Here is a 124,531-nt window from a genome sequence, read left to right on the forward strand (position 1 = left end):
GGCTGGTGGGCTGGGAGGCGGGAGCAGGCAGCCCCTGTCACCCTGTTTACTGACCCCCCAGGAATCCAGAGGGGGGCGGCTACAGCAGGGCTCTCCCGGTGAATCATAGCTTTGTCCATGTGGAATTTCTGCCCTTGCTCTCTTGCTCCCTCTCTGTCTGTCTGTCTCTCTCAATCTCTCTGTCTCTGTCTCCGTCTCTTTGTCTCTGTTCCTGTCTGTCTCTGTCTCTCCCAATCTCTCTGTCTCTGTTCCTGTCTCTCTGTCTCTGTGTCTCTCTGTCTCTCTCAATCTTTGTCTCTGTTCCTGTCTCTCTTTCTCTGTGTCTGTCTCTGTCTCTTCATCTCTGTCTGTCCCTGTCTCTCTCTCTCTCTCTCAATCTCTGTCTCTGTCCCTGTCTCTCTTTCTCTGTGTCTCTCTGTCTCTGTATCAATCTCTCTGTCTCTGTCCCTGTCTCTCTGTCACTCTTTCTCTATGTCTCTCTGTCTCTGTCTCCGTCTCTTTGTCTCTGTTCCTGTCTCTCTCTCTGTGTCTCTCTGTCTCTGTCTCTTCATCTCTGTCTGTCCCTGTCTCTCTCTCTGTCTCTCTCTCTCTCTGTCTCTCTCAATCTCTGTCTCTGTATCAATCTCTCTTTCTCTGTCCCTGTCTCTCTGTCTCTCTGTCTCTGTCTCTCTCCTGGCTCAGCCATCTTGGGCAGTCTGCTCATTCTGGTCGGGGGTGGGGGAGAAGTGGGACACCAAGGTTTACCGTGACTGAGGAGGGGCCCTGCATGGCCAGGGCTGCGTGTTCCCTCTTCACAGGCCAGAGTGAAGAACAGAAGGTGCCCCCAATACTGAATGGGGAGAGCTGTTGGCACCCAGGGGCAGAGCAGAAAGAAGGGGAAGGGCAGGGCACCTACTGTAGGTAGGTACAGTTGGGGAAATTGTGGCAAACGGAGGTGCAGCGACGTCTTCCTGCCTGCAGGCCCAGGCCCCCTCGATCTCTGTCCACTGCATACTACCTCTAAACCTGGGAAACAACTCCTCGGTCCTGAAGCCATCATACCAATAACAGCTGCCATGGAAATGATGCTTTACACCCTGACCTCCCAACAGACCTGGGAGGCGGGTACTATACTGTCCCGTTTCCAGGGAAACTGAGGCTGAGTGACTGCATCCTTTGCCCAGGGTCCCCCAGGCACAGGTGGGATGTGAACTGAGGCCTCGCTGACTCCAAGTCATGGGGACAATGACGGGTGGGGATGGCAGGGTTGGACTGAGTCAGAGCTGTGGGGGATGCCATGTTGTCAACCTGCCTCTTGCCTCCCCCACAGAGCCTAAGGGATACCACCTTGGGGTCAAGTGGGCTCCCAAGTGATGAGGTGTGTGTGTGTGTTCTGGAGGGGATTGGAAAGGAAGAAGACCCCAGCCTGGACAGCTGGGAGGTGGCTTCTGGGGATATACACAGCCAATAGCCCCAGCCAGCCTGGCTCCACGGATCTGGGGACAAGGAGGCCTCTGCTGAGGCTCTGCCTGGCCTGGCCTTCTAGTGCCACCTTCCCTCCTCCTCCCAGCAGACCTGCCTGGGGAAAGGTTAACATTCCAAGCCTGGAGGCTCCCCCTCTCTGCCACCTCCCAATGGAAAACACTTTGTTTTTGCCAAAAGGCTTAGTTTCCATTCCCGTCCTCAGCTGCTCCCACAGAACCCTCTGCACATTGTTCCCATGCTCGGGCCCACCTACAGGAATAGCTGGCCCACTGCCTGGCCCTCCTATGGTGGACACCACCCCCCAGCCCCGCTCCTGCCCCTACTTTGCCCTGGAGCAGGGCTGGGCCTCCTCTGGCCTGCCTCTCCTGCTCACCTACAAGTTCCCTGCCCTGGGGGACTCCTGCCCTTCTTTCTGCCTTCTCTCTGGTGGCCCAAGCCCCTCCCCCCATGACCCTAGAGCTGGGCCTCTGCTCCCTGCTCCCACCCCACAGCCCTTCCTTCAGGGCTCACTGTTCACCCGAGAGCTTGTCTGTTAAAGCCAGGCGCGACTGGACTGTTCACCTGGAGACTGGCTTCCGCCACTACCTTGCCATGTGACCTTGACCAAGTCCTCACCATCCCACCCCGAGTCTGGGTTTCCTCAGTTTTCTGCTCTGCCAAGTGAAGGAGCCAATTCCTTCTTTCAAGGTCCTTTTCAGTTCTGGCACGCTATCAGGCCAGGTCTGCCTTGGGCACAAGGGGCCGGGCACAATGGAGGGAAGCAACAAGGCAGAAAGTGCCCAGGGTAGGGCACGGGACTGAGCAATGTCACCACCACTCACCAAATTAAGCTCATACTGCCAACCTTTGGGAAATGGCCAGGTCCCCTGAGCCCAGGCCCTCAGATTGAGGTGGGGTGTGTCTAAGGAGGTAGCTGGGCTGGAAAAGGCAAACCTTCAGCTGGCCTCAAGTATGGCCCACTGGGGAACTCTGCAGGCCTGGTCTTGTGATTCCAAATGCCCATGCCTTGGGCCAATCCCATCGCCTGCCCAGGGTATCACTATATATGCTGAAATTCTTGGAGGCTCCAAGTTCTCCATCTCGATCCTTGGAAGACAAGCCAGAAGAAATCTCTCTCATAGGCCTCCTGACCACCCCACCTTCTCCCTGTATCCCTCCTAAGATGTCCCTATTCCTCAGTTCCCATGTGTGATGCTGACTCCCTCCCTGTCTACCATATATTTAGCCACCACCCGCGCGGCCCTCCTTGGTGAGTCAGCACTGCCAGCCCAGCTGTGAGCCCCTGGCTTCTAGACTGAGGGGATACCACTTTCTCCTCCTACCCCCAGCCTAAAGAGAGTGGACCAATTCTCTCCATGTGGCTGGCAGCATTACTAGTGAGCTCTCTCAGTGTTGGTGGCCAGGGGTGGGGGTGGCAGGGATGTGGGGCCAGTTTTCCCAAAGCTGCCTCAGGATGCCATTTTATCCTCCACTCTTAGGAAGAGGCCAATCATCCAAATTCTCCCAGGCTCCTGTATTTTATTGTCCTGGGCCAAGAAGTGAGCTCTAGGGCTGGACTGAGAACAGGCAGGATTGTCTAGGCTTGTTGGCCCTAAGGAGCAGAGAGAAGGTAGGTCCAGCCTTCCCTAGACAAGCCTCTGGTGAGTATCCTTTCACTAGAGACAGAGACCTTGAGCAAGATGAAGCTCTCCATAGTTAGACTGTGATGAAAAGGGGTAAAAAGGAGATGAAAGAGTCACAGAAAGAAGGCCTTGTGCTCATGAACCCGGAGTGGCACTCACTTCTTAACCTGGGATGGCATATAGTCTTCCCTTAAGAGTTGGGCCTGGCCAGAGGACCACCCAGCTAGCCCTTCCCAGCACAAGTGGGCCCCCAGTTCTTCTCACCTAGCCCTCCAAACTCCTCCCCCAAGGCAAAGAAAGGAGGAAACCTGCCTGAGTACGATCAGAGGAAGGCCCTATTTGGACATATCCTCCAGGGTGGGAGCAGAGGGAGCCTGTGTACACATGCACAAAGGTGTCCTTTCCTAGAGTAGTGGCATGCCCTGCTGCCCCCAGCTGGGGTCTACCTGCCGTCAGGCCAAGTGGTATCATTTGAAAGACAAAATCAATCAGTGCATTTGGAGGCTGAGGGCCTGGCATGAAATGTTACCTCTGTTACTGTGCAGCCTTCTGGGCCTCCTCGATTGACCTGACTGGCCTCAGCTGTCCCTTCCACTTCTAAATCTCTGCTATACTCCTGAGGGCTGGAGACAGCCTGACACTGGGAAGGATGTCAGATTTCATTCCCAGATAGCCTGGGTTCAAATCCTGCCTCTTTCTTACTTCCTGGGTGGCCTTAGGCAAGCCACTCCCTCTCTTTGAGACTCAGTTTCCTCCTCAGTAAATCAAAGGGCTGGCCTGGATGGCCTCTGAGTTTCCTTCATCTCCTTTGGCTCTTACCTGAGGCTGGGGGCGGGTGGTGTTGAGGCCACCGTTGTGCTGGGATTGGTCAGCTGCCCGCCAGTCATGACATCGTGGGAACGTGTAGGGACATCCCTGCATGACCATGGGCTGCATCAGAACAGCAGCTCATGGAGGGGCAGGGCAGGGGAACAAAAGCACCTGGAAGAGCAACAGAGAGAGCCTGTTTTAGGCCCTGGAAAAGCCCCACCATCCAACAGTGACTTTCTTCCCAGCCTGGCCTCGCTCCTGGGCCTCGCTCATGGAAATAGGACAAGGAGTAAACAGAATGACGTGAAGGATCCAAAAGGTGGGGGCCAAACTTCTGTACATGAAATACAGTGATGATCAAATCATGGCTCTAGCCAAGGCCAAGCTTGAGGAGTCCATGAGGCAAAGGACACTACAGACCACCCACTGCTGCCTCCCACCACCTTGTTCCACTCCAGTGGATCTGGATCTCCCTTCGATGATGAAGATGACAAGCTATCCATGAACCCCCACTAGGCTGAGATAGCAGCTCCATCCAACATGTTGGAGATTCTATTTCTCTTAATATCTCAGCCAGAATTGATTAGGCACCTACTAAGTGACGCGCACTGTGGTGGGGACATAAACACTGGACAACAATCATAGTGAGCGTTTCCACAACAACTCTTGGAGGCAGGTGCCATTTTTATCCCTACTTTACAGATGAGGAAGCTGAGGCTGAGGGAGGTTAAGCACCTTGCCTGCCAAAGCGACATAGCTAGTAAGTGTTTGAGGTGGTACTTGAACTCAGGTCTTGCTGACTCCAAGTCTAGGGCTCTATCCATTGTGCCACCTAGCAACCCAAAGCAGACAAAACCAAGAAGAGTTTCTGCCCTCAAAGAATTTACACTGGAATGAAGGAAACAACACGCACATACATAGGTAAATGCAACGTGGTAACTTGGAGAGGAAAGCACTAGCATCGAGGGAGACCAGGAAAGGTCTCATGCAGAAGGTGGTGCTTGAACTAAGCCCTGAAGAGAACTAGGGATCCCCAGAGATGGGGGTGGGGGTGGGGGAAGGAGAACATTCCATGCATTGGGGACAGCCAGAGCAACTGTACAGAGGAACAGCAAGGTCACTGACTAGACTCTAGAGTACATGGAGGGGAGTGAGATGGAAAAAGGCTCGGAAGAAAGGCTGGGACCAGGTCATAAATGGCACAGAGGTCTGTATGTGATATTAGAGCTCTGTGGAGAGAAGGGAAGTATGAGAGATGTGAGGAAGGTCAAAGTGACAATATTTGGCAACAGATTGGATACGGGTGGTGAGAGGAAGGAGTTGTGGATGACCCTGAGGTCACATGTCTAAGTAACTGGAAGTGTGATGGTGTCCTTGACCAAGATCGTAAAGTTTGGATGAGGTGCTGGTTTGGGAAGGAGGTGCACTGGGGGTGAGTCATTTGGACAGGTTGAGTTTGGGATTGCGTGCAGACCATCGTGGGTGAAATGTCAGATAGGCTAGGGAACTGGTGATGTGGGCCTGGAACCCAGGACACTGACGCTAGATAGAGAGATCCTGGAGTTATCTACATAAAGGTGATAATTAAACCCACGGGAGCTGAGGAGTTGACTGAAAGAATGTAGACAGAAAAGAGAAACTGTCCCAGGACAGAAACTCAGGGAATATCCACAGTCAAAAGGCATGATCCGGACAATAGGTCAGCAAAGGAGACCAGGGAGCGGCCAGACAGGAAGGAGGACAGCCAAGAGGGCAGTGTCACAAAGACCAAGGAAAGACAGAGTATTTGGTGCTGCAGAGAAGTCAAGAAGGATGAGAACTGAAAAGAGACAATCGCATTTGGTGAATAAGACTCTGGAGAGGGCAGTCGCAGTCGCGTGATGAGGTCTGAAAACAGACCGAAGAAGCTTCAGAAGACAGTGAGAGGAAAGCAAACGGAAGCAACAAGGGTAGACAGGGAATAGCAGGGTGGAGGAAGGGATCACCAATGGAGGGAATGGGTTACCCCATCAGTTGTTCCTCACTCTCATCATGGAACCAGCCTACATTCTTGATCATTTCTTCCATGACGCCATCCTTTGTTCAGAATATTCTGAGGGGAGCGGTGTTTGTTTTCATTCTTCAGAGATTACAGTATTTCACGTCTCACATGAAGCATACATGAATTTTCAAGATTGCCCCATTCTTCTCAGCTCTACAAAAAGCTCCCTAGAATGAATAGTAAAGAAGAGCATCCTTGGACAAGAGACGTTCGCAAGAGTGATCACTGGAAACCGAAGCACAGGCATGGCCACGCATTCCAAGCATGGGGAGACGGAAGAGCCCTAGAGGATTACTTCTTCCTGTCCCTCTGTTAATCCTGATCCCAAGTTAACCACCCATAAACCAACCAACCCCAGGTTGTCTTCCTGGAACCTAACCTAGACAAAAGAAAGCAATGAACTCTTGCCACTATAAGAACTGGACAGTTCGAGGATGTTCAGGTGCCTTCTGAATGGGTCACTGTAAGGGCTGGATGACTTTTCTGTAGCAGTTGTCGCTTTGTTCCCATGGAATGGGAACTCACGGTAGAGGAGAGGGGAAGGGTGCCAGGGAACTTTTAGGACTGGTCTTTAAAGATGCCATGGGAATGTTCCTTTCATTCTTACGAAGCCCAAGGCAGTACTGGTTGTTCTCTTATGATGTTTAATACCCCAAAGAGGAGTGGACAGAAGTAGTCCTGTCTAGGTAGAGAGGCAGAGTGCTGGATACCGAGTCAGAGGTCCTGGGTTCAAGGCCTGGCTCGGCCTACTTGTCTGTGACCTCAGGCAAATCATTTCTATCTCTGGACCTCAGTTTTCTCATCTATTAAATGAGGGCCTTGGACCTAATGATCTCAAAAGTTTCTTCCATCTCTAAGTCACAGATCCTATGAGCCAATGAGTGTGCTGGTTGAACTGCTTCACAAACTGCATGTTTGGGTGTTCAAGTGATGCTCTCCCAAAGCTAATGACCTTGTGTTCTGAGTAGAGTTGTTCCAAACAGAGAACAGAGGAAAGCATGAGAAGTGGCTAGATGGGACCTTTGACGCCACTGAGTCTGAACTCACACCCCCAAAAGAAGTCCTGCCTCAACGCACCCTACCAGTGGCCATCCAGGGATAAGGCAAGGGGCGGTGATTACTAGATTCCCATCTGCAATTTCAGCTTCACTCCTGACCTATAGCTGGCCAGGCTGAGCTCATCAAATACAGGGCATATGAGACTAACATGGTTACAAAAATGGTAAATCAAGGGAATGTTGGTTTCAGTGGAACATTTGATGGAGAGACATGAGCTAGACAACTGTACAATCAGAGAGCTTTGAAACTGGTTGGATGATCCAAAGGATAGTTATTAAAGGTTCAATGGTCAACTTGGAAAGAGTTCAAGTGGTGTCCCAGGAATCCATGAGTAGTCCTGTTCTATTTAACATTTTTATCAATGACTTGGATGAAGTTATAAATGGCATGCTTGTCAAATTCACAAATGACAGAAAGCTGGGAAGGGTGAATAAGAGTCAAGATCATGATGGGCCAGAACATTGGGCTGAATCTCATTAGATTCAATTTAACAGGGATAAATGTAAAGTGAATTTTGGTTCAAAAATTCAACTTCACAAGTACAAGATGGGGAAGGAGTGTCTAGATGGCATTTTGGAGAAGATTTGAGAGGTGCAGTGGATTCTAAGGCTCCTATATCAAAATCACAGTATTTGAGAGGTGAAGGGTGGTACCTCAGTGGTCCATGCATGAAGGAATCTCCATTAGAAGATATTCAACAAATGGGCATCAGACCTGTGCTTTAAGACCTGGGGAAATCCTTTTTTGGACAGCTGTCAAAGTTAGGAAGCCTAAATCCGCCTCTTCACAATTGGTCCTGCCCTCAGCGGTCAAACAGATCAAGCCTCTTCCACATGACAATCCTTCAAATACTTGAACAGTAATCCTGTCCCCAGTCTTCTTTTCTCCAATTAATCCTTCAGCGGATTTTCATATGTCATGGATTCAAGATTCTTCCTCATGTTGGCCACCTTCCCCTGGAAATTCTCCAGCTTATCAACATCCTTAATATGAGTCAACAATGTTGACTTAGAAGCAGCTGGTGGCACTGAGACTAGAGTCAAGAAGATCCGAGTTCAAATCGGGCCTCAGACACTTCCTAGCTGTGTGACCTTAGGCAAGTCACTCTGTTTTCCTCAGTTTCCTTAATTGTAAAATGGAGTTAATAATAGCATTTACCTTGCAGGGTTGTTATGAGGATCAAATGAGATATTTGGAAAAAGCATTTAGTACAGCGTCTGGCACATAGTAGGTGTTTTCTTCTCTTTCCCTCCCTCCTCTCCACCATAATATGGCAGTCCAACAAGCTTAGGGGGCATGTGAAACACAGTATCCAGGACTGGGAGATGATAATCCCATTGAACCCTACATTGAGCAAATCGCATCCAGAATTCTCTATGTTCATTCTAGAGAACGTCTTTTATAAAGGACACTGCAAAGCTGGAGAACATCCAGAGCAGGGAGAGCAGGGCTGCGAAGGGCCTTGAGTCATTGTCATATGACTATGGACTGTTTAGTTCTGAAAAGAGAGGCCTTTGGGGGGGCTTGATAGCTGGCTTTAAGTACTTGAAGGGATGTCTCATGGAAAAATGAGGGGACTGGTTCTGCTTCAGTGGAGTAAGCAAAACCCCCAAATGACGTCCATGATAGCTACGGTAACATTAATAAAAATGATCTCTAAAAGCAGGCTGAACGCTGAGTAATAAGAATCAGCAGTCTTGATCCTGGAGAATTTAACTCAATTCAACAAGCATTTATTAAAAGCAAACTCAATGCCAGGTACTATTCCAGGGGATAGGGAGACAAAGGAAAAAAAAAACCTGAAACAGTCCCTGACCTCAAAGAGTTTATAGTAGGGGTTTGCTGGTAAATGTTCAACAACTGGCTCTCAAAAGAAATGTATTCACGATACTTTTAAGTTTAATCTGCATTATTAATCTTTTCTACATCACTTTATTAAGTCTATAAAACCAACAAAACAATAAATCAAGCCCTAATTTGTAGCCTTTGCCATTTTCTAAGGTGTAAAAGTTTATACTGAGAATTTAACAATCAGCTCTAATGAGCAAGTTCAAACTGGCTCCAGCATACATTCTATAATACATAGAAATGTGCAACACTCACCTCCTAATGGGTCTCTCTGCCTCCTATCTCTCCCCATTCCTGACCATTCTTCACACAGCTTTGAAAATGCTTTTCCTAAAGCATAGATAGGTCTGACTACATCACTAACCTACTCAATAAACTCCAGTGACTCCCTATTACCTCTAGGTACAAATACGAGCTCCTCTGCTTAGCAATAAATGTCCTTTCTGACCTGGCCCCAAATCACCTTACCAGACTAATTCCACTTCCTCCTCTCTTCATGCCTCCTTTGGGGCATTCGCACTGGCCTGCTTACTGTTGCTCCTGCCTCTGTCCCTCAAGTCTACGTTGGGTACACTCCCCTTCTCCCCTCCATGCTCCAGCTTCCAGCCTTAGCTCATGCACCACATCCTACACAAAGCCTTTCCTGCTCCCTTCAGCTGCTAGTGCCTTTCCCCGACAATTATTCCGCCTCTAATTTTTCAGTTTTATTTTTTATTCTGAACTTAAGCACCAAAAAGAGCATTTTCACACACACAGCAAAACCCAAAATGAGGATTCGATATGAAACCATGAATTTCCATGTCACGCTATTTGGGTTTTTTTAAAAGCAAGTCAGTTCTACATATTACTTTCAAAACTGGCCTGCTCATCTGCACTCCCTTCTGAACTTCTTTCTGTTTTCTTCTATGCATTTTTTAAAAAAAGTTTCAATGGCCTTTTTGGGAGGGAGGCATCACTATTGCTAAGGTCCTTCCCTCCAACTGCCCCTGTCAAATTAACCAAGGGGGGGAAAATACCCTTGTAACAAATAACATAGTCAAGCAAAATGAATCCACATAGTAGCCATGGCCAAAGAATGTATGTCTTTTTGCCCCCGAGTCTGTCACCTCTATGTCAGGAGATGGGGAATACGCTTCATCATAAGTCCTTTGGAGACATGGTTGCTTGTTGCATTGATTAGAGTTCTTAAGTCTTTCAAATTTGTTTTTCTTTGCCATGTTGCTGTCCTTGTATAAACTGCATACATTGTTCTCCTGATTCTGCTTACTTCCCTGTGTCAATTCACATCACCCAGGATTCTCCACATCATCTCTTTAATCATTTCTATTGTGCAATAATATTCCCTTCCATTCATATACCACTATTTGTTTAACTACTCTCCTGTTGTCTAAGAGTCAATCTAAGGCATCCCCCTTAGATTCTAATACTTTTCTTTTTCTTTACTCTTTTTAATCCCTTCTTTGGGATTAGGAAGTTTGTTTTGCTTCTGACTATTCCCTCCTAGCTGTAAATCTACTTCTTAACCACCATGCCTTCCCCATCACCATTCATTTCCTGTTAAATCTGATTTATTTCTGTTCCAAACTGTGTGTGTGTGCATGAGTGCATGTGTGCATGCGTGTGTGTGTGTATGTGTGCGTGTGTTCAGCCCTTCTTGGTCCATTTCAGACAAGAGTGAGGTTCATCTGATGCTTGCTCCCTCCATCTCTTCTTCCATGTTTGTATACCCTTCTCATGAACCTCAGTTATGAGAAATAGCAACTTCCACTCATTCCTCCTGCTTTCCACATTAATGTGTTTTTTTAACTATTTCTTTCCTTTCCTCTATTAAAACCCTCAGAACAGGAGAGGACAGGGGATACTACCTGACTACTTAACTAAGAGGCAGAAAATAAGAGAGGAAGAATTAAATAACAACAAAAGGAAGAAAGAAAAAAGAACTAATAAGTCAAACAATTCTAAGAGTAAGGATAGAGGAAATAAATATTAGAGACAATTGGAAGAAAATATGAACCTAACTCTCATAACTTTAAACGTGAATAGATTAAACAATCCAATAAAATGGAAAAGAGTGACAGAATGGATATGCAAACAAAACTCTGTTGCCTATAAGAAACATTAAAAAAAGACATACACAGAATAAAAATGAGAAGTTGGAAAAATTTTCTTATACATTACATGAACCCAAAAAAGCAGGAGTTGCTATCATGCTATCAGACAAAGCAAAAACAAACTTTCACAACATAAAGAGGGATAAACAAGGAAACTTTGTTATGTCTAAAGGAACTGCAGACAGTGAACTAATTATCAATATTGAACTTATATGTTTCAAACGCCATGGCATTTAAATTCATAAAGGAAAAAGTAAATGAATTACAAGATGATATAAGTAATACAACAGTGGTGGGAGATTTCAACGTCTCCCTCAGTTTTAGATAAATCTAACAGAAAGAAAAAAGAATTAAACAAAGTGATGGAGATACTAGAGCTTAAAGACTTAAGGCATGTTCTAAATGGTACTGTTAATGAATATATGTATTGAGGCAGCTAGGTGGCACAAAGGGACAGTGCATGAGTCAGGAATATCTGAGTTCAAATCTTATTGTGCAACCCCAGGCAAGTTGCTTAACTTATCAGCCTCAGTTTCATCATCTGTAAAATAGGCACCTATCTCACAGGGTTGTGAGGATCAAGTGAAATAGTACATATGGTGCTTCGCAAACCTTAAAGTGCTATGCTAAAATGAAAAATTTCAGTACCACGTGACACTTTGTTTTATGAAACAAGAAACAAAATCAACCGCGTATTAGGGCACAGAGAAATTACAAACAAATGTAAAAAGACAGAAATAGTAAACATATCCCTTAGAGATTATAACACGAGATGCTAATCAGTTCAGTGAGCACAAACAAAACACACAGACCAAACGGAGACTGCTAATGAAATCCAAAATAATGAATGGGTCAAAGAAATCATAGAAACGTGAATAATTATGTGAAAGAAAATGATAACGATTAAACAACATACCAAAACGTCTGGGATGCAGCTAAAGCAGTCCTCGGGGGAAAATCACATCCCTACAAACACACGTTCACAAAACAGAAAAAGAGAGGATTAACAAATGAATACACATTAAAAATTAGAAAGCCAACAAATATATAAATCCAAAATAAGTGCCAAAGAAGAGGAATAAAAATGATGGAAATGACAAAGAAAATTAAAAGCTGGTTCCTTGAAAAGATTAATGAAGTTGACGAACCTGTAGCCAGTCTCATTAAAAAGAAAAGGACAGAAAATCAAATCAACAAAACCACAAACAAACAGGATGAAATAACACCAAAACCAGAAAAACGAAAAGAATTATTAGAACCCACTATGCCCAGTTACATGCTAACAAGACTGAGAACACTAAAGAAATGGGGGAATATCTTCACAAATGGAAAATATTCAAACTAATTGAAGACCAGAGATTTTAAGTAATCTAGTCTCAGACAAGGAAATAAAACTAGCTGTAAAGGAACTACCGAAGGCGGGGTGGGTGTGGGAACAACTCCTAGTCCTGATGAATTTGTAGGAGAATTCTATCAAACTGTTAGAGAACAATTAGTGCCAATGCTACACAAATTATTGCTTGATATTCAAACTGCTCCTTTCTGGATGCCTGCAGTATTTTTTCTTTGACACAGAGGTCTGGATTTTGGCTATGATATTCCTGGAACTTTCCCTTTTGGGGTTCCTTTCAGGAGGTGATATAGGGATTCTTAGTGGCAGCTAAGTGGCACAGTGGATAGAGCGCTGAGCCTGGAATCAGGATAATGTGAATTCAAATCCCGCCTCAGACACTTACTAGCTGTGTGACCCTGGGCAAGTCACTTAATCTCTGTTTGCCTCAGTAAATTGCACCTACCTCCCAAGATTGTTATGAGGATCAAATGAGATAATATTTGTACAGAGCTTAGCACATAGTAAGCACTTAATAGATGTTTGTTTCCTTTCCTCCTTCTTCAACTTTCCCTCTGGTTCTATTGATCTATTGATCGGGGTAGTTCTCATTTAAGGTTTTTTTGAAATACAGTGTCCAGGTTTTTAAAAAATATATGGTTTTCAGGGAGTGAAATGGTTTTTAAATTTTTCCTGTTTTCCAGGTTAGTTTTTTTATATATCATATCGTCCATTTTTTCAAACTTTGGATTTTATTCTAATATTTTTTACTCGCTCATGGAGTCATTAATTTATGCTTGGTCTTTTCTAGTTTGGGGGGATGCCATTTCTTGCTTTATCACTTTCTCTGAGATACTCTCATTTTTTTCATTTTTTTATCTCTTCATTTTTACAGAATTAATAATTAATTTTTAGTTTTAGTTTACAACATTCAATTCCTCAAGTTTTTGAGTTTCAAATTTTCTCCCCCTCCATCTCCTCCCCCCTTCCCCCTCCCCAAGACGGCATGCAATATGGCACAGGTTCTACATATACCTTCACACTAAACATTTTCACAATAGTCAAGTTGCAAAGAAGAGCTATAACCAATGGAATGAACCGCACATCTCTTCATTTCTTTTAGGCATTCATATAGTCCTTGTGGAAAGGCTATTTTTGCCTTTGAGTCTTTGCTTGCAGTTGTTAGCATTCACTCTCTTTAGATTTGCAATCATTTTTATATTGGTTGGTGTTTTCTTTGATTTCCTCATCTCTCTAGCTTCAGTTTCTGAATTGGAGCTTTGTGCCAGGGTTGGCCTTTGACCCTCACTGTACTTTGGGATGGGGTGGTTGAACTTGCTTGGTCTTGCTCTGGGTCCTCTGGGTTCTTGAGCTGACCCCCATTTACTGAGGTTAGGTCCTCCTGGATCTCAGAGGTTGAGAGCACCAGGTCTTCAGGACCGTCTCTGGCATCTCAGGACAAATTCAGGGATCTCAGAGCCCTTGGGCCTGGACTATCCAGGTCTGAGCACTGCGCCACAGCTCTGATCAGCACCAAGGCTATTGCCCAGGGCTTCCAAAGCCTGGAGTCTGGAGCTTCCTCAAGGGAGCCCTCCTTCCACTCTCGCTGCCTCAGGACACTGAAGCTTACAGGCCACGTGTATCCTGCCTCTGGCCGGCTGGCACTGGCTTTCCTGGATTATTTTCTGTGCCATTCTGGGGTGGAAGATGTCATTACTATAGTCTCTCATTGGATTTATTGTTTATTATTTGGTCTGCTGTGAGCTCTGGGCTTGGCTGGAGTAGGTATGGAAGAAGCTGGGCAGCCTGCCTTTTTCTGTTCAGGCAGCCATCTGAGCAGGAAGTCCTGCTCTATTTTGTGCATAACCTGTATAGTTATGTCTTGTCTCTCCCGGGCTGGATTGTAAACTCCTCAAGGTCATTGGCTATTTCCCTTTAGACTTGGTTCCCCTCAGCACCTAGGACAGTGGCTGGCACTCAATAAATGCTTGTGGCTTGAAAATATCTAAAGTAAACACCAAGTAATTTGGCAGGAAATACTTACAACTGTCAGTGTGGGGAATCAGGAAAAACCATGTGTACAATCTGGTACTTAAGGGAGCTGGAGGAGAGGAAGAAGAGCATTGGAGACATGGGAGTCATGCAAAGGCCCAGATGTGGGCAATGGAAAGCCTTGTATAGGGAACATCAAATAGGCCAGTTTAGCTGGAATATCGTATGTAAAGGAGAAGAATGTGTAATAAGCCCAGAAGGGTGGGCTGGGGGAGGGGACCCTTCGGTCAAACGGAGCAGTTCGTATTTTAGTCTAGAGGTAACAGGAAGTCATTCGAGCTTCCTGAGCAGGAGAATGATGTGCCCTGTGCTTTAGGTATATCAATGTGGCAGCTATATCCAAGATGGATTGGAGAGGCAGAGAGACCAAAGAGGAGCCTATTACTATAGCCCAGCTGAGGCAATGAAGGTCTGAACCAGGATGGTGGCCATGTGTATAGAGAGAAGGCCATAGATGAGAGATGATATGGGGCAGAACTGACTAAAGTTGGCTACTGATCAGACAGAATGAGGGAAGGGAAACCTGAGTGACTAGGAAGGTGACTGTGCCTTTGGTAGAGGCAGGAACTTATGAAGACAAAACAGTTGGAGATACGGGACTAGAGATCAGGAGAGAAATTGGGGCTAGATGTGTTAATCTGGGAGTCATCATCTCAGAAATGAAAATGAAAGGCATGGGGGCCCATAGGAGATCACCAAGCAAGCGTAGAAAGAGAAAAGGGCCTGAGACAGATACATTCCCTGGATAGGGAAAGAACAGATGCTGAAACAGTGGCAGAAGACAACTGGGATGGAATGTTGCTTACATCGTTCCCATACGGTCCCAGAGGGCAGAACTGGATGCAATGGGTGGAGCATCCAAAGAGCTAGATTAGGCTCGATGTCAGGAAAAATTTGCCAGTAATGATATCTGGCCCATCGGAGCACCCAGCTCTTGAAGCAGAGGCCAGACGCTTGAAGGTATGTTGTTTAGGGGACTGTGTGCGAGGACCCTTGAGGTCCCTTCTGATGTTCTGTGATAAGGTGAGGGACATCCTTAGCTGGCATAGGGAAAGAATAAAGTGGGGGGAGGGGAGGGGAAGGAAGAGTACAGCTATTGGCTCTAAATCCACAGGAATCGACAGTGTTCTGCCCCATCCAGGTAGCACCCAAGCAAAAGCTATGGTTGAGTCGCCGGAAGGTTCCTGGGGTAAAACTTCTTAGGAGGGGCAAAATCTAGTAGGGGTGATGGCCAGAAAGACCGATATAGTAGTAGGGTGGCTTTGTTTCATGGGAGAAGGGAGACCTGGGTTATCTCTTGCCAAAAGCATGTGACATACCAAATTCCTAACCTTCCACCTTAGAATCAGAGAAGTCAAAGCCAGCGAGAGTGACAAGTGGAGGTGGGTGGAGGTGGCATGAAGCACCAGTGAGAGTCTTAAAGAACCAGCCCTTCCTGAAAGAGGTTGCCCTGTCATAGTGCGGCCTCTATGCGTTGGCCCGGCTAGGCAGGGAAAGTGGCAAGGAGGCTTTACGAAAGGCTATGAGCATCAGAAAACCAGTAGAGCTCTGCAACATGAACTACTTTTGAAAACTGCCTGCAAAAACAGGATGGCAAAGAGCTTGGGGCCTACTCTACGCATGCTTCATTTAACCAGAAGAATCAGAACTATAGGATTTTACATCTGGAAAGGACCTTAAGGATCAGCCAACCCAACCCTGAGTTCAGCTGGTTGTCAGGTGATTCCCAGAAGTCAAATCCTATTTTCCACTAATTTCCATTATAAACTTGGAATTTCCATAAGAAGGGAATAAAATTAGTCCCAAGAGAGAATCAAAATTACACCAAAGAGTGCAACATATCTTCTCCTTAAAGGCAAAAGGTTGTTCTCTGCTAACAATATGCTTGAAGTAAGCCAAAGTTGACATCCTACTACATCAAACCTTAAAACCCCCTGTGTCCCTTGGGAGGCAGACGCATGGGAGAAGAAACCATGCTCTCCATCCCTGGCCAATTCAAGCAGTCTTGGTCCTTATTTCTAAGCAAGACAAAGATCTGCTTTTAGAAACTCTTAGCTGTTTCTCCTAAAGGGCTCTAACTCAGCTACCATCTCAGTCAGTGACGTGTCTGGTTAGTATCCTTTGTTAGGAGGGGGACCAGCAAAGTACAGTTCTGACATCCATGAATCATAACCTCATGACAAGCACCCTGACACCAGGAGGAATGTTTTCAAACTGGCACACCTGTATAGGTTTAGGTGGCTCTCTTCTTGGGGTTTCTCCTCTAGGGATCCCCTGATCACCTTCAGTGATCTCCTTGGGGGAGGGGGACACTTCATGCAGGATACACTACCCAGCTTAGCTGAAATGACCAGCTCCAGCCATGGCTCTCCCCCCTTGAGCTAAGTGCAGGCCTGTACTCCAAGTACCAGCTAGCATGGGCCCTAAGGGTCCTCTGTGAGGGAAGGCTTTGGTCAGGGCAGGGCAGAGCAGGGCAAGACAAAGTGCCTTGAGTAACACTAAGTCTTGGAGCATCATGGGGACGGTACAGACCTGCATACCTAGGCAGGGTACTCACCAGCAGAGCTCTCCCCTTAATACCTCACATATGTTTGACATTTACACTTCCAGCACCCCAGTCTCTGGGGGGTGACTGCTCTGGATGCAGTAAGCAAACCTCTTCCATCTTGCCCCATTCCAGATTCCACTGGGCTGGGGCTTTCCCTTGGGGGTTCCAAGATGGCATACCGAGGGTCTCTATGCCTGCGAGAGAGGATGGCTTAAGAAAAGTCAGGAGCTAAGGTGAATTGGACACATGGCTTTTGGAAAAGGCATTTGCCATTTTGATCAACTAAGGTGGGAGAAAAAGAAAAAGAAATACCCGTTTCTCTATGAGCAGCAAACACCAAGCTCCTGATGGAGACAGGCAAGGTAGGACAGGTCAGTGGCTAGGGACCTCCCACCCTCCCTGTGGTGCCTGCCTGTTCACAGGGAAGGGAGACAATCGAGGCCCCTGGCCTCTCTTGGAATCCCACTTGCCAGGCTGAGGAGTGGGGGGAGGGCAGAGGTAAAGGGGTTCTTAACTCCTGGCTGGCAAGCTCTAGCTCACGTTCCAGGGTAGTTCTAAGGAGGAGCCCGCCACTTTCCAGGTGGTCGGGGAGAAAACCGGAGGTGAAATGCCACAGGCAAGAAAATATACTGAAGGCTGGGAGTATGGAACTTGGGGTGGGCGGCTGGGCCCCCTGGATTCCCAGGTTACTCTTGGGACCAGCTCCTGCGTCCCGTGTGCCGGACTGGCCACTTATTGGTGAGGGGGAAAGCTCCCAGGCCCCACCCCTCTCCTCCCCTCCGAGCCACACATTTTCCCATCAGCAAATTAGGTTTTAGAACAAAGCCTGGAATTGACAAGAGAAAAGCACCCCCCTCCCGAAAACCAAAGGTGCCAAACTGGCCCCTTCCTCTTTGTTTACCCATGCCAGCTTCTGGGGTTTCTTCCTCATGCATCGGCAAGTTTCCCTGAAGCACATACATGAACAGGAAATCCGGATGCAAACAAACAGCGGCCGCCCGCACACACGGACCCCCCCTTCCCCTCAGTTTCCCCCAGCCACCTGAGCCTGGGCACAGGCTGGAGGGCAGGTTCTCCACGGCCTACCTTGCAATCCCGTCAGGTCACAGAAGCAGGCGGCCGCTGAAGCCAAGGAAGGAGGCAAGGCGCTGGACTGCCTGCCTCTGTGAATCAGCAAAGAAGTCGCTGTGTGCACACTCTCCTCTGTCTCTTCCACCCTCCTTCCCTTCTCCTCCCTCTCCCTCCTCCTCCCCTCCTCCCTCCTCCTCCCCCCTCCTCCTCCGGTTCTCTGTGTCGCTATGCAATCATAGCGCCAGGCATCACTCCGACCTCAGGCAAAGATACCCTTGACTGGGCGAACGCAGGAGGAGAAAGGACAATCCTGAAAAGCTGGCGGGCCGGGGTGGGGGGAGGCCTCCGGGGAGGAAACAGGAGGAGGAGCCCTCGGAGGCCGGGGTGCTTGGGAGGGGGTGGGAGGACATGAAAGAGCATGCCAGGCTCACAACATTGCTGACGAGGGACCCGAGCCCCACTTACCAGACACAAGCCACTTCAGCAGCCAGGTGGGGCTTTGGCTTCTCTCGGGGGGAGAAAAATGGTGGGAGGGGGAGGATCCTCCCCAGGGAACGAGAGAAGGCTCGATCCCTTCTCAATTCTCAGCTCTGCCCTCACCTTCCCTTCCATCGGCATATTCAAAGGGTCTTAACCTGGATAGGAAGCAAAATGGATCCCAAAGGGCTTGGGCAACTCCCCTTCCCTGCCCCAGACCACCTTCCTTCTCCCCAACTCATCAATCCTAGCCTTTACCATCCTCACCAGCACTGGGGCCCAGAGGGATACAAATACCGACTCCAAATGTTTGGGAGGCATTCAAAAGTGGCATGGAGAACTTGGGCACCCAGGAAAGAGCAGAAGAGAGTGGACTCTCCTATCCCAACTCCACTAAAGACATCAGGACCCTTGGCCTTAGCCTTTTGTAGAATGTAAGCTCAATGAGGGGCAGGCATTATCTCAGTTTTGTCCTTGTATCTTCAGCACCTAGGATAGTGCCTGGCACGCAAAAAGCACTTAAGAAATCCAAGGTCCCCCAGACAGAGGGTAATTCCCTGCCCCAAGAGATGACTCAAACTGACTTGACTCTGTAAACTGGGACCATCTTGGGTTTCACATCTGCCATTGTTTCCTGACCCAAATGAGCTAGGATTTGATTGAGAGAGTATTCCATAAGGACCTCCTAAGTGCCAGGCACTTTGCTAAGTTCTGGGCATACAAATACAAGCAAGTCATACAGGAATATGATCTTTTCCCATTTTTTGTTTGTCTCTGATGGGCTTGCAGTGGTTCAACCTGGAGCCCCATAGGCCTATGTGTCTTTAATTTCTAGAAGACTCTTCTAGTATGAGCACTTGGTCTTTTCTTTTCAGGATTCCTTTGGGCTTGACCCATCCCATTGCACCAATGAGTGGGGCTCAGACCAGTCCATAAGGACAGTTAAATTGTGGTCAGCAAAGTTTGCTCGAGACAGTTAAGTTGTGGTCAGCAATTAGATGGACAGCTGAGTCCCATTTCAGAGAAGTCAAGAGAAACTGAAAAGTGAAATTGCCCTCTATGGTTTTCTGACTGTGAGTTAGCTGTGCCCATGTAGCCTACTGTCCTGATTGCCTGTAACAGAAACAGACCAGTGCCCTCAAAGTCACCCTTCCATGCCCAGCAGTATGCTTGGTTTTTCTCATATGGATAGGAAGAGGAAAATAACACAAAAGTCTGATGACTTTTTAAAAAAAACTGTAAAATCATTTCATTGGTCCTCTATACCTCAGTTTCCCCCACTTACCAAGTGGGAGTAGTAGTGCCAGATGATTTGGTTAGCTTGTGGTTTCTGCAGCAGTAATTGAAGCTGAGTGATTGTGGGTCTCTGGAGTGCTCTCTGGAAAGCTCAGTTAATGACAGGCAGATTATGCTTGAGATTGTGGTAGACTAATGCAAAGAGGTTTCAATGGCCAGTAGAATGGTAGGGGGTGGGAGGAAGCAGAGAGAGAATATGGGGAAAGGGAGTAGGACTGTGCCTACAGGTGCTGCTACCAAGAAGGGAGGAAGAAGAGATGATTCTTTTGATTTATGGTAGCACTGCCAAGCCCCAAAGGGATGAGACCGCCAGCCCCAAAGGGAGAGGCCACCAGCCCCAAGGGGACAGGCTGCCAGCCTCAAAGGGATGAGGCCAGGCCCTAGCAAGATCTGGGGGAGTGGGAGCTCTAAGAAGCAACTGGAATGAGATCCCTGGAGCTTCCTGCTCCACTTCAACCCTCAGTCTGCTATTGGAGCCTCTTCCTAGGAGGGACTCAGGCTTGGCTGGGGTTTGGGCCAAGTGGCTGGGGGGGGGGCTGCTATGTGCACTTGGCTTGGGTTGGTGGAAGCAACCTTTTAGTCCCATGGAAAAAAAAAGAAATATTACTTCTAAAGTCCTTTCTAGACTTGGATTTTCTACCTAAAGAAAGGAAACTTTATTAGTGCTTAACTGAACTTCTTAGGAAGGAAGGCTTCTGCTACAATCTTCTTCTCCCTTTTTCCCTTAGGCCTAATGCCTTTCTTTTAAGAAAGAGTACAAAAAGTCAACAAGAAAGAAAGCTAAGGCCCTGGAAAATGGACTAAGAGTGGCAATCAGACTTAGAACAAGGTCCTTTGCCTTCCCCCATCCCTGAAGGGATCAGAACAGAGGAAAGCAGGGGGCATCCTAGAAGGACTGAGGGTTTTTAGGAAAACTTCAAGATTAAATGACTTGTTCTGGAATGATGAAGCAAATTATTAACTTGTACTTCACCCAGGATGTACAACTATTTTTATCATACTATATTTTATCATATTGTGGAATTTTCCTTGTTCAAAAATCCTGTAAATGTGACTTCCAAACGGCTTGAGGTGAAGAGACACATCAGAAGGCTTCTCTCCCCAAGTCTAACAATACTTGGGTCCAAATAATGACAAATTAACCACCTAAATGGTTTCTGGAAGAGTTGTGCCTAAAACACAGAGGACACAGAGTATTCATAGTTTTTCTCATGGGGGGTGGTACAGTATGTGACAAGGTGGGATCTGCTTCCTCAGGGCCTAAACTGCACAAAACTGACTGTGGGTTTAGACGTATCAGCCCCATGTGCAGACTGGCCACTTTTCAGAAGGGGGCTAGTGTCCTTGCATCACCATGTGTTCCCCAGGATTGGTTGGGTTCAGAATGGGCAAGCTTTGGGCTTTGTCCCACCATTAACCTTGGGACCCTGTCCTGCCTGGGGAGTAAAGTATTTGATCACTCCACACGTGAGGAATCGTGTTTATTAAACACAATGATTCAGGTATCAGACTTTCCCAAGCAGACAGAGGGGTCACAGGAGTCCAGGGGAAGTAGCAAAAAGTAGAACAAAGAGGCAATATAGGTGTTGTGTTGGCCTTTGCCCTTCAAGGCAGTTCAGTAGCTCTAAGAGTGAAGAAAGGTACCCAGGCCAGAAAAGAAAAGGTGCCACGGATGAATGGGAAAGAGGATCTTCAAGGTTTTGATTAGCACACCCAGCAGATGTTCCTGAGGCTGGCATAAGAGCTAGGGGATTTCTTCTTGGCATCTACATCTCTTTTAATATCTCCAAGCTTTTAGGCCAAGTTCTGAGTCAGAGACATTCCAACCAAAAATAGATTCAGGGCAGTGGTGGTGACAGAAGACCTGGGGGTTTTTGCCCTAGGAAGGATAGCCACTTGTGGCCACTTTTTCTGGAGCCAAAGATCATCCCAAGTTCTCATGGAGGGCCATCTTTGGGAGTTGCCAGCTCATCTGCCAAGGCGATGCTCATACATCAGAGAGTGAGATCCAGAAGTGACTTCGGAAAATATTTAGTCCAACACCCTCATTTGACAGAAGAGGAAACTGAGTCACCAACATGGTGGGGGGGGCTATTTCCTTTCTGTCTCGTCATCATGGGGCACAACCAGGCCAGAGCTGCCACCTGAGCATCCCATCATTGCTGTGCCCCACCCTTTCCCCAGTCTCTGCAAAGGCAAGGGCTGAGCCTTCTGACAGATATTTTGCCCCATTCTCCTGGCAGGACCTAGTCCTCTGGGCTACAGGCACCTTCCTAGGCTATGGAGCTCCTAGCTATGTCTCATAGGGAAGTGACTTTAACAGGGTCACAGAGATCATAAGCAGCAGAGCTGGGATTTGAACTCAAGTCTTCTGACTCCAAATCTGGCATTCTTTCTACTAGACCATCCCAGAGTAGTGACACAAAGCACAGACTGGGGGGAACAAAGGTGGCATATCTTGGTAGCAGGAGGGTCTGTACTCAGGAGCAGGGTGCTGACTCCATTCCTTGGACTAACTTGTCTTCTTGCTGTTGTCATGTGACCATGGGTCTTTATCATACTTTGGATTAAATAGATCTGGGTTCAAATCCTGCCCCTGCTATTTGCTTACCTGTTTGACCTTGGGCTCCTTGGGCCTCAGTTTCCTTATCTGTAAAAGGAGTTAGGAGTAAAAGGGTTAGACCTAATGACCTTAGAGGTCCCTTTTAGCTCTAGGCCTACGGCCTTATTTGAGTTCATCCTCACAATAGCCCTATGAGGGAGGATGGGACACAGATAAATGCAATTCATCACCTCCTCTTTCCAAATGACACTCCAAAAGGTTAAGTGATATGCCCAAGGTCACAGAGCCAGGACCAGAATCCTCAACTTCTGCTGCCTACTCTAGTATTCTTTCAACTCTCCCACTTTGACTGCAGCCTAGCTTTGGTCTAAATAGAGCACCTCATTTGGTTACATAACACCCCTGCTGCCGGGCCCAATTTCCCAGAAGCTTGGGAATCACAGAAGTGGGTGGGAGGTAACCAACTGTGGAAGACAAGCTCTACAATGGAGATGCTACTCAAGAGAAGAAAGAGTCAGGTGGGTCAAGGCTGCTGCAACATGGACCTCCTCACCTGACAGAGTCTTGAACCATCCCACAAACTACCTCAGAAAATCTTCTTTGGCCTTTGCATTAAGGCCTTCTGAGCCACACCCCAATGCTCCTGAATCACAGTGTCTGGAAAAGCCAGGTAGTCCAATGGTACCTCCTGCCTCTTCCACTCTCCCTTTGCTCTGGCCTACTGTGCTCTCTTCCTAATCCTGCTCTGCTCTCAAGTTCCCCACACCCTGCTCCACCCTAGTCTGTGCCCCACCCTCCCCCACCTCCCTGCTGCCCCAGTAATAATCCTTTTCACTGTGCCCTGGGAGATTCCTGTTCTGTTGGAAGCAAACTTTCCTCTACCTGGCACTTTCCTTCCACTTGGAGAACTCAGTCGAGGCCTCGGATTTACCCCCTCAAGACACTCTGGACCAGTCTGTTCCTTCTCTCACTCCCTCAGCCTCCAAGAGGCTAGAAAGAAAATGGGGTACTCTGTGTACCCCACTGCCAATTCTGAAGCTATCACTCGATAACCTTGCCTAGACAGGACAGCCAACTTCAAAGTTATCTAGTCCATTCCCCTCATTTTATAGATAAAACATGCAAAGCTCTACATTAAAGCACTTGACCAAGGAATTCCTTTCTGGATCTTTGGTAGCTGTGGCAGTAGCACCCACAGGAGCAGTGGCCAGGCTGCATCTCCACAGGAGCTGCTTCCTAGGAAAAATGGCTGGAAGCAGTGCTATTCCCAAGGCTCCTGAGCTCAAGGTCCTAGGCTTTACCCCCACAGACTGGCTTGGGCAGAGTAGCTGAGGGTCACGTAGGCTAGGAGCTCTTCCTCCATTCGGTAGAGAGTGGAACCCTGTGAGATTGCCAGGCCACTGGGAAACAAGAGTCAGAGGAGCCCAAGGAAGTAAAATCCCCTTTAGGGTCAATGGTGGACAGCTTGACCCCACTTCGTGGCACAGTGTAAAACTCTTCCAGACTAGCCAAGCCTTCCCCAAAGCCCTAGCTATATCTCTAGCTCCTGCTTTATTTCCGATCTTAGGAATGCAAACAGGGAGAAGTAGGTCACAGGAGAAGGCAATCAGGAAAGACACACCAGTTGGAAAAAGATCGCAAGTGGTTTCATTTTCTTTGATTCAATTCAACAAAGACTTAGTTACCACTACTAGGTGCCACGTGCCATTTTAGGTACTGGGGAGACAAAGACAGAATCTCTCCAGGAGTTTACTTTCTATTGGAAGTTCTTCAACAAGGAATTTTAGGATTGTGGCAGATGATGCAAGTGACTGAGGGATAAATTAGTACAGACATATGCCTCCATGGAACTCAGCGGTCTTTATGACAGGGAATGCATTTATGATTTCATTGGAAGAGAGAACTCCCAGATCTAGAAACTCCTCCCAATGTAGATAGCACTTTCTCCGCAACTTAAGCCTCAGAGTTGCTTAGAGCACTGAGGGGTTGTAGCAATAATCTTCTAGCAGCTACTGTAAGGGTATAAGACCTGCCAACAACCAGCACACAGAAAGCTGCCAACACAGGTTCTTTTGATCTGCTTTACTAAGGAAAGCAACATTAAGGGGTTAACAATCTTATTTCAATCCAACATACAAATATCATTCACTTAGTTCAGGGGAAAAAGCCAGCACCCTGAACTTCAGAGCAAATACAAACAAATTACAAACATCAACAGACAGACCTTGTCTGATTTCAAATCTCAGTGCATAGTTACCAGGATTTAACAAAGTCCCAACATCCGAGTTTACAAGCTGGAGGGCTCTTGACTACAGCTGCCCAGAGTCTCCACATCAACACACCTCCAAGAATGAGGGCTCCAGCAAATAGCTCTGTTCTCTCTTTTTATACACTTTTTAGCCATCATCAAATGTCATCTGAGCAACCAGAACTTAGGCTCCTACTGTTGGCTCTGGTCTTAGCAACTCCCCTTAGGGCCCCGAGGGCTTCACACCCACATAGGCTTAGCACCTAGTAGATAGGGGTTTGGGCCTGGGGCTTTGCACCTAGTAAGGCTCAGTCAAAGACAATTCTAAAACAGTAAGAAAGTTCCAACTTAATTGCCAATACAGGGGTCAAGTGATTTGCCCAGGATCACACAGTTAGTATGTATCAGGGCTGAGACCTGAAGCCAAGCCTTCCTGGCTCCAAGACCTCAACTCTCCCTCTCCCATACCGTGAAGCCTCTCTCTATGGAATAAAGACATTTGAGACATTCATCTGGGGAGACTTAGCCAGTGGCACTCCATGGGGCTGTCCTTAACTGATCTGCACAAAATGTGAATGTGCAGATTTGATACACACCTCCACCTTAGAATCCCTGGCTCCTTTCAAAGCTCCTACACAAAGACTTTTCGAATCCCCTGCCCCTCAAATTACCTTGTATCACTTTGTATACATTCTGTATAAACTTGCATATGTACATGTTGCCTCTCCCAACAGAATGCAGACTTCTTGGAGAGATAAATTGTTTCATTCCTTGTACATGCATTCAGTGTCTGGCACAGAGCAGGCCCTTAGTAAATAGGCACTGAAGGATGCATTGATTGATAAATGAAGTTGGGTTGGATGCAAATGGTCTCCAATTGGTGAAAGAGGAAGTTTGGCACCCCAGCCATCTGTGTCCTCATTATCACTTGGCTCCTCTGCCTTTATCTAGAGGTTTATTTTTGCCTTTATCCAGTGTCCACTCATCAGCCCCTTGCCCATTCCCTGGTACCTCTTTTGCTAGCAGAATTTCCTTTGGCTTTTTGTGCTGCCTTGTTCCTCCCCTACAGGCCTGTGGATTCTGAAGAAGTCAGGGGAGCCCCAGTGGCTAGCTCTCATGGATGGATTGAATGGGACTGATTAATATCACCCTCTTCCAGCCTGCTGTCAGTTCTTTCTCCCAGGTGCACATTCATAAATGTTGCCGATTCAGACCCCTGGGAGCCCATTTCCTAGAGAGAAAACTCAAGCACTCTTAACTGTCCCCAGTTAGGAAGCAGGCCTTTGCTCTGAGTCTTTCTTTGGAGTTTTAAGTTGCATTGTTAGCATGTTGATTTTAGGAATACTCCTGCTGGGCTGGGGAGAAGGTGAATGTCAAAATATTTTAGGGAGGCTGGGTAGTTATCACTTCCCTAGAGTCTCTGCCCTAAAGCAATTATTCCAGGCCCTACAAAGCTGTAAACTCTCCATTTGGCCTACAGGAACAATTCTCTCCCCTCTCCTTGCATTTTGAAATAAGAAGCTCCTTCCCAGAACCACAGCTCTGGATTTCCATTAACCAGGTCTAGTTTGGGGGACATAGTACTGAAATCTCTTTTTGGCTTGTGTCCCTACCTAACGTTTCCCTCAAGAATAAGAGCTTTTTAGAATTATGTCTATGTCCCTACAGAAAAGGTAGAGAGCCCTCAGTTTCCAAGGAAGCAATCAGGCTAACAAGACAAATGTAGGACAGAATTTATTTTACCTAGCAGAAAATGCAAAGGATTTGCATCTGAGCCCACAAAAAAATCAAAGTATTTTTCTTTCCTCTTTGGTAAGCCTTTCCTCTTTGGTAACCCCCCCCGCCCAGGGACTTACACAGTCCTCCCCTCCCAATTTATAGTATTAACCTAGGCTTGAGGCCACAGCAAGGGGAAAGTATTTAGGATTACTAATGAGTCCAATAAATCCTAAAAAATTGGCAGGTCAAAGAACAAATCATAGAAACAAAAGAAAATTTCATCCAAGAAAATTGTAACAATGAGACAACATATCAAAATTTATGGAAGGCAGTTAAGAAGTTCTTAGGGGAACATTTATATCCCTAAATGCTTTCATCAACAAAAGAGCAAATCAATAAATGGGTATGCAACTAAGGCAACAAATCAAAAACTTCCAACTGAACACCAAAGTGGAAGTTCTAAAAATGAAAGAAGAGATTAACAAAATTGAAAGCAAAAAAATTGAACTGATAAATACAATTAGAAGCTGAGTTTTATTTTGTTTTGGGGGAGAAGAAAGAAATTAAATAAATAGTCACCAGAGAGGAAAACCAAATTTTTTCATATTAAAAGTGAAAAAGGAAAATTCACAAGAGCTGAAAAAAGAAATGAAGGGAACTATAAGAAACTGTTTTGCACAATCATCTAACAATAAAACTGATAAATTGGATGAAATAATGACTAGTTTAAAATACAAAATACCCAGATCGACAAAAAGACAGAGATTATTTAAATAAAAAGAAATTTCAACTAATCATAAATGAACTCCCAAAGGATCTAGGATGTTAGTGATTTACAAGAGAAGTTTATCAACCAAAAACCAATTAACTCCAACATTACATAAATGACTTGCAAAAATAGGAAAAGAAGGGACCCCTCAATACTCTATCCATGATGTAGATATGGTCTTGATAGCTAAACCAGAGAAAGACAAGGCAGAGAAAGAAAATTTTGGACCACTCTACCTAATGAACTTTGAAACAAAAATAATAAATAAAATATTAGCAAACAAACCACGAGGACATATTTAAAAGATCACATAGCATGAAAAGATTGGATTTAAACAAGGAATGCAGGGTTCATTCAATATAAGGAAATAGGTTACATTAATAATAAATATAATAGGCTCTATTAATGACAAATAATAAAACCACATGATTATATCAATCGATGCTAAAAAGGATTCTGACAAAAATATAACACTGGTTTCTGTTTAAAAAAAACACTAGAAAGCAAAGGAATAAATGGACTTTTCCTTAACAGAAAGTAGAATCTATCTAAAATCAGAAACAAACGTTATATGTAGGGATATATATGGGAAAAGGTTAGAGGGCTCTCCGTGAGATTAGTGGGAAAGCACACATACCCATTATCACCAATACATAATTCTAGAAATGATAGATATAACAATAAGACAAGAAAAAGAAATCAGGGGAACAAGCATATGCAAAAAGGGAACAAAACAATCACTTTCTCAAGATAATATAACTGGCCTAGCTAAAGAATCCTAGAGACAACTAAAAACAATTGAAACAATAGAGTGTTGCAGGATATAAAATAAAACCACATAAATCATCGGCATTCCTGTAGATTACCGACAAAACCCGGCAGGAAGAGATAGAAAGAGAAATTCCATTTAAAGCAACTACAGAATGTATAAGCTCCATGCAACAGTTAAGTAGGAGGAGAGAAGGCCTTCCTCCCATGCTTCATCTGGACAAAAAGGAAAAGGCTACACCAGCAGAATCCAAGCTCCAGCAGGGCCTATATCAGACTTCCCAGTCCAAGGCCAGGGACAAACTATGTGGTGCTCATCTAAGGACCAACCTAGTTAAGTGTGGAGAGACTCAATGCCAGTCTGGGCAAGTCAATGGATTTTGCGGCCACAGATGCTCTCACAGACCTTCTACTGAGTCACAGAAGAGCTTACAGGCTCGTGGAATCACAGAACTAAAGCTGGGAGGGACCTTCAATGTCCAGCTCTACGTATACAGGGGAAGCAGCTTGCCCAAGGTCATACAGCCACTAAATGGAAGAGCCAAGATTAGAGACAAAGTCCTTTGACACCAAAACCAATACTACTGCAATTTGGGTCAGTGGGGGAAGACCCACAACACTGAAATCATAGATGTCTCAGAGTAAGTCTAGAGAGTCTCCAGTGGCCTGGCAAGGCCCATTTTGAAGGCTGGATAGAAAATCAGGGAAACATCAGACTGATAGATTGGTGGAAGATGAACTGGAAGGCCTCAAATAACAAAAGCTCTTTACAAGCAAGAAATAATGATTGTGCCCACAGGACAATCAGAGAAACTGGCAGTTAAGTGCTATAGCCAGAGTGAAAAACAGTGACTCAGAGAGAACAGTGGCAATAAAAACACAAAGCAGAGAAAAGGAGATGGAGTGCTGCATCCCACACCATCCTTCCTCAGAGGGAATGGAAAGGCAAGACGGGACAGGGCGAGCCACCTGGGAAGTAGGATGGCACTTGCCCCTTTCCATTAGAATGACTGTTTCCTGGCTCATCACAGAACATAGATGAGTTAAAGTATAGGTCTGAGGGAAAAACTGAAGTCCAAGTTGCTCTCTCATGTGCCAATGAGAAAAGCAGAGGCAGCTGGTGGCTTGGTGGAGAGAGTACTGAGCCTGAAGTCAGGAAGACTTGAGTTCAAATCGAGCCTCACACACTTCCTAGCTGTAAGACCCTGGGCAAGTCATTTAACCTCCGATTCTGACATGAGAATGAGAATGAGAAAAGCTCTGTCCATGCTAAATTGGCTCCATTGTGAAAGGAGGTATGATCAAAGTAGTCAGAGATTAGAGGATGTGGGTCTGTTTGGGGAGGCAGCTGAGGCCTATCTCCCTATGGAGTGTAGGCATACTTGGCCAGTGGAACCTTGCTGAGAAGAACCATGAAACTCTCAAACCAAGACAGACACTGCTCAGGAAATCTCCCTTCTTCCCTCTTGGGAGTGGGGAGTTAAGGTTGGCCCTGACTTGAAAGTAAAGAGTAGTTCAAAAGCCTTGTTTCCAGCAAACAAATGCTGGAAGCCAGGCACAGTGTAGCCAAATGAAACTTCTCTAAGTGGCCAGTAATCTCAGCACTTTGAAATCTGTCCCAGTGAAGGTGCAATTCTGTAGCACCTAAAGACGAGGAGTCCTAAGGCACACAAAGAATGCTGGACTAGGACAGGCATTCCCTACTCATGAACAAAGAGTGAGAAGAGTTAGTGAGCTTAGAAAAAACAAAATGGGAGTGAGGGGAGGTCTGCAAACAATGCCAGAAATGCTCCTCTGAATCCAACTCAAACTGGTTCTTCTCGGACTAGAGAACCTCTAAGGTCCCTAGCAGCTCTAATTCCTCTGATTCAGAGCCGAGTGAAAAGAGGAGGGAGGAGAAGAACCTTATGTTGATCACATTTAGGGAGATAACAGACCTCTTCTACTGTCTATCATTTGTATTAGCATGAGTGTAATGGGTTAATTAAGCCCACTTCACCCTCAGTTTTTCTCAGTTTACATATTTGTGGAAAGACTTGGGATGGAGGAAATGCATGGGCATCAGTTAAACAAAATTCTCATCTGTTAATAAAAAAAATCAAGTTGATATGATCTATTCTCTTTAGCCTAGTTAAAATGGAAAGGCAGCATATTCTTTTATCTTTATTCTGTCAGTACAATAGAATTTAATAAGTGAAATAATTACTTTTCTCCCTGAGATTGATCGTTATGGGAGAGATTTTTATTGTCCATTAAATCCTTCCCTAAACAGATCATTAGCCCTTTCTTTTACTCATTCATAAGGCTCCTTTGCTTTGGTTCCCTTAGTCAAAGTGGTATGGGGAGGCTGACAGATTGGAGGCAAGACTTTTACTCCCACTCTCATTATTATGTCATCCATCTATGATATAGCCTCCGGGATCAGATTGCTCCAACAAAATGCTGTATGCTTCCTTTGGGCCAACAAAGTACTCAGTTTACATTCTTTTTTTTTCCAATTTCACGACAACCAAAGCTCAGAGAGAAAAAAGAAGTCAACATCTGAGTGACTTATCTTCTTTCCGTATCTAAAATGGAAGACCTTGCCACTGCTCTTCAAGTCTCCTTTGTGGGTCCTAACGAGCCAATTCCAATTCTGACTTTAAAGAATGAGCTGTGGACAATGGATTTTCCAAAACCCAAAGTGTGGCAGATCGGGCCTCCCACATTTTAGGTCAGCTTCAATTGCCTGTCTGCCGCTAAGGAAAATGGGATAGATAAATTGCTCAAGAGGCAGTCTGTAGGATTTGGACAGCAATCTCTAGATCAGTTGATATGAAAATCACCAATTCCCTTTGAGGCATATAAAAGGTCACATCATAAAAAACATTTAGACTCAACAAAGTAGCAGGACATAAAATAACTCCACATAAATCATCAACATGTCTGTATACAACAAAAAAACCAGCAGGAAAAGATAGAAGAAAATTCCTTTTAAAGCAACTACAGAATCTATACAATATTTGGAAGTCTACCAACAAAGATCCATGCAGGAACTGTATGAATACATCAACAAAACACCCTGTGCAAATTAAGAGAGATCTGATAACTTGCAGAATATTAATTGTTCAGGGGTAGAATAATCCAATATGATACTAAAGACAATACTCCTAAATGAATCTACTGGTTCCATATCAAACTACCAAAGGATTACTTTAGAGAGCCAGAAAAAATAATAATGCAATTCATTTGAGGAATGCAAGATCAAGAATCTCAAAGGAAGCAATGAAAAAAATGACGAGGATGAGGGCATAGAAGTACTACTTCTCACACTGGACTACAAAGCAATAACCACCGTACATATTTGGTACTAGTTAAAAGAAAAGAGAGAAAGAGAGGTCTATTAGTGGAACGGATTAGGTACATAACACACAGAAGTAAAAAGCGCACTAGTGTTTGATAAACCCAAGGATCCCAACTATTGGGGTAAGAGCTCACTATTCAACAAAAGCTACTGGGAAAACTGGAAAGCAGTCTGGCAGAAGTTGGCACAGACCACACAGAATATACCCAGATATATCACAAAGCACATACCCAGAGAAGCTCCAAATGGATACATGATTTAGATATTTTCTAAAAATCACATCATAAGCAAATTAGAGGAGTAAGGGACAAATTATCTTATGGCTCTATGAATAGAGTTCATGACCAAAAAAGGGATAGAGAGGATCATGGAAGAAAAAAATGGATAATTTTGATTCTATAAAATTAAAAGGTTTTGCACAAACAAAACCAATGCAGCTAAGATTAGAAGGGAAAGAATTAAGGGGGGGGGTGGCAAATCTTTGCAATAAATCTCTTTGATAAAAGTCTCATTTCCAAGATATAAAAAGGAACTGTTTTAAATTTCAAAGAACAAGAGCCATTCCCTAACCATATAGGGCTATGAACAAGCAGTTTCTAAAAGAATAAATTTAAACTATAAATAGTCATTCGAAAAAAATGCTCCAAATCACTAAAAATTAGAGAAATGTAAATTAAAGCAACGCTCAGGTTCTACCTCATACCCATTAGATTAGCAAAGTAACAAAAAATTGACAAATATTAGAGGGGCTGAGGAATAACCATAATATTAATGCACTCTTGGTGGATATGTGAACCAGTCTAGTAATTCTAGGAAATAATGGAACCATGTCCAAAAAAGTTATTAAACTGCACGTATACCCTTTGACTCAGCGATACAGCTACTAGGCCTAAAGCTCAAAGAAATCAAAGAACTGGAAACTAAGGGGATGCTCCTAAACTGAAGAATGGCTGAACAAATTATGGTATATGAATGCAATGAGACACTTCTCCTGTAAAAATAAAGAAAGAGGCAGTTTCAGAGACACCTGGGAAAACCTGTGTGAACCGATACAGAGCGAAGTGAGCAGAACCAAGAGAACAATCTATATTGTGGGAACAACACTGTTAAAATGAGCAATTTTGAAAGAGTTAAAAACTCTGATCAATGCAATAATTAACCATGGTTTCACAGGCTAAAACGGACCACCTACCTCCAGACACAGTGGTGGTTGCTGTCCTTCGTGTTAAGAGGACCAAAATGACATCACTATGTTGGGGTCAAGGTACGGTCTGTCCAACTGTGGCTGATAAGACAGATACGAGTGTGGAAGGCTCTATCATAGGTCAGGTAGGAATAGTTCCTATGAACATTCGGAGGGGAGATGTTTCTAAATTTACACATCACATTTATTTTGAGCTACTGCAATTCTGCTTTGCTCATAGAGTATGGCACCTTCCTTCTTTGATGTGGGCATGCCATGCTGGGCAGTCCTGTGCCAGAGTCTCCAATGTCTCACAATAGATTCCAAAGTTCTTCAGAGAGACCTTGGGAGTCCTTGAGCTGCTTCTTCTGACCTCCACGTGAGTGCTTGCCTTATGCAAGGTCTCCATAAAATAGTCTTTTAGGCAAACATATGTTTGGTATTTGAACAACATGGCCAGACCATGGGAGTTGTACTTTCTGCAGCAGAATTTGAATGCTTGGCCTCAGACAAAGAATTTGAGCCTCAGACGCAACAAAATAAAGAACAATTTGGAACTTAACTGTGTATATATACCCTTTTACTCCATGGCACTCCTACTAGGCCTCTACCCCAAAGAGATTAAAGAAAGAGGAAAAGGAGCCGTATGCACAAAACAATTTATAGCAACTTTTTGTAATGACAAAGAACTAGAAATTAAGAGGGTACCCCATTGACTGGAAGATGGCTGAATAAATTATGATATATGGATATAATATTATTGTGCCATAAGGAATAATGAGAGGCAGTTAGGTGGCGCAGTGAGTAGAGCACCAGCCCTGGAGTCAGGAGGACCTGAGTTCAAATGCGGTCTCAGATACTTGACACACTTACTACCTGTGTGACCTTGGGCAAGTCACTTAACCCCAATTGCCCATTCTTCCCCCTTAAAAAAAAAACAACTGAAAGAAAGAGAAAAAAATCCTTATAGCATGTAAGCATAGTCAACTAAAACTAATCCACACAGTGGCCATGTTTTAAAAAAATCTATCTCTTTCTGTGCCTCATGTCTATCACTTGTAGCAGAATGCTGGATGTGGAGGCAGGAAGACAGGTTCAAATCCTGCCTTAGACACTTACTAACCGTGTGACCCTGGGCAAATCATTTAGTCCTTGTTTGCCTCAGTTTCTCCAACTGTAAAATAGGGATAATAATAGCACCTATCTCCCAGGGTTGTTTTAAAGATCAAATGAGATATTTGTAAAAAGCAGTTAACCGCATGCTTGATGCTTAGTAAGCACTTAATAAATGCTTGTTTTCTTCCTTCTTTCTTTCTCTGTCAGGACCCATGCTTCATCGTGGGTCCTCTGAAGATATGGCTTCTTGAGTTTTTCAAAGGTGTTTTTCTCACAGTGTTGCTGCCCTTGCCCAAATTGTTCTGCTTTTGTTCACTTCACTCTGCATGAGTTTAGATTATCCGTGAGTCTTTGAAATCTGTCATTTCTTACTGTGCAACAATATTCTGTCACATTCTCATACCCCAATGTGTTCAGCCATTCCCCAACTGTCTAACAGGAAGTCTAAGGCATCACATCAGATTCTAGTCCTTTGGTTTTCTCTTTTTTCCCCCTTTTTACTCCCTAAGGGGAAAATTTGAGATCACAAAAGATAAAACAGACAATTTCAACTACACGAAATTGAAAAGCTTTTGTGTGGACAAAATCAGTGCAGTCAGAACAAGAAGGGAAGACATCACTGGGGAAAAATCTTTGCATCAAGTTATCTCTAAGGGTCTGATGGCTAAGATACATGGGGAATTAACCCAAATATTAAAGAGGAAGAGCCAAAGGATATTAACAATTCTCAAAAGAAGAACTGCAGACTATTACCCATATCAAGTACTGTTCAATTAATAAGAAATGTGCAAATAGGAGTGCAAATCAAAACAAGTCTAAAGTTTCACTTTACACCTGCCGCCAGCGGCTGTGGCGTTGAACTGGCCGGAGATGGCCAAATGCCGCAGAGTGTGAACAGAAAAACAGAAAACACGGGCCAGGTGAGAAAGTAAAGAACAGCTCCATTTATTAAACCCAGGGACAGGGCTTACATACCCTTTTAGGCAAGTGCAATCAACAATTCCCCGTGCGAGGCATTTGCATAATACATGACTTCCTCGCGCCTTTGTCCCCCTTTTGCAACGTTGTGTTAATAGCCCACAGGTGGTATTTAGCACGTGTGTCCCATGAGGGTTTTGGAGAGAGCATGTGTGTACCGAGGAGGCTTGAAGAGCCTTCATCCTGAGCAGCACGTGTATGCTGAGGTGGGGGATGGAGAGCCCAAGTGCCAAGTTATCAGCCCAAAGGCAAGAACAGGCCTCTGGCCTGTATCTTATCCCAGAATGGACCTTCTCAGAGCTGGCCCTCTACATACACCCAGCAAATTGGCAAAGATGACAAAAGGTGCAAATAGTGAACGTTGGAGGGATTACGGAAATATAGGCACACTTGATGGTGGAGCTGGGAATTCGCCCAGCTATTCTGGAAAACAATTTGGAATTATGCTTTAAAAAATGGGCTAAAATGTCCTTATCTTTTAACGCAAAGAACTCACTGCTAAGTTTATAGAAGCAGTTAGGTGACAGGGAGAATAGAGTGCTGGACCTAAAGTCAGGAAGTTCCAATCTAGCCTTAGAAACTATGTGACCCAAGGCAAGTCTCTTAGCCTCTGTCTCCCTCAGTTTTATCATCTGTGAAATGGGAACAATAATAGCACCTATTTCCCAGGGTTGTTCTGTAGATCAAATGAGATATTTGTTAAGCACTTGGCAAACTTGAAAGCAAAGGTCAAAGTTAAAAAGAAAAGTCCCATAGAAACTAAAATATTCACAGGACCAGTTTAAGCCATGGCACCCTGGAGTTAGGATGGGATTTGGACTTGGAACTGGGACTTCAACTTGTATTCAGTCAGTAGTGTGCTGGAGCCAGTTTGATTGACACATAAGAGGTGATTAGTAAATTTAATATAATTATTAATTAATTATTAAATCAGTGTGAGCATTTCTATCTCAGAAATCAGCAAATGTTACAAATTAGGGCTTGATTTATTTTGTTGTCTAGACTTAAGAAAGCAATGAAGAAAATGTTAATAATGCAGATTAAATTTATTGTGTTGTCTGTGTGTGTGTGTGTTTTTTCCAAAGAGGTGGTTGTTAAACATTTACAAACATACTGCCATACTCAGCACATTATTAGCCAGGTCAATACACATTTCACTACAAACCACCTTTCCGTCTCCTGGACCCCCAAAACTCATGATCAATATAGTGCTCCCTTCAGTGATACAGGTGACCCACCTACCTCTTCTCACCCTAAAGGACCATTGTTCATGTCCAATATGCTGAGGACCTTTCTTTTGTCATAACAATGTAAAAGACCACATTCTGGTTAGTAAGCAAATTGTTCAAAATGTATGAACAACTGTAGCTGGGGGGATTAATTCTCTTTTTGGAGCAATGGATCCCAAAGGGTCAGTGAATATCATGGTTTGGGTTTGTTTGGTTTTTCTTTTAGGTAAAGACATGGGAGCTCCATCAGCAAGGGGAAGCTGAGCAGGCTTTAGAGAGGTCAGGAGCATGGAGAAGGAGGAGGGCTTTAGCGACACATCTGGTGCTCACCTCAGTTTTCAGAATCCTGGCACCTAGCCCTGAGCAGAAGAGTTTGGGACAAGGTTATCCAATTTGGCTGTGCACATAAGCCATTTTAAGTATTAGTTTGAAATCTTTCCATTGGTTCTCCCAGCTCTCACTACTTCTGATCAGTCCATCTATCTCTCTCAAGGTATCTTTATGCCACTTTTCGTACTTTTATGGACAATTCATTATTGGGTAACACGCGTCTCTCCATTGCCCTTTGGGTAAACTATAATTTTGATTCCTCCTACAATCCATAGCCATATAGAATCACTGTGATTTTTTGGGGGGATGCCTCCGTGTTTTCATCTATGTGTGGGAATTCTTGGCATGGGAAGTCCACCCACAGCTGCAAATCAATGACTCATCTGATGCATAGCTTTTGAGAGTTGACAGAGGCACTGAGAGGTTAAATGACTTGTTCATAGTCACAGAGTCAGTACATGTCACACTTGAACTCAGGGCTTCCTGCCAGCAAGGCTGACCCTCTAACCACTGTGTCATACTGCCTCAACATTGGATAATGTTAACATCCTGGATTTATCTGTCAAGGAGAAGTTGGTCACCATTTCCCAAATATAATCCAGTCTATTCTCTTCCTATTCACTTGTATGCTCTGATCATCTTCCATTTCGAGTATGTCTGGTAGAAGCACTGAAGAGCAAGTGTAGGAGCTGTCCATCCAAACATATAGCAATTTGAACAAAAGGCATTCTTTAGCCATATGGCTTTACTTTTTTGCATAGTTCAGTCTCAGTAGGAGGTATGACTGTTCCAGGGATTGATGGGATCAGCACAAAGTCACCTGAAAACCTGAGAACCTGGAGGATAATGCCATCTAAATCCTTTGTGACAGTAGCAAAAGCCTTGCTTGACAATATAAGGTCACGTATTATCTCTGTTGCATCTTTAAGGAATTTTGCATGATCTTAACATATGTATGGGAGAGCCTTTAGGGCTTCATTTTTCTCTATAGAATTGAATGCCTTTTTTTTAAAAAATAAATTTCTATTGATATCTTTTGGTTTTACATAGTCAAAATTTTTCCCAGCATCCCTCCCCTCCCCAGAAAACCATCTTATATAATGAATAATTTTTAAGGAAAAGAGAAAATAAATTAGCAAAACCAATCACCATTTAAAAAGTCTAAAAATATATGCAATGTTTTACACCTGTGAACCTCCTACCTCTGCAAAAGAGTCGGATGGGGGCATCTTCTAGTCCTCTTCTTAGGACCCACACTTATTATTTGTAATTGTGCAATTCACTTTTGATTGTTTCGTGGTTGGTCTTTCCACATACCTATGCAGTTGTAGTTGTGTACATTGTTTTCTTGGCTCCACTTGTCTTACTATGCATCAGTTCACATAAATCTTTCCATGCTGTTCTGTATTCCTCCCATTTGTTGTTTCTTACAACATAGTAATATTTCTTCACATTTACTTAATAGTTTGTTTAGTTATTCCTCAATCAATGGGCACCTAACTTTGTTTCCTGTTCTTTGTTATCACAAAAAACACTGCTATAAATATTTTGGTGTATTTGGAAGCTTTCCTCCTATCAATGACCTCCTTGGGGTATATGACCAGTAGTGAAATATGTTGCCAAAGGCTATGGACATTTAAGTGGCTTTATTTGCATGATTCCAAATTGCTTTTCGAAATGGCTGCACTGATTAACAGATCCACCAAAAATGTACCAGTGGGCATATCTTCCCCTAACCCCTATAACATTTGACTATAGCTGTTTTTGTCATCTTTGCCAATTTACTGAGTGTGATGTGAAACTTTAAGGTTGGTTTAATTTATATTTCTCTTATTATTAGTGATTTGGTGCATTCTTTCATATAGCTATCGATAGTCTATAATTCTTTTGAGAACTGTTTGTTTATATCCTGTGACCACTTAGCTATTGGGGAATGGCTTTTGATCTTATACATATCTGTCAGTTTTCTATATATCAGAGATGTCATTTACAAAATCAGTCAGAAAGGCAACCTGGTGTACTAAATAGAGAACTGCCCTCAGAATTAGGAAGGCAATGGGGGGATGACGAGAGAGCAAGGGAGAGAATTTGGAACTCAAAGTTTTAAAAACAAAGTTAAAAACTGTTTTTACATGTAACCGGGGAAAAATAAAATACTAAATGGGAATTAGGAAGACATAGACTCACGTCCTGCCTCTGACGCATACTGGACATGTGAGGTGCCCCAGAGCTGCAGAGATGAATGGGAGTTTACTCCCTTGGAGTTCCTTATGTCAATGAAATGACAAGTTCGGTCCCAAAGTAGGAGACACAATGAGATCATGTATTCTCTGCACCTTTTAGTCAGTTGTGACACAAATGATGTAGTCTGCTATAGAGTGTCATTTATGAGAGCCTGCCTAGTCTCTTCTCAGACATTCATTAAGGACCCCTTCACTAGCGCTGTATCAAGGACATGACATTACTATCATGGTTAAACACTAAAAACAAGTTCAATAGCTAAAAACCACTAAGAGCAACCTCCAAAGACTGCTTGCAAGTAGTATTTTAACTGTATGACAGTGAGTCCAGCAGACGGATTCCATGTTGACTTTTGGAACTGCATCCCCCAGAAATTAATGTGCCAGCTCAACAGCTTTCAGCATGCCTAGCTTAAAAAGATGGTGGAAATCTATGGGTAGAGGGGAGCAAGAAATGGGAGAGTGGCTGCCTAAAGAAAAAGCAGGCAACATGCTGGGGTGATGGTATACTGATATACCACAAGATCATAGAGGCAGCTAGGTGGCACAGTAGATAGAACACCGGGCCTGGAGTCAGGAAGATTCATCTCAATGAGTTCAAATCTGGCCTCACACTTCCTAACTATATGACCCTGAGTAAGTCACTTCACTTTGTATTCTCAGCTGTAAAATGAGCTGGAGAAAGAAATGGCAAACCGCTCCAGTATCTTTGCCAAGAAAACCCCAAATGGGGTCATGAAATGTCAGGCACAATTGAAACAACTGAACAAAAACACAAGATCATAGCATATCAGATTTAGAGCTAGAAGGAATCTTATAGGTCATCTAGCCCAATTCCCCACCTTTACAAATGAGGAAACTGAACAGAGAGGTGGCATGGCTTGCCAAGGGTCACACTGACATTAAGTGTAGGGTAAGATTTGAAACCACATTCTCTGACTCCAAATTCACTACAATTTCCAATGTATCTACTGACTAAGAACTCTAGATCCCCACTAGAAGAGAATCTTAAAATATTATGAACAAAAATACAAAACAAGGAGGAAACATAAAACCAGTATGACTTAATAGTCCTAAAAAGCAATCTGCATAGCAATAGGATAAAATTCTTCAAGGTACTAAAGGCACATAAATGACAAGAGCCAGTCAAAAGCTTAAAATTCTCAGTTGCTGACATGGCAAGTTTGTGAGGGATACCTTGGAGAACTGGCACTAGTGCTCCTGAGTTTTGTTTTGTGGGTGGGGAGATGTCAGGAATTTAAACTGAGGGCTTCTCCAAGCAGTTCCTGGGAGGGCGTCTCTTCCTGACCTTCTCAGGCATTGAGCTCTTAAGCTTTTACCTTTGATACAAGGGCACTGCTTGTGGTACCTGAGCAGAACAAGACATTGGCATCTCTCTCTCTCTCTCTCTCATCATCTTCACATAAGGAGAAGCTGTCTTTTACTCTCTGAATCCTTCCTTTCTTCCTTGTGGACCAGGAGGATTCAGTCAAGAAATGGTACTGACACCCTAGAAGTGATAACAAGGAATATTGGATATGAACTTGATTTTCTACCAAGAACATTTTTGCTCAAATCGTTCAAGGCCCAGACAGCATTTAGTGAGTGGGATGAGATTTCTTATTGAAATACAAGCTTGGAATTAAGGTTTTGAAATGGACATAATTCTTATAATCTTTACCGCCCTCCCAAAAAAAGAACCCTGACAATTAAAACAAGGTCTGTCACTTTCCCATCAAAGACACAGGGTGGCATTTAATGTTCTTTGAATTGCAAACATGCCAGGTATGTATCATTTCTAGAAAGGATTCTTGAACAGGTTGGACTAGATTGTTGTACATATATGCACACGTATGCTAAAATGGAAAACTAAAGAAAAGGCAGAAACTGGTTTAGTTTTATCTGCATGTTTCAGAAAAAGTGGGTGTGTGGCATGTGTGTGGTCTGGGTTGAGTTTTTTGCTGTATTTTTTGTTTTTCTGGCTGGACTCACTGTATATCAAGCAATGGGTGATCATTATTCTTTTATCACCCATTTTACTACTTAAAGAGCAAATATGTGAACAGAAGTCTAAAATTAATGAAAAAACACTTAAGAACACATGCATTGAGAATAATGGCTTTACCTATATGTATACATCTGGTATTACGATCTCTCTCTGCTAATCCACCCTATAATTTAGAAATCTCTTGCAGTGCACCTACTTTTCTCGGTGGCACTAAAAGCCTTTGGATAGATTTTCAAGCCTGATATTTACCAACTGAGAAAAGCAGGTTAGCATTTCTGACCTTCCATAAATGTTCTCTAGCTCTACAGTTATAGCATAAAATACTGCTTTCACATTTCTAATTTCCCAAGACAGCCTGGAGAGGGTGAGGTGAAGGTGGTGGGAGGCAAATGACATTTCTGCAACTGCACAATCTAATGTTCCCAGCAGCTATCCAGCATGATCATCACTAGGCAACATATTTGCACCAAAATGTCCTAAAGGTGATAACTCCCCTTGCAAACTTCTAAAGCAGGATGGGAAGTACTCTTGTACCAAACAGATTATTCAATAGCCACTGATTTCTGAATTTACACCAGGCCTTTATTTCTATCTGTGCCACTATCTCAGAGTGACTTACTTAAAAACGAAATCAAAACCAACTCATTTTTCATTACTGTAAAGGTTGAATTATTGGCTAAAATGAGTGTTTTTGATAATGTGAATTTCCTTTTACTATGATTTCTCTGGCTTATTAATTAGTTGACTGACAATCAACACCAGGGGCAGCTCGGTGGCACAGTGGATAGAGCATTGGACTTGAAATCAGTAAGACTCATTTGCATGAGTCTTCAAATCTGGCCTCAAACACTTCCTAGCTGTGTGACCTTGGGCAAGTCGTTTAACCCTGTTTGCCTCAGTTTCTTCATCTGTCAAAAGAGCTGGAGAAGGAAACGGCAAACTATTCTAGTATCTTTGCCAAGAAAACCCCAAATGGGTTCCCAAAGAGTCTGAAACGACTCAACAAAAAAACAACAACAAAAAATTAACATCAAATTAGAGAAAAGGATAAGGGGAAGTGAAGGGCTATAAGCATTTAAAGAGCACCTATGTGCTTTACAAATATGATTTCATTTGATCCTCACAGCAACCTCTCATTTTACAGTTGAGGAAGTTGAGGCAAACAGGTGTGACTTGTCCGGGGTCACACAGCTAGGAAGTGTCTGAGGTCAGCCACCGAGGCTCCCAGTATCTAGATATAGTCCTTGCCTCTTCACCTTAGAATCTCTCCCTAGTTTCATTCAAACCATAGCTCAGGTGCTAGCTTCTACACAAGGCCTTTTCCTGATCATCCCTCTTAAAATGACTCTATCCCTTGTATATACTTTGTCTCTACATACATTTTGTATCCTCCAAAGTTTGTGCCAAAGACACAGTATCTACTTCCATCCTATTTACAAACAAAGCATTAAAGGGAAGAAAACACAGTCGTCCTCCTTTCCCACTTAGCACCACAGGGTTAAGCTTTGTTCACTACACACTAATTACGGTTCTGGGCAACAGGGAGCCATTGTTTTTTTTTTTTTAAAGAAGGGAATGATGTGGTCAGACACATGCATTAGATTAGTTATGCAAGTACTTTTATTATCAAAAAAATCAAGAGGTCCACTGCGACTACCGACACATACATATGTAGTTTGGTTTTTTACTATAAAAAAGCACTGGACTCAGGGGAAAACAAGCCCTACAAGGCTCTTTCCCAAGCGGGTGCCTCACATACGTTTCCAGGTTACATGAGATTCCTTGATAAATCCCACCACAAAGATGACTTTGTTCTATACTCCCTGATAATCAGTATCAACTAAGACACAGAGCAGAGAGACATATATTTATCAAAGGTGTTTGCCACTGTCATGGAGGACATCCTGTACAAAATCCAAATGGCAGAAAGATTCCCTATAGATGGCAAGGTCTTCCAGATGTTCCTGCTGGAAGATGACATTGTACTGATTGCATCAAGCTCCAGAACACACAAGGGTCTCCTCAGTAAGATCCATGACCACGCAAAAGAAATTAGCAGAACAACTGGTATTGGAAAAATCAAATGGAAGACTGCCTATTGTCTAGCTGACATAACACGCAGTTGAAGAGACACACCAGTGCATGTATCTTAGATGGATACTGCAGAGAGGAAATGAACTGAACCTAAAAGTGAACAGGAGAAAGAGAGCAGGCTGGATGGCATTTGGCAAACTGCAGAATGCTTTCACCCCATCCCAAGCTGCTCTCTAATAGAGAAACCCATTTTTTTTAATATCAACATTCTCCTGATGATGCTATTGTGGTAGCAAATGATTAAATAACCACAATTTTCAAAGAATCAAAATCGCAGGTGAACTAAAGGGCAATGGATAGATGCATGGTAGAGAGAGAGGCCTATTATCAACGTAAGGTTTGCACAAAAGAAATGGAATAAAGGCTGTCATCCAGGAAATGTATGACTAGAAAATGGAGATGGACAAGTCACGTATGAGAGAAAGGGAAAGGCAGGCTAAGCACTGCACAGAAAATATTAGAAGTCTTACAGGATATGTCCTCTCTGAAGGCTTTCTGAGAGGACACGGATAAGAATAACACAAGATGAAATGTGTATGGGCTGCAGTCTGCACAGTTAGAAGGAGCACCCACACAACAATGAAATCAAGGATCCATCGAAGGATCTGCTCAAACAATTAAAAGTTGCCAACAAATGAAAACCAGTGGAGAATATGAAACATAAGTAACCTAGTTAGCAAAAGAGCACTTTATACATGTCAAACAAGGGATTTCCTCATGTCACTATATTCAGAGTTGTACGATGTACAAATTCCCAGGAAGCTATTCCAACTACAGAAGATGATTCTAGGGGCTCAAACAAGTTCTGTCCACTCCTTTCTCACTAACTTCTACTCAAAAGAAAATTTTAAAATGTCATTGCATAAGCTATTGCCTTCTAGAACAGGTCATAATTCTATTTGTAGATTATTAGATATATACCTTAATATTTCAAGGGGGAAAAACATTTATAAAGGGAAAGAAAAATAGGTTTTTTTTTTCCAGTGACTATTTTCATCTACTGTTTCATTTTAGTCTCCCAACACTTTGAAGGATGGACATATTATTATTTATATATTAACCCCAAAAAAAGGACAAGGAGATTAAATGATCTGCTCTAGCTCATCTGGTTTGCTAGTAACAGAAGCTAGATTTGACTCAGAGTTCAGTACAAAATCTCATATTCATTATCGAAGGTTTACAGATGTGTTCCTTTTGCATTTATATATAAATTTCATAAACTATGCAATGCTGCCTCCCACACTTTACATACAAGAAATATAAAAAAATTAGAAAAAGTAACCTTTTGCATAATTAAGTTAATATACAAAAAAAAAGTCAGCGTTCTCTAAAATACACACAGATGAATACCATAGAGCAAACTGTGTTTGACCTTTCATTAACGCAATGGCTCTTAGGTTGGCCAATATCTGTAATATCATTTAAAAAGTTACTACAAGCTTTCAAGATCTGTATTTATGCTGGCTGACTTCCTTTTCAACTCTAAGAATGGCAGGAAAATGCCAATTTTCATTATATTCAAAAAGCCAATTCTAAGCCAAATGACTGTACATTGCTTTCTCAAAACATCTCCCTTTACTAAGTGTGCTTTGGACTGTGGCAGCCTATGAAAATCATAGACTGACAGAATGTCAAAACTGGAAGAAACCTCAGGGGCCATTCAGTCCAAATCATACCTGAAGGGGATAGCATTTCATGTGGCTTCACCACAGGAATGCTCTGCATGTTTTAAACATGTTAAGTTGTCCCAGTCATATCTGACTCTTTGTGAGCTCCTTTGGGGTTTTCTTGGCAAAGATATTGGAGTGGTTCGCCATTCCCTTCTTGCAGGTAAGGTGGATTTGTTTCCTTTTTAAGATATTAGTTCCCAGGATCCATGGCCATAAACAATTTACCAGTTCTCAGGATTTCACATCATAAGCAATTTCACTGAGCTTGCATATCATTGTATTACCTTAAGATAATGTAAATATTTGAGTTAAGTTGTAAACACCCACTGTGAGTGCTTTACGCTGTCATCATGATATTGTTAAAGTTAATGTAAACTTGTGAGGCTATTGCAAACCGCCTTCTTTGTGCGTTCCTCTATAAATCAGGTGAGCACTGGTCAGTAAGTAGGGAATGTGAATGCTGTGCACCAGATCACATCAAGGGTTAGGAGGATTTGTGGAATGTGGGAGTGTGTGTGCTGGTCTCAACTTGCCCCCATCCAGACTTAGTGGATGTTGTAGGAGTTGGTGCTCCTTCTTTTACTCTCACCTGCCCTTGTGAGAAGAGTAATTAGGGGATGCTGTAAAAGTTAGTGCCCCCATTATCAGCGATACTTTAGAAGAATAAAGCAAATTAACCCCTATCATGTCTCTGTTGCTGTAGCAGGAGCGAACCTGCTAGAGGTTGGAGCCTGAAAGCTCCTGTGTTACACATGGCATAGATGAACAGGATCTTTGTAGACTGAAGGCAAAGAGAATATGGGGTTTTGTGGGACGGGGATAGGTGTTCCTGGATGGTCCCTAGTTAGTATGTTGTTTATTTTAGCTATGGTTCTATGGATCCCTCCCCAGGAGTGAGAGGATGTACCCCCTACCCCCAAAGGCCTTGAGGAAGCTTTACTGAAAATTGGGGGTACCCTTGATAATAAGGGGGCTAGCAATGCTGCAGGAGGTGAAAACCAGGAGTGGGAGAGCCAGCATGCAGTGGCAACAGCATCCAGGACCAGTCCACAGAGACCCCTAAGCAGTGGCAGAGGCAGTGGCAGTGGAGCAGGCAGCAGCAGCTGCAACCACAGTGGTTTTCCTGGTTCCCAGAGCAGGGCCCTGAGGAGATGACCTCTCCTTCCCCCTCCTGACCCCACCGGCACTCATGAGATGAGCTGGAGCAGTGGCTGTGGGAGGAAAAGGTGCCTGAGGTGAGTGAGGGAGCCAAGCTGAGCAGGCGATTCTTGTGCTGTGGAATGGTTAAAGTTAACTACTGTGAGAAAAATTAATGACAAGCTGTTGTCAGTGGAAGCCCAGCTCCAGGAGGTTCAGGCTGATTTATCCCAGGAACGGGAGGAAAGGGGGGCACAGGAGAAAGCCCGAGAATTGTTAGAGACCACCTCAGAGGCAGATTCCTTTGAGAAGGAGGAGGACCCCAGGTTTGTTGTAGTGAAGGGGGAGCAGCAGACGTGGCCAGACCCAGAGTTGGGTCAGCAGCCCTGCCCACCTGCCCCCCAGCATGATAGAGGTTCTGCCAGGGAGAGACCTGGTTTGGAGCAACCCCACCCTTCGAGGTGAAGCCCTGGAGTATACAGGGGGAGTTCTGGAAGTATGCTATGCCCAGAGTCTGGGACAGAGTAGGCCCTTTCCCCCTAAGGCAAGACCTGGGGCAGGAGTAGAGCTGTCTGTGCCCAGACCCCAGCAGGAACAGAAGGGGTGAAGCAGCACCTTCCCCCCACCCCCAAGTGAGATGAGACTTGCTACGGGAGAAGCAGGGAGCCACCAAGCTCAGCTCAAGATGAAAGCTTTTAGCAAGGCAGGAGCACTGAACATGCTTTCCCACCATGTTCCCCAAGGACAGGCTGCAACTCAGGAGTGGAGCTGTCCATGGTAGCAGGGGGAAGTGCCACAGTCCCTGCGAGCCCACCCCATCAGCTCTGTCACCCAGCTGCCCCCAAGAGGTCTCTCAGGAGGGTGACCGGACCCTCTGCTTTGATTGAGGGGATTGTAATGGACTGTGACCTAGGGTTGGAATGTGCTGTACTAAGGGAAGCCCCTGTCTTGCGATGGGGGTAGGTGCAGCCTCAATAACCCCAGCAATCACAGCCTAGGCACAAGGATAACCATGCATTGATGATACAGCCCTGCAGGACCCCCTGATGTATGAGCTGTAATTTAGACAGTACCTGAGGGAGGAGCTGGCTGCTCGCTGCCCAAAACCCTTGGTCCCCAAAGAGTGTACAAGGGGTATGTGCTGTTACATACTGAATGCTATGTTCTGTTTTAGGCCTTGCAGCCATACTTCTTGGGAAAAGGGCAAGTTACTTTCTTGTCTGTTTTAGGCTGTGTGGCTGCTCTAGGACCATGTTGTGCTGCCCAACACAATGTCTACGTTATTATAGTATATTGCTGCAGCCTATATTCTTGTTGCTGTAGGCTATATTGTGGATTGTGGATGCAATGTTCTAGTTTCCTGGCTCGAGGACCTCTGAAAGGTGTCGTTTGCTTAGACTGTAAGGGCCAGAATCCTAGAGGGGAGGGGTGGAGTGTATGTAAGGTGGATCTGTTTTCTTTTTAAGATATTAGTTCCCAGGATCCATGGCCATAAACAATCTACTAGTTCCCAAGATTTCACATCATAAACAATTTCACTGAGCTTGTGTATCATCATATAACCTTAAGATAATGTATACATTTGAGTTAAGTTGTAAACCCCGCTGCGTGTGCTCTGCGCTGTCACCATGATATTGCTAAAGTTAATGTAAGCTTGTGAGGCTATTGCTGGCAAACTGCCTTCTTTGTGTGCTCCTCTATAAACCAGGTGAGCACGGGTCAGTAAGTGGGGATTGTGAATGCTATGTGTGCTTTGACCAGACCCCATCAAGGCTTAGGATCTGTGGAATGTGGGAGTGTGTGTGCTGGTCTGAACTGGCCCCCATCCAAACTTGGGGGATATTGTAGGAGTTGGTGCTCCTTCTTTTACACTCACCTGCCCCTGTGAGAAGAGTAATTAGGGGATGCTGTAGGAGTTGGTGCCCCCATTATCAGAGACCCTTGAGAGGAATAAAGCAAATTAACCCCTATCATGTCTCTGTTGCTGTCCTTCTAACTACCCAGATCAAGAGTGAACCTGCTAGAGGCTGAAGCCCAAAAGCTCCTGTGTTATACTTCTCCAGCTCATTTTGCATATGAAGAACTGAGGCCAACAGGGTTAAGTGACTTATCCAGGGTCACACAGCTATTAAGTATCTGAGGCTGGATTTGAATTCTGAAAGATGAGTCTTTCTGATTCTCAGCCTAGCAAGCCACACACCATAGGAATGCGTTTTACACAAACTAGAGATGTATATGAGGTAGATGACCAGAATAGAGTGCTCCACTGGTACCCACCCACAAGGCCACCAGCACATTTAGGAGAAGATATGGATAAGAATCACCCAGGATGGTCTTCCAGCTGCATCACTCAATGCAGACTGATGCAATCACAGATCCATTTGAGTACCGAGTTTATAAAGAAGAGTATCATGTATAACCCAGAATTTCTAGCCAAGAACCAGAGTTTATACAATTTTACAAATTCTCCAAATGCCTCAAACATGATAAACTTTTTTGTCTGTGCCCAAAACAAAGTCCACAAAGTGAGAACATAAGAATGTCTTTTCACTTTAAAAAAGTGTGGAAATAAAATTAGGCAGTAATCTTTAGAACACCAACACTACGTGTGATCAATGATCCAATTTTATACTCAATAACGAAGGCATCTGGCTATTACCTCAAAGAGGAAGTGCTCCGTCTGCAGTGCGACCCCTACTCTGTCTCTACATCAACACCACAGTAGTTTTACTCGGCAGCATCTCCATCTTCATTCTTTTTCCTCTACCACTTTCTGGGCAGATGTAGTCGCCTCTCTTTGCACCATCATTTCAGCACCTCGCTTTACTGTCTTACTGTCGTACGGTTTCTCTGTGGCGAGTTTCATTTGTCCTAAGCTCAAACTGGCTCCGTGATGCACGTCTTCGGTCTAGCAGGGTGCGTGTGGGCTGATGAGCTGTTGTCAGCAACGTTGAGGCTGCTCTGCATGAAAAGGTGAAGGCCATGCAGCTCCTCCAAAAGGAGATAGTCCAAGTACCAGTTCCATTTCTTTTTCTGCAGGCAAAGACAAAGCACAGTAACAGAGTACTCTATTTTTTAAAAAAGGTGTGTAAACTTTCTTTTTTTCCCTCTATTGTATTTTTGAATACTGTCATTTTAAAATATTCTGAACCTAACACCAAATAAAATGAACATGTTCAGATACTAAGCTGAAGAGAAAATGAGGTTTGCACACGTAGCAGCACGCAGAGGGGCATCGTTCTCCCTCCAGATATAGACTAAACTCCATGTGCTATTTTCCAAGCTGGCCCGCTCTGTCACTGCTGTCTATTCACCTTCCTTCTGTTTTCTTCGGGGAATTTGTAAATGATTCACTGGGCTCTTTTTCTTTCCCTTCCACTGCTCCTCTTTTGGTGACCCCATCACTAGCCTCACCCCTCCACCACCTCAACAAATTAAAAGAAAAACAAAACCTGCAGAGTCAAGCAAAAGAAATGCCCTTAGTGGCCACATCCCAAAGTGTCTGTCTCATTGTACACCTTGAGCCTCTCACCCTCTGTCAGGAGGTGGAGAGCCTGCCACATCACTGCTCCTCTCAAGTCAGGGCTGTTTACTGCACTGATCAGTTCTCAAGCCTTTCTCAGTCGTTTTTCTTTATGATGCTGTTGGTACTGTATAAATGACTCTCCCTTTTTCCCCACTTGGTGCTAAGTATTTTTACCAGTCCTTAAGATATGTACGCATATTAAAATTGAACCACAGATGGGCTGGATTCACAAGAACAGAGTTACTAAGTTAAACTGAACCCAGAAGTACTCGCCAAGCCAACTGGTACTTGCGACTCCAATAGCACTTATTAAGTGCACAGCCAAACACGGCACTGTGAGATGGAAGTTAGACATTTTTCCCAACCTCTAGGAACTTAACGGCTACAACAGCTAGTGCAGATGCAGACATTTGTACATTCACAGGGGATGACCATAAAGCACCAAGACCTGTGCAGTTTCTGTAATCAGGTGTATTACTGTCTAGACACATCTTACACAAACATGTGCAAAGTGAGGGATGGAAGAAGCCAATGGTAAAAGGCAAACTACTGGATAGCTGAAAAAATTTCTATGTGCAAATCTTGTGCCCAAAAATGTGTACACTGGCCACAAAAAGCAAGCTTTTCAAAGACCTCTAAAACTGACTGATTCAGTGGATAATCTTTCCTTTAGTGGACTGATGCTGAAGCATGCCTTTTGATTGCTGGCAGAATGATGGTGGGTTAGAGGTATGAAAAGAACCATACAGTGTCAGAGATGATGTGTGTGCTTTGCTTAACTGTACTTATAACTCATTTTATTATTACAAGATAATCTTCTCTTGGGTGAAGAAGCAGTGTGTGAGAGGTGAGGGGTGGGCATATTAGGAGAATAATTAGGAAGTGATACAAATATTAAAAAAAAATAAAAAAAACATTTTAAAGATATCTCTGAAAAAGGTAATGCAATTGGTTATAATTTGAAATTTCCTTTAGTATTTACCTGAATGGAAACCAAAGAAAGTTCCTTTTCTTTTGGCCAGCCCTTAAAGAGGAGAAAACAGTTTGTTAGCACAATCACGGGAAAATTAATTGATGCTTCTCAAAATTTTGAATGACTTAAAAAGCACTGAAGATCTCAAAGAACAGATATTGAAAAGGGGGGGGGTGGGTTATGAGGTCTGAAAGTATAATCTACTTTCAGATTCTGGTACAACAGCAGGTGCTTATGCTTAAAAAAGTTTCCTTTATTACAAAGAAGAATTCAATGTGGCATCAAAATAACAAGACAAATATAAAAGGAATCAATACAGCATTAAAAAAAGAAAATTGAGGCTTCCCAAGCTATTGTTTGTTTTAGCTGCTGGCAAAGGCTCTACCTTGCACTCTTTCTTGGCTTCCTTTTGGACATTAACTCCAGCTTTCCCAGCTTTGCATCCCCTTTAAGTCCTGAAAACACACTAAACAAGAGAGACGACAAAGAAAAGAATGGAAGCTACCAGCCTTGCTGTGATTCTGGGAAAGCAGAGGTCAGCACGAGCTGGTCCAGAGCTGAGCGGGTACCAGATGGATATTTCGTGACAAAGGTATAAAGGCAATGCTGGGATACAGAAGTCACTCGACCATCCCGACTGGGTCCAGTATAGATCTCTATCATCTAACTGAACCCTCATAGCAGCAAGGGAGTCCTTTTACTCTTTCCTGAGTGATTTTCTACTGAACTCCTTAGAGCAGCCTTTTCAAACTCCTTTCCTCAAGCCATCTCTTCCTGCTCTCCTTCACCCATACTTTCCTGAGAAGGGGCCATTCACTAAAAATGGCCGCTTTCTACATCTTAACCTCATCCCCTATTTTCTCCTCCTTTAGTCTGATGAAAAGGCAACACTTGTTACCAAGGCCAACCCTTTGACCTGTACACTTGATCCTGTTACCTCCACATGTGCTGTCACAATCATCTCCTCTCTTTAATTTTCTATCTTTCCTATCTACTAGTTTATTCCCTGATCCATACAAAAATGCCTAAGTGTCTCTAATCTTTAAAAAACCTTCACTTGACCTTTTATCCCCACAATGTCTTCCTATATTCCTCTCTCTCCTCTCTTTAATAGCCAAAGTCTTAGGAAAACTTATCTACGCTCTGCCCCCACTTCCTTTCCTTATTCCTCAACCCTTTGCAATCTGGCTTCCATTTTCATCACTTGACTTGAAACTGCTCTCTCCAAAGTCCTCAACACGACTAATTGCCAAATCGAACAGCTTCTTGTCACCTTTCATTCTTCTTGATCGAACACATTTTGGGGACTTAGCTCTCTCTCCAGATTCTCCTCCTAGCTCTGTGACGATTCCTCTTCAGTCTCCTTCGCTGTATCATTATTTATATTTCACTCTTTAAATGTGGGTGGACCCCAGGGCTCTGTCCTGGGAATGCTCTCTCGGTGAACTCATCGGTTTATCATCTTTACACAGATGTCTCCCAGCTCTACCTCTAGCCTGTGTCATGATTTCTTGTTCCATTTCTCCAAATGACTCTTGAATATTTCGACCAGATGTCCCCATGCTCAGAAGACAGCTCCTCAGATTTTCACAAAAATTGGCTCTATCTCTGAACTTCTTTGTCTCTCTAAAGGATTCCAAGAGCCTTCTAGTCACCGCCCTGATTCAGGCCCTTCTCATCTCTCACTGGGGCTATTACAAGAGCCCCCTAATTGGCCATCTCTTCAATCCATTCTCTACACAGCTATCAAAGCTGTTTTCCTAAAGCAAAGATCTAACCACGTCAGTCTGCTAAACTCCAATTTCAGTAGTTCCTGGCTACCCCCACAAACAAGTTCTGGTTTGGCATGTAAAGTACTTGCCACCCATCTCTCCAGCCTCATTATCCATTCCTCACCTTTCTGCACTTAGCAGTCTACCAAAGTGGGCTGCTTTGCTCTTCCCTCACATAGAACACTTCATCTCCTACCTCGGTGCCCCTCCATCCTCACAGTTGTCTCTTCAACTTCCTGGTTTCCTTCAGCTCTCAGCTTAAGCGCCACCTCCGTAAGGAGGCCTTTCCCGGGCCTGTTCCAACCCCACCCTACCCCAGTTGCTAATGCTCCCATTTCCACCTGAATTACTTTGTATTTATTTGGTATATAGTTTGTTTTCTCTCACATACACATAGAGCCACACAGAATCTTCCTTGATGGAACTTTCAGCACCTTAGTGTAGAGACTGCTAGCACTTTTGTCACTGTGTCCCTACACCACGCTTGGCACATGGTAAGAGGTTACAAAATGCTTGTAGATCACTGAATTGGGAGGCCTGGAACAGTAAAATATTCAGAATCATAGACCCCTCACAGATTTGAACAACTCCCACTGACTGCTGGGGAGGTGACTAATTTTTGAAGCCTTGAAAAATTAATTAGCCAAGCTTTTAAGTTGTTGCTCCACTAAGTCTTATACAGAGAAGCTAGTTAACTGGGTACATCTCTAGGGATTATTCAAGGCTGATTAAAAAGTACCAAAATTAAATCAACAGGAGCCCCTATTAATAAAGCCACATACCTTTTACATGGCCCCTAGAATGAAGGCATATAGATGCTAAGTTCTTGGTGATTGAAGTTCAAAGGCAACCCTCTTAGAAAACTAATTAGTATTAAGGCCTAATATTTTCTTAGCCCATATGGAACCACCTGTTAACAACTGCAAAAAAGGTTTCCCATTTGTTAAAGAACAGTGCCCTCTAGTGCTGGAAAAAGAACCAGTCCCCCATTAACCATTTTAACCACCCAACACTAGTAGTTCCTTGAGCATAATAAAATTCAACTTTTCATTTTCCTAAAAAGGAGAACTTTTGATCTTACAGCCAAAAGTCTGTTTGCTTGCACTCAAAATGGTACTTTTTTATTGATATATTTTATTCTGACCAACAGTTCCTAAACATTCAAACAATGCTTTCCCTTCTCCCCAAGTATATTCCAAATTACAGCTCCCTAAAACCCAGGGGTATGATTGTGATGGGTACATATATCAGAGGTTGGAAACCTTTGGACTCGAGGCCACATGTGGCCCTCTAGGTTAAGTTTGGCCCTTTGACAGAGTCCAAGTTTTACAGAACAAATCCTTTTATGAAGGGGATTTGTTCTGTGAAGTTTGGATTCAGTAAAAAGACTGCACCCAAGGACCTAGAGGGCCACATGTGGCCTCAAGGCTGATCTTGACATCTATGTTCCTCCCCACCTTTGTTAACAGGAAAGAAAGGCTGGCTTCTTTCAGCTTGGCTACAACGGCACCAGGGCTGACTTGTAGGTGCCCTCAAACCTGTTGCTTTTTAGTGTGGTCTTTGCCTTACAGTGACTACCTTCGTCACTGCACAGGTCATTCTTTGCTTGGCATTTCTTCACTCTGTATCATGCAATCCAAGTTTTTCCATATTTCTCTGAATTCTTCACAACTGTCAGGGCTCATGATGTAAAAGCATTTCATTCCATTCATAAGTTACTTGGTATATACCATTTATTGTCAGCCCTGCTATTTTAGACAGTGCCTTATAGGTAATATCAGAAACTAATCTAGAAAGAACCAAAAGGAAAAGCACACAAAATTGGCTGTACTGCCACTGCTCTGGGGAAATCAGGGAACCATGTAAGTACTCATTCTCCTACCCTGACCTCCTTCTGATGGCCCTGTGAAAAAGGCAGAGGAAGTTTAAGGGCCCAGTGTGAGGTACCGTGGTATAGGAAAAAGAGCACTGGTCTGTATTTTGGAGATCTGGGTTCTAGACTCAATCTGGCCACTAACTAACTGGTTGAGTATGCCCAGGCAAGGCACTTAGGATCATAGGATTTACAACCAGATCGTCTGACTTAAACTTCCCATTTTATTGAGGAGGAAAATGAAGCCCAAAGAGGTCAAATGACTTGCTTAAATCACAAAGGAAGTCACAGAGCCAGGACCCAGAGCAGGTCCTCTGACATCCAAACCAGAAAGCCTTCCATCATAGCCTGGACAGAGGCTCCCTACACTCTGGGGTGGTGGGCTCATTTGTTAAGTGAGAATGCTGGGCTAAATAATCTTTCAGTCCCTTTCAGCTCTTAAGAATCCCTTATTTCAGGGTCAGGCTGGTTACCATCACAAAGCCACCAGCTGTGGGGCCCAGGCCCTCTGGTCCCTAGTCTAGGGCTCTTTCCACTCTGCTGTGCTGGCTCCTGAAAGGCCCTGCCTTTTCTATGTTTAATTCATTGCACATTTCGATGACTAGGAACTGTGGAGAATACCAAAAGAAATTTAAGCCGTAAAGAATTGCACAGTGAAACTAGACCAAGCCACGATGTCCAAAGGGCAGCTAGGTGGCACAGTGGATAGTATGCCAGGCCGGGAGGCAGGAAGACTCCTCTTCCTGAGTTCAAATCCAGCCTCAGACACCTCCTAGCCGCGTGACCCTGAACAAATATGTCTATTTGCTTCAGTTTCTTCATGTGTAAAATGAGCTTTAGAAGGAAATGGCAAAGCACTCCAGCATCTCTGCTAAGAAAACCCCCAATTGGGTCACAAACAATCCGACAACAATAAAAATGTCCTAAAGGAACACCAGTAAACTTCAGTCATTGGAATCCTCATGCACCAAGAGGTTGATCAAGCAAGGCTGAAACCGACTAATGCAGAGAAATCAGGCAGTGAAAGGAACAAACCCTCAGAGCATTAGATAATCTGAACCAAGCAAGACCTTTGAGAAACCATTTGGCCCACAGTTTTGATAGCCATGGTTCTCAACCTTTGAAAATTACCCCTTTTAATAAAGGGTACCATTGATGAAGCAATAAATTATAAGGTAGTAAGGACTATGAAGATGTTTTCAAGACCTCACAGAACAAGCAATCTGGGAATCCCTTTTACCTGAAGCAGGAAGTAGACGGAGTAGGCCAGTAAGGCAGGATGATTAATTAGATTGAAACTCTTCCAATATTCCCGTATTTTAGTCTTTTCTAGGATCTGAGGAGCTATGTAGAGATAGCGGTCTTTCTCAAAGGATGTGGATGTCCACAGGCAGTCCACCAAGGCGGTCACATATTCATTAAAATCTTGGTAGGTTTTGTTGAACTTCAGCCTTTCCTAAGAGGGCAGAGATTGTGATTGTGATAATAAGCTTCAGCTTCCCTTCCCACCCTGCCCGGCTAGGACACCTAATAAGGTCATGCTCAGTTACTGACGAGATTTTCGATGGCACCAGTCTACCCTCAGTACCTGGCGTATCAATTCATTTTCCTTGGCAGCAGTCAGGTTGACACGATACCTAACAGGAACAACAAAATGCGACAAAATTGGAAAACCAAAATGCTGAGTGGTGACATGGCCGAATGCTGGCAATGGCATGTGGGCAACTGTCTGGGGAACATTTTTACCTTCCTGCTATGAGATTACTACACTCTCCGGGAGGAATGAACATTAACATAAGGTCAAAGGCAATCTGCTACCTGCGACAGAGCCATTCCCTCTCTTCTTTGTCAGGAGAGGAAAAGCATGGCCTTCGGTAGAGAAGGGGATACACAGAGTTCAAATACTGCCATCAGATGGCAGTGCTGTGACTCCCATGTAGCTGAAATGGGCCCAGCCACGAGAGCTCACAGTTTCAAATACTGAGTTATCTAGTGTTTGATTTTTAGAAGAATATTTTAAGTTTAAATGAAGGCACAGGAAGCCACTATAAATGATGCTGACGTCTCCCTTTCCCCATATATTCCAAAATATTCAAAACAGTATTTTTTGTGGTAGCAAAGGACTAGAAACAAAGTAGATGCCTACTGATTGAGGAATGGATAAACCAAATCTGATACATGAGTATTACACATGGTAATGGAATATTAGTGTGCCATCAGGAAAAGGAAAAACCCAAAGAATTCAAAGCAGCACGGGAATGCTTTTAAGTTCTGATGCAGAGTGAAGTAAGTGAGAAGCAAGAAAACAATATACACCATGAAATAATGCAAATGGGAACAAAGCATGCAAGCAAAGAAAATTCAAATGCTATCATTATAATGACTGAGCTTGTCTTCAAAGACTTAAGGAAATGTACTTCTTGGCTGAAGTGGGGAACTCAGGACTGGAATGTGAGGGCTTTTCGAAACAGGTGGGGTAGGGAGAAGCTTCTATTCAGAAATGAAGGGGACGTAAAACAAAAAATATCAAGGAAAACAGAAGAACGAAAAAAAGAAAAACCAAAAGAACAACGAGCACAGGAGTAGCCAACTGGTCAAGTTCTTGCGAGTGTATTTATCCATCCCAAAGGCAGCACTGACACCATAATGTGCCAGCAGCAGCATCCCAGACTGGACAACCAGGTCCCAGAGAATGCCCTTCTTCTGCTTGATCACAAAGACCCCCGCAGAAAGCAAACAGAAATCGTGAATGGATTATCAACATTAACATGAAATTGTCCTTGGAATTTGGAAAAGCCGGGCAGCTAGGTGGTACAGTGGATAGAGCACCAACCTTGGAGTCAGGAAGACCTGAGACACTTACTAACTATGTGACCCTAGGCAAGTCACTTACCTCTGATTGCCTCCCCCCACCCCCCACCCCGGGGCAGCTAGGTGATACAGTGGATAGAGCACCAGCCTTAAAGTCAGGAGAACCCGAGTTCAAATCCAGCCTCAGATACCTTGGACAAGTCACTTAACCCCAACTGCCCTGCTTTCTCCCCTCAAAAAGAATTTGGAAAAGGCCACATACCTGTACATAATATAACAGAGATGGTTGAGGGTGATGGTGTTTGAGGTGAGCAGCGCTGGATAGAAGACCCCACGTGGAAATATCACCAATAACGGAAGGTTATAATTGAGATACGCGTCAGACACCTTTAGGGAACAAAGATACCATCAGATATTCCTCTCTACTTCTCAATTAAGTGTAATAAAAATAACATGTGCATAAAATAAAGTGTTTACTCATTGTTTATCACAATATTATAAGCAATTATTCCATTAGGTCAGAAGTCAACCATCCTCATATGCAAAATAGGAAATTAAAAACCTGTTCTCTCATCTAGTGATCTAAATTTCTACCTGACTGGTCAAGAGTTGGGCTAAGGAATTGTTCCCAGAAGGCGACATAACAAATTACCTGAGAGGCTAGTGAAGGCGATGCTTTGCCATAACCACATAATAACTGACTCTATCTAGCACATGTTAACAGCTAGCTAATCCAACACATTAGAAAGCAAATGAGACATGAGACAGAAATAACTTCTGATGAAGAAAGGGAGTCCGGAAAAGGTTGGAGACATGTCAGTGCTGCCTGGGGGAAGACAAATGCTCTTAGGACAGCAAAGTGGGGAGAGATCCCATTGGGTGGGAGGGCTCTAAAGCAAGAACAGTTAAAACTTGGAGAACTCAGAATCTGGATAAAGAGACAAGGGTCATTGTCAAGTATATCCCAGATCTGCCTAAGGCCAATCCTTTAGCAAGGAAAGATATTCATTCCCCTTTTTATTTCCATGATACTGAGCAATTCTTCAGAAGTATATACCGTCAAAAACTTCAACTGGTTTAAAATTATGTTCATATGAGTCACCACCACCTGGGACAACCGATTGCAGAGACACATTTAAATAACAGATCATCATGAGAAATGATCACACAGAATGGGATGCTTACTATCTCAAAGAAATCCAAAATAAAGTGGAGCAAGAAACTACTGTTTTTCTCCAAGCGCAGAGCAATCGTGGACAGCCATCCCACATAGTAGATCAGTTCACTCACAGAATTTAGGGCAATCATGACAGTGTCCCTACAAGTAGAAAGCAAGAAATTCACATACAAGTATTCCCAAAACTCTTTAACTTCCAAGCTGTTCTGTATAGAATAGGGCAAAAGTCAGTATGTACATGTTTGCAAACCTTTCCCATTGGTACTCCAGAGCTTGGTACTCCTCCGTAGGGCAAACATAAAGAGCACACTCTGCGAAATACCTAACAATCAGTTCCTAGGCCACACTCAGATCCCAGGCTGGATGGCAAAGAAAGATAGGACCAGGCTCCAGATGGACTGGAGCTCCCATCATCCTGGGCTGGCAACTGTGTCGAGTCCTCCTCTGGTCTGTGTAGCCCTGAGCACACAGTTGGTATTTGCTATGTGCTAAGCCTTGATCACTGACAGTCATCAATCACATAAACCAGGGCTGTCCAAAGCGCAGCCTGCAGGCTGCATGCAGCCCACAGTGCGATTTTATGCAGCCTGCCTGTGTTTACTATGGGCGTGGAAATTGACATAAATGCTTTAACTAAAGCATGTGTGTCCAATTTCTGTGCTTGTGGTGGACACAGGCAGGCTGCATGGGGGTGCATGGCCTGTGTTTTGGACATCCCTGACATAGACCACGGAAGTGACAGTCAAGAAAGTAGCTCTGGACCCCAAACCAGGAAACATGAGAAGAAGAAAACATAAGTATGTGGTATGAGGGCACTAAAACATGGAATGGAATCTCAGGATATGGAAAGTGATTAAAATAAACTAGGGACAAATATGAACTGTTTAATCCAAAAGAGAAGTTTAAAATAATAAACATTAAAATTGAGAATTTCTTTTATCTACAACGACAGGCTGCATGCTGCGATAGAAAGAGAAGTAGCCTCAGAGTCAGAGAGGCTTGGGCTTGAGTCTCTCCCACCTTTGATACATACTGCCTGTATGACCCTGGACAAGTCACTTAACTTTATTACGGAGCCCCAAGTGATCCTCAAAGACTCAAAGTTGGGGACTAGTTGCTGATTTGCATTGGCAAACTGCTTCACACCAAGGAAATCACAGGCAGGTTCAGATGGCCATCATCACTGCCAGGCCCTCTGCAAGATGTCAGCATTAGAACATACTGACTGGAAACGCCAAAGTGCACAAATTTCAACGACAACCACAACAAAAGGAGTGTCACTGTAGCCTTCTCAGCTTGAGTTCCTGAGTTACGAAGCTATTAAAACCTCCACTCAAACTACCCTGGTTTTGGCAGGTACTTCAACAGCGATTTAGTCTGGTCTTTGGGTTCTCTCTTCCTGCTGAGGATCAGAAGCAAGAATGTTCAACATTCTTCTCAGACCAACCTATGTCAGCTTTTAAGACGCATCATGGATAGTCTTCCATTTACACTCAATTGGCTGAGACTAAATTGGAAACTGGAAACAGCATGGCAAAGGGAAGTAGCAAAACACCACGGCATCAAAGGCTTCCTCGAAGGCGCTAAGTACAGCCCAAATGAGTTCCAGATAGAAGGCTTTTTTGCACAAAGCCAGACAACAGTGTGGGTATTTATCTAGCAGTCTGTGGGGCACAAGGCTCCACCAAGCCTCTCCTGGAGGTTCTGGCCTAGTGCCATCTAGCAGACAGAAGAAAGACCTCAAAAAAGCCCAATCCAAGTCCATACAGCCTTTAGTCCCTAAGTGGCAAGGAATACTTAAATGGTAACTTGCCCAGGACAGTCCCTCTGCAGGGAATGGGAAGGATGCTCAAAGGATGCCAGAAGACTTTGTGTTTTCCTCAGCATGGGGAACTCCCAGTGTGGAAATTCCCTCTGCCAACCCAGATTCCCAACTGTCTGTGAATCAGCAGGTAAGCCCCAAAGAGTTGCCCAAGGCACACAGAGACCAAGTCATTTGCCCAGGATCATACAGCTAGCTAGTAAATATCAGAAGCATGATGCGAACCCAGGACTTTCTGACTCCAAGCCCAGCATTCTATCCACTATGATGAGCTGCTTCTCTCATGTCTAAAATGGAGATGACATGAGTGTTTATAAAAGTGGCAGCATATACATGCCAAAATTAAGGGGGAACACTGGAAAAGTGGCTTCAATTTTGTCCTTAGTGATGTAAGAGCAATTCCTCTTTTGAATGTTTAAAAGTGCACATAAACAATGATATAGTTTTTACGTTTCCAATGTTTTCTGAAAGATGATTCCTCCATTTTGGGAGTCCCTCAGACCCAAAGCAAAGCCAAAGGAAGATCACAGATGCAAAGATGGACTTTGGGTGACATTTTTCAAGGTAACGTAAGCATTTAAATATCATTCTTTTATAAAAGGCACTCCCGCCTATGAAGCTCTTCATGTCCCCACTCAGAAGTAGAGAAAAGGAACAACGCGGAATGAAATAATGACTTCAAAGAGAGTCTGAGTCAATGCGCCAGGCCATGTTTATAACCCACCACCCTCCCCAAGCCAAGACCCCGACACCATCTACTTTCAATCTGGTTTGTGCTGAGTATGAACTAAGAAATATGGCTAAGATGACAAAATGATTACAGGTAAAGTCTTGAAAACTTAGGCTCTTCTATTACCTGAGGAATAAAGCACATCACAGGAAGTACTTTCTATTCCAAGTGAGCAAATTAAAGAGGGTATTACTAAAATATGGCAGAAGAACAGCCAGAGGAGGGGCTTTTCTGGCCATAACGAGAATTGTCTTTATTCACATTGGCCTAACCTGATTGAAATGAAGAGTTGTTACAAGCCAGCGTGACCCTAGTCTTTTAATTTGCTTGTTACAGAACTTAAATATCACTGAAAACTAAAAAGATGCACTGTTCCTTTCTGTAATAAGAACAAAAGTAACTTATGCCAAAGGATTGTAGGGCCAGAAAGGAAGCCGCTGAAGAAACATTTTATTTGTAGCCAATCTCTAAGCAGCTGCAAGCCTCAGGCCCTAGTCGTGGCTCGGGATGGGCAGGCCTCCTTCCCTTGGTCCCTGGCATCCTGTCTGGTGGGTTGGGGGAAAGACTTACGGAGATGTGCTCATTCTGATCTCTGTAGCATGCCACAACAGCCAGTTCTGCAGCAACCGTGTCAGGTTATAAAGAATGCTGCACTGAAAGAGGCAAAGGAAAGAACCCATTACCCACATTGCTCTGCTCTGCTCCACTGCACCACCTCACCTGGGCAGGGTAAGCACAACCATCAAGGCCTTGAACATCCAGGGCAACAATTCCTCCTACACCACCACCCCGAGGAGACGCTTGTTGAATAAACAAAGGGCCATCAGCTGCTGCTCAAATACTTCTAACGATGGAGGAAGCTCCCAACTTCTAAGGAGAACCCTGTCTGTTCCAGAGCTCTGGTTGTCAGAAACCCGCCTCCTTGTAACCTCACCCCATTGGTCCTAGCTCTCTCTTCCTTTTCCCTTTGCTGGCACATCAGAGATCTGAAGGCATCGCTCACTTCTTCCATGAAGCTCACTCTGATCTAGGCTTCTCACTGTAGTGATTGGCAATGCTAGCCCAGGGAACACTTCTTTTCTCTTCACTTGTCCAATGGGATTGGTTTTTCTCTCCAATTCAAACAAACCGTTTCTCCGCTCCTTGAAGGACCCTTTGTGGATCACGAGGTGCTGTCCCCATGACCACCCCATGAAGTAGACGGTCCCAGTGATTTCAAGTCAATATCCACATGAGGATACAGTCTGTTGGGACTGAACGATTTCTAACTCTGTGGCCAGCCTGGGGAGAAGGCCCTCTGCAGAGAGCTGGGCTGGCCATTGAACCAGACCTCCTATCATTGGGCACCGACTCCAGGGTTGTCCAGTTTAGTAGGGCCCTGCCAGAGCTTGTATAACCTTGGGACGCAGGATCACCTCCATGCTGTAAAGAGGCATTGGAGGATTCCAGTGGAGGCATGAACATGGTCTTCTTCATCTGATCAAGAAGGAAACTATGGTTCTGAGCTGAAGTGACTGACCAACAGTCACACAGCTAGGTGTCAGAGGTGGCATTCAAACCCAGGTCCTCTGACTCCCAAGGCTTTGGACAACGCCATACTGACTTCTCATGAGCTCAGAAAGCAGTCAAGGAGTCAGAATTTTAGGGTTGGATTTCCCCATTAAAATGCAAATCATAGCAATGAGAGAAAAATACATATTCAGAAATTTCTAGATTGTTAAGTAATCACTTCACATGGGAGTCCATGCTATTTTCTCATCTAGAAAATAACCCTTAGGAGTGAAGTGAAACTTGGCAACTCTCAGGTATAATTACCTCTATACTGTTTCTTTATACAAGGCTATTTTGTAAGTGCCCAAACCTTAATTTCTACTCACAAAGGATCTCTGGGAGTGGTAGCTGGCATAGCACCAACACCAAGCTTAGTCAGGAAAATCGTGGGTCAGATCCTGCCTCTGAAATTTACAAGTTGTGTGGCCGGGAATAAATCATTTAATCTCTGGTCCCCTAGAACCTACGTACTGTGGAATTATTACATGGAAATTTCTATGTGGATTATGTGGAAATGTCATCTCACCGTTAAAAATGCTGGTAATAACAGCATTCTAGAAGTAGGGTCCATCCTTATGAGAAGTTTCAATTTTAGATGATGATGCTAAGATTTTGGCAACAGGAAATATAAAAAGTGGTTACAATTCTTCTGAATGACACTGCTCCACAGTGTATGGATACTAGATATGAGAAGGAGCAGTGGTGGAGTTTGTTGTTGTTTTTGACATTGCAGGAATCCCCTCCCCCAAAGCAGATCAAAACCTCACTCTGCCTTAATACGTAGCTTCTAGGGAGTTGTGAGAGGACCAGCCATGGGTGACATAACCTCAAAGAGACTTGGGAAGGGACAATCAGCAAAGTAGTTTTCACTTCTTTTCTGTGAATTTCTTTAGCTCTGGTACATTCAGTGACAAAGGTTTTTAAGATTCTATTCTTTAATGGATGCATTTATTTGATTATTGGTATTTGTTCAAGTGCCACATCTCCCACTGCCCTCTGTACTGCTTTTGTACTTACTTAGCACAAGCATCTGGGATTAGCTGAAGGAGGTTTCCTTTCCCTCTGTGGGTCCCCAGAGCCCAGCACAGGGCTAGCCCAGAGGAGGTGCTCAAGCACAGCTGGCTGATGGCTAGGTAGTTTTCTTTGCCACACACACACACACACACACATATTCATGAATAGCTAACTTCAGTCCTTCATATCACCATCTCAAAGATTGTCTAGTCCTGGGGCACATGGAGTGCCAGAAATCCAAGTAACGTGTGAGCTATACATGAGATGGCCTTTACAAAATTTGGCATGTGAATGTTTTCCAAAAGGTGAGATGAATATTAAGAGCTAAAGCTGTGATGTGAAAAGGTACAATCTTAAGAATGAAGCCCTAAAAAGACAAAGAATACTATGGGGAAACTGAGGCAATTAGCGAAAACACAAAGGGAGTCAGTTAAGGAATAAAGAAGAGACCATGTGGATTAGCCCAGAATTAGAGCAATACAAAATTCAGATTACAAAAGAGTGAATACAGAAACGTGATGAAAGTCACTGACTGGCCAAGGCAAAGGACAGGTATGTGAGGGAAGCCCAAATTCCAGTGCAAGTGACAGGTATAAACAGAACCTCATTTCCTGTACAATACTAAGCCAGCACTTTGCTTTTCTCCTCCGTGTCTCTAATAGAAAGTGACTGAAGGTAAAAGAGGAAGGAACTGAATACACACACATATACTCAGTGCTTTGGACACCAGCATCATCTCTACTGCAAGGTACTTTGGAGGCTTGGTACAAGGCCTATCATTTTACCTTGTGAAAAATGGAGGACGTAAAGAAGAGCTGTGTCAGGGAGTCCCAGAGAAACGGCTTGATTTCTAAAGAAACAGTATTCAAAGGGTTAGTCACCTTTCTGTAAATATCACTGGGCATTTCCTCCAAGGGGCTCCCTATTTTCTTGTTACATACCAGAGAAACTCCCCAAGGGAATCCAGCTGAGAAGCTGCAGGTACTCTGTTTGACAAGAGGTGCCATCCCATATAGGCAGGCTCTTATACAGGAACACCTCGCTGGAAGGAAAGCCCTCCTGTGTGCAACACAACAAAAAATCAGAACCTCTTCAACCACAAATGCTAACTAGGCAGCAGCTTCCAAAGGAAAACCCACAAAGAGGCGGAGGGAGCGAGGCAGAGCAGGATGGACAGCCAGAAGCGCTCTCCCTGAAGGAGACAGCTCTGCATCATGAGAAGAAGAAAAAGCCAAAGGTGGCAGAATTTCAGCTGGACTTGGACAGGACCAGGAAGGGAGGCTTCACTCATTTGTTAGTTGTGTTTATTTAATGCTAAGAGTTTTATTCAGGATCTGACTCCTCCTTTGGTACGTTTGTCTATGTTTATGGTCGACTTTATGAAAAAACTTTCTTGGCAAAGAAATCCTGCCTTTTCTTTGTAGTGAGCTTGGCCCTGTAATGACATGCCTAAAGGCCAGCTCATTCCTCGGCCTACTGCAATGCCTCCCAGACGGTGAGGCCTGGCAGCCCACCATCATCCTCGGAGCCCATGGTGTCTATCCTCTCCTGGATGGCTTGGACCAGATGGCTGCTAAGGGCCCTTGCAACTCTGACATTCTGTGATCCTATACTAAAAGAACTCCTGCATTCAGCTCTACTGGCCCCTGGGCTTTGGGATAACCCCTGGGGAACCCCGAAGCTGCTGTGAAAGCCCAGGGTCACATAGCCAGTAAAGTGTCTGAGGCTGGATTTGAACTCAAAGGTGAGTCTTCCCAACTCCAAGCCTGGCACTCCATTCACTACGGTGCCACCTAGCTGCCCTACCAAATTCCTACTTCCTGGTATAGTAAAGAAGGCCAACTCTTTGAAAAAAATCTTCTAATTGGACCCAGTCCAGGTGCAATTACAACAAATTACATTTCTTTAAGGTTGCGTAGATAGCTCCTTTTTGATTATTAAAAAGAGAAAGTGCTATCCTGATGCTAAAGACATATATGATTCCTCCACTAACAAACACGTCTGTGTTAGTTATACTGAGAATTTTTAGTGTTTATTCCCACAGCACTGATCATTACTTTAATCCAAAGTATTTGAAAAGAAGAAATGAAAATATACACATACATTATACACGTGTGCATACATACACATCATCAGATTAGTGTAGAACAGTCATCTGCCTTCAGAAAACTCTAGAGTAACAAATCGCACATAAATATAACATTTACTGTGTGTAAAAAGGTGCCACAGAACTCAAAAGGTGTCTCAGAAACCCAATGAACACCTAGAAAACCTGGAGGACTCCAAAAAGAAGTCAGTTCTCACCTGTAAGAAACACTGTGCATTGATGATAATGTCCAGAAACTTCCTGAACTCTTCTTCAGATGTGCGATTACTGACCTTGTACCAAGTACATCCTAGAGCAAGAGATCACAAAGGAGGCCTCTGGTTACAGAAGGAAAGCTCCCCAAAGGAAAAGCTCAACACCCCAACATGAAAAGTCTGGGGTAGTGGGAATACTGTCTGGTGCAGCTCAGCTGGCACTAAGCTTAAAGCTTCTCTTTAGAGCAGAAACTCCAGTGGATGGTCAGGCGTCAGGAAAGAAAAGCCAGCTGGGAAGCATGTCCTGCCTAGTTCCCTCTCTTCCAGGGCTCTAGGTTTTTCCTTTCTTACCTTCTTTTAATGCTCCATTCATCCAGTAATAAAGCCGCAGCCAGACGGTCTCATCTTGGATACAATTCAGATAGTGTAGTAATGGAGGGCTCTTGAGCACCGAGCACATCTGGGATGGAAGCTACAAGAGAAGTTCAGTTAAGTCTATGAACAGGGAGGGGCCCCCGGGGACAAGAGGACAGCCAGAGTCCTGGGCCAGGAGGGGCCTAGTCACTCACCTGAATGTCCTGGATGTTCTCCAAGAGCTGAGAGAATGTGTGGAGCTGTTCTAAGGGAAAGAATGTCTGACCACTAAGCATCACATCCAGGCTGGCTGAGCCACGTTCCTTATCCTGTTCTCCCTCGCAGATGTGACTGCTGGTCGGCACTGGGATAATGTAGCTGGAATTCCATTTCTGGGCAGAAAGACCACAATCCATAATGCTATCACTGAGTCTGATCAGCCCCAAACTTTAAACACAAATGGTCTATCATTATCACGGTCTCTTAGGTGGCTTTGATGAAATACCAGATAAACAGAAAAACCATTTAAATAAGTCTCATCATCTGACGGGCTGGGTTAAGACTGGCTTAGAAAGAAGGCTCCATATCCCTTGGGTTGTAGATGCTTACCTTTTTGCGAGGCTGGCTATCACATGGGTCAACAGCTAATGTCATAGATGGTAATGGGGAATGCTGATTTCTTTGCTTCACATAAAAGACGGCTGCCTGCCAGATGCTATCTGCAGTCTTAAAGCAGAACTGTAAATTAAGAGGTCCATTAGGTTTGTGGCCAACCAACTGATGAGGCGGGGTAGCACAGACCCTAAAACTGCCCAAACTGAAATTCAATAATTATGAAACTTCCTATCTCCCATAAATCAAGTGAAGGGCATTTTTTCCTGCCCCTGTTTTCTACAACATGTATTTTCCCCACTAAATAATTAAGACTCTTCTCAAGTGAATCTTACTTTTTCCAAAATGCAGCATTACAATACTAGTGAAGTACATTTTGGCCATTCTTGCACTCCAAGTCCCCAGATCTCAACCTGAGCACAGACACAGAGCATTCCCCTAATTCCTTACCTTCCTTCTCAGAGGCAAAGAGATGGCAATCAAGTCAGGGCGAAAGGACTTATACAACAGCAGCAGGGCCTGGAGATAAGGCTGCGACCCCTGCAATGCAATGAGACTTTTTAATTCAGTGCCCAGTAAGAGAACCTGAAAAGGATGTCAGAAATAACAGAGAACTCCGGCATAAAATGGCCCCAGAGACGGCATAGCCAAGCAGGCACCAACATTGCTACCCAGCTGAAGGTGACCGAAGAAAGCAAAGAATGCCCAACGGGAGGTTTAGATTAAGCCCAGAGCATGCAACTTGTGGCACTGAGGCAACTGGTAACGGTATTTCAACCATGTCTAGTGCACTAAGATTCTTTGAGACACCACCTCCCAATGCCTCTCTGCCACAGTCTCACTGGTGGCACACTAAGGGTGGAGACCTTCCCCATTCCTGATTTAGATGACAATGGAGAAACTAAAGTAGGGAGGAGGGTGGGGGAAATAGTCACATCCCAGGATAACAGTTCTAAAAAGGTTCGCTGGCAAATGTATTAAGAGTGCAAAGCCAAGTAGTTTACATTTAGCAGAGACTCTGGTTTTAATTAAATTTATAATGATTATAGAATAAGTTACTATTGCTTGACAACCAAACCTCTATTATATCTGATCATTCTGAAATATCATATCCCATTCAAGCAAATTGAGAGTATTCAAACTGTTTTAATATGGATGGCAAGTTTATTGAATTGAACACTGTTAAAATATGTGGGCCAGTAGCTGGGGCTTAGAAATCTTGTTGTAAAAATACTTATTCAATGAAAACAGTGTTTTAAGCCTTGAGACAGTGTTTTGAATGGTGATATTAACAGTACAGGACGGGCTGGTAACCCCTGGCAGTGACGGGCAGTGTCACTGGTCTTGGTGTTATGAGACCTGCTTGGGTCTGGGCACTGCCACGATGTGGGCCTTGGAACCAGTGATTCTGCCTTCCTGAGCTACTGCTTCATCATCTGGAAATACTATTTACATAGACTACCTACCTCACAGTACTTGTGAGTATAATAAGAACAGTAATTAGCATCAGCATCAGACAACAGGTGGCCTCCAAGCATCCTCCTCTCTCCCTCCTCTTCCTCCTCCTTCAAGGCCCAGCTCGAAAGTCACATACTGGCTCCCTGAAGCCTCCCCTAATCTCCCAGTTGTTGAGCTCTCTCCTCAAACCACCTTGCATGCATTTATCTGTGCATATGCTGTCCCCATGCTGGGCGGTCCTGTGCCAGTGTCTCCCATGTCACACGATCAGACTGTGCCCTCATCAGAGAAGGTGCTGTACTCCATGAGCAAAGCAGAATTGAAGTAGCTCAAAAGAAACATGAGATGCACGAATTCAGAGAATCCACTCCAAAAGTTCCCATGGGCCATTTGTGCCTGACCTGTGGTAGAACATTCTGAGCTGGTACTGGTCTTGTCAGCCAGTCAGACACACTGTCACTTGAGTCTAGCACAGTGATGTCATTTTGGTCCTCTTTGAGAACAAAGGACAACAACCAACCAACGCCATACCCAATAGAACGCAAATTCCTTGACATCAGGGAGTGTTTTGCTTCTGTCTTTGTCTCCTCGGGACCTAGTACTGTGTCTGGCACATGGTAGTTGCTAAGTTCAGTTTGAAGCTATTCCACTAAGACTTTTGGGACATCCTGTATTTACTATTGAAGTCCTCATGCACAGACCTGAAAATAGCTTATGCCTTCTGCCACAGTAACCTTGATAATGCAAGCACTGTCATTAACAAATCAAAATGTTTATGTGCAAATGGCATTGTCTCTTGGGCTAAAGCAGTTTTAATGGAGAAAGAAATTAGCAGTACAGGGGCCCGTGATAGTTCCCATCTACAGCTGGTACCCAGGAACCTTCTGTTCATTTAACATTTGTTCGAATATGCTATCACGTGATGACTAAGGCTGCCCATGTCCTTACCTAGCATTTCACTGACCAGCCTTGAATCTACTCACCACTCTGGCCTGGAGTTCAATCAATTTTCTCACACGAAAGGGTTTGACTAGAAAAAGCAAAACAAGCAAAAAAGTGTCAGGTGCTGTGGGCTAAGAATAAAACCAAAATATAAGCAAGTGTTCAACCAACTCTCTAGGGAACTCAGTTCATTCCACCTCACCCTACAAATCAGGCCATGGGCAGAGGACTGTGGTGGTCAGTTATGCCCCCAAGACCCTGCTCCCAGACAAAAAAGCACCGAGAAATTGCCATCAGGAGCTCTCACAATGAAGCCAGACTATTAGCAACATATCATTCTCAAAGTCTGCACAATCAACAGCAAAGACGTACCATGTGGAGTAAGAGTACTCACCGTTCTCCCTCCTGGTCAGCAGATACAATAAGTTACAGACGTAAAAACTCTGTGAAGAAAGAGTAAGAATAAAAGGTGATTGAACCCCACAGTCACATTTTCTACACCTGAGCTTTTAAACTCCCTAAAGGAGGTCATTTCCTCAAGGGAAAAGGGAGAGGTGCATGGTGGGTGTGGGCAGGCAGCAGCACGTTACCAACGATGATCTGTACACCCAAAGTGGGGAGGGCTGGGGATGAAGTTTCCCATGGGCAGTCACAGAACAAGGATAAGGGACAGTGGTTGGCCAAGCCAAGGGCTACATTGTAACCTACTACACAATCCAACGAGCAAAAGAAGACCTCCATCTCCGCCACACTGGTAATGATCTTATTCCACCCCAAATGCAACGTTCACATGATGAGGACTCACTGGAGGCCACAAATGGGCAGCGGGTGGACAGGGGACCAAGAAACAAGTGCAGCAACAACAAATGACTCGATTGTGATTTTGCACAACAGAAGTTGAGCAACATGACTATTGTGAAGTTTATAAAGCTTTTCCATCAAGCATCCTCCTAGGACCTCACCTCATACTTGACTGAGAAAATCTAGGCCATTCCCCAGGAGGTCCCTGTTCTCCACATCTCGCTACTATCTCCTAGCCCTGATGACCAGAGAGCCCTTCTCTCCAAGGCCAAGCCCTCTGCCTGGCCCCTTGGCCCATTCTAGTCTATCTTCTCCAGCAGATGGCCCCACGATCACTCACTCCCTAATCTTCAGCTCAGCCTAGCTACTGCTTCTGGCCTGCTGCCTACAAGCACACCCAGGTCTCTCCCGTCCTTAACAAGCTCCTCAATAGCTCCTGTCTTCTGTCAAACTCCTTTTCTTCCCACTCTCTTCTCTTACAACTGAGACTGTGTCCTCTAAAGTCACGAACCAGTACTTAATTGCCAAATACTGTGGCCTTTTCTCAGTCCTAATGTTTTTGGATCTCCCCATAGCATTCAATACTGTAGACCACCCTCTGCGTGGACCCTCTCTCCTCCTTGGCTTACCACGCCACTGCTCTCTCCCAATTCTCCTCTGACTGCCACCGACTGGGGACATGCACCAAGGTGCCTTTCTGGGCCCTCTTCTCTCTCTACACTCTAACATGACTACCTCATCAGCTCACGTGGTCTCAAATCACATCTGTGCAGATGATTCCCAGACCAGTACATCCCCGTCTCGTCTCTCCCCGAGTTCAGATCCCACAATGCCAACTGCTTATTGGACAATGTGAACTGGTTGTCCCACAAGCATCTCAAATTCAATATGCCCAACACAGAACTCATGTTCTCCCTATGCCTTCTCCTATGCTGGTTGAGAACACCACCACCCTCCCTCCCAGCCAGCCACCAAGGTTCTGGACCATGGGGTCATCCTGGACCCCTCACTCACAAAATACCATATATCCCATCTGCTGTTATATCTTATCATTTGCACCTCAACCACCTCTCTCACATGCAACCCTTTCTTTCCTCTCATACAGCCACCCCCTCACCCCCCAGAGGTCCTTATCACCTCCCACCTGAGCTGCCTGCATGCCCTAGGGCTCTCCTCTCTCCAATCCATCCTCCCCACAGCTGCTATGTTACAACCCTCTCCAAAGACGCTCCCTATTACTTAAAGGATCAACTAGAAACTCCTGTTTGGCATCTGAGATTCTCTATAACCTGGCTTAACCTTGTTTTTCCAGCCTTCGTCCACATTACTTCTCTGCAAGAACTCTACATTTCAGACAATGTGATCAGGGACAAGTCACTTAACATCTCTGTCTCAGTTTCCTCAACTGTAAAATGGGGATAATAATGGCCCCTATGTCATAGGACTGTTGTGAGAATCAAATGAAAGAATGTTCGTAAAGGACTTAGCATGGTGCAGGGAAAGTACGTAGTGGGTGATTAATAAATGCTTACTTGCTTTCTTCCTTTGTGGCCTTCTTACATTCCTTCACACACAATATTCCATCTCCTGGCATTATCCCACGTCTGTAAAACTCCCTCTCCTCATTTCCACCTTTTGAAATGAAACATTGCCTGGTCCTGCCCTGCTCCTTTCCTCCCCAAAGCTTGTCCCCTCCATTAGAATGTAAGCTCCCTCAGGGCAGGGACTCTTTTCTTTGTATCCTCAGGCCCTAGCACAGTGCCACACACAGCAGACTTCCATTAAATGCTTGATCGATAACGGAGCTAGCAAGTACTTAGTTATTTCTCGCTTACTGAGACCTCTGAACTTGGAAATCAATTCTGAGACTTTAGACATAATTTAAAATGGCCTAAATTTAGCCATATGTTTCAATTTTGTTGTCTCCTTAATAATTGGTCATTTTTAACCAAGCCAAATTTTATATGAAATATAATGGTTCTTTCTGTGAAAGCTTGCCACTTCCTAAACAGCTTCTACCTATTATACACTTCTGACATGAGTGAAAGTATATAATTATGCTCTCACTTAGAAATATATGTGCAGGGTTTCGAGGAGAATTGCCAAACAGCATCTCAGTATCTCATCTGGGAAGGACTGAAATGCCTTTCCTACCAGGATACAAATTTAGGAACTAAATATTTGCCCAAGTGCGGAACTGTTAACCATCACAGCTGAAACACTGAAAAGTTGGGCTGCAATCCAAATTAAGAGCAACTGATTTTCCAGGGGGAAAAAAAAGCACTGTTAAAAAAAAAGTGGTAGACCAGCCCATGAAGCTCATGACCAACTGCAAACAAGCTGAAAAGAAGCCCTTAAGATTTTCATGTCAAACAGTCCAGCTTGAACCACAGCAGATGAGGCCACACCATTCCTGCATATGATGTGGTGGGGCCTCTGAACTCAGGATCACCATTCTTGCACAAGGGAGTTCAAGTTAGACTCAAGTACCAACTTCTAATCCAGAAACTGAGGCTGGAGATATGAGTAAACAGAAGAAATCACCAAACACAATGAACAAATAACTTGGACTTAGGGAAGGGATGTGCCCACAAGAAGAGAGTAATAACTTTATAAAAATTCCAAGTAGTGCTTCAGTGAAAAGAATATCCTGACCATAAGGATTACAAGAGTAACTGTAAAAAATGAAACAAGAGATACAAAATGGAACAGCTAGGGAGAAAAATGGCAAGGAGAATTATTACTTTAGAACAGAACTCCCCCGAAAAGGAAAACAGGCCAAACAGAAAACAGATACATGAGACAACAAAAAATGTTAAAAGCAAGAGATTGAAGAAACCAAATAAAATGTAGGGTACATATTATTAAAAAACATGGGGGTAGGGGGATAGGGAAGGAGCAGGGCAGGACCAGGCAAAGTCAAAATAAGTCAAGAGATAATCTAAGAATCACCAGACTACCGGAAAAATCATGGCCCGCCCACACACACACACACACACACACACACAGAGATTTCACATTTGAAAAAATCAGAAATGAAAATGGCCTGGATCTCTTAGAACCAAAGGGAAAAGTAAAAAGAGAAAGAAATTTCAGAATGAAAATTCCCAGGAATATCAAATCATAGTTAAAACCCAGTTTTCAGGTCAAAGAATAAATGCTTTAAGCAGCCAAAAAGGAAGAAATCAAGCACCAAGGAGTAACAAGTAACAGTCAGGATCCCACAAGACTTTGAAGTTGCCCCCATCAAAAAGAAATTTTGGAATATGATATTCCCAAAGGCAAAGGATAAAGGTTTGCGATCAAGAATAAGCTATCTGGCCAAAGTGAGTATAAGACTCATATAATATAGGATGATACTACAGGGGGAAAAGCAATCTTGAAGATGAAAAGGCCAGAACTGAGCAGATACTCTGAAATGGAAAAGAGTCCAACTTATACAAGACAGAGATAGAGCAAGAGCATTTATTAAATACTTACTGCATGCCAGGCTCTGTGCTAAGTGCTGTGAATACAAATATAAGAAAAACAAAAGTCCCTACCTTCAAGGAGCTTACATTCTAGTGGAGGAAGATAACACAGAAAAGGTGATGGGCCCATAGAAACATGAAAAGGAAGGAGGCAGGAAAAAAATTTTTTTTTTGTTAATTGAAAAAGAAATTAAAAAGTAATTTAATTTTAAAAACTAAGACAGGCAGAGAGCCTAGAAGTGTTGTTGGCTTTTTTTTTTAATATTCTTAGAAGGAAGCAAGAAGAATAGAAGGCTATACTGGAGAGGAGAGGAGGAAGAAACTCACTCTTCCATGACAGGGGTGCCTGCGATGAAGAGTATACAGAAACATGGAGAAAGAGGTGGGAAGAACAGGCAGCCTGTGAACTTCAATTTTATCTGAAACTAATTTTCCTGTTAAATCAATTAAAAAGAAATTTTTTTAAAGCGGTCATTCACCCCACCCAAGCAGCCCAAGCACTTGCAAAGCAACTGAGAAGAACCCCTTAAGGTTTTCATGTCAAACTGTACATCCAGGAGTAAAAATCTTGTCACTCTCCTCAGATTCTTAGAAAAGTCCAACACAGTTTCATGAACACTTTTACTTATAAGAGAGGCATAAAAACTAAACATGTTTGGACTTTTATTCCAAGTTGCACAGCCTACACAGAGAACTCATGCTCAGGTCAAAGCAGAAGTCAGGCATGAAAGGCCAGAAGGTGACACATTAATAAGAAATAAAAGCACCAGAGAGAGACAATTCCAGGGGAAAGGGCCAGGCACTTCAAACTCAATGTCCCAACTCATGATCTTCCCAGCAAAACTCTTCTTCCTCCCAGATTTCCTAGTTTTGTCAGCAGCCAGGCCTCACTGTTTACAGCATATTTCCTCTATGCAGGTTCTACAGCACTTCAATGGTATAAAAGCAACCCTAGGTTCTCAAGGCCTCTGCCAGTGAAGCACATCTATGGCAGATCCCACCAGACAGGAAAGGCTTGAAGGAGGGGCCCAGTGAAGGACTATAGGTCAGACTACTATATGAGGTCCAGACTGGCTTAGTACAGAGAAAGTGATCACCAGGTCAGGCAGTGATTAATTTTTTGGTCTCGACAATTCTCAAAGACTAACTAAATTCATAGAGGAGTTGTGATCTTCCCTGGTGGAGGGAGATAGGGTCAGAACACCCAGGGCCCCTGGGGCCCATCAACATAAGATTGGGCCAGCATTCTCCCAGGCAGCCCAGACCCAACCTAATACATAAGAAGCCTGGATCTGAAACGCAGCAGGAGACACAGCTAGACAATGCCTGCTGACAGGGCAGGCTGTGAGTAGGCAGGACACTTTCTCTGCGTAAATGGAGACATATGAGAAATTATAGAAAATGATTTTCTGAGAATTGGTACATGAGCACTTGTTTAAAAAAAAAAACAGCCTAATAACTGTCCTAGTAAATGATGAGGAAAAAGCATTAGAGGTAATTTTCTATCCTGTCCCAGCCTGTATTCACAAATACCTCTCAAGTGGGTACAATTTGGTCCTATTCATTTGAAATCCATTTTAAATGGCTATAGACAAAGCACACGGGCAGCCAAAAAGCAGAAAAAGATGGATGATTGGAATGGTAGAGGGTAAAGTAGGTAACCACACTGAATTATGTAAGAGGTCAATTCAAGGTTCCATATCATGAACTCCTCTATGCTGTGTGGGGGGTCTCCTTTGAGGACCCCTTGGTCTGGAAGTCTCCCCAAGCACCATAAATCTCACACCAGAGCTATCCAGCACCAGATCCTAAAGCACCACCATCTCTCTTCTCCCTCTTTTTACAGACATGGAGATATTCACCCTACAGAAGAGAAGACTTAGGGAGGGCCAGGAGAGCTGTCTTCAACGATGTGAAGTGCTGATGTGTTCTGCTTGGAACAAAGAATGGATGGAAGAAAAAAAATGGCAAATCTCATTTCTGTTTACATGAAATACCTGGGTCCCCCTCACTGAATCCCCTTAAAGCAAACTCTCTATATAATACATAGCATCTGAAAACACAGTTGTAGCTGGTAATCACACACAGAGATTGTATGATAGCACCAGCAGCATGTTAGGACCTAGAAGAGCCTAGATTCTTAGCAGACATACCAGTTAAAGCTCTAAAAATTCACTAGAAAAAAAATGCCAATAAAGAAAACCAAAGGGAATCAGCTGTAAATTCCTCCAGCCAGTCCAGAAGGCTGCAGAAAAAGACTGCCAGTCATTCCCCAATTGATACATGGTCAAAGGACATGCTCCATAATCTGAGATGAGTGGCCTACACATACAATCAATGCTCTGGTCAAAAGAGTAGATATGCAGGAGCAGCTAGACAGTGACATACAAAGAGCGAAACCATTAGAAGAAGATCCCAATGGGGGCCATCTGTACCCCAGTCACCTCCTCCTCACCTTTCCAAAAGGACTTCTCTCTCCTGGCTTCCACATTTTTGTCAACAGGATCATCAGTCTCCAAGATAGTCTCAGCTATCTTTGACAGTGGAGGGCGGAATGTGAAGGGAAGAATGAAAAGAAAAAAAGAAAGTAAAAACTTGTGGTTGAAAAGAGAAGCAACTGAGCAGAAAGAGATTAGCATTATGTGGAAAAGAGGTTATAAGGCCTTTCCAATAAGATCAGTGGTAAAGGAAATATACTTATTCTCATCCATTATGCTCATTATCATCAATATGATTTAAAGTAGCTAGAAATGCTAGCTAAAAGGGGGAATAAACATAGGTAAAGAGGAAACAAAACTCACTTTCTGCAGATAATATGATGCTCTATCTTGAGAATCCTAAAGAGTCAACTAAAAATTTAACTGAAACAAATTCAGCAAAGCTGCAGAATATAAAGTAAATCCAAATAAATTACTGGCATTTCTGTATATTACCAATAAAACCGAGAAGAGAAATAAAGAGAAATTCCATTCAAAATAAAAGAATTATTTCAATTATAATTAAATACAGATTAAGGCATAAAAGAGTTGGAGGTTCTACTTATCAAGGGCAGGTAGGTGGCACCATAGTGCATGGAATGCCAGGCCTGGAGGCAGGAAGACTCCTCTTCCTTAGTTCAAATCTGGACTCAGACACTTACTAGCTGTGTGACCCTGGACAGATCACTTTACCCTGTTTGCCTCAGTTTCCTTATCTGTAAAATGAGCTGGAGAAAGAAATTGCAAAGCACTCCACTAACTCTGCCAAGAAAACCCCAGATGGGGTTACAAAGAGTTGGACATGACAGAAACGACTAAACAACCAGTATCTACCAAGGTACACAGGAACGATGATTACTACTATAAAACACTCTTTAGGGAGATAAAGACAGCCCTAAAGAACTAGAGGAATAGAAACTACTCATGAATACCAAAGCAATAAATATAATGACAGTAGTCCCTAAATTACTCATTCAATGTGATAGCCATCAAACTTTATAGCAGCAGTTTTAAACTTTTTGGTCTCAGGACACCTTTACACTCTTAAAAACTGAGGACCTCCCCCCAAAAGATTTTAGTTATGTGGGCTACAGCTACTGATATTCACCACAATGGAGATGAAAACATCTTACTATTATTATGAAAATAGTTTTAACCATGTGGACCCCCTGGAAGGGTCTCAGGAAACCCCTAGGGGTCTCCAAACCACACTTCTGACAACCATTGCTTTAAAGAGCTAGAAAAAATAATAATAACCAATTTCATCCAGAGGAACAAAAGGTGAAGAGGGAAAGATGGGTACCAGATCTCCAAACATACTACGAAGCAGTAACTGTCCAAACGATTTAGTAGTAAAATTGAGAGGGCAATCAGTGGGACAGATTAGTTCATACAACATGCATAAGCAAACTAGCATAACAGCACAGTGTCTGATAAATCCAAAGACCCCAGATACTACGGTAAATACTTAAAATCTGACAAAAGTTGCTGGGAAAACTATAAAGTAATTGGGAAGAAATAAGGGTCAGCCAATACCTCACACCATATATAAATTCCAAATGGATACACGAATGGAGCTGTGAACTGGCTCAGTCACTTGGGAAAGCAATATGGAACTACACCGCCCAAATTACTAAGCCTTGCAAACCCTTTGAGCCAGCTATGTCAATACTAGGCCTCTACACAAAAGAGATAAAACAAAGAAGAAAGGGATCCATATGGCCAAATTATTGAGAGCAGCTCAGAGGGTGGGCACCTACTGGAAATGGCTAAAACAAATTCTGGTATATGAATATAATACAAAGAAATGTGGAAGAGGACAATTTCTGAGAAACCTGTGAAAATCCATATGAACTGATGAGGAGTGAAGTGAGCAGAACCACAAGAATAATTCATATAACAACAGAAATACTATAAAGACAAACAACTTTGAAAAACTCAGTAACTCTGATTAATGCAATGACCAACTACAATTCCAGAAGACTAATGATGAAGCATGCTACCCACCTCTTCACAAAAGGGTTAGCAACTCAACATGCAGAGTAAGACGCAAACAATGTGGGAATTTGTTTCCCTGACTATGTGTATTTGTTTACAAAGGCTTTTCCTTTTCTTTTTTTTCCAATGGAGCGAAGGGATGGTGGAAAGGGATAGCCAGCCATAACATAAACCAAAAAAAAAAAAAAAAGTGAGAGAAATAAAAAGAGAATAAAGTCAAGAATGTTACTAAGGCATTTTTTTTTAAATGCAGAATAGAGAATAGAAAGAAGGCCAGAAAAAAGCTGACAAGCAAGCCATCTCTGAAAGCTACAAGCTGAACTTATTCTATACATAAAAAGAAAAGCAAGCTAAACAGAATAGTTGCAATTGCGTGTACAATTCTCTCTTCATGTTCCAGGTACGCAGAAATGCCCATTTTATGTGATATTGGTTAAGTTCAGAACCCCCCCCCACACACACACACATGTTCGTGGGCAGTATATATGAGTGCTACAAGCACAGTATACCACTTCCCTTATCTCATTCATACTTACCATAGTTTCCTCTTGCAGAAAGGAAAAGAAGAAGCCATAGAGAGAATTCATTTTCTCCTTATGATCAATGAAGTCAAACATCGCAATCAGCCATCGAAAAAAGAGTATCTACACCAAGAGACAGAACATTGACCTTCAGGTAAACATGACTAAAGCACAGAAGTTTAGCTCCCTTCCCAGACTCATTAATCACTGAATTTCTGTAATATTCAAACATGCAAAGAAACAATTCCATTTCTCATTCCAAATTCTTTCAGCCAAGTTCTGGTATCAGGTTGAATTGTTCCCAGACTGAGGCCTTCTGCAGAAACAGCCACTGCCATTATTGTGAAAATGTCTCCCATGGACACATCGTTAAAAATCTTTAAGTGATTACCTTTATGTTAGTAGAACAATTGCTAGCACAGAGCCTGGAGAAGGCTCTAACCACAGCACTTTCGGGTATCAGAGTCGCTGGAATGAGGCACTTCAACAACCGAGTTTTCACCACTTCAGCTAGAAAACAAAACATCTCAAATGAAAGCATGTCTCTGATTCCTGTCTCTTCCCCAATCATTCTTTCCTAGAACCTAACACTATCATCTCGACCAAAAACACCCACAAAACACCCCTCATGCAAAGGACCAACAACAACAAAAAATCCAACTGCAATCCCGAACCCTGACTTCACTAGAAAATAGCATTGGATTCAAAGTTAAAAGTAAGGTCTTAACACAAACGGTGGTTTGCCCAGCCCCTAGTTCTTTTATAAAGAATTGGGAAAAAAAATCCAAAATACAGCCATCCTTGGAAGTAGCACATAGCAAGGCATGCACAACCTGAGCACAAGCACACGTGCACACACCCCCCACCCCCCACTTCAGTATTTGAACACTGCCATCCGGTGGTAGGAGGAATGTGGCTACGAACATGGCTCGGTATGCAGCACGCTTCCACTTCTGGACACCGAGGTTACAAGAATTCAAATATACCATTCACAACACTTCCCATTCCGCTATTGCACCTCAATTCCTCGGACTGGATGAAACAAAGCTGTAAGGACAGTTACCTGTGCAACTGAATCAAAAAGGAAGAGACGGTGACTAGAGCTATCACTGGCGATAAATCTGAATATCTTTGTAAACCGAGGCAGAGAAGCTCCTCCAGAAATATTGAGGGATTGTCCTTGGCCCTCGCTCCCTCCTGACCCCTCAATCACCTTTTAATTTGCATGGTCTTATTGCTCCTTTCACGGTTTGCCATGGCTAAAAAACTCACTACCATTAGAAAAAGAACTACAATGTTGGGCCTATCCTCTGGGGAGGATCTTGGGAATAATGTGGACAAGAGAGAGTCACAGACAGTAAAAAAGCAATATAGATTGTGCTCTGTGCTGATGGAGGAAAGTCACACATTGATGAGATCATAGATCTATTCAAATATTAGTCATTCTTTTGCTCAGAAAATGAGCTCATAAAAACGCGCATACTCTTTGACCCAGCAATAGTACTTCTACAGCTGTATCCCAAAGAGATCATACAAATAGGAAATGGACCCACAGGTATGAAAATATTTATAGCAGCTCTTTTTGTGGTAGCGAAGAATTGGAAATCAAGGGGATGCCCATCAATTGAGGAATGGCTGAACAAGTTGTGGCATATGAATGTAATGGAATACTACTGTTCTATAAGAAATGATGAGCAGGCAGACTTCAGAAAAACCTGGAAAGACTTATGTGAACTGATGCTGAGTGAGGGGAGCAGAACCAGGAGAACACTGTACACAATTACAGACACATTGTATCTGTGATGACTAACTGTGACAGACTTGGCTCCTCTCAGCAATGCAAGGTTCTAAGTCAACTCCAAAAAACTCGTGATGGAAAAGCTATCCACATCCAGAGAAAGAATTACAGAGTCTGAACGCAGATTGAAGCAAACTATTTGCTCCTTTTTTTGTTTTGTTTCTTCTTTCTCATGGTTCATTCCATTGGTTATAATTCTTCTTTACAATGTGACTAATGTGAAAATATGTTTAATGTGAAGGTATATGTAGAGCCTATATCTGATTGCATGCTGTCCTGGGCGGGGGAGGGGGGAGGAGAGGGAGGGAGAGAAAATTTGGAACTCAAAAGTTTGTGGAATTGAATGTTGTAAACTAAAATAAATAAATAAATTTTAAAGGAAAAAAAAAGAAAATGAGAAGCTCCTTATTAGTTATGTACTCCATTTTGATCTCCTTTGCCATAATCTGGCACCAACTTACTTTTCTTCTCTTACCTCATGCTGCTCCTCTACATGTATAATATACACTTTAAATAACTGAAGTATTCTGTTTCTGGAACGTATTCCAAGGGTTTCTGCCTCTTTGAGGTTTCATGTTTCCTACACCAGGAACGTCCTCTTTCCTGTACTTTACCTGTTCAGTTATCAAGCCTTTAAAGGCCAACTCAGATGCCACCTCCTTTGTCCTCCACCCCCAGATGGTACCAACCTGTTCAATTTAAAAGCACTTTGTTTCCTATGTCATCCTGTATCATGACTCTGTGTGTGTGTGTGTGTCTTTGTATGTAGTGGACCGTAAACTCCATGAGGGTAAGCATGTGGTCCAAATCAAATTTCCTATCTGTCCCAACCTAGCATAATGCTTCCAATCTAGGCACTAAGTGTTTTTCGCCATACACAACAAACTCAAAGAAGGTGTATTAGCCATTCTAATGTTCAAAATGAGCTATGGCTAGCAAGGGAATCTAAAAAGAATGAAACAGGTTTGGGGTTTACAAAACCAAAAGTTCTATTAGGGAAAAGAGGTTCAGTAAAGGGATCCAAATTGCTGCTCAGAGTAGATGGCACCATGATGCCAGAAAGAAGGCTGAAGTACTGGATTGTTATTTCCTTTTTCTCTGCAAAGCAGAATGATCTTTAGCCTGGAAAGGACAAAACAAATATGGCTAATAGAGATGTGATGCCTGAGATAAGTAAGGAGCAGTAAGGGAACCAGCTCGCCACCCCTCTGGAGTTCAAGTCACCTAGACCTGTTCAGCTCTAACAAAAGGTACTGAAGAAACTAATGGAAGTGACTGCTGAGTCACTGCTAGTGATCTCTGAAGGACTGAAAAAGGGCAAATGTTCCAATTTTTCAAAAAGGAAAGAACGGAATCTGCAAACCACAGGCTAATAAGCTTAACTTTGAGCCCTAGCAAATTTGGGAATAGAGGTGTTCAGTGAACATTTGTATCTGGAAAGGGAGCAGTGATCACAAAGCACCACCAAGGCCTCCTCAAGAACAACTCATGCCAGACTGAAAATTAACTTCCTTTTTTCCTTCTTTCTTTCTTCTTTTTTTGAGGGGAAAAGGCTACTAATATAGCATTATCAGGAAAATGGTGTCAATATAGGCTACCTAGTATCTTTATCTGATTCGTTTATTTACTTGTTACATTTTGAGTTCCAAGTTGTCTCCCTCCCTCCTTCCCAGCCCCACATTAGGGACGGCCAACATTTGAAACAGATGTATATGTGGAACCATATGATACATACTTCCATTCGTCAATTCTTTCTCATCTCCCTTCACAGTTCCTTTAAATCAGGCCTGCACAACCTGTAGCCCACCAAAATATTTCGGGCAGCCCGCAAAAAATGTAGAGGAAAACTTCCAGGCCACCCAAAAACCTCTGGCGGACCACAGGTTGTACAGGCCTGATTTAAATGATCATATTACCCAGAATAGCTTAGTCATTCAGTTACTTGTCAAACAATACTGCCCTTACCGTACAGAACATTCTCTTGGTTCTGCCTGTTTCACTCTGCATTATTTCATGCAAGCCTTTCCATGTTTTTCTAAAACCAATCTGCTCATCACTTCTTACAACACAGGAGTATGGCACTATGTAGTATATGTAGCAAAGCACTTGAAAGTCTCTCATGCTATTCTTCATGGAGAGATATAGGCCAGATGATAGTAAAATTAGATGGACTTGGAAATGGATGAATGGTCAGACAAAGAAAAAGTCATCCACAGTTCATGGTTCAATGGCAACTTGGAATGAAGTCTCCAAAAGAACAGCCCATGGGTCTAGCTGGGCTGGGCTTAAGTGTGGTTCAACACTTATCAACAAAGGCACTGGTGGCATGCACATGAAGTTTACAGATGACACAAAACTGGGAGGAATTGCTAACATACGACACGACAGGATGCAAAAAGGGTCATAACAGCCTAGACCACAAGGGTGAAGCTAAGGTTATGTTTCTCCCTATTAAATTTCCAATGATCCAGCATTCAAAAACTCTACAAGTATAAGGTGGTAGGGCGGGGGGTGGTGCATAGCTAGCTAACAGTCCATTTGAAAAAAAGATCTGGAGGTTTTCTAGGACTATGATATCCACGTGAGTTGACAATGTGCTATGGTAGCCAAGGAAGGGACACGATTTTATAATCACTGTGATCACTGCCTTCTGAAAGGCACAGCTTCCAAGAATAAGGACAGTAACAGTCTGGCTATGCTCTGCCCTGATCACCCTACATCTGGAGTCCTCCCTTTGGTTCATTTTAGGAAGGATGCTGAAAAGCAGGAGGGTATCCAGAGAAGAGCAACCAGGTTTGTGGAAGGCCTTGAGGTGATGCCATTTAAGAATGAGCTGAAAGGACGGACAACACAAGACTAAAGGGAGGATACTGAAAGCTGTCTTGGACCTGAAAAGTTGCCATAAAGGAAAGGGATTAGACTTCTCTGCTTTGCCCCAAAGGGCAAAAACTTGGAACAAGAGGTAGAAGTTGGAAAAAGACACATGCAGACTTTACTTCAAGGGAAAACATCTGAATACCCAGAGACATCCCAAATGGAATGGGCTACCTCAGAAGCTTGCGAACTACTCCCTCCTTGAGATCTTCAAGTAATGGCTGAACCATCACTTACCAGAATAGTTGTAGGGAGGATTTTTTTCCAGGTCTGGATTGGACTAGCAGGCCACCAACATTCTTTCCAATTCTGAAGAATTCTATGAAGATCTCACACTCTGTACCACCCTTATTTCTGAGTCATTTGGTAATTATTCAGCATTATATGGTCAGAAATCCCTGAGCATTTACTTCAGGAAAACATTCCCAGAGTTTGTGACATACCTAGAGCTACATACCTATCCCCAGAGATGTGCAGCTCTCTGGCCAGCTCTATCTCTAGCTCAGGTTAGCCACTGTGATGACCTAGAGGTGAGAGGGTGAGCTGCACATTGTCAAAAACGTCAGACTGCTCTGAGGACAGTGCCCAAGCACAAGAAGTACAAATGCGCTTGCTCAGGGCCAAGGGACCCCTCTCAAGTTTTCCGTAATAGTGGAAGGCGTAACTTCTACAAAAACTAGAAAGATCCCTTCAGGTAATGATCACAAGACGATATTCAGTAGCTTAAACAAAAGAAACAAGAAGGCAGCTCTGCCAGAAAACAAAAAAATGAACTTTAAAGAAAGTATGCCTTAGCAAGCTTATGGCCCTGAGAAAGAAATGGAAGGAAAGGAAGTCAAAGAAACAAAAGAGGTCTAAACAGCCTGGTGATTAGTCAACAAGATAATCTAGTATCCTTAGAACCAATCATATTCAGGAGTTCTCTCTTGTGCCTAAATTTTAAAAATAATACAATACATAATAGTCTCTGTCCCTTGAATCCACAGTTCAGTCTTAACCCAAACTGCAGTTTACCTGAGCCTTTAATAGGTTGGCTGAGCCCTCAAAACTCCAAAAGACCTATGAGAAATCAAAAGACGTATTCCTTTAAAAATGAAATGAAGTGAAATTTAGGAGGAAATTTAGGAAAATTAGGAGGAAATATAAAACAATAGTATGATTATAAGGAACAAGATTAGAAATATTATCATCGAAAGATTTAATTAGAAAAGACAAAGTAAAAACAAAATGAGGGATTTTTTTCAAATTTTATCGTGCAAAAGTTCCCATGGCCAAAGAGGTCATCATCTGGTGGCCAAGGAAGACCTCCCTTTAGTGCCACAGGTTGACTATCTATGAAGCCTAACAGTCAAGAATTCCATTGGAGGGTGCGGCTACCAGAAATTCACTAGAATATGACTCCAAGGATAGCCAGACTTTGTTTTCCCCTCGATTCCTTATATAGAAGAATGAGAGGCTAGGTAAACTCAGTTTGTGTTAAGATCTGAATTTTAGCTTTAATTTCAACAGCGTTTTAGGGGAATTAAAGAGATCTAGACTATTATCCACTGAATCATTTTTTTAAAAGGAGTTTTTATTGATATCTTTCTTTTTCTATCACCTATATTTTCCCACATGCATATACTTTAGGGAGCAATCTCTCATGACAAAGAATACAAAGGAGGCCCAAAAAAACCTAATCAACATAAAGTCTGACAATATTTGCAGTGTTCACACTCACAGTTCCCCACTTCTGCAAAGGTAGGACATGCCTTTGCATATCTTTTCTTTGTGACTAAGCTTGATCATTATAATTTCAAAGTACTTAATTTTGTTCTTTCCATTTACATTGTCCTAGTGACTGTATATGCTGTTTTCTGGGTTCTGCTCATTTCATTTTGCATCAATTCATAAGTCCTCCCAATCTTCTCTGAATTCACAGTAGTTTCTCACAGTACTATAATTCCATTACATTCACAAAAAATTAACAGGTTAGCATGATGTGTTGTATCTAACAAAATGGAATTTACTTGGGTTAAAAAAAATCAACTTCACAAATACGAGATGACCAAACAACTGATCTGAAAAAGCTTTGGGTCTTTTAACAGACAGCAAGTCCAATGGATCCAGGAGGTGATATGACAGGCAAAGATACGAATTTAGGGGTTCTTAACCTAGGGTGCAGACCCACAAAGGGTCTACGGATAGATTTCAGGAGGAATCCTTGAACTTGGATGGGAAAAAAATTTCATCTTTATTTTAACTAACTCATAACTGGAATGTAGCAATTCCATCTATTATGAATGTAGGCAACAATACTTTATTCTGAGCAGAGGTCTATCCAGAGGCTTCAGAGGATTGACCACAAAAGGGGTCCAAGGTGTCAAAAGTTACCATGATCTTAGGCTGTGTTAGAAGAGGCAGAGAAGGTGAGAAATTCTGCTGTGCTCAGCTCTAGGCAGGCCAAATCTGAAGTGTCCTGTGCAATTCTGGGCACCACATTTTAAGAATGACCTTGATACAAGTTGGGCCTCCTCCAGAAGAGCAAGATAGAAAGGCTTGGAACACATTCCCAATGACAGACCTTGTCTGTTGTCTGAGCATCAGCCTAGCTAAGGAAGGGAAGAATTCTTTGGCCATAGCAACAGTATCAATATTGACATTCTTAAAATAGATGTACAGCTTCATGTACAATCTTTTTCTGTTCTACCATGTATATGGAAATGTTCCTTTTATTTGGTACTTAAGTTCAGAATAAAAAAAGAATAATTTTTAAAATACTGACATTCTCACTATAAATGAAACCAAAATATGTAATTGAAGATGCAGTTAAATGGAAGGGTGGCTCACAGGTTCTCCTTCAAGAAGCAAATGAAGGAGATGGTTTTATCACATGCCCAAAGGCAACAAGAAATAATTTCACAGCACACTTGTCATCCTGCCAGTAGAGCTTAGAATATGGAAAAAGGCCATCATAAAGCAAACTATAGCTTATATCCTAACACCTGCTGGGAAGGATGAACTTTAACATTTCTCTGATGAACTTGGCAAGAACTCCTAATTAATAAATCCATTTGGTGCTTAGCGACTTCAAATCAAAGGTAGGCATGAAGGATAGCAAGAAACATGGTGAAGAACAGAGTTCAGGTCAGAAGGCTTGCAGATTACTCAGAAGCCTCATGCTTATTTAGCATCAATACTTTGATCTGAAACAATAATTAAAAAATACCGTCGCTGCTGCTGCGTCAATCTTGTCCCCCATGGTTCTATACAATCCCAGTAACTCTCCGAAGTGGAAAAACCCTTCCCTGGCCACCATATCACAAAATGAGGTGTCAGTTCCCGCTAGAATGTGAGTTCCTTGAGGGCAGGGACTATCTTGCCTTTTGTTTTCATATGCTGGTGCTTAGCACAGGGCCTGGCACACAGCCCTCAGTAAATGCTTTTTCATTCATTCACGAGAATCAGAAAGGCTTGGAGAGAAGTAAGATCACCACTACAAAAATATGAAACTGACTATAACCTGACAGGATACAGCTGATTATCCACGTAGGAGTCATTCTATAATCAGCTATGCTCCAGTCAGATCGACCAGGTAGAACAAAAGGCCAATTCGAAACTACAAGATGAAGATGAGAAGGTACTGTGTGAAAATGGAACAGCTCATCAACCTATTTAAGCTGCTACTTCAGATCTCATTGAGGGGTGTATGGGGGTGGGGGGGTGGATAAGAGTCTGAACGTCCAAAGAAAAGTAGAGACAAAAATGAGTTTGCATAAAGCATTGACTGTGACCCAACTAAGACAGATCATCTGAAGAATATTTATAAAGGAAAGCTGGAAGGGTGACAGATAGAAAAAGCCTAACAGATCTGCCAATATTTCCATAATCATCTATTTTCATCACTGATGACAGCAGAATCACCTCCTTTGGTCTCTTAACAACTTGGATCCCAAGTGACACTTAAGAAAATGAAGTCAGAAAGAGCAGCTAAGGCAGACCAAGTGTACAAAGCCAAAATCTGTGGTGGAGGTGACACAATTTCCAAAGCTCTGCAGATCTGAATGATCCAGAGGACATCAGCACCAACACACAAAGCTACTTTCTATGACAATGATCTGTGTGTGGAACAAGGGCATTCTGGATGAAAAAATGAGAAAGGAACAGGCAGGCTTGAGTTTGTAGAGCAGACTATGCCTTCGGTTACACAGACAATGGGAAGGTGTACGTGGACAAAGACACATACCAGAGGGAAAAAAAATCTGGGGAGAAGTGGCAGGCTGTCTGGATGACCACCACTACCAATTGCCACCTACTACAGGCCAGAAAACCCAAAGGTATTGCCCTGGACAGCATTGTAACACTTCCCCCATCATCTCCAACCAAAGACCCTGCATCCACAGCCTGCCCACTACAGCCGTCATCAAGGGCACAAACTTGGCAAAGCTACTGGAGACCCAGAAAAGCAAGTTCTCACCATCAAAGTCCTTGGCACTACCAATGCACCAGAGTTTAGTTTACTTTATTTTATCTTTGGAGGGGAGAAGGCAGGGCAATTGGGGTTAAGGGACTTGCCCAAAGTCACACAGCTAGTGTCAAGTGCGTGAGGCCGGATCTGAACTCAGATCCTCCTGACTCCAGGGCTGGTGCTCTATGCACTGCACCACCTAGCTGCCCCCATTAGAGCTTATCAATGGAAATGACACTACAAAAGATTTATTACCATCTACTTTGCTGATGCACCTGAAGAATCACTGGAGTCCTCCAATCTGACTTGTAGCTGGAACCTCCAATACAGAAGTATTATCTTCCCACAAGAATGAGAGCTCTGAGAGAGCAGGCACTATCTAACTTTTCTAACTGTATACCCAGATCTTAGCACACTGCTTGGCACACAGTAAGCACTTACATGCTCCTTCATCTATTCATCTTCATCTAATTATTTATTTATTTATTTTCATCTTCATTTATTTAAAGATCTATTGGAAGTCAGACCCAACTGATAAACAACTAAAAACAGGGAGTTGGGGCAGCTAGGTGACATCAGGCAGATTCATTTTCAAGAGCTCAAATCCGGCCTCAGACACTAACAGTGTGACCCTGGGCAAGTCAGTTCACCGTTTGCCTCAGTTTCCTCATCTGTAAAATGAGCTGGAGAAGGAAATGGTCAGCCACTCCAGTATCTCTGCCAAGAAAACCCCAAAATGGGGTCATGAAGAGTCAGACATGACTGAAAGCAACCGAATGACAAAATAACAATAGACACAAAATGGCAAATGACAAAAGTTACAGCTGCAGGTCTAATCATTTCCGATCACTTTGTGGTGTCTCCATTTGTCCTGGGGCTTTTTTATTCTTGCTTTTACTCTCCAATGTCCTTGTTCATATATGTAAATGCCTATAAAGTTGATGGAAGCTAAAATTTAACAAATAAAGCATGCAAGATCTCACTGTGTTTATCGATTATAGAAAAGCATTTGACCTTGTAAAGCAAAATGTAGTCTTCGAGCCTGACTTCAAATAAGGTGTTTCTCCTGTACATGGAAAGATCATACAAGAGTCCTTGACAGAGGCAGCCACAAAAATCACTTTATTCAATGACCCTCCAACTGCAAGCCGGTCAGAAGTGAGGCATTGCTAAGTGAGCAAAGTTCTGAGAAAAGGTCTTTGCTACTGTCATGGAAGTTGTCCAAATGGAAGAGAGTGACTTCCAGGAGGCACTGATGTCTTTAGAATCTTTGGTTTTCAAACCATATGACACTGATCAAATTAAGCTCCAGGTTGTTATAGGAACTCCTCAGTCAAATCCACAACCACTCAAAAAAGATAAAAACTCCCAGAAATCCCCACAGAAAAACAGTCAACTGGAGACAGAAGACCTGTTGCCCAGCAGTGATCTGTGGTGGGATTGGGAGCCCGCTGAGTTGGTCCATAGGTCCAATGAGGCCAAGGGCAGTTGGGATGAGAGACTGAAGCAAGATAGGTAGATCTGAGAATCATCAGCACAGAGATGGTCATTAAATCCATGGGAACTGAGCAGAGAAGAGAAGAGGGCCCAAGGCAGACCCCTGTGGGCATCGATATTTATGAGGGCATGATCTGGAGACTGAGGGGAACTAGGAAAGAGTGATGTCCCTAAAACCTAGAGAGAATATGAAGGAGGAAAGAATGATCAGCAGCGTCACAGGCTGCAAAAAGGTCAAGGAAAATGAGGATTGAGAAAAGGCCACTAGATTTGGTAACTAGAAGAGTGTAAATCTGGAGAACAGTTTCAGCGGAATGAGAAGGTAGAAAGCCAGACTGTAAGGGGTTAAGAGAGTGAGAGCCGAGAATGTGGAGGCATCTATTGTAGATGGCCTTTTCAAGGAGAGTAGCCACAAAGGGGAGGAGAAACATAGGGTGATAGTTAGCAGGGATGGAAGGATCAAGTGAGGAGGAGACAGGGGCATGTTCATAGGAAGTAGGAAATGAGCCAGTAGACAGGGAAAGATTGAAAAGAAATGAGAGTGGAGATGACAGAGGAGGCAATCTTTTGGAGCCAGGATGGAACAGGATCCCTTGAACAAGTAGAGTGGTAAGAAGTAAGGCCACCTCATCACGAGAGATAGGGGCGAAGGAGGAGAGAGGGTCAGAAGGCACCTGAGCAACAAGAGATGAGAATGAGGGGAGGAGAGGGAGCTCACAGCAAATAGCCTCCATTTTTCTGTAAAAAAGCAAGGTTCTCAGCTAAGAGAATGGAGAGAAGACATGCCATGGGAGGCTTGAGGAAAAGTGAAAAGGTGTGGAAGAGCTATTAAGGACAGGATGATAGGGAGAGTTGATTAGGGAGGTACAGTAGGATTATCTGGCAGAAATGAGGGCCCAACTGAAGTTGTGTATCATAAATTCATGGTGGATCAAGTTAGAATGGTTGCATGGCTTTCTCCACCTTGATTCAGCAGCACATTTGTTGGAGTGGAGGCAGTGAATGGCGGGAGTGATGCAAGGCTGAGGCCTGACAGGGTGCAATGAGCAATATAAGGGGCCTAGGGATTCAAGACAGAAGGATAGTGGAGAATTGAGTTGGTTCACCAAGGGGAACCAAGATGGGGAAAGACAGTGGCTAGTGCAGGGGAGATGGCCTGGGAGAGAAACTGAGGGAGAAAGGGACTGGAGGTCATGGTGCAAATGAAGAATGAAGTTTTCTAAGAGAAGGCAGAGGGAGAAGTGAAAAGTCAATAGATGATGGTCAGATAAAGGAGTTTCAGAATTCTTGAATGTGAAAGTAGTACATTTGTGGGTGACGGCAAGATCAAGGGAATAACTATCTTTGTGTGTGGCTGAGGAGGGGTGCATAGGTGTACAGATGCTCACCTTAGAGTTTCAACATTAGAGATGCCTACTTTATGACAAATTAGAAAACACTGAAATACAATCTAAGAACGACAATATCGCAAAGTTGAGAGAGCATAAACATTAGGAAACGTCAGCTTTACCCCTACATACCAAACGGGCCGGTCAGTGCCACATCTAACAGCGTGTCAATGTCTTCGGGTGCCAATCCAGAGTTCCAAGCAATGTTTTCCACAGTTTGCAAGTGTCTCTCCACAGCTGCTCCTTTTCTCGGCACATTCCTCATATGCGCTAGAAAATTGAGAGGGAAACTCTGAAGACCAGAGATTATTGTGAATAGTCATTCCTAGCAAAGTTATGATCTTGGACTCTTAAAAAGGCTAGCCTCACAATGATGACAACTTTTTTTTCTCCTTACATTTCTAGTATGTTTCATAGCAACCGTGCTTTTAAACTGGGAAAATATTCTATCCCTGAAAAGTTAAGAATGCTGGTGACTTTAGCCTTATCCATTTGACCTCTTGACTGTTCCACAAATTCTCTTCTCACAAACTATGATTTTTGTCCCATCTGTAACCTCAGGAATTCTGCATCTAACTTTCACTACAAGGGAATTAGGAAAATGTGTGGTAAAGTATCTTAAAAGATGCCAAAAGGAAAAAAAAAAAGATGCCAAAAGGAGCTATCAGATGTATCATATGTGGAACAAGGGTAGCACTGACCTCTAGGACAAGAACAATAGTTGACCACAAAAACCTCCCACAAATCTCTAGAAGTCTGCAGTCTTCAGTCATGACAAAATAATTTAATTCTGATTTGAAACCAACACGAAAATAGTTCCATCACTGTGCTGAAAAGGTCCTTAGAAATTATCCAGTCTAACCCTTTTATTTTGCTGATAAGGAAACTGAGGCCCCCAAAAGAGAAGCTCACAAAGATAAAAATGTAGCAGAACTACTGTTAGGGCCCTGGGCCTTGGATTCCAAATCCAGTGTTCATTTAGCTATATACTGTAGGGAAAGAAACAGTGATGACTGAAGAGCACTAGAAACAAGTTCATTTAAAAGTGTTTTTCATACAGTGCCTTAAGGCCATCAAAAAAAAGACAATAAAGAAAGTAGTGGGGAGGGATATATGGCTCACAAGTACTTACCTAGTGCTTGACGAAGAGCTTCACTCTCATTGTAGTCAGCACGCTCCAATTCTTCACCATTCTGTCCATATTTCTGGTTTAAGGGTGCAAAGCCACTTGTAATTTGTGTCAATTCCCATGGTAAGGAAGTGGTTGGTATGATAGGAATAACCGGTGATAAAGTAATGTCCGAAGTAGACAGGGGCACAGCTCTATAGGAGAACAAGCATACAGCAGCCTGTTAAAGTGGAATGGTCTTTTCATTATCACAAGATAGCCCCAATCAACAAAGACTATAGGTTAACTCTATCAAAAAGCTTATGGCCTCCAAGAGGTTCTGGAGAGAAGTCAGTCTACTGAGTTCCTATTCCTCGGCTGAAGGGCCCTCCTGAGGGTTACAGTTAATGGTGCAGGCCATCTCCGAAGGCCATGCACAACTGCCATGACACACTTCCTGAAATGAACTTCCTCTCAAAGTCTTCCTTTGGTCTAGCATCCCCCACAACCTGCTTAGGTAAAACTTCCTCGTTAAAAAGCCAAAGGAGCAGGCCAAGAGGACTCAAAGAGCCACAGCCATTACTTTCTCAACAGACAACTAGCCTGCCACAGGCATAACTGCATGAGCTCTGAACAGGCAACAACTCACATTTAAATTGTGTTTTAAGATGAGACAGGCAATATAAGGATTAGTGTCTCCATTTTAGTGATAGGTAAGGAATTTAGGATAACAGTTCAGTGGAGAGAAACTGGGACTTGCTGTCTAAAATCCCTGCAGTCAAATCCTGCCTCAGGTCCTTCCTTAGCTGTGCCACCCTGGGAAAGTCACATTCCTCAGCCTCAGTTTCCTCATCTGTAAAATGGAGACAACAGCACCTACCTTACAGAGTCGTTGTGAGGACTGAGGTAACACACCTAAAGCACTTCAAACAGCTGTGTAAATGCTGGCTATTCTCAGTGTGGGAAAGGACCTTGGGTCTTTCTTTTCAGAGATGGGCAAAGTGAAGCCTAGTGATTTGTCCCAGGTCGCAATCTGATTCACTTCAACTCAACAAGTTTTTATTAAAAAGCACCTACTCCGTACTAGAGTTAGACAGGCGCTTGTTTAAAAAAGCATCTACTCTGTTCTAGGCCCTGGAGATACAAAAAGCAAAAACAATCAAACACATTTTTTTTTTATCTTACAAGACCCATGACTTAATTGGTAAAGGATGCTCAATAGAGGGTTGTTTGGGGTAGTGACAACCAGGATCATAAGAGAGGGTGTGTGCGGGTGTAAGAAAGGCTGGTCTTTTTGACACCAAGGCCACTTCTCTGTCAAAAAGTTCCAGGAGGTAGGAGCACAACAACTGAGGGGATCAGGAAAAGCAGGACCTGGCACCTCCCCTGAATCTTAGATGAACAGGGAAGGAATGCCACCCTGGAGGAACACGAGATAGATCTGTTGAGTCATTTTTCAGTCGTGTCTGACTCTCTGTGACCCCCTTGGGGGTTATCTTAGCGGAGATACTGGAGTGGTTTGCCATGTCCTTCTCCAGCTCATTTGACAGAGGAAGGAACTGAGGCAAACAGGATTAAGTGATCTGCCCAGGGTCACTCTGCTACTACGTGTCTGAGATCGTATTTGAACTTACGAAGGTGAATCTTCCGGACTGCTGGCCTGGCGCTCCATCTACTGCTGCCCACGTGGGAAAGATACAGCCCATGCAAATACACAAAGAAAGTCACGTGTGAGGGACAGTTAGACGGCCAGCACACCAATGCCAGAGCTCCCTCCCTCTAAATCCGGCTCATGACCTGGGCAGCCTGTGAAGCAGAGGGTGATGGGAGAATCGGCTCTCGCTAGCCACAGGGAAGAGCAGCCTGACCTGAGGAGCAAGCGCGAGGGTCACATGACCCGTGGGCACGTCCCGCAGCCCCAAGGCCGGGTGGCGGGGGGAGGGGAGGGGAGGTGCGGGGAGAAGCATCCCAACCCGAGCCCACTCCCCACCTCCCAGCCGCCTCCGCTCCCGCGGCCCCGCAGCCTTTCTCCTACCCTGGGAACAGCCTTCCTCAGTAAAACCACCCTCTTCCTGCAGCAGGTAAGGGGAAGCCAGGCCTAGCTCGACCGAGGCCAAGTGCTAGCTCCGACCGCCCTAAGCACCGTTTCCGCGCCGACTCTCTAATTCGAAAGTGAGAGCCCCGCCCTGCGCAAGCTCCGGCGCTCAAGCTGAGGCCTCCAAGGGGCGGAGCGAGCCGGCGAGCGTGCTCCCTAGGGAACGTAGAAGCACGCGCAGGCGCAAAAGTCCATCCAAAGGGGTAGCTCCATTGCGTAGAAAGCGCCTAATTGATGGTTACTGGTCTCTGATTGGTTGGGGCTCAGCTGACTTGACTTTGATTGGTTGAGGCCCCACAGACTGCGGTTTTTCGAATGCTCTCAAAATGTGAAACGGGCACAAACCCGCCCTAGTTAATTCCGGAGTCTAGTGGCGGGCCTTGCTAGTGCCTCGTTTCTTGGTTTATCTTGCAGTAGATTCTCCATCTTTCTCCATCCCCAGTCTTCCCTACCTCCGGGCTCCTTCCCTGTTACCTACAAACACGCCCATGTCTCCACCATTCTTGGAGAATGACAACAATGGTACTTCAGACCAGTATACTTAAGGGGACCCTGCCATCCCTTCCAAAACCTGGCTGTACTCAGCTGTCTCCTCTGCAGTCTGCCTTCTGAGCTCATCATTCACTCTTCATATCACTCTTTGATCTCTTAATTGCCAAGTCTAATGCGGTTTTTTCAATCCTCATTCTTCTGGACCCCTCTGCAGCCTTTGACATTGTACATCACCCTCTCCACATTTTCCGGACACTATTCTCTCCGGGTTCTCCTACCTGTCTGCCCCCCTCTCAGTCCTTTGCTGGCTCATCATGCTCCCTAACTGAATATTCCCCCAAGGTTCGGCCTTGAGCATTCTTCTCTTCTCACTCTACACCCTCTCTCTTGCTAACCTGTTCAGTTCACATGGGTTCAATCATTTCTATGTAGATGACTACCAGATCTCAAAATGTCTAAAGCAGAACTCATTATCCCCCCCCCTCCCCCCGCCACCACCACCAACCCATTCCTCTTCCAAGATGCTCTATTTCTGTGGAAGGCATCACCATCCTGACAGTCTCCAGGCTCATAATCTCAGCACTGCCTGGCACTCCTCTCTCTCTGTCACCCCATATCGAATAAATTGCCAAATCTTGCTGTTTCTAACTTCATGACATGCCTAGCATCCGACCCCTTCTTTCCACTCACACAGTGATAAACTACTTTACTCATATTCACTGTTTGTGATGGTCTGTTTGGTGGGAAGAAACTCTGCTGGTGAATATAAGCCATTTTATTCTGAACCTATCATCTCCTAGATTTCCAATATTTGAAGGAGGAAGATAGACATAATTCTAGCCCAGTCCCTCTCAGAAACTGAGGGAAAGAGCGCCCAGGAGAGATGGTCCAGGGGACTGCCACACAACCCATGGGTAGCATCCTGGCAGTGCAGGCATGGCCCTTGGGACTCCTCCTCTTATAAGAGATGGGTCAAAGCTCACATCAGATGTATCTGCGGCCCCTATGTCTTTATATTTAGACAAATCCATGTGGCCATATATATCACATTTATATGAAGCCTTTCTTGATTCCCCCCAGCTCTTGGTGCATCCCCTGCCCTCCAATTGTGCTGTATTTAGTTTTCTATATTTTGTATTTATTCATCCCTGTACATGTTGTTTGCCTCCATTCCAACAGAAGCCCCTTTAGGTCAAGGGCTATTTGGTATTTGCCTTTTTATTCCCAGAGCCTATCACAGCACCTACATGGAAGGTACTACTAAGCATTGTGCAAATGATCACTCAACCAAATCCAAGCAACTGGAGGCTTGGTCTGCCTCTTCACTAGAATGGGGGCTCAGCCTTCTGGGCATGGGTACCCACTAAGTTGGGGGGAAAACCTAGAAACATCTGTTCTATAGCAGCTTGCGAGTAACTGGCTCTCAGCAAATACAACTTTGTGACATGGAGGGGGGTGGGGTGGGGGCTGGGATGAGAAGGTGATGTATAGGGAGCAAAAAAGTGAGCTGGGATCCAGAGCAGCTGCTGGGAGAAAGACGAAAAGTGTCCTGAGGAGGGGAAAGAGTGCTGGATTTGGAATCAGGACTTGGCTCTGCGTCATCTTACCTCTATGACCTCGAAGAAGTCACTTCTCCTCTGTGGGACTCAGTTTCCTCCTTTGCAGTAGTTGCACTAGATGATCTCTAAGGTCTCTCTCAGCTTGAAATCTAGGGTCCTTGATCAGTCCGAGAAGTGGGAAGTATTGGGATCATTGGATAAATGCAGATGATGCCATAGGAAATATTTTGTGACAAGCTGAAAGAAGCAGACAGCACTCGGGGCTTCTGTATACTAGAGCCTTCAACTCAGTCAAGCTTCAGGAGGGCCTTAAGGAAGCTGACCCTTATACTTGCATGAGGGGGCAGCCAGGGGGAGGGGGAAGAGCCTAGGAGTGTTCCCCCCCTTGCCCCCCCCCCACTGTGACCAAGTGACAGTCTGCTGAGTGGCCTTAGCAGTAGTGTCTAACAGAGCAGTGTCCCTGAGCAGCATTGGCTGATGGCAACAGCCATATCAAGAACTGCAAGATGTGGCAACAGCAAAGCAGACACACTGAGGAAAGTTGGCATCTCTGAGGGCTAAGAGCCTAGCAAAGACCTACAACTAAGGAGGATTTCATGAGAACTTCCTAGAGGGAGAAATGTAAGGAGCATGTGTTCTCTTCTTGTGCACCTCGCCACCACTGGATTTCTAAATCTGTCCACACTCTCCCCATGGATCCTTTGTACGTAGGAAGCATAGGCCCCAGACTTTTAAGGGGCTGTTCTTTGTAGCAACTGCTCTTGCAATACCAGCTCAGTAAATACCTTTTCCTGAAAGCTAATTATGGCCATTGCCTGATAATAAGTGGGAAGCACACTGGTGGAGTCTTGTGGGGAACAGAGAAGTAGGGGATCCAGCCTGCTAATAGGAGTTGTGGAAGTAAACCTGGAGTAGGTGGTACACCAGGATGGGCAGGGAGTTCTGACTCTGAGCAGGTGCAATTTAATCTTTATTTGGATTAGTAATCAGGGAGGAAAGAGTTGAATTTAGTCTCTCCATGAGCAGGCTTCTTGGGTCCATAAAGTAGCCAGATCATTAGCTTCTCAAATTATTTTGTCACTGTAATTCACTTACTTTCCCACCTTGGAACTTCCCTGAGCCCCTGGGACCTTCTCACCCTGGAACATTCCCTCCACTGTGGTGGCACTCATTCTCCAAAGTGAGTCCTTTCCAAGGGCCTGCATTTTGGGGAGAGGCCCAGGCTGGGTGGCTTTATTCTCCTCCACTTGTGCTTCTAGCTCCAGACTTTGCCACCAGGTCCCCACATGAGTGCCTCCCTCCCTCTCCTACCTGCTTTTATGCATTATCTTCCCCCACCACCTCAGGGCAAGAGACCAGTTTTCCTTTTGCTCGTATTTGTATCTTCGGTGCCTAGTACAGTCCCTGGCACATAGGATGCACTTAGAAAATGAATGTTGCTTGTTTCCTCAAGTCTGTATACAGACCCGCATGAACCCCAAGTTAACCCTGAGTCTGTACTATCTCACTTAGTGACCCATGAGCTTCCATGGCTTTAATGAACATCTCTCTGCAGGTGAGTCTCAGATCTATATATCCAAACTTAGTCTCTTTCCTCAGTTCCAATCCCATGTTACCAACTGCCTTTGGGACTTTTTAAAGCTACATGTCTCCTAAGCATCTCAAACTCAAGATATCTAAAACAGATCATATTCTATTTCCTCCCAAACAATCCCTTTTTTCCATTGAGGGCACCACTGTTCTCCTGGCCATCTAGGCTCCCAACCTTAGTGTCACCCTTCCTCCCTCATTCTCCATGTATCCAATTGTTGACAGATCTTGTTATCTCTGTCTTCACAACATCTCTCCTATTTGTTCCCTTCTGGCTATTCACACAGCTACCACCATAGTTCAAGCCCTCTCCAGGAGTATTGCCATAGTCTCTTAATTTGGTTCCCTGCCTCCACTCTTGCCCCCATCCTCCACTTGCCAGCCAAAGTGATTTTTATAAAGCAAAAGTGACCCCATCATCCCCTAGTCAACAAACTCCAGTGCCTCCGTATTATCTCCAGGATTAAATATAAAGTCCTCTGGTTGGCATTCAAAACTCTTAATAACGTGGACCTTTCCTACCTTTCCATTTTTATGTGGCCTTGAGGAGCAGAAAAAGGACCTTTGGTCAAGAAGTGACCTTTAGAACCTAGCCCGGTGCTATCTGAGACAAGGACTCATCCCAAAGTCATAGTCTATCTGGACATGAATTTGATGGTACTTAGGAAGTGAAGTAAGTTTGAGCCCACTCTCCTCAAAGAACAGAGTAGGATAGGAGGAAGCATATCCCTACCAGGGAAATGTTTGTACTTTTGTTACTGCATATCTTCAAAGTAAACATCCTTTTGTAAAAGCTAATTAATGTTAATCATTTAAATGGAACCAGAGCACGATTTGCTGGTACCTAACAGAGTGTAGGAGAGGGAACACGTTGTGGGAGCTTGACCAATATGGCCCAAACCAGCTGGCCTCACTCCAGGTGGGTTAGGCCACAGGACTGTTTTATGTATGGGGGCTCATGCAGAGTAGACATAGAGAAGAAGTACCCCTGAGCTCCTCAGGATTCCCCTAGAACACTCATTGCCCTCCTGGCACAGAGTCTTTCCCATATATGGATCTAGTTTACATACCTGTCATCTTTCCTGCTGGAATGCGAGTTTCTTAAGAGCAGGCAGTTTTTTGCCTTCTAACTGACTGGACCACCCTCCACCAAATGTTGTTCTTCTACCACCTCAACTGCTTTTGCACACATTCTGGAATAGCTGAATACTTTTGGAATGGTTGGACATTCTTCCTCAAGGTAGCAGACTGAAATTTTCAGCTGGCAAGAAGAGCTAATGGGGAGAAATGATATAACCTCATCATGATATGAAACCATGCTCCTTCCTCTTTAGAGGAGTGTCATGAAAGACCTGGAAGCCTTTGAGAAGGCCATTTCTTCCAGAAATTGAATATTAGCCCAGGCAGTCTCCTTCAAATTTCTAAAAGTTTATTTGGAAAGTATGAGACAAAAAGGGGAGAGGGGAGGGAGCCATTTACCAAGAATGGTGACACTTTTTTCCAAAATGACAATCCCATTCTTCCCCTTCCCTGGCATAACAACCCCCAAACCAGCAAAAACCAAACTGGTTGACCAACATCCAAGAAAGCCAGCAGTTTCCATCAAAGGAAGCAATTGCACAGACTGCTCAGCTCAACTGGCATCTTTTCACACACTCCCCGTCTAGTGAAGAGAGATATAGATGGAGGGACGGGTCAGGACACTGCTCCTAGTAGCAAACCTGGACCCAGTTTAACCTCAGTGCAAGATCAGTAAGAAGGGGGCTTCTGTTTGGCAAGAAGTTAGAGCTTCGCTTGGGCACTTTGGGGATGAGTTGGGGAGAAGCACAGCTGGGGCTTGAGGTGCACAGACATCGAACAGGTCCCCCTCCTGCTCCCTCAGCTACGAGAGCCAAGCAGACCGAGCAGAAGCAAAACCCTGATTGGTGGCTGAGCAAGCTTGAAGCAAGGCAGCTTTGGGATTAGCAAAGTCAGACACCAGTGTCTGGAGAAAAATTGGCTGCTCGGGCTGGCGACTCTGTAGTCATTCGGGCTTGGGGGGCTTGGACTGGGCCATGGGGTACAATGAGAGGAATGGAATTTGGATCGAAAGGGCTTCGGAGCTGTGTAACCTTGGACAAGTCACTGGAACCTTCAGGGCTTTCCTCATTTGCTCAGTAAGGGACTTAGAGTGATCACCGACGTCCCTCCCACCTCAAAATCTATGAACCTCTGATTTCTCCATTATGACAGGATTTGATTTTGTGCTCATTGCAGGTGCCCCTGGTTCTAAGTTAACTCAGTATTTAGGCTTTCCAGTTTGCACAATGGGTGAAGGAGGAGGCTGATTAACTTTACATCATCCAACACCTTAGAGTTATGGAATTGTGTACGGGGCAAGATTAGTTAGAGACACCTGCTGGGAAAGTGTGTGCTGGAAGCCCAAAGGGAAAGATCCAGTCCTCTGAAGTCCATTGTAATGTCGGGGGATTTCCAGCTAGAGAAGCCACTCCTGGAATATGGGGACGGGTGGCAGAGGAAAGAACCCAGAGTCAGCCAAGTTGGGGAAGTGCTACATGGCCCTCCAAGCTGTACGCTGCCGGCCATCATGTAGGGGCAGCCATATCGATCTGTCTTCACCTTTGCTAGGATGCACCTGGTACATAAAGTGAGGATTCTCTGTAGAGGATTGGGCTGAGACCAAAGCCTTCTCCTCCTGCATTCACATCTATACACACGTAAGTCAAGCACACATCTCCACACACACACCATTCCCCTCCCCCCCCAAACAGTACTTGCTGGAATCTATGCCACACAAACACCTGAGAAGTAATCTTACACACATGTACATGCAGCCAGATGTAGGCATGATAAAAGGTGGTGGGTCTATGGCTGGGTCAGGAGCTAATTTTAGGGCATAGGGGAACACAGACATCAGGACCACTATGTGGCATATTAGGTCCCCCTTTCCCAGAAAAGCAATCAATTAAGAAACAAAAAGGAACAGAATGCACTGAGATCTTCCCGGGCTACTCAGAGGAAGCTGCCTGGAAGGTCCACCATGTAGGGCTGCTTCCTTACGACACTTTGACCTTGACCTTCTTGTGGGGAGCGCCCTGCCCCTCACCACCCCTGGAGGAGGCCTTCCTCTCAATAAGCTGTTCCTCAGGCTGGCGGGCAATCAGCAGGCGGCAGGTGAGCAAGATCCCAAAGACCAGGGCGTGGGCATATCGCTTAAGGGGATCACCAACCAGCTGGTGGAAGAAGAGGACAACCAACACCAACAAGAGGAGGAAGAAATTGGCGACATCTTTGGGACGGCCAGGGACCACGGTCATGATGACGCCACAGATCACTTCCAGGGTTCCGATGCTTTTTCGAAGAGCGATGGAAGTCACGCCCATTTTCTTCAGCAGTGGCAGGGCCCGGACGTAACTCTTGTAGGCACGTTTCTGGAATGGGAATATGAAAAGGAAACCATTGTATCAAACTTAGACTATGACACAGGAATGGAGAAAACTGCCATAAAACGCCTTCTTCTCCATCGCTCCCCTTCCATACAAATCTAGAACATATTTCCCATCTCCTCACCATGCCCTCCAAATAAAAACACTGTAACTAAAATTAAGTTGCTAATAGACTGGCTAGAAGAGAGTACAGCAGAATGGAAGGAAGATTAGCCTTGGAGTCAAGAATACCTGGGAATATGTGGTGTCAGAGTCCTGCCTTTGACACACACTGACTGTGTGACCATGGTGAAGAAGGCAGTGCCCCAGGCACTATAGGGTGCAAACCAACTTCCAAATCAATGGAGGGAATTCTCATTGCAGGAGCCTCTTATACTCATGAAATCACAGATCTGGTATGTAAGGTGGATGTGCGTTTGCGTGTATGTGTGTACTGGCTAAGGATTCTGAAATCCTTTTTGACACAGGAGTGGGCAGAGAGTCTGTAAACAATTTCAAGTTAGTCCCAGGTCCTGAGTTCAAATCCTGACTCTTCCACTTACAACCAGTGTGACCTTAGGCAAGTAATTTCACCCTCTGGGCCTCAGTTTCCTCAGCTGCAAAACAGGGGGGTTGGATCTGGTGGGTTCTGAGGTCCCTTTCATCTTGAAATCTATCTTCCTGTGACCCCTAAAAGTTCTACTTAGTCTGCAAAATGTGTTAGCCTGCCAACTGCCAAATTCCATTGGGCATACACTCCATTGGGATTCCTCATGACACTGATTCTCCTGAAAATTAAAATGAAAGAAAACGATAAAGGTGTTATAGTATGTAATAATCTATAATAATTGTCAGTTATTATTATTTGGAATTCCTTGACGTGGAACTTCTGATAATTCAGACAAGGACTTTGTTGAAATTTACTTTCATAGTATCCAGAAAGATAGAAAGTGTTTGCTAAACAAATGGTGTGAATGAGATTGTCTGGGAAATGTTTAAACTGCTCGAGAATAAGCTTTCCAAGCATCTGCAAAGACATCATTGTGGCTATTAGCATTTATGCAGTGCTTTAAGGGTTCCAAAGCACACTATGTCTTATCTCATTTGATCCTTTATAAATTTAGTTTATATCACAAAAAACTGCCCACTGCAAAGCATGCCTGTATTCTTTTAAGTAAATGCCGAAAAACTATTAGACAACACGTTAGCCTATTTCTCATGCATTTGCATTTGAAAATAATCAACTTGCATGCCTTTTCCAGCAACAGATTGTTTCCAGTTTTCCCTCCTTGGGACTGTCCCCGTCTCCAGCTAGGTTGTCCAATGAAAGTCTTGTTGCACTAGGTGGCCCTCTGAGCTCCCATAGGCTGGATGCTTTGCTGGCAAGCTCCTGCCTGTGAAAGGGAGCTCAAGGGGCCTTCTGACCATGTTTCTAAACAATAACACCTTCCATTTGTCTGGTGTTTGACAGTTTTCAAAGCACTTTCACATCTCCTCTCTAGGTCGATCCATGCAATAGCCTTGTGACTTTGGTAGGAGGGAGGAGACTGAGGCACCAAGGTGGTCTAGGCACACAACTAGTAAGCTGCAGCACTAGGTTACAACCGAGGGCTCTCTTTAGGGATCGAGAAAGGAAGGAAATCCAGACACAGTTTGACATACAACACCTTAGATTTGGGGAAGGCAAATTTCAAAGGGTTCAAAGGAAAGATAGGTGGGATCCTATGGGCTAAAGTGCTTGGGGCAGTCAGCCCTGGAGGGCTGGGAGATGCTCAAGAAGAAATTCTAAAGACTTTAATAAAGGGAAGCAGTTCCATTGAGGAAGGAAATTGGGATGTCTGAAGAGACCGGTGTGAGTGGGGAAGGCACTCACCAACCAAGTAATTTCAGTTTAAAAAAGAAATGTCCTGCAGATGGTAGCAAGGCCCGGTGACACTGGTGGGTTCCAAGAGCATGGGCCAGTCCGATGAAATCACCATGCCCACTGCCTGACTAGCTGTGTGATCATGGCACTTACTAGTTACATAACTTGACTGTGGTCAAGTCTTGGGACCTCTCTGGGCCTCGGTTTTTAATACCTGTATCCCCTACTTCAGAGGTTGTGAGGAGGCAGGTGCTTGGTAAATCTTCTGCCATAGGATTGTAGAAATCCCTCCTATAAATGAGCTGCTCTGCTTCTTGCTAAGGGTAATTTCCCTTGTATAAAGATTGGGGTTGGGAGAGAAGAGATTCCCTGTGATTTACCCACCTGCTAGGCATGGTCTCCAACCCCAGACACCACTAGAGATGGCCATGAGCCTGCTCTTTGCCCCACCATCCATCCCACTCCCTAAGAGAGGCAAACCTCAGACCAAACCCTGGAACAGAATGGGCCTCAGATTAGATTTAGTTTTATTACAAAAATGCAAAAATGTTCTCGAATGCCCTCAAATTCCTTAGTGGTCTTCATTCCCATGGGCTTTTCAGGTGGCCCCAAAAGACATACAGTAGTCTCCCAAAAAGCCATTTCCCCCCATATGTGTGGAGAAATTCTCAGTCTTGGTGTCAGTGGTGAACCCCCCGCCCCGCCCCAACCCCAGCCATAACTAGAGCAGGGCAGCAGCCAGGGCTTTGCTCAGGTACCAATATTGGGGGTGGGGTGCACTTCCTACTTCTGGCAGTCTAGAGACTGCTGTCCTTTCCCCATTGGCTGGGGAAGCTGGGCCCCAGGAGAGGGGAAGGGAGTGGGGGGCTGTAAGCCAGAGAAGGATGGAGGGGGGATGCGCTGTACCCACAGTTGGCCATCTTTTATGTGTATGCTGCTATTCCCCTCCCCCAACTATTTTTTGTCCCAGATGAAAAAATCCCTAGTTCAGTGTCTGCTTCCACCTTTTTTCTCCCTTTCTCCAGCTCCTAGCCTAAGCTGCATCCCCCCCGCCACCCCACCCCTTGGGAGGTGGGGCTCTGGTTGTAACTGTCAGATGCCGGGTACAGTCAGCTGGAGTGGGATGAGCAAGGGGCTAATTGGCAGGTGCTGTGGGAAAGAGACAGAAAATACTAGAAACTTCCACTGGCATTTCCTGGTGCACTGAGAAATCCATGCAGGTCCTCCTCGCTCCTTTCCAGGAAGAGCATCCCAACGTCCAGGGTGGGGGATGAGGGGTGAGAGACGCTGGCCAGTCCGGCCCCTTTGCTCATTCCAGACACATAGAGCAGGCAAAACCTGCAAAAGACCTCGCCTTGTGAACCCACGAAAAGAAAGTCGATGCCCGGCTGTCAGCAGAGACAAGAAGCAGGCTTTGTAAATTAGCCTCCAGCCCCTTGAGACCCGGCATCCCAAGCAGCTAAGTGGGCTCTGGGACAGGCCAAGGCAGCCCCAGAGCCGGCAGCCAGGGGCCTTTCCCCGGCCGGCCGCTAAAGGCCACTGACCCCATTTGCACCGGAGACCAGTGACTGGCCCCATCCTAACCCTGAAGTAGCGGAGCTCCTGACTGCTGGCCTCCCTCCCTCATCAATGAACTCTCTACTCCATCCCTCAAGGACCAGCTTTCCTCACTGCTTCCCCAGGCTCCCTGGTTTCGGAATAAGGGGCTCTTGGGCCCCAGCCGGGACTCCCAATTGGAGCCAGGTACTTCCCAGGTCAGAGCATCGCCGAGTACCAGGGTTTGGTGGCCCCTCCCCCCTGCAGCATTCAAGCCCTCCGAAGGAGCTCCCAGATGAAATTCCCCTTGCATGGCTATTGCTGCTGCAAAGTTGTTGGGGAGAAGGGAAGAAGGCGACATTTAAGGGATGGGGATGAGAAGAACAGAGGAACACAGTGCCCCAGCACCCTCCCCGCGCCAAACGGCATGCCCCTCGTTAGCCCCCAATGGCCGCACTTACCATCTCGCTGTAGGCATCTTTGCTGAGCCTGGGGGTCAACTTGATGGTCCCCATGAAGACAAAGAAGAGCCCCAGGGCCACGGAGAGGGCCACAATGGTGACTGTCCTGGGGGAGGCCATCGGGACAGGAGGGGCAGATCCTCCCGGCTCCTTTCTCTTGGGGCTCCCTGGCTGGCCCCGAGCCAGCCAGTAACCACCGAAGGGGTGGAGGCAGGAGGAAGGCTGCCCAGACAGCAGCAGCGGCAGTCTGCTAGGCTGCTAGGGAGGATGACAAAGAGAGGAGGGAGCCAGAGAGAAACACCGGAGCTGGAGATTCCACTACCTCGGGTGCTGGGTCCTAATGCCCCACCCACCGTGGGAGCCTGCCCAGAAGGCCAGCCCTGAGTCTGGCCGGGCAAGGGTGGGGGCGAGCTGCTGAGTGCATCTAAGGCCATTGCTGAGATCCCTTTCTCCGCCATTTTCAAAGGATGCACTTAGGATCGTTGGACCCAAGGAATCAGAGACTCAGAGACGGCTGGAACTTTAGAGATCAGCCCTCCTGACTTCCAGGGTCAGAGGTCTGTAAGCTCACTACCTCATGACATAGCCACAGTCCTTTTCAGACAGTTTTCATAATTAGACAGTTCTTCAAAAGGATCTGAGGTCTACTTCCCTGGGACTGCCAGGAACTGCCCTTAGTTTGGGCCTCACCTTTCCCGCAGGAGCATCACAGATTTTCCAATATTTGGAGACGATTTTCACCTGCCACCTTCCTCCCCTCCCCTCCCCACCCCACCCCCAACACACACCTTCTTTACTCCAAACTTAGCCTTCCTTGTCCCTTCCAGCTGTCATCATCTAGTCTCCTCATGATTCGGGCTGTCCCCGTCTGGATGAGGGCCAGGTGGACTCTGGCCACCAGACTCCCATGATCCAGCTGGCTTCTGGGGGCTTCCAAGGTACCCTGATGACTCCTATTGAACTTAGCATCTGGTACCAACTCCCCCCACCCCAGGCCTTTTTTAGATAAACCACTACCCAGCTTGTCTCCAGCCTCGGCTTCCTCTGGTGTGTCTCACTTCAATTCTTTGTCTTTTCCTGCATTTCTCCTTTATCTCTCCTTTATTTCTTATACATTAGGCCTGACAAATATTGCTTAGCTTAATGGTGACACTCAGAGCTAAAGAGATCACTGACTTCTGCCAGCCAAAGCTATATTCCTTGTTATTTTCCAGTTCCAAATCCTCATGGGCCTCCTCATTATCTGCAGGATAAAGTCCAAACCCTTTAGCCTTGAATCCCAGGCTCTCCATAATCTGGCATCATCTGCCTTACTAACCTTATCTCCCTTCACTCCTGAGAATCCTCTGCTGAAGCTAAACAAATTTACCCACATCTCCCCCTCCTTGTGCCTTCCAGCTTCCATGCGTTTGATCACCATGTACCCACATCCTGTAATACCTCCACTTACTGAAATCCTACCATCTCTCCAGGCTCAGGTCAAATACCATCTTTTCAAAACTAGTATGAGCACCCTAGCTAAAGTGATTTCTTTCCCCCCATCTCTTATCGGAGCTCTGTTTCGATTGCTCATATAACAAATATACTGCCTTGTCTTATGGCTTTTTGTGTATTTATCTCCCCTCTCCTCCTAAACCCTAACTTGCTTGAGGGCCGGAGCTGATTCTTGTACGTCTTATCTTCCTTGTCTACTTCTCATCACTATGCTAGTGCCTAGCATAATACTTTGGCCATATTAAAGTGCTTAAAAAAAAAGATTTTGTGGAATGAAAGGTAAAATGCAAACGGGGCTGAAAAAGTTAGATGTTACATCCTAGCTGTCATTTACAGTTGGCACATAGTAAACTTGGTGAAATGTTCTAAGAGGTGGAACAGTGGATAGAGTGCTGAGCCTGAAGTCAGGAACACTTATCTTCCTGCATTCAAATGTGACCTCAGATACTTCCCAGCTATGTGACCCTGGGCAAATCATTTAATCCTGCTCACCTCAATTTCCTCAGATCTGTAAAATGAGCTAGAGAAAGAAATACCAGACTATTCCAACATCTTTACCAAGAAAATCCCAAATGGAGTCATGAAGTGTTGGACACAGCTGAAGTGACTTGACAATGACGTATATCTACCAGTCTATCTATCATGAATGAGTCTCTTTTGAACAGGGTTAGCTACCAAATGATGATTTTTTTACTTGTAGTAGTTCACTAAACTGTATACCAAATGATGGAGGAATTTGTATTTGTATCATTGGAAACAAAAGTTTACATAGCTAAAATCAAGAATGCTCGAAGTATCCAAGTAGGTGCATTTATCAAATCCTTCAGTGGCTGCAAAGGTGAGGGAGGCAGGCTCTGCCATCCAGAAGGTCACTACCTAGCAGGGAGGGGCTAGGGAGTTCTTCTGTGTGACCACACAGAAAGAACAGAACTGTCCCAGCCAGGGCCGAACCCTCACTCCTCCTCAGGCTGAGGAGATGCCTTAACAGCCAGGGAGCCCAGTTGGAAATCAGAGGAACACTCGTCGACACTCATCTTGCTCCAAAGGAAGCCGTGAGTGAGTGGGAGCCATGCTCTACTTGTGTCTCTGCCCTGCTTCCCATAAACAATAGATCCCTGTCCTGAACAGAGACCCATCTGCTGGCTCTTTCCTCTGTTGTTTACCAAATGAGATAGTATTTATAAAGCTCTCAGTGTTGTGGCTGGCACTTAGTAGGTGCTTGCTGTTGTTATTCAGCCACGTCCAACTCTTGGTGATGCTTGCACCATAGCAGGCCACTGCTGTCCATGAGGTTTTCTTGGCAAAGATACTGGAATGATTTGCCATTTCCTTCTCCAGTGGATTAAGGTAAACTGAGGTTAAGTGACTTACTTGGGTCATTCAGCTAGTAAGTATCTAAGGTCAGATTTGATCTCAGGTCTTTCTGACTCCAGGCCCAGCATCCTATCCACTGAGCCATCTAGCTGCCCAGTGAGTGCTTGGTGTTATCCAATTGTTTCAGTTATGCCCAACTTTTCCTGATCCCATTTGGGGTTTTCTTTGCAAAGATATTGGAATGGTTTGCCATTTCCTTCTCCAGCTCGTTTTACAGACGAGAAAACTGAGGCAAACTGGGTTAAGTGACTTACCCAGGGTCACACAGCTAGTATTGTCTAAGCTGGATTTGAACTCACATCTCCCTGACTCTAGTCCTGATCTACTGTGCCACTGAGCTGCCTCAGTGAGTGCTCAATAAATGTGTATTTCCTATTGCTTATCCAGCTCCTTCCAACCAACCCTGAGGTGGCATCTATTGGCATCCCAACCAGCAGGTTCCCTGGACAGGAACCTCTGTCACTTTTCAACCCACTGCATTCCTACAAATAGTATTTGGACCCCACAGCTATAGAAGATGGGTGCCTGGGTCTGTGGGTCAGTACCAACTAGCCCACTTAGCCCACTCCATCCCCTAGCTGGCCTTGGTCACCTGGCCATGCTTTGCCTCCATATGCCAGCCAGCCAGTCAGCCAGCCACCCAGGCTATGTTGCTATCTGCCTGCCACGAGTCAGGTGCTCTGCCCCTCTTCTTGTTCTGGCTACACTATTCAATCCAATCGTACTGTGACTTCTGTGCCATCAACTCACCATCCTTCTGCCTCCCCAGACCCAAACTGCCTTCCCTGGCCACCGCTCCTCTATATGTGTTACCTTTATTAGAATGTAGGCTCTTTGAGGCCAGGAGGGCTATGCCTAGTGCTTAGCACAATGTTTGGCACGTAGTAAGGGCTTAATAAATGGGTTTTTTTAAAAAAATTCATTTATTCATGGATCCCTTGGACAGCAATGGAATGTGACTTCCACGGAAAGAAGTCATCAGGTCACTTCCAATGGAACACACCGAGAGCAGATTTTCAGAGACAAACATCTTGATGTCGTGGGAAAGGGGTAAGGTTTGAATCCTGGTCCATACTGCTAGGGCTGTGTGGTCCTGGGCAAGGGTCCTCATCCCCTACTTTTTTTTCTCCCGGGTAAAATGAGGTACTGGCTCTCTATGACGACCTCTGAGGTCCCTTCCAGTTTAAAGAGTTCGGGGTTAGGTGGGTCTGGGTCCAGGGATTAGGGAGGACCCGGTTCGCCCCGGGACAAACGCTGGCATAGCAGCGGAAGGGCCTGGGCGCGCAGAAGAGATGCTCCAAAGCTGGCTGGCTGCGGAGGAGAGCGCGAATCCGCCCCGCCCCCTCAAGCCTCTGCCTCCTGCTCTGATTGGCGGCTCCGGGCCCCACCCACACCGGGCCGCCGGGCACGGCCCGGGATGCGAGTTGGGAAGCCAGTTCTGCCCGGAAGTGCCAGGTTTCCGCGTGCCCCCGGTCCCGAGCCGCGGACAGAGATCCCGGGCCACTTCAGGGCTGGCCAGCGGCCAGGTGCTGGGCTGACGGGCTGGCTGGGAAGAGGCCAACAGAATGTCCGCCAGCCTGCCCCCCTCCCCCGGGCCTTTCCCCCCGGCTGGGGCTGCGGGCTGGCTGCAGTGGCTGCTGCGGCGGCGGCTGCGGCAATTCCGGGGAGCCACGTGGACCAGAGAGGGCCGACAGCTGGATGGGGGAGAGGTGGAGGCGGAGAGCGAGGCTGCTGCGGCAGGTGGCGGGCCTGCCCGGGGTGGGGGTGGGAGGGCAAGGAAGGGATGGGATGGGCAGGGAAGGGAAGGAAGGAGAGGAAAAGAATGGATGAAAAGGGAAGGAAAGGAGCGGGGGTGGGGGAATGGGAGGGAAGAGACAGAAGGCCAGGAAAAGGAAAGGAAGGAAGGATGGAAAGGAAGGGAGGAGGAGGGGAGGGAAGGAAGGAAATACGCATTTGTTATGTGCCAGGCACAGTGCGAAGCCCTAGGGATACATAGAAAGGCCAACAACAAAACCCAAAGCCCCCTGTCTTGCTCTCCAGGAGCTGGAAGTCAGAAGGAAGGAAGGAATCTTGCTATCCTGCCTGCCCCTGGGGCTCTGGCCCATATGTGCTTGCTTTTCTTTTGGCTGACGTCAGACAAAAACGGGACCCACATCCATCCCTACTATTGGAAAAACAATCAAAACCTTACGCCTGAATGAGCTGTCCTGTCATATTCGTGTGCAATAGAGACCCAATTGTTGGCATATGCAAAATCTTAACTTGACCATAAGATCTGATTTTTGTTTTTTTTAAGTTAGTCCCTTAAGTTAAACAACTACTAATTCTTCTACTTAAAAAAAAAAAAGATCCAAGAAAGGTCCTGAGAGATCACTCTTAATATTGAGACAGCTCCACATTCTCTCCCTCCCTTTCGACTCTCCCCTAGCCATATGAGAAGGCTAGCAATATGATACCCATTATACATGTGAAGTCATGCAAAACTTTTTCATATTAGCCATGTTACAAAAAAGCAAGAAAAAGTGAAAAAATTATACTTCAATTTGCACTCAGACTCTTTTTAAAAAAATTATTTTTTTCAATCAGCAAAAATCTTCCATTTCCTGCCCCCCCCCCATCGAGAATGAAAGAAAAACAGAACCCACATTACAAACATATATAGGCAAGCAAAATGAATTTCCACATTGGCCATGTCCAAAAGAAAAAAATATGTATATGGGACATATTCATGTCTCATGCTGTACTCTGGATTTCCCTTCTCTCAAGAAGTAGTCCTCTGGCATTGCAGTTAGCCATCGTGCTCATCAGAATTCCTAAGTTAAGACATTCTTCACAGGCAGAAGCATGCTGGTCTGAGCCTCTCCAAACTCTTCAGGCTCCCTGGGACCCAAGGCTAAGGAGCTAGCCCTCGAATGGATGCAGGGCAGACCCGAAGGTGTGCTCCTGCTCTGGAATTCTTGCCTACCTCATTCTTCCCTGCTCCCTCCTCATCTTGGCTACCTTTTCAGCCTCCAAAGGGAGGCTAATTTAACAAAATGATTTTAATGCAAATGTCTTGTTTGAACAAAAGCAGAAGAAAAAGTGTGATCCCTGAAAGCGCTTAAGCTCAGGACCCCGGAGTGAGGGCCACTGTGCTCCCTTACCACAACCTAGTGTCAAAAAAAAGCACACGTGCCATTTCCATGATACTTTCCGACATGCGTCGAATACCATCATCGACATAAATACTATCTAACCTTCTCAGGGCTTCTAATGGACGCCTATCTAGCATCTTGCAAATATGTTTTTCAAGTCGTAAGCCAGTTCAAGTGTGTATGTAAGAAAGGACATGTTTTGAAAAGCCATGTTTTTATCTTTATAAAAAGAACAGTATGGTTGCTTCTTGTGCCCCTAAGACCCCTGGTGGGCCCTGCTTCCAGCCCAAGCTCCACAGCAAGCACTGTGGAGAAAGAGTCCGTTTCCTTGGCCACTGCCAGTACCAACTGTTGACCAGCTGCCACCATCAGCTGGCTAAGCTCTAGAACCCCGGGAGGAGCAGTACTCTCAGAGCCCCAGTCCTGCTTCCCACTCACCTTCTGCAGCTATCATCCCTGGAGGCACCCCCTGTGCAAATGTGACCTGGCCCCTGCCTCTTCAATGGCCACAGCTTCTAAAGACTCCAGAAATTCCCACCCAAGTCCTTAGTGGTGTCAGATGGCTCAGCACCACGAAGGGATATGATTATCGGTAGAAGTGACATCACCTTTCCATCTGACTGAGCAATCTAGTAGATAGAGCACCAGTCTTGGAGTCCGAAGATGGGAGTTCGAATTCTGCTCCAGGCACATACTAACTGTGTGACCCTGGGCTAGTCACTTGAGCTCTCTCAGCTTCTGTTACCTCATCTGTAAAATGACAATTCCAACAGCACCCACCTCGAGGGGGTGCTGTGATGCCAAAATGGGATAGCATATCCTCTGCAAGCTTCGAAGGCACTATCTAAATGCTTCACCTGGACATCTAGGTGGCTCAGGGGCATGCTTACCTTGAAGTCAGGAAGGCCTGAGTTCCAATCCAGCATGAGACACTTAGCCGTGAGACCCTAGGCAATTACATAGCCTCGGGCCTCAGTTTCCTCTAAAGAAAACCTCCAGAGGGAGAATCGACCGAGTTAAGGAAGATATGTACAGTGCTTTGCTAATCTTTAACACCATCATAAATACTAGCTATCATTAATGCTTGCAGCTAATAGCTTTATGGGTCACTTTCCCCCTTTAGAATAGGAATTCCTTGAACAATTTATAGAATGAGAAAAAAACGTTGTAAAGACAAACAACTCTGAAAGACTCTGATTGAAAGACTTGGAAGAGTTCAGATCCGTGCCAGGACTAACCTCGTCTCCCAAGCACCTCCTGCCAGAGAGGGGATGGGTGTTTTCAGGGCTGGCTAATGCAGAAATTGATTTTGCTCCTTTATGCATGCTTGTTACAAAGATTTTGGTTTTCTTTTTTTTTTGCCAATGGGGGTGGAGGTAGGAAGGAGAAAAAATTGATTTTTGTGCATTGAGAAAACATAATGTTAAATTTAATAAATAAATAAAATGTGTCAAAGGGAAGAGAAAGAATCCCAGATGAGCATGAAGTCACACAGAGAATTTGTTATATACTTCAAAAAAGAAGAAGCAGGGGCAGCTAGGTGGTGCAGTGAGTAAAGCACTGGCCCTGAAGTCAGGAGGACCTGAGTTCAAATCAGACCTGAGACACTTGACACACTTACTAGCTGTGTGACCTTGGGCAAGTCACTTAACCCCAATTGCCCTGACCAAAAAAAAAGAAGAAGCAGTATGAATGTACAGCTTGTTACAGAATCATTTTCAGGTTGTGTTGTATGGATAGAAATGCCCTTTTTTGGGTAAGTTCAGAATAAAAAACCATTTTAGAAAATGTGAGTGCCTGGAGGCACTTCTTTCCCCACTGCTTGGCACATTACAGGCTCTTAATAAATGCTTTTTCATTCATTCACATGCCATTATGTAACTTAGCAGTGTAAAGACCTGAGAGGCCAGCTGGCACAACACATCCTACCTAATGGTGCAGAAAGTCCCCCAACCTTATTGGCTTCTTTACAGCCTCTCATACCCTCTCCACCTGAATATTTTCTCCTCTCTGGGTTCGGGTGACATTACTGTCTGCTGGTTCTCTTCCTACCTATCAGACCGTGCCTTCTCAGTCTCCTTTGTTGGGTTACACTCTCCACTAACCATGGGTATCCCCCAGGCCTCTCTCCTTGGCCTCTGTGGTATCTTGATTTGTGAGCTGGCCAGCTCCCATGGATTCAATCTCTTTGTTCATGATTCTCAGATCTCTATAGCTAGCCCTAGTCACTCTCCTCCATTATAGAAAACATCTGCAACTCAACATGTTTAAAACAGACCAAATTCTCTTTCCCCCCAAACCCTGCCCTCTTACCAGCTTCTCTGTTACAATTAGAGTATCACCATTCTCCCAGTCATCCAGTCTCACAGCCTCAACTCCTCACTCTCCACCCATCTGACAGATCTAGGTCATTGTGAAGGTCATTGCAACCTTCACAACATATCTCATTTGCATCACCTTCTCTCTACTCACAGCGCCCTCGCCCTGGGACAGGCCCTTTGGAGGGACTCCCCACCTAAAGCTGCTATTCACACATCCTCTGCTCAGCTACAAAATGATGTTACTAACACCTGCTAGGTCTGACTGGATCACCTTCAACTCAGTAGTCTCCAGTAGCTCCCTATTACTTCCAGGATGAACTAGAAAAGCCCTTCAAACCTGGTCCCTTCCTAGTTTTCCAGTCTTCCTACACTGACTTTATGATTCTGCAACATTGGCCTTCTTTCTGTTCTTTGAATACAATCCTCCATCTCTCACAAGCCACTCTGCCTTTTCCCTGGCTGGCCCCTCCTCACCTTTGCCTCCTGGCTTCCTACAAGTCCCAGCTAAAGTCCTACCTTCTGTAAGAAATCTTCCCCAGTCCTCCTTGCTACCCATGCCTTCCCTCTGGTATCACCTCCAGTTTACCCTGTCGGTATCTGGTGTGCACATTGTTGCTTGCATGTTGTCTCCCTCTTTAGAATGTGAGCTCCTTGAAGGGAGGGATGGCTTTTGCCTTTCTTTGTATCCCTAGCACTTAGCACAGTGCCTGGCTCATAGTAAGCACTTCAAAAATGCTTGTTGTTTGGATGGTTGTTAGATGTTGGTTGTTGCTTGTTGGATGACTGATGGCCTGCCTGCTGACCCAGTGCTGACCAAAATCTTCATGTCTGAGTACTCTAACTTTCGGACTTGTTGACAATCCTCTTCTGAGACTGTTCACAGCCAGCCCCTTCCTGTATCCATAAGATCATTGGATGTTCACCTTCAGGCAGTAAATCTTCTTTGCTACTGTAACTTCTGTTTTTGCCAATAACTTACACTTTGGATGGGAATCCCCAAAATAGAACCTAGAGCTCATATGTCATCTCATTTCATCTTCCTGACAGCCCTACAAGGTACTTACTACTGGCATTATCTCCATTTTATAGAGATGAAAACTGAGGCCCAGAGCAATGAAGGCGTTTGCCCAGAATCACAGAACCAGGCAGTGCTCAATCAGTCAATCAATCATTTCTTAACCCTTTCTATTCTGTGCCAAGCACTGCAGATACAAATGCTGTGAAGGACAGAGCTTAGATTCTCTTGTCTGGAAGCCAGGCCTCCTGATTCCTAGTGCAGAAACCTGCCCCCCCACATAGGCACCATCAGTATGGTTCTTGTTCTTCAGGATCTGCTTTCTTCACTGCCTCATTTCATGCAGTTCTTCTCATAACATCTTGAAGTTTTTTATATTCACAGTCCCCCAAGTTCTAGTACCTCCTGGGGAGGACTTAGGGTAAGGTTTACTAGCCTTTTTTGGCCATAGACCTCTTTGACGGCCTGGAGAAGCCAATAGACCCTTTCTCAGAATATTTTTTAAATTCATAATTGAAAATGTTAAATTTCAGTTAGAGGCTAATGAAAATAAAGATGTATTTTTCCCCACCCAAGTTTGCAGATCTTCTGAAATCTATCCATAGACCCATGGGACCCCAGGTTAGGAACTTATGATTTCAGAGAGGACAGGGATAAGAGTTTCTCAGGACTGGCAGGCATAAATAGGTTGCAATCTGCATTGATGGTGAGAGGACTCACAATGATGACATCTCTTGTGCCATATCGAAATCCATTATGGCCACATAATACCCTTTGGTTATGCGTTTTGATGGTTTTTCACTTTTTTTAGGCAATCAGCATTAAGAGACTTGCCCAGGGTCACACAGCTAGTAAGTGTTGAAGGCCGGATTTGAACTCAGGTCCTCCTGACTAAAGGGCCTATCCACTGCCCCACCTAGCTGCCACAGTTTCCCACTTCTTGCTGTTAGAAATGTTAGTGCTTAACAGTAAAATTGTGCAATGATCAACTTTGATAGCCTCAGCTCTTCTCAGCAATGCAAGGATCTAAGACAGTTCCAAAAGATTCATGATGGAAAATGCAGTCCACATCCAGAGAAAGAACTGTGGAGTCTGCAGATTGCAGCATCTACTTTCTCTCTCTTTTTTCCTTTCTCATGGTTTTCGCTTTTTGTTCTGATTCTTCTCACAACATGACTAATGTGGAAATAAAAAAAAGAAAGAAATGTCGCCGCTATGATTAGTTTTAATACAGCTAGTTCTTTTCCTCCCAACAGGCACATGTTCATAAGGGTTAAAGCCAGTTGTTTGCTTGTAGGCTGCCCACATTGTTTGTTTCCTGGGTCACCGCAGCCGACAAGTTATCCTCTAGTGTAATTAGGTATCCTGGGCCTTGGAACACAATTACAGTCTGTTCTCAGTATCAAAAGAAAATCTTGTAGTCTCCTGCCACAGGCAGGAAATGTTGAGGCACAAGATGACAAGGGACTTCTTGAGCCCCAAATTTCAGAGCCCAAGAAAAAAATGAATGGTACACAGGGATCCTTCATTAAGCCATGACTCTGCCTAAATCAATTGGGTTAATAATTAGAGAGCTTAAATTTCAGAATAAAAGATGCACCCAATGAGCATGAAAACGCCTGGGTGATGTGAGTCACATAGTCAAGTGCTGATTTTCATCTATTTATATTTATTTAAAAACAGCAATTACAGAATTTGAGTTTGAGAATTCCTCCTTTTTACATTACCCCTGGACAAAATGTACAGCAATTGTACAGCTGATGTACAAGTCAGCCATACTTTGAGGTACACAATGGCACCAGCCAAATTGTAGTTATACCAAATTAACAAACTCTCCATGCAGTCCCCGACTTTTACTTCAGAGGGAGCCATAGAAAGCTCTTGGTTATACACACACACACACACACACACACGTGCACACGCGCGCACGCGTGCACCCAACTTCTGACAGAGAAGTGATGGGACTGTTTTTTTTTTTAACTAGACATGGCCAATGAAGGGATTTGCTTTCTCTGACTAAACCTCATTGTAGTAGGGGTTTTGTTTTTCTTGCTTTGATAGGTTTTTTTTTTGAGGGGTGGGGGGAGAAAGTAGGAGGAAGAGAATGGAGATCTGAAAATAAAATATAATTTAATTTAGAAAAAAAGGAAATGTTTACACAGTGGGGACAAGATGGTGGAAAGAAATCATGGAAGACAATGATAGTCCTATCTCAGAACAAAGGAGTCCCTTTTCCTTTCTACGGCTGACCCTTGTACCCTTGTTCTTTGAGGCAGCTAGGTGGTGCAGTAGACAGAGTGCATGGCGCGAAGTCAGGAAGACCTGCATTCAAATCCACCCTTACTAGCTGTGTGACCCTATAGGCACGTCACTTAACCTCTGTTTGCCTCAGTTTCCTCAATTATAAAATGGGGATTATGAGAACAGCGATCTCTCACAGTTGTGAATATCAAATGAGACAATATTTGTGATGTGCTTAGCGGAGTGCCTGACACATAGTAGGTGCCATATAAATGTTTATTTCCTTTCTTTTTTTGCATTAATTTAAAAATTACTTAAATGTTTTTGTCATTTGACAGCTTACAGATATCATCACATGGGAGCATTTCTATGGAATATACATGGAAGGAAAGAGAAAGAAGAAACCAGGAACCTCCATTATTTTAAAGGTATTTTTATGGATCATCTATCAATTTTATATTGCCTTCATTCCCCAATATATTTCTCTTCCCAGAGAGCCAGCCTTTCTACCAAAGAATAAAAATTGCTGTTTAGCAAAACTAGCCAATGGGTAAAACCAAGTCCAGCTGTATATTCAGGGAGGAAAGTAGATTCTTATATTTCTTCTCTTAAAAAAAAATTGTTTGTTTTAATCAGCCAAGATCCACCTTGTCACCCTTCCACCTATCCCCTCAATGGGATCTTGAGAACAAAACCCATTACAAATGTGTATAGTTAATCAAAACAACTTTCCACATTGGCTGTGTCCAAAAAATATGTCTCATTCTTCCTTCTGAGTCCTGCCTGTCTCTGTCAGGAGGTAGGTAGCATGTTTTGGAATCCTGGCTATTTAGAGTTCAGCACCATGATATTCTATCACACTTACATACAATAACTTGTTCGTCCATTCCCCAATTTATGGGCACTCCACCTCAGATTCCCATCCTTTGCCACCTCAAAAGGAGCAATATATATATATATACATATAATATATATATGTATATTTTGTACATCCTTAATGTTTGTTTTGCTCAATTCTAATCCCTCCCTTAATCTGTCCTCTTGCTAATCTATTTTCCTATTGAGTGAAAATAGATTTCTGTACTCAGCTCTGTGTGGGTATATTCTTCCTTTTTGGACCAGTTCAGATGAGAGTTATGTTCAAATGTCAGTCACTGCCCTCCTCCCTTTCTTTCTTGTTTGTCTACTCATGTGCCCCAATTATGTGAGGTAATTTCCCCCTAACCTTCCTTCTTCTGCACCCCCCCCACATACATGACTGTATTCTTCTTCCTCTCTCTTTCCATTCTTAAGATCATCTAGGCACAACAGAACCACTCCCAGGCCTTGTCTAGTTGGACCTTATGACTCCTGATGATAATAGGGTTCAGAGCGGACACACGTATCATCTCCCTATATTTGAATCTAAGCAGTTTGTCCTTGTTCAGTCCTTTGTCATCGTTCATTCCTGTTTACCTTTTTTTTGCAGGGGGGAAGGCAGGGCAATTGGGTTTAAGTGACTTGCCCAAGGTCACACAGCTAGCCTGTTTACCTTTTTATGTTTTCTTCACTCCTGTGTTTGAACTTCAAAGTTTCTCTTCAGCTCTGGCCTTTTTATCAGGAATGCTTGAAAGTCAGTCCTCTATTTCATTAAACCTCCATTTTCCCCCAGTAACATTATACTCAGTTTTGCTGAATAAGTTATTCTTGGTTATGAGCCCATATCCTTTGTCTTCTGGAATATCATATTCCAAGTTCACTGCTGCTTTATATTGGTGACTGCTAAATCACGTGTGATCCTTACTATGGCTCCTCCACACTTGAATTCTTTCTTTCTGGCTGCTTGCAGTATTTTTTCTTTGACCCGGAAGTTCTAGATTTTGGCTATGATGTTCCTGGGAGTTTTCGTTTTGAGGTTTCTTTCAGGAATTTAAGGTTTCTTTTTGCATTTTGCCCTCGGGTTCTAAGAGATATGGGCAGTTTTCTTTCATGATTTCTTGAAATAGGATGGCTAGGCTCCCTTTTTTTGTCATGGTATTTATTCAAACAGTCCATTAAGTCTTAATTTTTTCCTCCTTGATCTGTTTTCTAAGTCAGTTGTTTTTGCTATGAGATACTTTGTATTTTCTTCTATTTTTAAGCTTCTTGACTTTGTTTTAATATTTCTGGTTGTCTCATGAGGTTGTTGTCTTCTCTTTGGTCCATTCGTACTTTCAGGCAGTCTGTTGCTTGGGCAGGGTTTTGTACTTCTTGCGCCAAGCTGTTGATTCCCTTTTCGGTTCTTTCTTCCATAGTTCTCATTTTCTTTCCAACTTTTTTCTTTAAGTCTCTAATTCCATTTATAAAAAGATCTTTCAATTCTTTTTTTAACTCTTGCTTCATCTCTTCCAGGAATTTTAGTTGAGTTTGTACCCAAACTGTTTTTCTCTGAGGCATTGCTCATAGATGTTTTAGAGTCATTCTCTTCTGCGTTTGTATCTTGAGCATCCCTGCCACCAGAATAGCTCATCATGGCGGGCTTCACTTTTTGTTTGCCCATTCTTCCAGCTTTCTTCTGGGCTTCCTACTTAACTTCAGGACTGGCTTCTGCTACATTTCTGGAGGGAAGGTCTGGTCCGTGCCTGTTGCTGCTTTCTTGGAGTATTGAGTGTTACGTTATCTCAGGGTCTCAGGGACAGGCTGGTGTCCTGCCAGTTTTCGGTGCTCCAGATGTTGTTCTTCCTGCTTCAAGTCTGTCCCCACTCCAGTCCATCCTCTAAGCAACTCTCAAATTGATCTTCATAAAGCACAGGTCTGACTATGTCACTCACCTCTGCCTTCACTAAACCCCAGTCATTTGGTATTATCCCAGAATCAAATATCAGATCATCTGTTAGGCTCTTCAAGCCCTTCCAGTGTGATCCTGTCTCACCTCTTCAGTCTTCTCCACCTTGCTCCCTTCTATGTACTCGGCTTGCTCTTCCTGACATAACATGCTCCATCTCCCAAGTCCAGGCATTTTCACTGGCTGCCCCCATGCCTGGAATTCGCTCCTTCCTCATCTCTGCCTGCTGACTTCTTGGGGCTTCCTTCAGGTCTCAGCTGGAGTCCCTCCAAAGCCTTTCCCAGCCCTCCTTAATCTCAGTGCCTTCCCTCAGGGATCATCTCCAATCTCTCCTGTGTTTATCTCTATCTACACAGTTGTTTGCATCTTGTCTCCCTCATTAGGCTGTGAGCGCCTTGACAGCTGAAACTATTTTTTGCCTTTTTCTGTATCCCCAGCACTTAGCACGGCAGCTGGCTGTTAAACACAGCAGATGCTTAATAAATGCTCATTGCCTTGACCTGACCTCCCCATTGCCTTTAAGATCCCCTCCAATGGCACAGACTCAAGGCTCTTCTTCATCCTGGTTGCCTTCCTCTGGCCACTCTCCAGCTTATCCATGTCCTTCTTAAACTCTGGCTCCCAGAACTGAACTCAGAACTCTGTATGTGGATAGAGCACTGGGCCTGGAGTCAGAAAGACCTCAGTTCAGAGTTCAAATCTGGCCTCAGACACTTAATAGCTTTGTGACCCTGGGCAAGTCACATCATCCTGTTTGCCTCAGTGTCCTCATCTGTAAAATGAGCTGCAGAAGAAATGGCAAACCACTTCAGTATCTTTGCCAAGAAAACCCCAATGGGGTCACAAAGAGTCAGGTATGACTGAAACAACTGAACAACAACACTCCCATATGGCCTGAGCAGGGCAGAGAACAGCATCAAGGGATGTTCCTATTAAAAAAGTCCATTGGAGAGCAATTTGGAACTGTGCCCAAAGAGTTCTAAAACTGTGTATACCCTTTGACACAGCAATACCACTTTAGTTCTGTTTTCCAAGCTGATCAGGGAAAAGGGGAAAGAACCTGTATGTTCTAAAATATTTATAGCCACTCTCTTTGTCGTGGCAAAGAACTGGAAATCGAGGGGATACCCATCAGTTGGGGAATGGCTGAATAAGTTATGGTATATGCTTGTTATGGAATACTCCTCTGCTGTAAGAGATGACGAGCATGTGGATTTTAGAAAAACGTGGAAAGACTTGCATGAAATAATGCAGAGGGAAACAAGCAGAACCAAGAGAATGTTGTATACAGCAATCTTGTCTGAAGAATAACTGTGAGTGACTAAGCTATTCTGAGTAATATGATCATTCATATCAATTACGGAGGACTGATGAAGGAAGATGCCATCCACCTCCAGAGAAAGAACTGGTGTATGGAAGGATGTACTGTATCGTTCCACGTATATGTCTCATATCAAATGTTGGCCTTCTTTAATGCGGGGTTGGGAGGGAGGGAAGGAGACAACTTGAAATTTGAAATTAAAAAAAAAAACACTCTTCTGTAAAAAAAAAATCCAACTGTTAAGGTCTCAGGAATTAAACCGTAGAATTCCTACCGTTGTAATCTTCTCTGCCAAGATCTCACTGGATTGTGCATTTCACGTCTAGCGATCTGTCTGTGCCCATTGAAAGAGGGAACTGAAGCTACTGGGCAAAGTTTCTGAAAATGTTACTGTAGAATCAAATGACAGCAATAAATCCTTGTCTTTCCTTAGGTATGCAAGCTTACATCAGAAAGAACCCAGAGAAATCCCATTAGGTGGCGCAGGCCAGCTGTGGGTGACAGGGCATTGCAGTGTGTATTGACTATGTGAGGGAACCAGAATGAGGATCCCTGTCAATTTAAGGGGTATCATTATTGCGTGCTGGGAGAAGGGGGCCAGCGGTTCAACAGCTCTCTGCTAAAGGTTGGAGATGGATCTCCAGCTGCATCTGTATCAAACGGCAGATAGCAGGGGAATTCAGAAGGGATGGAAAATGCAGGGGGAGGGGCCTGTTCATATCAGTGAAGGCTTCATGTATGAGGAGTTTGTGGGCCTGAAAGCTGTCCTAGCAGGTGCTGGGGGAAGGAAGTGTTGGAAGATGTGAATCGAATCAATTGTTCTTTGGTGGCTGAGATATTTGGGCTTTGCTCTCCTTGTCCATCTCATTAAGCCTTCAGCCTCCTTCCCATACTTCTCCCTGGTCTCTATCCCCACCCCCACCATGCCTTGACACTTAGATTTCTGCCATCTCCTGACATTTCTTTTGTGTGTGTGATTATCACTTCAATTTTCTTTTTTTTAATTTTCTTTTTTCTCAATTACATATAAAAACAAATTTTCACATTTATTTTTCTGAATTCTGATTTGCAAATTGTCTTCCTCCCCTCCCCCTTTCTTGAGAGAGCAAGGAATTTGCTATAGATTATCCATGTGCAGTGATGACATGGACACCTCTGTAACCCTGATAGCTGCCTCTCCTTCTTAGCATTGTTTAGCTTCATCTACCTGACCATAGTCCGATCTTTCCAAATGACCAGGACACATGCTGATGGGAAAATAATTCCCCACCCTTCTACTAAATAAATACAGCTAGCAAAGTAACTAGTCTTTCCAGAAGGCTGGAATCCTAAGACTGACTTCTTAAATTCAGAAAAAAGTGTGTGAGGGTGGCCAGTCTGTTATCTGCCAGGTGAAACAGACACCTGTTCAGCACAGACGATCCATGGTATGGTATGTTACCATCCATCTGAAGAAAGCACCTTGGCCCACCGCACTGCGTGTGGGCAGACAATACTCTTTCAGATGAGGTGATGAGCTGAATCTGGGGCTTAAAAAGAACGAAAAGCCAGCACTGAATTGCTCAATGTTTTATTGACAGGATTCTTTTTAAAATTCAACCTTTTTTTTAGAAAGTTTTCCAAAAGTTTAAAAAATTAATCTCCATTTTAACTTTCCCTTCCTGGTCATTTAATCAAAGTGGTTTTAAAGAAAAGAAAAAACAAGGAAAGAGGGAAAAGGAAGATGCTGAGTCTCTTTCCTATGGAAATTCAGCTCTTACCTGGACATGTAGCAGCTGGGTATGTGCTCTTGCCAACCAGGGCACAGGATTGAATGACAGGAACAGGTCAACCTAAAACCAATCTCACCATTCAGACAAAGTTTGTTTGTTCTCAATTACAGACTGTAACCCTGGGAAACTCAGAAAACAATCCCAATATTAGATGTTGCTTTTACAAGAGCATCTCAGGGACTAGATAACTTGGTAGAAGCAGTCATTATAACCTTGGACCTTCGCCAGAATCTTGAGGACCTTCTCTCCCCCCATCATTCTGTGGTACATGTATGGCTCTGGACAAAATTGCATCTTTATGACAGTAACAGAAACTTTCGTTTATAGGGGCCATTAAGAGTTTTCTTCCCTCATCACATCTTGACAAAATCCCTAGGAAATAGGGAGGTAGGTACTACTGTTGCCATTTCACAGATGAGGAAACTGAGGTGCCAGTGGTCACAAGCTAGAAAGTGACAGGAGCCTGGCCCTGGTCTCTCCTTGCTCTTTGGAAACTTCCTTCCCCCTATATCCAATGTCTAATTTCTCTGCTAGCATACTAGCAAATAAAGGCATGCCTATTCCCAGGAATACTTGCATTTAAACTGAGCTGCTGGAAGCTCCCAAGCCTTCATGACCCAAAGGAATGGATCTTTTGTTGGGTTTGAATTCTAGAAGAACCTGGTTCCAAACTTGCCTCTGACACTTACTAATTATGTAAGCCTGAGCAATCTATATTGTCCCTCTAAGCCTGTTTTCTTCTCTGTAAGTTGGGTTTGATACCCATAGTTCCTAACCTATAGGGATTGTTATGTGTCATAGGTGAGGTTCGGTCACCAACATTGCCGCATTCAAAACGCTTTGTAAGAGTTAACTTATTACCCAGACATCAGTTATTATTACTACTAGTCACATCAAGATAAGCAGGGAGACCCAATTTATTCACTCAACAATCATTTATTAAAGGTATCATATATAAAAAGCCCTGTAGTAGGTAGGCCTTGGGGGAAGAGCCAAAATGATCTTTAAAGACTAACCTCCCTCAGCCTGAAATTCACTCAATACCTTTCTCCTTAGAGCAGGAACCAATCAATAACTGCCCTCCAAGCATGTGATCCATCTCTAGGGTCCCCCCACAAAGTAGGAACAAGACAGGCTGCCTCCCAGGGAGATACATTCATCTGGGTCATGTAGTAGGTGGGCCCATATCGTGATCTCCAGCCCTTAATGGATAGCCTACAGCCTTCCTGGCTCACAATGTAGAGACTCTAATTGGTGAGCCCTCAGTGGGGTGTATGGGAGAGTGTAGTATAGGGGAACATGTCTGTTGGCCTGGCTTGTCTCAGAACAAAAGCTCCGTCAGGAGGTTCTTCCCAGAGTCTAGGGGGGCAGCAGAAGTTGCAAAGGTAGAAGAGTTCCAGGGTAGTTTTTAAATACAAAGGCATGCTTCCAATATGTCATTAGAGCTAGTTCTCCAATGGTTCTGGAAAACAGTTTGCCATCAGACAAGGAACATTACAAAATTGTTCCTACCCTTTGAATCAGCCATGTTCCATGCTGAGTTTGTATCCTAAAGAGATCCTAACCCCTCAGTCTGCCAGGTTTCTCTGCCCCTTAAAGGTAAGAATTCAGAAAAACCTGGGAAGACTTGGATGAAGAGTGAAAATACAGAATCAAACAAATAATATGTACAGTCACCTGGGTAAATGAAGATGATGTGGAATGGCAGCATAACTCAGCTCAAAAATGGCATTTGCCATTGGTACCAACTTAGCAAAGTTAAAGCAGACTCCCTTTCCTTATTTCGGACAAACAGCATAACATGCAAATATAAGGTTGCGTATACTGTTGACTCAATCTCTTTTTTTATGCCGTCTTGCTTAACTGGGGGGATTAACTTCTGAGTCTGTATAGGTTTGTATAAAGCACCAAAACCAAATTTAACAACACCCCAAAAGATAGATTCATGGCTGCTCTGTGATGTGGGCACCAACCTTGACCTTCCCCCCCCCCTCCACCGTCCATGAGTATGGATTACCAGCCTTCCATGCCTTCTCATTAGGTATGACTCTTATCCATGTCCTCCCATTCAACATGACGGAGGAACATTCATTCTCTGGGGACCATTGGAGAACTCTGGCTGAGTTCTTGAAGAAGGCTCAGTCCATCTTTTTTCCAAATACACTTTTCCTGAGTGATATGCTCTGCCTCACCTTTTAAAAAAATGCTACCTTTTGTTTTCAGTCACCTTCATTTCTCAATAAATCCCTCCCCTCTCCCCTAGTTAGGAAGATATCCTTTATAACTAAAAGAAAGAAAGAGATAAACAGTTCAGCATCTATTAAGCACCTACTGTGTGCCGGTTTTACAGTCATTATGTATATTGGTTCCTGCTGACTCTTCACTCTGTACCATTTTATACAAATCTTCCCAGGCTTCCTTGAATTCTTACTTGACTTGGCATCAGTGAAGAATGCAGCAAGTCTTTGTAGCTTCTCTGTTTTCGTCCTGTTCATTGTTTCTTCCAGCACAGTAATATTCCGTCTCACTAATGTACTCTAATTTGGTTAGCCATTCCCTAACAGATGGACATCCACTTTGTTTCCAGTTCTTTTCTGGAAACACAAAATGTACTGCTATGAATACGTTGGTATATACGGCATTTCTTTCAGTCTTTAGTTTCCTTAGCAAAAATGACCAGCAGTGGGATCTCTGGATCAGAGTGTAGACATCTTAGTTACTTCATTTGTATACTTCCTGGTTGCTTTCCCCAGTGGTTGCCCCCCTTCTTCCATACAAGTTGTTGTCAGAAATATATAGCTGTGTATTTTCTGGGCATACTTGTGTCCACCTTTGCCCACTTTTCTGCCAATCTGCCATGAATCTTTGCAGAAGCTGAAGGGAGTGGAAAGAACCAGAGTCTTGATTAGTTTTCTTTGTTTCACAGGTGCCAAGACAAAAGAATTCATCTGCTAGTGGCCAGCTTCCTACACGTGGTGTTCTCTAAAGGCTTGGGCAAAATCTCAGAGTGGGAGAGTGCTCCTGGCGTAGCTTTGGAGAACCAGAGTTGCCTAGATAGACATCATGACACATGAGTGAAAGAAGGCTTTGGGCCTAAGAAAGCCTTACTCTTCCACTGCTCTCTGAGTGTCACATGCAGGTTTGCCCTGTCCGTTAAGACTGTCACCATCTCAAGGGCTGGGTCCAAGTCTTCTGATCCTTGTCACTGCCTCGGATCGCTTGCATAGAACAGGCAATGGAATGCTGGGGAATCTGAGCCTGGTGCTAAGCTAAGGCGAGCTCTCCTCAACCACTTTCTGCCCTTTGCCCTATTGCTTTCTATTATTCTTCTTACAGGGGAGAAGGAGAATAGGGCTTAGGGGGAGAGGTTTAACTCTTAGGGAAATCAGATACAAACAGTGCTGAATCCCACCTTCTGCAAGATGCCTTTCCTCATCCCCCTTAATACTAGTGCCTTCTCTCTGTTGATTTTCTCCAATTTATCATCTGTATCTATGTTGTTTGCATGGTGTCTCCTCCATTAGACTGTGAGCTCTTTGAGAATGGGGACTACTATGCCTTTCTTTGCATCTCCAGCACTTAGCATAGTGCCTGGCACATAGTAGGTGTTTAATA

General features: G+C 44.2%; 3 protein-coding genes across 4 annotated transcripts in view; all 3 read right to left on the reverse strand.

Moving 5' to 3' along the window:
• Positions 1-4,049, reverse strand: part of DRP2 (dystrophin related protein 2) — a 22,958-nt gene extending 18,909 nt beyond the window's left edge. The window contains exon 1 of the mRNA XM_036739997.1: positions 3,906-4,049. Within this exon, the coding sequence (XP_036595892.1) occupies positions 3,906-4,022 (117 nt within the window). The 5' untranslated portion in view covers positions 4,023-4,049. The remainder of the gene's footprint in view (positions 1-3,905) is intronic.
• Positions 4,050-47,550: 43,501 nt separating this feature from the next.
• Positions 47,551-92,593, reverse strand: CENPI (centromere protein I). Of its 2 annotated transcripts, XM_036739858.1 has the most exons (22): positions 92,455-92,593; positions 92,054-92,097; positions 90,444-90,634; positions 89,444-89,581; positions 77,699-77,817; positions 77,323-77,430; positions 68,435-68,483; positions 68,082-68,128; positions 66,091-66,180; positions 65,638-65,766; positions 65,244-65,420; positions 65,026-65,146; positions 64,678-64,769; positions 63,315-63,432; positions 63,159-63,223; positions 60,379-60,461; positions 57,265-57,397; positions 56,342-56,466; positions 54,857-54,905; positions 54,509-54,724; positions 49,633-49,674; positions 47,551-48,157 (listed from the first exon to the last, which is right to left on the reverse strand). In XM_036739858.1, the coding sequence occupies exons 2-22, from the start codon at positions 92,089-92,091 to the stop codon at positions 48,002-48,004; spliced, it is 2,286 nt and encodes a 761-aa protein (XP_036595753.1). In that variant the 5' UTR covers positions 92,092-92,097; positions 92,455-92,593; the 3' UTR covers positions 47,551-48,001. The 2 variants fall into 2 exon arrangements, with proteins under 2 accessions (XP_036595753.1, XP_036595754.1); XM_036739859.1 differs by lacking the exons at positions 47,551-48,157; positions 49,633-49,674; positions 54,857-54,905 and having other exon boundaries at positions 54,644-54,724; positions 92,455-92,522.
• Positions 92,594-97,562: 4,969 nt separating this feature from the next.
• Positions 97,563-103,713, reverse strand: TMEM35A (transmembrane protein 35A). The gene is made up of 2 exons (XM_036740139.1): positions 103,442-103,713; positions 97,563-99,586 (listed from the first exon to the last, which is right to left on the reverse strand). The coding sequence occupies exons 1-2, from the start codon at positions 103,559-103,561 to the stop codon at positions 99,212-99,214; spliced, it is 495 nt and encodes a 164-aa protein (XP_036596034.1). The 5' UTR covers positions 103,562-103,713; the 3' UTR covers positions 97,563-99,211.
• Positions 103,714-124,531: the final 20,818 nt, after the last annotated feature.

This window comes from Trichosurus vulpecula, chromosome X (assembly GCF_011100635.1).
Source record: "Trichosurus vulpecula isolate mTriVul1 chromosome X, mTriVul1.pri, whole genome shotgun sequence".
NCBI classification, from domain to species: Eukaryota; Metazoa; Chordata; class Mammalia; order Diprotodontia; family Phalangeridae; genus Trichosurus; species Trichosurus vulpecula.

Excerpts from the sequence above, each read along its gene's own strand:
- CENPI (XM_036739858.1), bottom strand. The coding sequence starts at position 92,091 with ATGGAGCGCCAGGCCAGCAGTCCGGAAGATTCACCTTC. Across the intron at positions 68,484-77,322 it reads TTCTGCAAGAGGAAACTATG|AGTTTTTACGTCTGTAACTT; the intron begins GTAAGTATGAAT and ends CTTTCTTCACAG. Across the intron at positions 66,181-68,081 it reads TTGAACTCCAGGCCAGAGTG|GGGTCGCAGCCTTATCTCCA; the intron begins GTGAGTAGATTC and ends ATTGCATTGCAG.
- TMEM35A (XM_036740139.1), bottom strand. The coding sequence starts at position 103,561 with ATGGCCTCCCCCAGGACAGTCACCATTGTGGCCCTCTCCGTGGCCCTG. Across the intron at positions 99,587-103,441 it reads AAGATGCCTACAGCGAGATG|AAACGTGCCTACAAGAGTTA; the intron begins GTAAGTGCGGCC and ends TTCCCATTCCAG.